The 144,179-nt window shown below is 39.1% G+C and overlaps 5 protein-coding genes across 6 annotated transcripts; 1 reads left to right on the top strand and 4 right to left on the bottom strand.

Annotated features, from left to right (window-relative positions):
* Nucleotides 1-59,450: 59,450 nt before the first annotated feature.
* Nucleotides 59,451-66,466, bottom strand: LOC127620204 (KH domain-containing, RNA-binding, signal transduction-associated protein 1-like). Its single transcript, XM_052093336.1, has 9 exons — nt 66,189-66,466; nt 64,417-64,541; nt 62,481-62,597; nt 62,113-62,259; nt 61,786-61,922; nt 61,452-61,662; nt 61,129-61,196; nt 60,935-60,993; nt 59,451-60,698 (listed from the first exon to the last, which is right to left on the bottom strand). Exons 1-9 carry the CDS (start codon nt 66,280-66,282, stop codon nt 60,589-60,591), a joined length of 1,068 nt encoding a protein of 355 aa, XP_051949296.1. The 5' UTR covers nt 66,283-66,466; the 3' UTR covers nt 59,451-60,588.
* A 20,488-nt stretch (nt 66,467-86,954) lies between these two features.
* On the top strand, nt 86,955-95,191 carry tspan13b (tetraspanin 13b). Its single transcript, XM_052093570.1, has 6 exons — nt 86,955-87,177; nt 89,307-89,474; nt 91,756-91,836; nt 92,785-92,898; nt 93,119-93,229; nt 94,917-95,191. Exons 1-6 carry the CDS (start codon nt 87,115-87,117, stop codon nt 94,989-94,991), a joined length of 612 nt encoding a protein of 203 aa, XP_051949530.1. The 5' UTR covers nt 86,955-87,114; the 3' UTR covers nt 94,992-95,191.
* Nucleotides 95,192-95,203: 12 nt separating this feature from the next.
* Nucleotides 95,204-103,861, bottom strand: LOC127620360 (anterior gradient protein 2 homolog). The gene is made up of 8 exons (XM_052093571.1): nt 103,703-103,861; nt 103,402-103,531; nt 102,919-102,982; nt 102,702-102,754; nt 102,500-102,576; nt 100,980-101,043; nt 96,484-96,567; nt 95,204-96,380 (listed from the first exon to the last, which is right to left on the bottom strand). Exons 2-8 carry the CDS (start codon nt 103,520-103,522, stop codon nt 96,331-96,333), a joined length of 513 nt encoding a protein of 170 aa, XP_051949531.1. The 5' UTR covers nt 103,523-103,531; nt 103,703-103,861; the 3' UTR covers nt 95,204-96,330.
* Nucleotides 103,862-108,339: 4,478 nt separating this feature from the next.
* On the bottom strand, nt 108,340-121,667 carry LOC127620153 (serine/threonine-protein phosphatase 1 regulatory subunit 10-like). The gene is made up of 18 exons (XM_052093269.1): nt 121,292-121,667; nt 116,788-116,903; nt 116,589-116,675; nt 116,361-116,496; nt 116,211-116,262; nt 116,034-116,120; nt 115,770-115,901; nt 114,425-114,530; nt 114,185-114,288; nt 113,919-114,022; nt 113,606-113,765; nt 112,154-112,297; nt 111,817-112,063; nt 111,369-111,444; nt 111,029-111,250; nt 110,791-110,926; nt 110,340-110,699; nt 108,340-109,909 (listed from the first exon to the last, which is right to left on the bottom strand). The coding sequence occupies exons 2-18, from the start codon at nt 116,892-116,894 to the stop codon at nt 109,779-109,781; spliced, it is 2,391 nt and encodes a 796-aa protein (XP_051949229.1). The 5' UTR covers nt 116,895-116,903; nt 121,292-121,667; the 3' UTR covers nt 108,340-109,778.
* Nucleotides 121,668-124,969: 3,302 nt separating this feature from the next.
* On the bottom strand, nt 124,970-143,411 carry abcf1 (ATP-binding cassette, sub-family F (GCN20), member 1). 2 transcript variants are annotated; one of them, XM_052093277.1, is made up of 27 exons: nt 143,197-143,411; nt 142,615-142,661; nt 139,978-140,052; nt 139,697-139,826; nt 139,568-139,596; nt 139,392-139,484; nt 137,580-137,639; nt 137,208-137,312; nt 137,062-137,133; nt 136,084-136,164; nt 135,903-136,001; nt 134,843-134,965; nt 134,643-134,743; nt 134,431-134,516; nt 132,297-132,436; nt 130,326-130,474; nt 128,432-128,515; nt 128,193-128,317; nt 127,948-128,060; nt 127,693-127,864; nt 127,492-127,566; nt 127,292-127,362; nt 127,173-127,205; nt 126,910-127,078; nt 126,764-126,828; nt 126,598-126,670; nt 124,970-125,763 (listed from the first exon to the last, which is right to left on the bottom strand). In XM_052093277.1, the coding sequence occupies exons 1-27, from the start codon at nt 143,252-143,254 to the stop codon at nt 125,597-125,599; spliced, it is 2,595 nt and encodes an 864-aa protein (XP_051949237.1). In that variant the 5' UTR covers nt 143,255-143,411; the 3' UTR covers nt 124,970-125,596. The 2 variants fall into 2 exon arrangements, with proteins under 2 accessions (XP_051949237.1, XP_051949238.1); XM_052093278.1 differs by having other exon boundaries at nt 137,062-137,130.
* Nucleotides 143,412-144,179: the final 768 nt, after the last annotated feature.

Below are 144,179 nucleotides of genomic sequence, written 5' to 3'. Positions count from 1 at the left end.
TGGATTACGAGCTATGTTTGTTAGTTTTCCGCCTGCATGCACCAAACACTAGAACTTTTTAGTGAAGCCTTTCAGTGTGAGGATGCCGGGGGTGTCTCTCTGCCTAGTACACAGATGGGCACACAGAGGCAGCAGGCCCCGAGAATCACTGACAAAACAAAAAAGAGAGAGATTTTGCTAATGGAAGTGACCCTATGCTGGCTTACAAATCCACATACACGTTGTTACATTAAATCTCTAAAATTGTTGCTTAGGAGGAAATAGCCAGAGGAATCCATCAATGATCTAGTAACTACTCAAGCAATTATGAATAAACTAGTGATTATGTGTGGATTTATGCAAGCATGGAAAGAGAGGCATCAAAGAGTGAATTTAAGGTCATTTGAATAAAATAGCTGATAATGCCATCTGTCACTCTGCCAAACAGGCAATGTCCTACAGTGAATACCAGGAGAGGAGTGATGAGGACCATTGTTTTCAGATTCACCTTTATTGCCAGGTATGCTTACACATACAAGGAATTTGTTATATATATAGGCAAAAGGCAAAAGTTCAAAAAGGTAGATTTTTCCAGCCTTTTTCCTCACTTTAGAAGTGTACAGTTCTTGAAGAGAGGGCAGGGGGTAACCAATAATCCTCTCAGCAGTCCGAACTCTCCTTTGTAGTCTTCTGATATCAGATTCCATAGCTGCACCAAACCAGACAGTTACTGAAGTGCAGAGGACAGACTCAATGACTGCTGAATAGAACAGTATCAGCAGCATCTGTGGCAGATTGAACTTCCTCAACTGGCTGAAGGAAGTTCAACCTTTGCTGGGCCTTTTTCTCAAAAGAGTCACTGTGGGTCTCCCACTTCAGGTCTTGTGAGATGGTAGTGCCCAGGAACCTGAATGACTCCACTGCTGCCACAGTGCTTTTTAGAATGGTGAGGGGGGTCAGTGTTGGGGTGTTCCTCCTAAAGTCCACAATCATCTCTACCGTTTTGAGTGTATTCAGCTCCAGGTTGTTTTGACTGCACCAGACAGCCAGCTGCTCAACCTCCCTTCTGTTTACAGACTCATTGTCATCTTGGATGAGGCCGATGATAGTGGTGTCATCCAAAAACTTCAGGAGCTTGACAGAGGGGTCCTTGGCAGTGCAGTCAGTTGTATTTAGGAAGAAGAGTAGTGCGGAGCGCACGCATCCCTGGGGGGGGGGGCTGATTGCACAAGTGTTGGAAGTGAATTTCCCCTGTCTCACTAGCTGCTGCCTGTCCACCAGAAAGCTGGTAATCCACTGACAGATAGATGTGCGAACAGAGAGTTGGTATAATTTAGTCTGCAGAATAGCTGGGATGATGGTGTTGAAAGCTGAACAAAAGTCCACAAAAAGATCCTTGCATATGTCCCTGGTCTGTCCAGATGTTTCAGGATATGATGCAATCCCATGTTGACTGCATCCTCCACACATCTATTTGCTCAATAATCAAATTGAAGGGGATCTTGAAAGGGTCCAGTGATGTCCATCAGGTGGGCCAACACCAGTCTCTCAAATTATTTAATGACCACAGACATCAGGGCAATGAGTCTGTAGTCATTAAGTTATGTGATTTTGGGTTTCTTTGGGACAGGAATGATGATTGAGCATTTGAAGGAGCATGGGACTTCACACTGCTCCACTGATCTATTGAAGATCAGTGGGAAGATTTGGGACAGCTGGATAGCACAGGATCTCAGACAAGCAGGTAAAACGACATTTGGGCCCTGTGCTTTCCTTGTATTTTGTTTTCAGAGGACATGGCACACCTCTTCTTCAAAGATCTTAAGTGAAAGTTGAGTAGGAGGAGGAGGAGGGGTTTTGCAGGAGGTGTTGGTGTTTGTGTGAAGTGAAGGTAAGAGCGGGTGTGGGGTGTGAGACTGGGACACTCAAATCTACAGTAGAACACATTCAAGTCATAAGCCAGATGTTGGTCCCCTACAGGCTTGGGGGCAGGAGTCCTGTAATTCATAAGCTGTATCAGCCACTCCAAACTGATGCATGGTCGTTAGCTGAAAACTTGTTTTTCAGCTTCTCGGAGTATCTTCTTTTAGCCACTCTGATTTCTTTATTCATTGTGTTCCTGGCCTGATTGTACAGGACTTTATCCCCACATCTGTAAGCATCCTCTTTGGCCTGACGAAGCTGCCTGGGTTCAGCTGTAAACCACGGTTTGTCGTTGTTGTATGTTAAATAAGTCCTAGTAGGAATGCACATATCTTCACATAAACTGATATATGATGTAACAGTATCTGTGAGCTCATTCAGATTGGTGTCTGCAGCCTGAACACTCCAATCATTGCAGTCAAAGAAGGCTTGTAGTTCCAGCTCTGCTTCATTAGTCCAACTCTTTACAGTCTTTACTACAGGTTTAGCTGATTATTTTTTCTGCCTGTAGGATGGAAGAAGATGAACCAGACAATGATCAGAGAATCCTAAAGCTGCTCTAGTGACAGAGCGATATGCATGCTTTATTGTTGTGTAGCAATGATCCAGTTTATTTCTGTCTCTGGTTGGACATGTAATGTGCTGTTAGTATTTGGGCAGTTCACGTGGGAGGTTTGCTTTGTTAAAATCCCCAAGAATTATAATAACTGAGTAAGGGTACTGTTGTTCCGTGTCTGTGATTTGATCAGCCAGCTGTTGCAGCGCGGCGTTCATGCACGCATGTGGCATGATATAAACACTCACCACTATAAATTAGAAAAACTCCTGCGGCAAGTAGAAAGGCTTACAGTTAATAAAGAGCGCTTCCAAATTAGGACAGCGCATCTTCTTTAATGTTTTTACATCTGTACGCCAACCTTCACTGATCTAAAAGCATGTTCTACTGCCTCTCGATTTCCCAGTTAAATTTGCGATGCACAGCAGATGTAAAGCACTGTCCAGAATGGCTTCACTCAGCCAAGTTTCTGTGAAGCACAAGGCAGCAGAGGTTGAAAAGTCCTTATTTTTATGAGTGAGGAGATGTAGTTCATCCGTTTTGTTAGGAAGAGAGCAGAGATTCGTTAGATGAATACTCGGCAGCACTGTTCAAAAGCCACGCAGACGGAGCATGACTAGCATACCAGCTCATCTCCCTCAGTCTCTTGAACAGCACAGCTGCGCCTCTGACTAAAATTTCCAGCAAAGCATCTGAATACTCAAAAACCGGGAAAAGATTGTCTGGTATATGCTGCTGAATGTTCAGCAGTTCGTCCCTGGTAAAACAGATGGAAAAAAGATTACTAAACACAGGACAAACAAACAAAAACAACAAAAGAAATAGAGAGCTCCACACCGAAACGGCCATCTTCTGTATTTTATGGGAGCAATAGGTTCAAAATGTAGAAGAATGTCTTCAAATGCTGATGATTATCCTTTTTCTTTAGGGTCCTCTCTCTGTTCTTCTTTTCAGATGTCTTGATCCCCTCTTTTGTCCAACCAAAAAATAATAAAATTTTTCCAGTCACAATATAATAATTGCCATATTTGATTTGGGCTCTATATTAGGTGTGTTCAAACTGTGTTTTGACTCACCGATCGGCAAGATTTGTTGGTTGCAATTGGAGAAGAGTTGAAAAGATAGCCGTCAAGTCGAACACTTTTGCTACCCATCGAGTGCTGAATCCACATCAGTCACGGAAGATTGCGCAATGTTTGTTTTCTATATTGTAGACAGAGTGGAATTCAGATTGACATATGTTTGAATTATACATTTAATAACCAGAAACATTATTCCTTTGAAAGGGTTATGTGTTGCTTTATACAGTTCCTGCTGTGTTTACAAGAAGAAAGTACAATAAAAGCTATATATATATATATATAATACCAATTCAAAATGTAATCATTTTGAATTGTTTTTTTTTTTGTAAATAAACATGATATTACAATGACAAACATAATATAGCTTGATCTAAACATGATGTAACTGTTATAAGAACACAGATTTGTGATAGTTTAGCAGAACTGAAGGTGTCAGAATAAACACCTTGGTAATGGCATACTATTCTTATTTCTGCCATAGACTGAAATTGCAGAAGTAGTAAGAGTAATATGTGTAGTATGCCATTGCGAACTCAGACCATGACACACATGTCACCATTGTCATACTGAGTCTGGCCAATCGTGAATGTGTCAATGTGTGTCGTCATTCAGAGCATGTGCAGTCTGGAGAGACAGCAGCGATTGAGCCAGACAGCTGCTCTCAAATCACTCTCACTGTATTTTGATGCCCACATAGTGACAGTGGCGTTAAAAATCAGACAAAATTTGAAAGTTGAACACATGAATAATCCCCAAAAAAATGTGGCTTCTTTCTTTTTAGTAGAACATATGCATGTGCTGAACATAAGCAAGACTGGCCTACTATGAGCTCCGAGGTTGTTCATGTATGGTATAGACTTCTGTTGAAGCCATCCGTCTGCGTTATTTCAACTTTAGTTTAAAAATCATCTTTAATAGTGGAATTTCTATTCTATTAAACAACTACATTAACCATGGTCCAGCAGAGAAAGCTTCACCAATCAGAGAACCGTGGCCAACAAAGCCTGTAAAATAAGCCTGGAAGCAACCGCCCACTCCCATGACACACTCTGAATGACACAAATGAGTAGATCTCCCTGCACTCTAAAACTACTTTTTATATTTGTTTATATCAGAATATTTCACAATAAATTTTAACTATATTGGTTCTATACTTATAATCAACAACCTAAAATCAATAGTTTAATATATTTCCATAGTTTTATATTCCATTACTTCATTCGCAATGCTTCATGAAACCCTCATGAAAGACGGTAAGTAACCAGACTTGTATATTTGAATTTGTGTCTGATTTTCAATTTTTTTTGCCTTAAAACAAAGTCTGTAATATTGTGATTCACCTCGGAGCTGGTTGGTTTGGCTCATGCTTTATAACTCTTTAACGGAGGATGTAATAAAAAGTATATGGAAGAAATGAATGGGCAAAATACTACAACCCAAACGACTGAAAAAGTGGGCGGGCACTGTTGCACTCTATTGCACATTGTGGATGTAGCCTACTGCTGACATGCTGAAGACCTTTTTAACAACTATATATAATGAATACATATACATGCATGGTAAATCGAGGTACAAGGGAAAATATTAATTAAATTATACATCGTTTATTTTTTATTTAGGCCTTTGTGTTAATGTTCGGTTTCATAAGTCTTATTACAGCTGAAGAGCAAGGAGTGTGTGCTCCCATCTGTTTTACCCCAAAGTTGGTTATTAAATCAGTATAAAGTTGATTCAGGTCTTCATTAGCTCCACAAGAACAGGGTATGCTCTCTGTGGGTACACCAAGTTTAAAAAAATTACTGAATCGCTTATTTTCACTTATTTGGGGTGAAGCAAGTCCCTTATTTTGAGCTAATTTTTCCAAACCAGGTTGCTTGTTTTTCTTGTGAGATCTGGGAACACTGGAATTGGCATATTTCTCTTTTCACAGAGTATTGTCATATTAAGAAGAATGTTATTAACCGTTCTTTTATTTCGTTCCGTTCGTCCCTGTTTTTAAGCTTTAAAATGAGTCAGTATAAACTGTTATTTTATGGAAACCATTGATAGCAACATTCTTTAAAATATATAATTTTGTGGTCCACTGAAAATAGAAAGTCATATGAGTTTGCATCAACATGAAATGATTCATCCAAGATGGTGAAAGAAATGTGTGTGTGTATATATTGCATCTAATTTAAAAAAGTATGAATATAAAAGTTCAATCTATTTAAAACAATTTAATAGGACTATTTTACCCAATCTTTTGTGTATGTTTTGTATTGTTATGCTTATAAGAGTATTACATTGTTAGCTTAGCAACATGCTAAAGTCAAACTCTACTGGAAGTTTATGGCATGGCAATGGCTGCGTCCTCCAGAGGTCGCATTTGTCGGCCGCATACATCATCAAGGCTGTCTCGTTTCAGAAAAGCGAGTAGGACACTTCGAATGCAGCATCCGAATGCAACATTCTTTCATGGAAATTTGGAGGATGCATGAGGTGTATCCTACGTGGGCACTCACTCGGAAATTTAAAAAAACAAATTATGCCAATTTGCCCATAAATATGATCTTCAAAAGCAAGTAATGTTAATTCCCAAGTTGAAGTACCTCAGTAGATGGGTGCTGAGTATATCATATGTATAATTATAGTAATATATAATTAAAATAATTTATTAGACTAAAAGTGCACCTGTAAAATCTATTTTCTTTTCTCTTTACATCATTATAACTCTCCTAAAATGTACCTCATACATTCCCTTCTAAAGGGACTTTGTTCCCTTCTCACTCAATGCGCTCCCATTTGTTAAAGTGGCGTGCTGTCATAGCAACCATGTTATGTTCCGTTTCCATTTGTCCTAAGAAGGCTGTCTCGTTTAAACAAGGCTTGTTTAAAGGAGGACACACAGTATACCGAGGCATTCAAAGAACGCATTCTACCTAGCACGCAGCCTTCCAAACGAGACAAAGCTATTGTTTCTGTGCCATGCACAATTGCTGCCTATGAGCATTCTAAATCAGTCACTTCTGAGATTTCATTTCAGTTATAATACTTCCTTAGTCTGTCTATATAGGCAGTAGACATCTGGGCAGGTTTTTGGAACAAGCTCTAGACATCAGTGTCACCAAAAAACGTTTCAGGCCTGGAGGGAGTCATAAGGACTCTACACCAAAGCTGGCTTCATTACCATATTTCTGTCACTGTTGCCAGTGGTGATGAAGTAAGGACTAGAGAAAAGCAGTTTAAATACTTCAGCACACCTGTCATAGTCCCAGCCCAACAGAGTGCTGACAGCCAGTCAGGGGAGCATGAGAAGTCACATATTATGACACATACTCTTTCTATGGTACAGGATGCCAAACATTTAGACTAGATTGAAATGTTCTCTAGATCAACCCTTCAGTAAGATCTTGCTCTGGGTAAAACATTTAACAATACAATCATTTAGGTTTAATAAATGATTCCATGTTTAAATTTCTCATGAAAATTCAGTCCTAAATTGAGCCATCAAATGCCTCTGTAAATGTACCTGTCCATGACATCCTCCAGACAGCTGCCTTGATATGCATGTAAAAGCACTCAACAAATGGCTTGTTTCTCCACTTTAAAGCAATAAATAAATAAGACACTAAGTTTCACTCAAATTTAAAGGAATAGTTCACCCAAATAATTTATTAGTCTTCATGTCAATTCAAACCTGTATGGCTTTTTTCTGTGTGTAGAAATTTTGCTGAATGTCCAATCTTCTTTTCCAATGAAAATGATAACGTTGTGCCATGTTTGGTGTCAATGTTATTGGTTCATGCAAGAGACATAAAAATAATTCATGAAACACAATCAGAATTAATTTGTTTTTAACATAATTTATATGTAAATTATCACTTTCAATTCAATGCAACAATTAACGTAATAATGGTTTTAAAACAATAATATGGAAATTTGTTCTGCTCGTGTTTCATGAATGAGGCCCATTGAATGTCGGACCTGGCACAATGTATTTGCAGATTGATCTCATTTTTAATTTGTTGACAGGAGGTCAAAAGTTCAATGCTGAAATCGGTCTGTGCTTACTGAAATTTGAAGCTCTGCCCTAAGGTAAGTGTTTTCTAAATTTGGCTAATTCGTATGATACGACTTTCACTACAGACAATTACATATTTGGATATTGTTTCCATCTTATATGCGACAATTATTTGCTTCTGTTACACACTACTGATCAGTTTGGTTAAGGGCATAATATTAATAAGCATGGCCTTGACACCTCGTGAGCGGAACTGGCGGTTCTGCATTACACATCCAGGCATTTGGACATGATGAAATTGTATAAATTAATACGAACAAAATCGTTCAAAATCATACATAATGGCAAACTCGTAAAATATGTGCAGGTTGGTTTTTTCACTCCAGTTTCTGAGTGAAATGTCCACAGGGAGGTGCCAAAAGTTAGTGGTTTTTTGTTGTTTTTAATACAGTGAAGAGCAATGCATATTTGATAAACTCTACCCCTAACCCAAACCCTAAACCTAACCGTCAGTTGAGTAAAAATGGAATCCAAGAAGGAAAATGGAACCTCCGAATCATGCTCGTCGAAGATTATGTGAAAGCGATTACTTAGTTCCAAAAGACTTGGAATATAGTGCGCAAGTCATATGGACTACCTTTATGGTAAATTTTTGGAACTTTCAGCAACCTCGGTCCCTATTCATTTTCATTGTCTGGAAAAGAACAGCGTGAATATTCTCTAAAATGTATTTTGTGTTCTATGGAAGAAAGTCACACAGGTTTGGAACAACATCGAGGTAAGAAAATAAGGCCATTCTTTAAGAAATAAACAGCCTTCACATTTACACTAAAAACTATCTTTAACCCTGATTTATTTCAGAGACTGTTTAGCCCTGGACAGAGCACTCGTATTAATATGAATGGGAGAAATTGGAACGCCTGTTATGGCACATGTAGAAAGTCCCGCCTTACAAGTAAAAGAGCCAATCACCTTTTAGATACAGACATCACATGTCAGTCAACTCTTTGCAGAAGAGTTTACTGCTGATTTGAAGTATGTTCTTTGATCATAATCTAGACCAACCGTTTCAGAGTTTTCAGTAAGAAACTATACTTTCATGCCACTTGAAACGATAGAAAATAGCTGCCTGGGAGCCTTCCAAAGATGGCAGCTGAGTGGACTGACTTGACTTGAAAGGGACTTTGTTCATTTCAACTGGAATAAAAAATGACAGCACAAGTGAAACATTACCAGTGTGTCTGTCCTCAGTGGGATGGAAGACTTTCTTTGAAACTGTGTAATATAATGGCTGGACTCAATCAAGTGATTACAGGCTCTGGTACACTGAGTCAGCACTTCACAAGGACGGCTCTACATGATGGATCCAGCACAGTGGCGCCTGCAAACAAATCAACTTTGATACCACTGCATTCTCTGAGTGTGATAAAGGGTCTAAAGGATGTTCCTTTAAATAGGCAGCAAATAAATACCAAAGCATGATGCTACATTCAGCTGTGTCCAAAATCTGGTGCAGCTGCCTTGCTGCCTCTCTGCCCAGTAAATGACTTCACTCACAGAAGTTGGTGTATGAAGGTACTTCCAAAAGAAAATGGGTTTTAGACAGCCTTTCAAGGCACTGTAACAACATGTCTAATGATCTAAAGCAATCTGAAAAGAGCTGTAAACTTTTCTAAGCAAATAATTACTGACTACAATCGATTGAAATGGAATCAAAAAGTTCAAAAGTAAAAAATTAATTTACTCATTTCAACCACTCCTTCAGATGCCTTTTGTTTTTCAGCAACAGCCAAACCACACACACCAAATTATGTGATATCATATAGTGAAGAACATCTATAATGCCTTCAAAAACTGACCATATAAGAACATCTCAGTAAACAGGATGTGAGGTAAACATGAATTGGACATGTCTTGATGCCTGCAAAGGCAGCATCTTTCACTTTTGAGACACAGCTTCCAAGTAGGGCTGGGAGATAAAGCATTCTCTATATTTATCACAATAAAAAAATCCACAATATCTATGATAAGCTTGAATAATTTTCTATATTTAGCCTGTTTTCTACATACAGTATAGACGATCAGGTGCGTGTCGCTAAAACCTCAAGCAGTTTGGCAGTCTCAGACTGTATGAAGTTGCTAACGATTAGGCTACGCCAGTCACCGTTGTCCAGGTTCGGACCCCGGATTGATTCCATCCGGACCACAAGACATCATGACGAAGGTTGCGCACTCACATTGTCTCTAGTGAGCAGCACAACAAAACGCCAGTGCGGTGTATACCAGATCTGATTTTTCTGCGCTGTATTCTTGAATATTTTTAGCACTGAACACACTTCATTTATGCCCTGTCCCGCTCCGCACACGTTGCCTCTTTTTCCAGCATGCAGGTAAATATGTGGTGCCGGGCAAGTTAACGTGGCTCCACCTATAGACCAACGTTTTTTCCTTCTAAATTTAGCTTTATTAATCAGCATGTTACAAGATTTAATAATAAACAAGTAGATTTCTGTTCTAATATTGTGAAATAAATCAGATGTAATCTCTGGTATGGATCACAAGATAATACAATTACTAGTTTGTAGTGTAGTCTTTCTCAATTTAATGAAAATATAAAAATGGTCAGTTCAGACTTTTACATTTTCTTAAATTTCTCTCATGGGATACCCCTGAACCCCCATACAGTATTATTCCTCAGTCACAAACGCTTCTATGCCCCCTTACTTGCTATCTGAATGTAACAAAATATTCAAATAAAACAAACAGATGGTCTTTTAACATTCATATCCAACTGCACTTTATTGATAAACTCTATAAAATATTTTTATATTTTGATGGAAGATCCCTCAGACACATCTGCTTTGGCTCTGGGCACCCAATGCAGTTTTGTATCAACTATTTTGACTGTTTAGGTTTTTTTTCTCTTCTGCCAACTTGGAAATTCAAAACATTGTGCAATGTACACATTTGAATGTACATTGTGATAAATATTGATATTGAATGATATGAACAAGAGTATCATGATAATGTTTTTGCCCATATCGCCCAGCCCTGCTTCCATTCACTGTGTCCTCTTCATGGGGTGTGGAGCCAGTAAGGACAGGCAAGTGCCAAAATGCATAAATTGTCTTCGTCTTCATGAGCTCTCATCTGTCCAACTTAATAACAGATCTGATTATGTGTAATAGGGATTATGTAAGATGAAAGCTCTCAAAATCAAATATCAGCTGGATGCAGGGTGCTGACCCTAATCTGGTCTGTGTTACGACATCTACTTATTACAATATTCACAGTCACGCCACATGGAGTCTATCACACAATGAACACGTATAAGAGATTTTCAATGGAAAAGGTTAAAACTGTTATGCCAATCTGCATAATCAATAAATTCCTACTATTCTCTGCACAGGACCACAGAGGTGTCACAGGTAGGATAGATTTAAAGTCATACTACACACAGTCCATCGAAGGACTGTCTGATGTATACTGCACACAAAAAAATGGCAAGAACTGTTAAAATTGCCAGTTCCAATCCAATGGCTGATTTCTATGTCACCTCCAGGAGTTGGTTGCATAGGTTTTTAACAGTCTGTCAGGAAACAAATCTATGAGTAACAGGTACAGGGTTGTTACAATGAGCACTTCTAAGTGTAAATGTATCTGTGGTTTGCCAAACATTTGCCAGGTTCAAAGCATAAAAACTTTGAAACAGGTCAGGAGCTTCAGTTAATGTTCACATCAAACATCAGAATGGGGGAAAACAATTTGATCTCATTGATTTCCACTATGGCATGATTGTTGGTGCCAGACGTGCTGGTTTGAGTATTTCTGTAACTGCTGCTCTCCTGGGATTTTCACAAACAACAGTCTCTCGAGTTTACTCAGAATGATGCCAGAAACAAAAAACATCCAGTGAGTAGCAAGTTCTGTAGAGAGAAATTCCTTGTTGATGAGAGAGGCCAACGGAGAATGGACAGACTGCTTCAAGCTGACAAAAAGGCTACGGTAACTCAGATAACCACTCTGTACAATTGTAGCAGGCAGAATAGCATCTCAGAATGCACAACAAGTCGAATCTTGAGGCGGATGGGCTACAACAGCAGAAGACTATGTTAAGTTCCACTTCTATCAACCAAGAACAGAAAACTGCTGTGGGCACAGGCTTACAAAAACTGCACAGTTAAAGACTGGAAAAACATAGCCTGGTATAATAAATCTTGATTTATTCTGAAGTACACAAATGGTAGGTCCACTGTAGCCTCAGCTTTTTGTTCTTGGCTGACAGAAGTGGAACCCCGACGTTGCCTTCTGCTGTTGTAGCCCATCCACCTCAAGATTTGATGTGATGTACAGAGTGGTTATCTAAGTTACCGTAGCCTTTCTGTCAGCTGGAACCAGTCTGGCCATTCTCCGTTGGCCTCTGTCATCAACAAGGTGTTTCCGGGGGTCTGGGTAGTAAGTGAGTAAAGACGCTGACTACCACACCTGGAGTTGCGAGTTAGATTCCAGGGTGTGCTGAGTGACTCCAGCCAGGTCTCCTAAGCAACCAAATTGTCCCGGTTGCTAGGGAGGGTAGAGTCACATTGGGTAACCTCCTCGTGGTCGCAATAATGTGGTTCTCGTTCACAGCGGGGTGCGTGGTGAGTTATGCGTGGATGCCGCAGAGAATAGCGTGAAGCCTCCACACACACTATGTTTCTGCGGTAACACACTTAACAAGCCATGTGATAAAAGGCATGGATTGACTGTCTCAGACCGAGATTCATCCTCTGCCACCCTGATTGAGGCGAGTCACTATGCCACCACGAGGACAAGAGTGCATTTGGAATTGGGCATTCCAAATTGGGGAGAAACTAAAACAAACAAGGTGTTTCCATCCGCAGAACTGCCACTCACTGTTGTTTTTGGTTTTTGGTACCATTCTAAGTTAACTCAAGAGACTTGTGCATGAAAATCCCATGAGATCAACAGTCACACTTGGTTCAGTTTAAGGACGAGGAGAGGAGAATCACAAATGGCTTTGTTACAGTCAGTGAAATGTGTGCTCTATGTATCCACAGTGGATCTAATTCATTATAAAGTCCATTAGAGTTTATGTGGCAGTCGACTGTAACTTACACTTTATTACTTTAAAATTAAATCAAATGAAAGTGCCATATTTGGTTTCAGTGCATTTTGGATAACTTAATTTCAGGAAATTGGAATATAAATCTACAAGAAAGAAATTGTAACCGTTCTACACTGTATTGAATGGTTTATAAGAGTGCATATCTTTATTTAATAGAAGATATTAATGTAGATACCTGTTGTTAATCATGTTCCCAATTACTGCAGAACTAAAAAGAGAAGGCCTCCAAACTGTAAAGGCCATCTACACTCTGAGAAAGCCGGTCTATGGATGTCATGTGATCACCTTTTTCAGATTCCAGAAAACTCACCCCCATCCAGAGGTGGGTAGTAACTCGTTACATTTACTTGAGTAACATTTTGGGGAAATGTTTACTTTTAGAGTAGGTTTAAAAGTGGGTACTTTTTACTCTCACTCAAGTAAATTTCTAATGAATTTATTTTAACTTTTACTTCTTTACAATGTGTGGCGTTACTGTCGTTACATTGCTGGGTTTAATTTGAAATAATGTGTAATTTATTGAGAGATTATTGAATGGGACATTTATGAGAGCAGAAGTTCACAGCAGTAAGTTTTGGCTCTAATTCTAACGTGGGCTTTTCTGTGTGATGAGATGGTCATTTTCAGGGTGATTCTGTAACTGGGCTCTTATGACATCAGTTTTTAAGTGTACATTTTTAAATCAGTGCAGCAATATATCAATGCGCTTTGTCCCGCTTGTCATAAGCAGTATTTATGCATTTACTCCACGCCTCATGGGGGTACTGGAAACTATCGCAGATACTTCAGGCGGATTAACTGTATAAATCCCTGTAAACATCAAAGTTAATCATTGCCATTCATCTCATCGACAACTGGAGCTCCAACAGACAGTATTTCTGCCCGTGCATAGTGAGGTGCGCGGGGCGTGCACATGTGCTATGCAGGAGGCAGTCGTCGCGATGAGAGTGGCTGTGTATGCAATCATTCACTCATTCATTATTTCCTATATAGTGAATGGCAGTTAGTGCACTATATCTCAGCAGTAAGTGAATGAAATGAGTGAATTCGGATGAGCGTGTCGGTGCTCTGGGGCTGGTGAAGAAACATCAGATATTACATTTTAAAATACTTGGGCCTTATTTGTTATTCTTATTAAATAATATATTAATACAATAAATCTTCATTCTGTTTGTCATTTTTATTATATACTGTGTATTAATATAAAGAGTTAACACATTGCATGTTATGTTATTTTAATCAAGTAATGATTTGTCAAAAAATTATTTACTACTTTCAGCATGAAATAAAACATTGCAGGAGTGAAGGAAGCAGTAAACCCCCAGCTCATACGTCTTCCCTGTGGTGGCTTGTGGGAAATTAATAGTCATCAAGTGTACTTGAAATGTACGCTTGAAATTAGAGTGCATTGTGGGTAAGAATGAGTGAACAAAAGTAGGGACGTGTGGCTCACTCAGAATTCAGACACTCCTACAAAATAGCAGAAACTCGAAATAGTGCACTATTTCAACACGTAGTGGATAGGGGCGGTTTCAGGCACAGCGAGTGTTCCACAATCAGGGTTGGTGCCCTACATAGGTTGTGTACTCTGCATTTAGAGAGTGGCGGTACTGCTGTACAGAACAACGATCTAAATACATACGACACTAAAAACTGTTGCTACACTCAAATAAGCATCCACACAGGACTTTAAAAGCTATGAAATAGCAAAATAAGGCATTATATTTCAGCATTATATAAAATGTCCTTGGATGTTTTCACATTAGTAATTACTAGAAATGTTTCCAAACCTCTCTTCTTAATGACCAATTCATCAAGATCACTTAAAGGGATAGTTCACCTAAGCTGGGATACACAAACAAATAAAAAACAATTTCAGATTCAAAATGTTCTCCACTTTTGTTCATTACTTTCACAAACCCTTGCAACACACCATCTATTGGTGGAAAACAAATATATATATTTCAGAAAAAAACAAACAGAGATTGACCCCTCTCCAGAGCAAGTTTATGAGAAAATGTAATAGCAGGTCAATAGATAAACAAACAATCAATTATATATATTCAACAAAATTGCAAACTCAGAACAAACTAAGAACATACGTCTATAACTTGTATCATTTGCAAGGATATCCATAAAAATACTTTGTACAGCAAGACCTCAAGTGTTTTTCATGTAATGGTAAACATGCTGGAACCAATGTGCTTTGGCTCTACAATGAAGAAAAGAAGGAAGTTCAGCACTTGTGCAAAGCACTGCAATCCAGCGACAATGAATGAGAAGCAAGTGTGTAAGATTGCAACATATCTCAGTTTTGGATTGCAATACACAAAACAAGGAATCGCAATACTATCCCAACATAACCCAGACATAGAGTTATAATTGTATCGCCAGTTCCCTGTTGCTTCCCACCCCTACAATGGAATCAATGGATTCACAGTGTTCTCCGATGCAGGGTAAACTCTAGTGTGCTGGCATTCTCACAAATGTTCTGAAATGGGTTTATAACAAGACAATTGCTGAAAATATGTGAACCAAATCATTTACAGTCTTGCCCGAGTGTGAAATACAGACGTCCTTGGCTTAACTGTCCCCTCAAGCTTTAAGTGCTTCTCCAGATGCCGATTCATGGTGTTAAGCTTTTCACAACCTTGTTCTAGATGTGCCTTAAACCCATTTAGTATACTAATCATATTCCTGTGCTTTCAAATGAAAATACACCACTGTTACATGCTGTTTGGCACTAATTTTTACTGGCTTTAACTTCCAAGACCTCGGTCTGCTGCTTGTATGCCCGTATTGAGAGAGTGATTCAAAACAATAGGGACTCTAATACTAGCACGTTAAATCCTAGAATTCAGCTAAGCTTGGACTCAAGGTGACCACGGCACCTTGGCACAAGCCGGATTAGGCCCAGGGATTTAGACGATATAAACTTGAAGAAGAAAGCCTTCTCTATGTGGCCGACTGCTCTCCAAGAGAGGAAAAGACACTCTACTCCTGCATTATCTATTAAGCACTCCTATTATGTCCCCTCTTTGAATAACGGCACAGCTTTTCGATAATGTACGTATGTGTCCACAGGGAGTCGCACAGCTTTACGGGCAGGCCGTAAAAATTCAGCATACTGGAATATTTTGTAGCAACATGTCAACTTCACATGAGATCATGTTGGTAATTGACGAGCATTAGAATTTGGTTGCAGATTCTGTGTGGACCTGAATTCGGGTAGAAAATTTATATTATGTACATTACGTTTACATTTATGCATTTGGCAGCTGCTTTTATCCAAAGTGACTTGGGCTGTTTTCACACTTGGTTCAACTGCTTGGTCTGAACCCAAGGTTGATTCTACCCCTGTACTTGTACCTTGGTTTTTGCATCATCAGTTAAGTTCTAGTGGCAACTGTTTAATACACTAGCTAAGTAACAACTCAGGATGGGTAGAGGCCAGTTTTACTGTTTTATTGGTACGTGCCTTTGTCTACTGCGGATAAATTGCAAGAGATGTACTGAATGTAAACTGCTCTCCATAGACAATTTATTAAGATACAAGCAGCTATGAAAAATGCATTATACTATATTAAATTTAACAGGGAGCATGCAAAGATGCAAACTATATATCATTAACAGCGGTTCAGTTTCACAATTTAGGACAGATTGCATTCATACCAATTGCAAACTTCAATGGAGCTTACACAAACTGTAGCCAAAACCATATTTTCAAGTGTACCTGTCTGCGGTTCACTGGTGAGTATCAGAATTCAGAAAACCACTTTCACACCACTCAGACTGGCATCAAACAGACTTGGGTCTTCACCTAAAGCTCTAAAGTGAAAGCATCTTTACATTGCATTCAGCTTAAACACTCACTGAGCACTTTATTGGGAACAGTATGGTCCTAATAAAGTGCCTGACATGGTCTTCAACTTGTGTAGCCCATCCTCCTCAAGGTTCGACGTGTTGTGCATTCTGAGATGCAATTCTGCTCACTACAACTGTACAGAGGGGTTATCTGAGTTACCGTAGACTTTGTCATCTCAAACCAGTCTGGCCATTCTCCATTGACCTCTCTCATCAAGAAGGCATTTCTGTCCACAGAACTGCCGCTCACATGGTTTTTGCCACCATTCTGCGCAAACTCTAGAGACTGATGTGCATGAAAATCCCAGGAGATCAGCAGAAACAGAAATACTCAAACTAGCCCACCTGGCACCAACAATCATGTCACTATTAAAATCACTGAGATCAGATTTTTTTTCTCCCCCATTCTGATTAACTGAACATTAACTGAAGCTCCTGACCCGTATCTGAATTATTTTATGCATTGCACTGCTGCAACAATATTGGCCGATTAGATAATCACATTTTATATATAGGTTTACAGGTATTTCTAATGAAGTGCTCAATGAGTGTACATTTTATCAGACCATGTGTTCCCTGGGAATCAAACCCATAACCCAATTGCTAGCACCATGCTCTACCAGTTGAGTTACAGGAACACAACAGCCACTTGTCCACCCTCAGGCCGAATAGCTCCAAGCATGGTGCATAATGGTTTGAGTAGTATTTCCACTTTGGCATGGTTAAAAACAGTCTTATTGCTAATCGTATCCTGGCCTATATTTATAAATATATATATATATATATAAAAACGCCACTGTTCCAGAATGGTAATTGTATGGCCCAATGGAGGAACAGCGCCTAATTTTATGCAAATGCAAATACACAAAATTGAACACAAACCATATCAGTGTCATTTTAGAACAATAAATGAGGAAGGACGCAATATCAGAGTGTTATTACAGCTGGGTTTGGGACGCGTTACCACAGCATCTGGATGAGCACTCCCTTCTGAAGCTACTCTGGTCAAGTGAGAACAAGCAAGTGAAATTAAGACTTACTTCCCTCACCAGCTCCTCTCACCACCTTACCTAAAGGTAGCTAGGGAGGCCTAGCGATAGAGAAAGAGAGAGAGACTCATTAAAAACACGAGTTGCTGGGGTGTGCAGCAGGGGCCAGAACAGAATCCAATTATCACCTTTTTCTCAGCACAATGGCATCAATACTTCATTACAAAAGAAGCATCCACAGAGATTCACACTCAAACAGGGCTGATTCTCCAGCCCTACAGCTGTACTCCTACCTGTTTCGGCTCCAGATAATGGCTGCGTTCAATGCATACTCTTCCCAAAGCCATAATTGTTACTGATCCTTATGCTGATGGCACGCTGCACAAGTGTTTATAGCTTGCTATCCTGCTTAGCATTGCTTATTCTCATACATCATTTTATCATTTAGGTCATTTTATCCTTTGCCATTTTACTGCATGCTTCGGGTTTTTCCACTTTTTCTACTGTTTCATCTGTGTATTTTACCGCACGCAGCCATTTCTCTCATTTTTTTTTCATGATACAGCATGCGATGAATACCTGTATCACCTACTGCTTCTTTCGAAATAGACATTTAGAATTTCCATTTAGCAACGGGGTGCTGAGGAGCATCAAATTCAGTTGAAAAAGCATTGGAAAACTGCAATTAGCGTGGCATTTCCAAGTGTAAGTTTTATAGGTAGTAAGATAGTTGTTCTTAATTTATGTACTTGTTTAAAACCAATCAAATAAAGCATTTAGCAGTTATTGCTGTTAGTAATAGTGGTTGACTTATATAGGGTTTTTTAAACAGTCGATGCCAATATCTAGAGAGCTGTGTGGCCAATAAAATAGTAAGAGACACGAAAACGTATCGGTTACCTAACGTAACCTCGGTTCTCTCTAGATGAGGGAACGAGTATTGCGTAAGCTAGCTTACGCTACGGAAAGATTCATCTTTTCTGAGATATTGAAGCCAAAAATTATCCTTAATTTTTGTATCCATTGTCAGCGCAGTCGCGGCGGCTGCAGACCTTGGCGGGCTAGCTAGCGAGCTCATAGGTTGCTCTGCGGCAACTGCTGCAGCCTATAGACGAGCTTGGCGAACTCGCATCCAATGAGGAAGCGTCCGGCGCTCACTGCATCAAAGCCCGCCAAAAGGGCGTGACTAGAGTGCATATAAGCGTGGTTAGTAGGCTGGAACCCTGGTTTTCATTGACTGAGCGAAAAGTTAAGCTAGGTAGGCGCGAACACGGCCGGCTACGCCAATACTCGTTCCCTCATCTAGAGAGACCGAGGTTACGTTAGGTAACCGATACGTTCTCTTCGAGAGGTTCTCTCGTATTGCGTAAGCTAACTGCGCTACGAGGAACCCATTGTCAGCGCCGTCTTGCTCAAGCATCCACTGTATAAGCCCCAGGGAATTAAGGGGGACCGGGGAGCCCTTATGAGTGGGGAAATAATATTGGCGGCAGAATGCGGGTCATTGATTGTGTAATACATAAGCACATAGTAGGGCCGGGAGCGACAGACGGCGGTGCGGTCTGTGTGGAATATGTCCCATCAGTGCAGCTCACCAGGGGAGCTGTGGCGTGTTAAACCGCTAGTAGTTTTGCCTGCAGAGCGGGCACTTCCATATTGTAAAATCTGACAAAGGTGGAGGAAGTCCATCCGCTGCCACACATATGTCGTGAATGGAAATTCCGCTGGACCATGCCCACGAGGATGCCATGCCTCTAGTGGAGTGAGCCCTAATGCCCAGCGGGCATGGCAGATCTTTGCGGCGTATGCAGCAGCAATAGCGTCCACTATCCATCTAGATAGTGTCTGTTTGGCGGCGAGACCTTTGGTGCGCCCTCGAGCAAGCGAAAAGCTGCTCGGGCGTCTGAAAGCAGCGGGCGTGCAGTATACAATCTCAGTGCTCTGACCGGGCAAAGGAGATTGGCGTCGCGTTCGCTATCCGGTGCTGGCAGCGCCGATAGGAAATGACCTGTGCTCTGAAAGAGTACCGATCACCTTGGGAACATAGCCGTGTCTAGGCTTTAAAATGACCTTGGAGTCACTTGGTCCAAACTCAAGACCGCATGGCGCTGACAGACAGCGTGAAGGTCTCCCACGCGTTTGACTGATGACAGGGCAGTCAGAAAAGCGGTTTTGAGTGAAAGGTATTTCAAATCCGCGGATTGAAGTGGTTCGAAAGGGGGCTTTCATAGTTTGAGAACTATAGAAAGATCCCAGATAGGAACCGATGGAGTAGCGGGGGTTCATCCTTCTAGCTCCCCTGAGGAAGCGGATGACCAGCTCGTTTTTACCCCATGACTGGCCGTGCAGGGGTTCAGCGAGCGCCCATAGCGGCCGCCACTCACTTTGGCGTGGATGGGGATCTGCCCTCATCCAGCAGCTCTTGTAGAAATCTGAGCAGCGGCGACACCCCACATGTCCGTGGGTCCAGGTCTCTGTCGGTGCACCATTTTGAGAACACAGACCATTTTGGCGCATAGAGTCTTCTCGTGGAAGGGGCTCTAGCGTGTATGATGGTGTTTATTACTCCTTCTGGCAGAGCGGCGGGTGGTCGTTGATCACTGCGCATGCAGCCCAGCGCTCTGGGTGGGGATGCCAGATTGTGCCGTGAGCTTGAGAGAGAGATCTGCTCTCACTGGGATGGGCCCGCGGCTGTCAGTGACAGCTGCGTAAGCTCGGGAACCATGTCTGATTCTCCCCAGCGGGGCTATGAGGAGCACCGGTGGCGCGTTCCCTGATCCTCTGCATTACCTGTGGCAATAGCGAGGCGGGAGGGAAGAGCGTAAGCGAGCGTCTGGGCCAGTCCTGGGCCAGCGGCGTCCTCGCTTTCGAGAAAAATACTGGGCAGTGAGAGTTCTCTTTGGGCGCTAAAGAGGTCTATCTCTGCTCTGCCGAATAGGTGCCATAGCGTCTGGACTGTTTGGCGTGCAGGGACCATTCCCTGGGGAATATTGTCTCTGGACAGTCTGTCGGGCCGTCGTTCAGGTGGCCTGGCGCGTCGCGTCGCCCTCAGCGGCGCAGGTGGCACTGGGACCAACTCAGTATGCGTTTTGTCAGATGGAAGAGGTTCCTGGATCTGACACCGCCCTGGCGGTTTAGGTAGGATACCACAGATCTGTTGTCGAGCGGACCAGGGCGTGGTGACCCTGAATGACCGGGAGAAAGCGCCGCGGCGTGCTCGACCGCTATCATTTCCAGACAATTTATGTGAAGGAGCTTTTCCTGAACTGACCATAGGCGAAAACCGGAGAGCCCTGCGCGGACGGCGCCCCAACCCGTGTTGGGCGGCGTCTGTCGAGATGACTTTCGGCGAGATACAGCTCCCATTGTCACTCCCGCTGATACCATTCGGCCACTGTCAGGGCTGCAGAGCTGATATGCAGGTCTGAGTCACCTTGATGGGCTGGCGGCCTGTGGCCCAAGCCGGCGAGGCAGCTGGTGTTTAGCCAATGCTGAAGCGAGCATGTGCAGTAAACCCAGCTGAAGTACTGCTGCGGCTGAGGCCATGTAACCTAGCACTCTCTGGAATTTCTTCAGAGCGTGAGGCTGTTCATCTGAAAAGATCGCGACTAGTAAGCTGAACACGGCGTCTTGGCTGTGTAGATAAGCGAGCCGTCATTGCCACGGAGTCTAGTTCTATTCCCAGGAAGGAAATGGTCTGACTGGGCTGTAGTGAGCTCTTGGTCCAATTGACTGCAAGACCCAAACTGTTCAGATGGCTGAGGAGAACTGCTCTGTGAGACAGAAGCTCCATATGTGACTGAGCCATAATCAGCCAGTCGTCCAAATAGTTCAGAATTCGCAAACCCTGACTCCGCAGGGAGTGCGGCGCCGCATCCATGCGCCAGTGAAAGTGCGAGGTGCTAAGGACAGGCGAGCGGAGGCGGTGTATTGATAAACCTGGCCGTCGAGCGAATCTCAAGAATGGCCTGTGGCGGGGATTTATCTGAATCTGAAAGTATGCATCTTTCAGATCGAGAGAAATAAACCAGTCCCCTAGGCACATCTTGCGAGGAGTTTCCTGATTGTAAGCATTTTGAGCGGTCTTTTTGCAAGCACCTTGTTCAAAACCCTGAGATCTAATATGGGTCTGAGGCCGCCCGTCTTTCTTGGGAACAAGAAAATAGCGGCTGTAAAGCCCGACTTCAGCTCAGAGAGGGTGGCACTTTTCTATGGCCCTTTTGCACAGAAGGCTTGCTATTTCTGAGCGAAGCATGCACGCTGCTTCCGTGTTCACAGTGGTTTCGAGCAGCTCTGAGGCGAGGGCGGCGATCGAACTGTAGCAAATAGCCCTGTTGTATTGTGCTTAACACCCACTTGGATATCCCTGGAATAGCTTCCCACGCTTTGAAGCGTAGCGCTAGAGGGTGAATGGCCAATTCGCTCTGATTGCCGCACACAGAGCTGAACAAAATGTGTGGCAGCGTTTAGTGTGTTCATGCATGATTGCTCGCGAGACAGCATGAACAGGCTGTTTTGTGAGTGACTTCCGATTGGAATGAATGGGGAAAGAGTCACATCTGTTACGTGATCGCTAAGCATAGTCATGAGCACGGGACTTACACACAGAGGAATGGTTGCTGGCCGTGTAACAGAGCGGGCAGAGAATGGTAGCGCTGCGCATTTGCGAGCGCATTTATTGACTCTAAGCCTTCGGCGGTTCAGTAACCGCTTTATGTGGCGTGCTCTGGTGGGGACCACGAGACATGCAGTGCTTGTGTGCAGAAGTGAACACTGGATTGTGGGCACATTTTCTACACATAGGGCTGGTCGGTGTGACAGAGCGGGCAGAGAATGGTAGCGCTTGCGCATTTGTGAGCGCCTTCATTGACTCTGGCCTTCGGCGGTTCAGTAACAGCTTTATGAGGCGTGCTCTGATAGGGAGCCGCGGGATGTGTTATGCTTGTGTGTAAGGCGAACACTGGGTTGTGGGCACTTTTTCTACACATAAGACATGTTTGCTCTTTACAAGATTTATTTGGGTCGCCGTGAAAGCGGTTTGAGTCTGAGCAAGCGGGCAGTGTCACCGGCTTGTTGGCTGCTAAATTCACCACTGTAGTAGCCTGAGAGAAGGGGACTGACAGGGGTAAAGCTTTGACAGTGGTCCGGCCGGCGGGACTGAGCCGTCGTTTGTTCAACACAGTTAGGAAGACTCGGCTGCTCGGGTTTCAGCGTTACCTTAGATCGAGGCCAGCGGGAGGCGGTCTCGGCGGCTGTCTGGCCTTGATCGAGGCGGCCGCCCTGTCGGCGCTGAGAAGTCTGAGATTGTTGAACTGGAGCTGTGAAGAGGCTGCGTGCAGGAGGCTGATCACGTGGCGGCCTGCAGAGGAGCTAAGCGCCAGCGGCAGGAAGAGGTTCATGGCTTGGGTGGCTTTCTGGACTTCTGAGAGCGGTCAACAATGCCACTCACAGCGGAGCCGAAGAGACCGGTTGGAGAGGCGGTGCGTTGAGGAGCGTGGAGCGCTCTGCTTCTCCCATGTCGGCTAGTGTTAGCCATAAGTGTCTCTCGGTCACAGTCAGCGAGGCCATGCACTTCCCTAGAGCTTGGGCTGCAGCTTTGGTAGCCGAAGGGCGAGGTCTGTCGGCCAGTAGATCAGTAACAGCCTCTGGGTGCCTGCCTTTCTCATCCCACTCCGAAGAAGGTCTGCTTGTAGGATCTGTAAAAGCGGCCATTGAGTGCAGAGCAGATCGCGGCTGGCGGCGGCGGAATAGGCAGCGGCCAACATAGGCGGAAGTCGCTCTGCAGGCCTTAGGCGGGAGCACAGGCTTGGAGCGCCATCTCGCGGGGCGGACAAAGGTGTGCTGCTACCGAGTCCTCGACCGGGGGATGGAGGAGTAGCCTCTCTCAGTGGCGCCGTCCACCGGCCGAGAGGTGGAGGCGTGTGAAGCGGGTCCTGGCTGAAAGCGGGCGTTCCGCGACTTTGCAAGCTCCGTATGTAATTCCGGCAGGAAGGGGCGGCCGGGCGCTGGTGTAAGCGGCGATGGCTTTGAAGAAAGCAGCCGTCGAGTCTGTTGGGTGCCTGCTCAGGGGCGGTGACCACTTTCGAGCCGAGGCGGTCGGCGGCCTGTGTGAGGCGTGTTAACTCCCGCTCGACTCGGCGGGTCCTGCTGGATTCCTGGGCTGAGGAGGAGGCTTGGGAGCCTGTCCACTCCTCGCTGTCGAAGCCATGATGGAACAGCAGCCCTTATCCTCCGCTTCGTCATCCGAGATGGCAGCAGTCGCGGCGGCTCGGCGGCAACTCTGGCGTCGAGGCGGGGAGGGTGGCGATGCTTTCGAGGAGAGGCTCGGCGAGGCAGTCGCTTCAACCACAGTTTCCGGCAGCCTTTGTGGCGGCTTCTTCCTCGCGTGGCTGAGGGTAAAGCGTGGCGGTTTCTGCTTTGACGGCTCGAGTCGAGCCCGCAGGGGTCGACATCGGTAACTCCTCGCAGAAATCGCATCCGCCCTCAGTGAGGCGAGCTCTGCGTGCCCCAGTCCCAGGCAGAGGCGCCAGATGATGTGGCGGTCTCCTGTGCTGAGAAGAGCGCGACATGAGGCGCAAGTGGAGCGAGGCATCTTGAAAAAGCGCTTCGTACTCTTTTGTGAATAGTTCTTGAGAACTAGCTTGCTTAATAAAAGGATACGTCGTCGGATGGCGTAGCTTCGCAGGATGGCTGAAGGTGGCTGAGGCGGCCGGCTTCTTCTAGCGCTGTCCACGCTTGCTAGATGCCCCTCAAGCGGCGGCGGCTTCCAGGTCAGCGATGCGGAGAGCTCAGCTGAAGAGATGAAAATCAGGGTTCCAGCCTACTGAACTACGCTTATATGCACTCTAGTCACGCCCTTTTTGGCGGGCTTTGATGCAGTGGCTAGCGGACGCCTCTCATTGGATCGCGAGTTAAGCCCAAGCTCGTCTATAGGCTGCAGCAGTTGCCGCAGAGCAACCTATGAGCTCGCTAGCTAGCCCGCTCAAGGTCTGCAGCTGCCGCACTGCGTTGACAATGGATACAAAAATTAAGGATAATTTTTTGGCTTCAATATCTCAGAAAAGATGAATCTTTCCGTAGCGTAAGCTAGCTTACGCAATACGAGAGAACCTCTCGTAAGAGAACATTTATATACATGAAAACATACATAAAATTGCTCAAAATTAAATTAAATGTAGCAAAATATTTACTCAATTTATGTAAACTTTTTTTAACTTCGTAAAAACATAAAATATATGCATTAATACATTAAGATTTTGTGTTTATTAGGCCATGTCCACACATCTTTTTCTTTTTGTTTTGGCCTTTCATCCACACAGGGATGGCATTTATGACAGCAAATGCTGAGCTTTTTGAAAAGTACATTTTCAAACGCTGTCTTCGCATTGTAGTGTGTACAGGCAAAACGTTTGGTTACGTGTGTAACCTCCGTTCCCCGAGGGAGGGAACGACACGTTGTGTTGGAGAAGCGACACTAGGGGTCTCTCTCGAGCGCCGATATTCACCTCTGACCTATTGAAAAGGGCCAATGAGAGATGGCAGTCAGTATTTGCATACCCCATCCCCGCATACGGGTATTTAAGCGGGGCAAATACGGAAGTTTAGTCAGGATTTTTCTGAGGAGCCGGAAATGGTCCGGCCACAACAGTGGCTCGGTTCAGCGACATGGCGGAGGAAAGACACAACGTGTCGTTCCCTCCCTCGGGGAACGGAGGTTACATACGTAACCAAACGTTCCCCTTCTGTCGCTCTCTCCACGTTGTGTCGGAGAAGCGACACTAGGGGACCCATTCCAATCTTGCCATGCGCTGAACCGTGTACGTGAACCGCCGATACAGAGGCGAGCAGGGATTTCATCCAGTGCCACGCATCGCCTGTACCTGGCTGCACGCACTCTTCCCCAATGCCCCATAAGAACATCGGAATCCTTCTAGTTACCCTGAGAGGGGAACAAGGCGATGTTTGCCAACATGGGAACGGGCCAGCCTGGCTGGGCCTCTTTCTCTCTATGTTTCTCGCATAGAGCAATCACAGCCGGGCCCTTACACGCATATAGGGAAGGGGTCTTACCCAGACCCTGCGGAGACCACACCTGCCCTTTTTCTTGGGGAGGAAAAGTGGTAGACACGTCACACAGCCGTCTTAGGGCTCGTGTGGAAAGTATGGTGCGGTGGTAGATCCAGCCTCAAAAGGGGGGAGTTGTTACGGCACGGCGACCGGGGCAGCTGTAACTGCCTAAGGGAGACACGGGGGTCCGCTCGTAAGGGGACAGAACCGTGGAATTACACACAGGGGGAGTCCGCGCAGGAGGCCTTACCTGTGGAGCACCTATACCAGTACAGGGTAGCCATCAGGGTACCCACAGTGGCCTGGGTCGGCGAGTTCCTCCGCTGAACCGCGGACCCGGAGGGCTGGGGAGGAATCGACCAGGGTCCCGACTCGGAGTGGGGCGCCCTGGGAAGAAGGCGCACTACTTTACCTTGACGTCAGGAAAAGGGCGCTGGGCGCAAGCGATCCACCCGGCCGGTCGGTCTACGTGTTACCGAGTTCTAGGGGCTCGGACCTGACAAAACACGAGACGCGACCGACTCAACGCGGAGGTTGTAAAACCTCGCGAAGGTGTTGGGTGTTGCCCAACCCGCGGCTCTACAGATGTCTGCTAGGGAGGTGCCCTTTGCCAGTGCCCACGAGGACGCAACACCCCTTGTTGAGTGAGCTCGGACCCGCAAGGGTAGGGGCACGGCCTGGGTGTGATAAGCCAGTGTGATAGCGTCGACAACCCAGTGGGCGAACCTCTGTTTGGAGACGGCATTCCCTTTCTGCCGTCCCCCAAAGCAGACAAAGAGCTGCTCAGAGCGTCTGGTGCTCTGTGTGCGGCTCAGGTAAATGCGCAGGGCACGCACTGGACATAGCAACGAAAGGGCTGGGTCTGCCTCCTCCCGGGGCAGCGCTTGCAGGTTCACTACCTGATCTCGGAAGGGTCTGGTAGGAACCTTGGGCACATAGCCCGGTCGCGGTCTTAGGATCACAGACGTATCCGCCGGACCGAACTCCAGGCAAGTGTCGCTGACAGAGAACGCTTGCAGGTCCACGACCCTCTTGATAGAGGCGAGCGCGATCAGCAGGGCCGTCTTAAGAGAGAGGGTCCTGAGTCCAATTGATTCAATCGGCTCGAAGGGAGGTCTCTGGAGTCCTGCCAGGACTACCGAGAGATCCCAGGAGGGAACTAGGCCTGGCCGGGAGGGATTCAACCTCCGGGCGCCTCTCAGGAACCTGAGGATCAGGTTGTGCTTACCCAAAGACTTGCCGTCTACAGGATCGTGGTGGGCGGCAATAGCGGCAACATACACCTTGAGGGTGGACGGGGACAGCCTCCTGTCCAGCCTCTCCTGTAGGAACAGGAGCACTGACCTAATCGCGCATCTCTGCGGGTCTTCGGTTCGGGAAGAACACCAATCTGCGAACAAGCGCCACTTTAGGGTGTAAAGGTGCCTGGTAGAGGGGGCTCTGGCTTGGTTGATTGTATTCACAACGGTCGCCGGTAAGCCGGCTAGCTCTTCTGCATCCCGTCCAGGGACCAGACATGGAGGTTCCAGAGGTCTGGGCGCGGGTGCCAGAGCGTGCCCCGTCCCTGAGAGAGGAGGTCCTTTCTCAGGGGAATTCGACAAGGGAGGAGCAGTCGCGAGAAGTCTGAGTTCCGAGAACCAAGTCCGAGTGGGCCAGTAGGGGGCCACTAACGTGACTCGCTCCTACCCGTAAAAAGCAGAGGTCTGTCCAGGGTCGGAGTGTTTTGAGGCAGGCGGGGGTGATCCTTACCCGATGCGTGCCGTGGTGCCATGCTTGTCTCGGGACTCGAGTCTGGAGCCAGTGCTGGAGTGGTCTCATATGCATCAACCCCAGTGGCGCGACCGCCGCGGAGGATGCCATATACCCCAGGAGCCTCTGGAAAAGTTTTAGAGGGACCACTGTGCCTGGCTTGAAGGAAGCGAGGCAGTCCAGCACCGACTGAGCACGCTCGCTCGTGAGATGTGCTGTCATTGAGACTGAGTCCAACTCCAACCCCAGAAAAGAGATGCTCTGAACCGGAGTGAGCTTGCTCTTTTCCCAGTTGACCTGAAGCCCCAAACGGCTGAGGTGCCGGAGCACCTGAGAGAGTGTGCTAGAGTGAGCCAGTCGTCGAGGTAGTTGAGAATGCGGATGCCAGCTACTCGTAGCGGGGCAAGGGCCGCCTCTGCGACCTTCGTGAAGACGCGAGGGGACAGAGACAGGCCGAAGGGGAGGACTTTGTACTGAAACGCCTGGCCATCGAACGCGAACCGTAAGAAGGGTCGGTGTCATGGCAGAATTGAGATGTGGAAGTACGCGTCCTTCAGGTCTACCGCTGCGAACCATTTTGAACGGGAGTTTTAACAAGGCCCGATTGAAAACTCGCAGGTCCAGGATTGGTCGTAAGCCGCCGTCTTTCTTGGGTACAATGAAGTAAGGGCTGTAGAAACCCTTCCTCATTTCGGTTGGAGGGACGGGCTCTACCGCGCCCTTGGCTAAGAGGGTCGCGATTTCCGTGCGCAGGGAACTGGCATGCTCGCCGTGTACTGCGGAAGCGGACGCTCCGAAGGGGGCGGAGCCGGGCAAACTGAATTGGCGTAACCAAGTCGAATGGTCCGGTGCAGCCAGCGTGATGCGTTGGGAAGCTGAAAGCCACGCTTCCCAGCTCTGCGCTTAGGGACACCAAAGGGACGAGTATTTTGACGACCGCGGGCCTCGAGCGGCGAACAGGTAGTGCAGCATCGGGTGGCTTTGTTACGGCCTGAGGCTGAGGTGCTGAGAATAGACTCAAAGCACTTACCTTGCTCCACGCACCCGGCAGGGGGCGGGTTCGTGATCCGAGGAGGAGGTCTGATGCTGGCGTCCTCTGGACTCGTCTGAACCGGCCGGCCAGGGGACAGTCATGGGCCAGCGGAAGGCGGGATCGCCACGTCCGCTGTACCGGAACTGTCGTAATCTGAAAGCAGATTGCCGTGAGAACGGCATCTGCGGGCCAGGTGACCCAGAGGCAAAGGAAATAGCTCTTTTATTGAGAATGTGGATACCACAGCCCCCGTCACCTCCGGAGCTAATGTCTTCGGCTCTGTGTCGGCTGTCTCAGGAACGCTTGGGAGCCTTCCGGGTCCTAGAGGGGGTTCGTGAGACGGGGCGTGCGCCGCCTGCGGGGTGCTCGACGCTGGGGCTGAGAGCTGGGCCCGGGTTGAGGCGGAGCAGGAGCTGGTTTCTTCGCAGGGGGACACCCTCGGCGGGCAGACGGGGCGGGGCCCGTAGCGGCAGGTCTGCGGCGGGGGCATGATGTGACTGATGGCCTCCGTCTGCTTCTTCACCGCGGAGAACTGTTGGGCGAAGTCCTCGACGGTGTCGCCGAAAAGGCCAATATGGGAGACAGGTGTGTCCAGGAAGCGGTTCTTATCAGCCTCACGCATCTCGACCAGATTGAGCCAAAGATGGCGTTCCTGGACCACTAGGGTGGCCATCGTCTGTCCGAGTGCCTGCACTGTGGCCTTCGTCGCTCTCAGGGCGAGGTCGGTCACTGAGCGCAGTTCCTGCAGCACATCAGGATCAGATCCACCCCCGTGCATGTTTCTAAGAGCTTTGGCCTGGTGGACTTGCAGGAGGGCCATCGCATGCAGGGCGGAGGCAGCGCATCCAGCCACACTGTAGGCCCTCGCGTTGAGCGACGATGTTGTCCTACAGGGCTTGGATGGGAGTACGGGGCGACCACGCCAGGAGGTAAGGCTACCGGGGCATAGATGGTACGCAACTGCCCTATCGACCTAGGGAATCGCGCCGTATCCGTGGCGCTCTCCGCCGTCGAGGGTGGAGAGAGTGGAGCGGGTGGCACCTAGACGAGCGGAGAGCGGGGCTCTCCACGTAGACGTCAGCTCATCATGCACCTCCGGGAAAAACGGGACCGGGGGATGCGAGGCCGCGAACGGCGCTGCCCCCAGGAACCAATCATCCAACCGTGAAGGCTGTGGGGAGGACGGAGGGTTCCAATCCAACCCCACGCTCACGGCGCCCGGAAAGCATGTCGGACATCTGAGCGTCGGCCTCAGCCTGGGCCTGCTGGCCCAAAGGCGGCAGTCCAGGGAGTCCTCGGCATCAGACACCGCGACTCTCTGATGCAGCGGCGAGCTCATCCGCCTGGACTCGGGAGGATAGACAGCCGGGCCGTGAGGCGAGCCGCTATCGCCGCGAGCGTAGACGGGGACCAGCGAGCGTGTCGGGGAACGGGAGGTTCGCGGGGGGCTACCCGGCGAAACCGCACCCGCTGCCGGCCCCAAATTGCCCCCACGCCAACCGCATCGTCCTCAATCCCGTGGGAAGAAGGAGCAATGCAGGGTGCGGCTGGGGTGGCTTGCTTTCTGTTGAAAGCAAGCCGCGACCGCAACGTGGTCATGGTCATGTTCTCGCAGTGAGAACATGAACCATCCACAAACGCCGCCTCGGTGTGATCACGGCCCAAACACACGAGACAGCGCCTGTGGCCGTCTGAATCGGAGAGGCTTCTACCGCATCCAGGAAGGACACAGGGGCAGAAGGGCATCTTGAAAAAGACGCGTCCTGAAAAGGACGTTCAACCCCGCTGTGTTTGCTCTTTTAGAGAAATTTGCACTTTTAGGGAAATTTACTCTTTTAATACACAGTGTGTGTGTATGTGTCTGCGCTGTCGAAGCGCTCAGGGGCAACAATGCACGCGCGTGCAAAGTAGGAGAAAAGCCGCTGTTGTGCGCCGTCAAATCCAACAGCAGGCAGATTGTCAGAGAAACGGGAACGTTCAGGCTTCTGTATTCTCGCAGCAGACTGCAAACAGACCATCGGCTCCGAAGAAATTTTCTGACTAAACTTCCGTATTTGCCCCGCTTAAATACCCGTATGCGGGGGCGGGGTATGCAAATACTGACTGCCAACTCTTATTGGCCCTTTTCAATAGGTCAGAGGTGAATATCGGCGCTCAAGAGAGACCCCTAGTGTCGCTTCTCCGACACAACGTGGAGAGAGCGACAGAAGGGGAACTGAGATATCTGAAAACAATGATGTATTTGTTGTCATGTGACGCAGTCATGTTATCCATTCAACCCAAAACAATCAAGATGGCAGTCAATATTGTAGCTGCATTTTCGTCCAAGCTAATCACTTTTTTAGTGTTGTCAAAGATAAATGTTACTTTGTACATCCTTCACAATGGATTCCTTCAAAGGCGACGGGAAGTTTACTCGAAATCACGGTCTGTTGACAGAACACAAGGACAATTACATTTAAGACAGTGCTTGGAATGGCGATGCATACAGTTTAAGGGAATTAAGAGTTCTCATATGTTTTAGTGTAGATGAGCAACTTTAGGAAAATGCTTGAGAATGGCAGTGTGGATGGAAAATGTTTCGAAAATGCAGTTTTCAAATGTAATCTGTTACTGTTACATAAAAAACATTGTAATCAGATTACAGTTACATTTTCCAAAAATTGGGATTGGGATTGCTGTCAGGATTACACATTTTACTTTCTGACAAAAGAAACAAGCATTATTTTCTTGTACATTTTGTCATTATTCGATCTTTAAAAGAGAAAAGAGAAACAACATTAATGTTCAATGGAATTTATGCCTTCCTGCTGTGAAGATGCTCTCATTATCTAAGGACCTGAGAATTTGAAAAGAGCTGCACAGAAATCAAATTAGTTAGGTTAGCTAAAATTAGTTCATATTAAAATGTGTTAAGCCTTAGTCCTCAAAGCAATCCGTGGCCCTCATCATTTGGAGCAGGAATACCTGCCAATACTAACACGATTTGTGCATCATTGCTGGTCCAGCAGAGAAATCACCTGGTTTACATGGTTGTAAATGCAATCTGTACTATATTAGCCAGGACATCCAATATGATGTTCTTTTCCATGTTGAAGCTGAAAAAAAATTACCCCTCCACCAGATGAACAGTACTTAAACCTTCATCCTTTAAGAAAAAATGCAACATTTTAATTCAACAACACAAAAATCAACTGAAAAAAATACCCCTGGAAAACCTGCTATTACTTTTTCTCCTGTTTCACCTCTCATGATGTGCCATCCCTGGTCATTATTAACACATCCAAATTGTACACATAAATATAAAATTATTTGAAAATTAGTTTTAAGTTCTTAGGAAAGAAAACTCATTGCTGAATTGATCTGATTTTGATAAATTATTGTTGAGCAAAATTCAAATGTCTGGGTGAGGGAGACATTCTGGCAAATGTAACATGTTCAACACTTATAGTTATTAGGAATAATAATTGAAAAGACACACTAAAAGTTTAAATCTGTTTTGATCTATTCATTAAAACTAGATTTTGTTTTCTTTTTGGAATCAAAACAACTGTCCTTCCTGTCTCCCTGTAGTGCTGTGCTAGGCGTCTCACAGTATGGACATTGCAATTTATTACCCTGGCCACATCTACAGTCCTCATGCCTCCATGAAGCATGCCTAAGGCACGTTCATGCAAATGAGCAGGAACTCTGGGCATCTTTCTTTTGGTGTTTTTCAGAGTCAGTAGTAAGTCCTCTTTAGTATCCTAAGTTTATATAACTGTGACCTTAATTGTCTACCGTCTGTAAGCTGTTAGTGTCTTAATGTGCACATGTGCATGTTCATTAATGGTTTATAGTTTATTGAACAAGCATGGAAAACTTTGTTTAAACCCTTTACCATAAAGATCTGTAAAGTTATTTGGATTTTTACGACATTATCTTTAAAATGTCCTGAAAAAAGGACGTTTCTTTTTTTGCTGAGTTTACATGAGAGAGAGCCATCACTCCAACACCTTATCCTTGAACTAAATGAAATGCCCATTTTTAAGTATTACTCTTACATTTATAGTTTCTATTAAAAAAATATGCTTTTAATATGCCTTTTCCTAATAATAAAAAATATAGCTGCAAGCAGCAATACCGGGGACAAGCCTATTATTGGCAGCATGAGCAGCGAAAGAAGCATTGTGACACATTTTAAGTTAGAATTCTGATGAATGCTGTAGGAGTTAAAGATAAAACACAAACATCTATGGCAATGTTTCTCAAGATACACTACAGTTCTATTTGCTTGAACTAGTTGCAAATTAAAATCTCTATCATCGGCAGAAAAAAAGTGATTGCTCTTTTGGCTATTAGTGCATTGATAAAGAGCAAGGTTGTGCAGAGGGTGTTAAGTGCAACATTGCACTTTGTTTTGTGTATTCTCAAACACTTCGTAGGATTTTTTGGAAAAAATAGGAAAAGTCCATTTTTAGATTCATAGAGGTATATGCAATACATTTATAGATCTATGCAATGTTTAGATAAATCCAAGTTTGAATGAACTTAATTGAAAACAATTTGTCTAATTGATTGAATATTTCAAGCAAGCACATTTAGCCATTGTTTACAACAGGGCATCAAGAATTCAAATGTTTTAATATTTTCAGGCATGGTCTGCAAATAATCAGCAATTTCATTGATTGGACAAATGTTACAGGAGTAATAGCAACAGTAATACGTTTACACAATATCAAATCTAGGCCAACCATGGTATCCTTGTTCTCTGCATGACCCACATAATTTAACAAGACCAGTCTCACAAAAATCAAAAAATGCAAACCTACAGCCTCAAGTCCATTTTGGTGTACTCAATGTCAAATTTATTGATGATTGGCCAATGGCTGCCATGTTTCTCAATATATGCAACTGTCTTCATGATCAATAATGGCAACTCCCACAAAGACACTGAATGCATAAACACTGCATGCACATTTTGAAATTAATCAGACCAATGTTTCTATATTTAGAGCCACTTTCATATTGTTCCCTATTATAGTCAAACCAAATGGCCAAACCCCACAATTCTTTCTATAAGTGTGTCAAGTTTGGTGAAAGTATCTAATTTCACTTGAGTTAAATCAATGTACGTAAAATCAGAGACCACTTTTAAAAATCATCTGCCTGTTTTGGCATTTACAAACAAAATTTAGCAATTAAATTTACTAATGACGCTTCTTATTTTGGTGGTTTCGTTCTGATCGGACAAACGGCTTTGAAGCAGTTCGCTAAAGAAGTTTCGGAGCTATTTTCGAAGTGGAAACAGGCCATAAGGCGAACCATAGCAAATATGGTATCGTTGCACTTGGAAAGTCCTCCCGAACTTAACGGGACCAGTCCTGTGAGAATAGACCAACACCACTAAAAGTTATTTGCTCACAAAGTAAAATAAATACAAAATTTACCACCACTAGGTGGCGCCAGACCCAAACTTCTAAGGCACCTTCAGGGCATGGTCCTGATGACACATACAAAGTTTGGTAAGGATACGCTAATGCGTCCATAAAATACAGATACCCAAATTGGCTGACATGGGAAATTTGGGTAACGTTTGACTCTGAATGTTTCACTGAGTCTAAAGTTTTAGAGTTTTTGGCCAAAGCATTCAAGAGTTATAAGCCAAAATAGCCGTTTTTGCTACATCCTGACCAGTAGGGGCAGTGCGACGAAATGCCAAGTTTTGTCACAATCCATCAAAGTGTTGCGGAGATACAGCATGAAGTCCATTTTGGCATGGTCGCCGTCAAATTCATGAAGCCATTTCTCAGGAACGATTTCAAACATCGAGAAAAAAAGTGATAACTTTTGTGTAGCTCTCTCATGGTTGCTTTAAAACTATTTTGGTGGAAATTGGACAAAAAATTTAGGAGGATTAGTGAAAAAACTTGTTTCCTTAAAATTCAAAATGGCAGAAAATCTAGTTGGGAGGAAATTGAAACCAAGGTATGCATTCAACTCGGTGTGAGCTCAGGAAGAATTTTGTCTCTAGGACTTCAAAAGTTATTAGCCTAAACATGAGTGAAAATTTGACCTGTTGGTGGTGCTTTAGGTTTTGAGATACAGATTCCAAATTTGCTGTGGTAAAAGTTCAGACTGTCCTCTAGCTGTGTGCAAAATTTCATAACTTTCCAACAAACGGTTCTATGGGCTGCCATAGACACCCATGGCAGAAAAAAAAAGAAGAATAAGAACACTTAATGATTTGTCCTTTCAGGCCTTGACCCCTAATTATTATTATTATTATTATTATTATTATTATTTATTATTATACAACATTATTCCGGAGGCAGGAGGTGTCAAGAAAAATTTTAAATTTCAAGCACACATTTTTGGTGTGAATAATAAATACAAATTTAAACAAAAGAAATTAAAATCAAATCAATATAGCCAACAAACTGGTGAAATTCCCATAAATCTATCAGGAATGTTTATGACAGGACACCATTATTTAGTTAAATAATAATAATAATGCATTTATATAGCATCTTGCCAAATTTAGCACAGTTTAAAGAAGAAGAAGGAAAAAAAGAGAGCATATTTCAGTTTCTTCATTTCACATAGGGAAGAATATGCCTAATAGATGAATACTCTATGGAACATTTAAACATTTATGGAGCATTTTAGCTTTTTTTCAGAATAAAGTCTTAACTAGTTAATAGCCTTAATCTCTGATGTGAATATAAATGTGGTCAACTTTAAAAGACAGATAGACAGGTTCCGATATGAAATCATCACTTCAGGTCAGGAATTCAACATCTCGCTCAGGTTTAGGCTAAATGAATGCATGAGAATCACGTGTGAATCATGTGATACATTAACATTTCAAGAAGAGGAAAATGTTTATGATGGTGTATCTTAGTTAATGTTTCTCTTGACAAGCTCCAGACGTAGGGTGGCCATATCCTGTTTTTTCTGGGACAGTCCCGTATTTAAGCACGTTTTCTAATGTCCCAACTTATTCTGAAAAAAATTGTGTTTTGTCCCATATTTCCCCTCTCCTAAATTTCTCAATCACCTAAGCGGCTTTCTCAGTCATCTGAGTATTCTAATCAAAGGCAGCCAAGGATACGGCTTGTAAAATAAATAAAATCACACTGTGTTATTTGAAGTACACGACTTGATTAAACTATCCAATCAAACTCCCTATCAATAGATATCCAGTTAGTGAACTGATTGAAGATTCAGTTTGAAAGAATACATAAATAAATTTTTGGCCGGAAATATGTCACGGAAGCTTGCGTGTACATTTAATAAGGATTTTCAAAAAGAGTTACATAAAAAAATTTTTAAAAAAGGAGTCACCGACAGTAAAGTGAGGTGTGAGATTTGTGGACCTTCCTTTTCCATTGCACGTGGAGGCCACACAAACATCACTCAGCATGTTCATACAAAAATGCATGTGGATGCTGTGAAGCAAAGTTCAGAATCTGACAAAGTGCATGCAAGTGAAGGTTTATTTTTTCATTCTGTTGTGCACGGCCATAGTTTTCGGTCAGCTGACTGCACTGCAAAATTGATCATGAAATTTTATGATCCGAAATATTCTTCTGCCCTCACCAAATCTGAAGCTGTCATATGCAACATACTCGCTTTTTTGTGCAGCTGGACTATCAGAAATTACTGCAGCATGGCAACACCCATTTCCTCTCTCTTGGTCCAGCTCTTGAAAGAAAACATCACGGTTAGACGAAGGGAACGAGACATTGCATTTACTAACGCATATGGGGAGTTCCTTCATACATGACCTATTTGACACCTCTCTACAATAACGCCAATATTCTAATATTGGCTATGGTGTTTGAGCCCCACCTGTTTTGGCGCGAAACTTACCACTCATTTCGGCGCAAACTGACTGCTATAAAACCGGTTCACTGACACTATTTCCTCAACTTCTGACCGAGAACAAGGACCGCATTGCTAGTGCCTCAAGAACTCTGAGTCTTGTGGTGTGGCTAGCATTCGCAATGTCTCGTTCCCTTCGTCCCAGTGAACCGAGGTACATAACCGAGACGTTCCCTTATGACTTCAGTCCACTTGACATTGCGTTTACTAATGCATATGGGGAACAGAAACCCATCATGCCACACTACATAACTTCCTAGAGAGGAAACCATGGCAGTGCAATTTTATGGGACGGCCACTGACATGTGTATGCCGCAGTGAGTGATCCTCATGATGGCCAGGAGGAGAACATAAATATTTAATATATGAGCTATAGCCATATAGTATGAATTACTCCTTATGAACTCAGCCGGGAAGGGAGTTTATTTATAATGAAGTTCTTGTGACTTATGGAATTATAACAGCCTGAATGCAGGCAGTTGTGCAAATAATGCGGAGCCCGTCCTTAAAAAGGGGCATAAGTATATATATTAGGGCTGTCAATTTAAAGCGTTATTCAGTGCGATCAATTTTACAAAAAATTATGCATTAAAGAATTTACGCATTTAATCGCATGCTATTCATTTAGCTATGACATGTCTCTTCATAAGGAATATTATTTGATTAATGTTCTGCTTTTGTTGGCAAAGTTTATTATTCATAAATGTAAGTATGGTGGTTATAAACCATTAGTTAAAATTTTTAATTCAGAGGTTCAGCAATACCTAAGAACAATTTCCAATTTTAGTAACAAGAAAGCTGTAAAGTGTATTGAAATATGTAAATAATTTGATATTTTTATTAAACTGTTTATTTATTTTCCTTTTTGTGGCTGTTTGTTTTAATATACCTCTTTGCTCTAGATGTAAAAGTTTTGTAAGCAAAAATAAATAAAATATCTGATGCAGGTGTTGATTGACGGGCTCTTAAACAAGCCCTCATAATAAATCTGATTGACAAATTCACTTGTGAAATGGATTGCTGTGAACTGTATGCCAATGATTGACTTATGATCAATAATATGGTAGTAAACAATACATTGTACTCTAGAGCCGCTTTTTGTATTGTCTTACTAATGATTAACTCTTCTGCCACAAGAATGTAATGCATTTTAATTATCTGAATATTTTTTTATTTTATATATATATATATATATATATATATATATATATATATATATATATATATATATATATATATATATATATATACCATATATATAATATTTTATATTTAAAGATAACTGTCACAGGATGGATGGATGGATATTGAATTATTGTTATATGAGGGGCTTTCTCAGCAAATATTTTATGTCTGATTAATCGCGATTAATTAATTGGGACACCATGTAATTAATTCGAATAAAAATTTGTAATCGATTGACAGCCCTAATTCTAATATAAACCTCTTTCCAAACAAGAACTCATGAGAGGTAACAGACAATTTCAATGTAGGTTAAATGCTTTTAAGATTATTTGCGGTAGTTCTTTGAAACACAGGCGCATCACCTCAAACTTCCCTCAAATTTATCTCATGGGATTGAAGCATCGTGATCTGTATATAGGCCCTGATTTAATTTTAGAATGGACCTACTAATAGTAACTGTCATTCATGCTATTATAAATAGTGCAAAGAACACTTTGTAGTGAGCTGTTTATTATGAGATTTAAATTTACCTCCCGTTTTTTTTTTTTTTTTTTGGATTCGAAAAATAATCAAATGAATGATTCTGGAATCGACACTTGGAATCGATTCAAACGATTCCAAAACCAGGAATCTGAGTTGATTCCCAAATTTCTGGAATCAAACAGCCCAAAGAAAAAGTGTAGAATCAGAAATATTTATTAACTTTGTTTTTTAATTTTCTCAATCGTAAACTTTATCTCCAGGTTTAAAGCTGAATTCTGTAACTTTATCCATGTTAAAATACTTTGTCATATCCCAGCTTAATGGGGCTGTAAGCTATTTTTTCATGGAATGGTATGCAAAAAATGTCCTACTTCCTTAAAGATATTAATGAAAAAATTGTCCTGAGATATCTCATCGGTCTCTGTGACAGCTGTAGACTTTGTAAACAGCAAACAAAAATGTGTCCGCGAACCATGGAGACAACTATTCGTTAACCATTCATAGGTTAATTTTCTCGAAAACTGTAAACACTGTGTCTCTGTGGCTCTATAAAAATTCCTCTTTGTTTTGAGCAACCTGCTTTGACTCAATCCAACAACGTTCCTCAACCAATGGCATTCATTGTGGGGCGGGACTATCTGATGGTTTGAACAACAGCAGACATGGGACATATTCAGAAAGCTGTTTTGAAAACATTGTTAATTTTTGCAATTCCGTTCGGTGATGCTGGTGTCACAGAAATTACATACATTACTTCAGCTTTAAATGTCAAATAAAAAAAACTTTGACACCACTGTACACCACCAAGAGGCAGCAAAGCTTTTTTTAAGAATAACTCCTCAAGGAGTTTCTTTTCACTAATTCATTATGCAGTAGTACAATGGATGCTAAATCAAAGTGAGAAAAACAAGTGCCATTACTTTGTGTTAATTTGCTATAAAATAAAAATACATGTCATGTGATTTTAGAATACCTGTTCTTATATTACAGCACAAGACTTGTTAAAGACTACATGCAGAACAGTAGCTGCACTTGAAATAAGATTGCCTCATCTCTGTCTCTAAGCTGCACAGACCAATTTAAGCCTTTAGTAGGTCTAAAACAACCCAAAGCATCCAATCAAAACCCTTCATCAGAAATGTCAGAGTATAAGGTCAATAAGGGTCATGTCAGCAGCAAGCTGGAGCAAAACCTCTCACAAATTAGATGTTTGCTTTTCAAAACATACACGCTGCATAATTGAGGGGCAGCAATTTCAAACTGATCGATTATGCAAGCAGCTGCTAAAAGGTAGAGGGAGAGAGAATGAAGAAACAATCTGAGATACTGAGCTTTATTCTTTGCATTAAGACAAAGACTATTATCAGACTTCATTTCCAATGGTCTTTTTTCATATCACTGAATTGTGCAGAAAGTTTTTAAAAGAGTGTGATAGAATATATTTGTCTTATTTTGTGTTGTTTATTGACTAACATTAATATGTTCATATTAAATATGCTATATAGGAGTGTATATTGACATAGTGCTTTTTATTTATCATATTTAATAATATTTACAATTATGACATGACTTTATTCAGTCTGTGTTATGAATATAACATCGTCTTATTTGCATTTCCAGTTTAATTGTATCCAACTCGTGTACAGATAACTACATTCCTGAATAGATTATCAAAAACCAACAAGTATTTTAACCCTGCTCTCCCCCTTCATCCCTGCTTGATTTGACAAAATGAAGCCATGTCACTTTAAAGATATAGCTTAACTTTATTAAAAGAAAAAGAACATTTTGGCTCTGGTAAGTAAACAGCAGTATAACTTTTTTTTTAGATTTATAAAAAGAAAAAGAAAAGATTGCCTGCTTTTGTCGCATCACAGAATGAATATAAATGGAATTTTGGTCACATATATGGCGACGCGGTCGTACAGTGACATCACATGAAACAGGTCAATAGACCTACTTGACACAAAGCAGTATTGCTTCCTCATTAGATAAAATGAAACTGACAGGATGGTTGTGTCATGTTACTGGTACTGACCATGCATATTATCATCAGTGACAAGTGATAATTGCCATGCAGTACTAATATTTCCATTGTGCCCTGGTAGTGCATGATAATTCAGTATTAGATGGGAGGAATTTTAGTAGGGTGTAAAATGAAGGACAGTCAGAAAAAACTTTAGTGGATAGTCCATAATTAATGTAGTTAATGTTCCACCAGTGGTCACCTTTGTGAGCCTGAGGGGAACAGACTTCATACATCTGCTAAAATGGATTTGAGACTAGTTGGATTAAAGTCATTAAAAGCAGCCTTTGTTTGCAGATGTCACTTGGTCTTTTATCCAACGACATTCATACAGTTTTAAGAGTGACTTAAAGAGTCAAAAATTGTCTAAATACTTTTGGTGTCACTGAATGTTAATAATAAGATCAACATTGAAGGCTTTATCTTATACTCTTACAGAGAGCTGTGAAAAATGGAGAAGACGTCCAGAGATGTCAGTGTAATCCATATATCACAGTGAAATATTAAGCAATTCCAATTCCAGAAGTTCACAAACAGCCAAGCAGACCACACTACAGATGAAAATCTCAGAAAGAGACAAGACTGATGCCAAGACAAGAGAAGAAATTCTTTATACAAGATATTTAAAAGCCTGGGGGAGGGGGAGGGAAGGTAGGACACTAGAGAGATAGGAAGAACCATCTCATTAGTAGGCAAGTACACCAAGACCTCCACCCTTAAGGCCGCACAGTGTCTTGTCACCCTGTCAAGCACTCTGAAAGAGAAGAAAAGTCAAAAACAAAATAGAAGAGCTAAAGAAAGCAATGTACATGTGTCTTTCCACCCATGTTCTTGTCACTGGAGTTTAAGTGTAAAGTACCAGCTGTGCTAGTGCTGATGTAGACTGTGTGTTCTGCTCAGTGGGAGTGATAAAGCCACCATGGGCCACAGAACAGACTCAGCCTGAGGCCCACACAGACAGCAGCACTGAAAGACATGGCAAAACAGCATGCTACTGCACTATTTATGGAGGAAGAGAAACTAGAAGGGGGCAGAAAGAGGGAAGAGACTGAAAATAGTGAAAGGAGAGATAAATCAAGTGTTTAAGGTTGAATCTCATGAAAACCGTCAAAAAATAAATAAAGTTCCCAAATTCATTAGAAAAACATTGGGGAAAAGTAAAACAAAATCATATTTTGTGAAGCCTATTTTTTTTTTTTTTGGACATTGATTATTTGTCATGACAATGTTTATGACAATTGAAGTTCCTACTAGCATACCGTAATGCAAGAAATAAAATCACACTCATTACTGTAGCTTTTGCTTTACATATATATTATATATTTCATTTTGCATTCCGGTAATGAGAATTTGCATTCTTTACTGAAATCGGTCTGTGCTTAAAGAAAATTAGATCAATGCCCCCAGTGGCCAAAGCTGGAAGTGTTGTTGAACGTATGCACACATGTTAGCTCCAGTTTCCAGGTGAAATGTCCACAGAGTGGTGCCAAAAGAGACTTTTCAGCTGAAAACTATAATGTCAACAGGAATGCATATTTTATTAACTCTACTCCCTAACCCAAACCCAACCCTAAACCTAACCTTAATAGGAGTACAATTTTAATTTAAGAATGAAAATGCAACGTATGAATTGCACTCTCCATTGTTTGTGTGTACGTGATTACGTCCTGGTTCCCACGGGACCAGAACCTGTGTCTCTAAGGTTGTTTAAGGGAAAATGTGTTAACACTTGAATTCTCGCTTGTCAGTAATTGGCTGAATGGGGTTCATTTCAGGTGCATGAACTTTCAGAAACAGCATGATTTGTCTGTGTGATCATGTTGGAATTTGGGGGGAGGGTGTGCTTAACTGTCATGAAAAATTTACATTTACTCATTTGGCAGACAGTTTAATGCAAAGCAACTTACAGAGCATTCAAGGTATAAAAGTAAATCATCAGTTTCTGTTCCCTTGGAATCAAAGCCATGAGCTTGGTGTTTAATACAATGAGCTACAAAAACCAGCCTACCAAAATAATAACAAAATAGAAAAAAAAAAGAATGGTCCTAAAAATATTATTCATTTTCTTTACGCAAAATACAGTATGTGGTGAAATATGACAGATATTACTGTGAGCTTAATTATTATACTAAAGGTAATATGGGGTACTTCAAAGTCCAGCTCTGCTCAATATAGTGATGCTCTTCCCTTGTTGAATCGCACCCTCCATTCAGGTCACTGCATAATTGTGACATACATCCCTCCAGTCCAAGCACGATTCAGACACATGACCCATGGAACGCCTGGCAGACTCCCAACAGAGGCAAAAGCCTGGCCTTCTGCTCACAAGCCTGCCAGCCATTTTATCATTAAAGTACCTGCATTTTGCACTTTATTTGTCAAACTGGTTTCACATTGTTACACAACCAAGAGGACCAGCAAAAAAAAATTATTCTAAAATGTTCCTATGCTGCCTATGTCTAAGTCAATGTCTAATGTCTTTGAAGCCATCTACATGTTAGTTTATTGCTAAATTTAAAATGTATAGTATTTCTCTTAGTAGTATTTCATAGTAGTATGTGCAAAACTGTTATGGGCTGGGTCAAGTGCAACTTAATTCGGAGGTTCTTCTCTGAGACTGTCTGCGTCCTATTAAATAGCCCATTCCCTGTCAAGCAACAGCGATATAAACAAAGATAACACTTTCACAAGAAGTTGGTAGTGTAAATGGACTTTATGCAATGAAATAGAGGAATTGATATATGGACTATTGTGCATTAACTGCATCATTGTTGAATGTCAGTGACACGTTTATATGCATGGAAAATGTGGTCCTTGTCAGGATTTGGATTTATGTTCAGTTCAATTGTGGAGAGTGTAAGTATTATTAATAATTTTCATCTACTGGCACACAAATTATGGCTAGTATTAACAGTAATTGTATTGAGGCCTGGGTAGCTCAGTGTGTATTGATGCTGACTACCACCCCTGTAGTCTTGAGTTCGAATCCAGGGTGTGCTGAGTGACCCCATTCAGGTCTCCCAAGCAACCAAATTGGCCCGGTTGCTAGGGTGGATAGAATCACATGGGGTAACCTCCTCGTGGTCGCTGTAATGTGTGGTTCTCGCTCTCTGTGGGGCGCATGGTGAGTTGTGCGTGGATGCCATGGAGAATAGCATGGGCCTCCACAAGCACTCCATCTCTGCGGTAACACGCTCAACAAGCCAAGTGATAAGATGTGCAGACTGATGGTCTCAGGCACGGAGGCAACTGAGATTCGTCATCCGCCACCCAGATTGAGGCGAGTCACTACGCCACTATGTGGACTTGGAGCATATTGGAAATTAGGCATTCTAAATTGGGGAGAAAAGGGAGGGAAAAAAACAGTAATTGTATCGATGCGCACTTCACATATAAAGGTCGATTTTTAAAAATGTAATTCATTTATTTAAATTACACTTCAAACTAAATAAAAATCTAATCAAAACATGAAGTGGTCAAAAAAATCATACCAAATACAAACATTTTATTCTCTCCAACTTACAATAGCAATACAAATTTGATCATAAATACATACAATTGTAAATATAAACACAATAATAATTGAAAAATAAACCATGAAAGTTGAACACAAATCTCATAAATGTGTTTCCTAAAATGGTTCAATGGCTCAAACATTGATCGTCATGGACATAATTTGATGTTCCACTCTATTTTCAGAGTTTGCACATGAACTTTATCACATGCTGGTGGAATTTCCAAACTGCAAATGCAGGAACTAAGTTTAGACTTTGCTCTAAAAACAGACGTGCTTTTGAAACGTCTTTACGCAATCACCTTTTTCCAGTGTTGTAGTACTCAAGACCGGACTCTGTCTCGTGTCCGAGTCCAAGATCCTATTTTCATGGTTATGGTCTTGTCATGGACTCATAAGCAATTTTACTCAAACTCGAACAAGTGCAGACTCAGACTTAACCCCCGTGCCCAGTCGAGTCTCTTTTCAAAAAACACAGTGAAAGGTTTGACTTATGACAAATATTTTTGACGTTGTCCCACATTTAAGTCTGTCAAGTAGAATCAGAACTAGTGATGCCCAGTTCACAAACAAATAATATTATTGAGTCGGTTCTTTTCAGCAAATTGGCCAAACAAGTTAGCAAAAAGGTTTGAATTGTTTGGTTATTCAGTCCAGTTAGTTCAGGCTGCTATCTCACTGAATAATTTGCAGCAGTTTCTCAATCATTAAAGCAACATCGGGATATTTTAGAAAACGGAAAACAAACCAATCATTGGATAAAGTGGATATTGACCAAAAGTCAACAAAAGACTTTTTTGATAGGTAGCTTTGAGAAACTTTCATTGGTGCTGTGACTTGTAAATAAAAGGGTTCCCACTCTTTTCAGCCAATGAATTTCCATGGCTTTTCCATTACTTGAAAGCTAATTTCCATGCCCAAACATTTAGCTTTTCATTCTGAAAATGGCCCTAAAAATCACAATCACAAATTTGTAAAAAAAAAAAAAAAACACACACCATTGTTTGATAAAAGTTCAACTGAAAATATTTCATTTAAAATGTAATCCATACGAACACAATGCATGAATCCTAAAATGGTTGGGAATTAGCGGCACATCATTGTCTCTAAGGATGCTTTCACATTTGGTTCGATTGCTTGGACCAAACCAGAGTTTGTTTCCTCCCCTTGCCCCCGCTGGTCTCTGTTCACATCATATTATATGGGTCCAAACTGTGGTCAGGAATGAGTGTTACACTGAGGCCTGTACTCTGGATCGGGATCAATTTGGAGGTTGAGGGTCCATCATGGTCTGAGGCGGTGTGTCACAGCATCATCAGACTAGTTTTGTTAATGCAGGCCAACTCAACACTGTGCATTACAGGGAAGACATCCTTTTCCCTCATGTGGTACCCTTCCTACAGGCTCATCTTGACATAACCCTCCAGCATGATAATGCCACCAGCCATACTGCTCATTCTGTGTGTGATTTCCTGCAAGACAGGGATGTTAGTGTTATGCCATGGCCAGTGAAGAGCCTGAATCTCAATCCCAATGAGCACAATTGGGACCTGTTGGATCTGAGGGTGATGGCTAGGTCCATTTCCAACAGAAACTTGCAAGTTCCTGGTGGAAGAGTGGGGTAACATCTCAGAGCAAGAACTGGCAAACCTGGTACAGTCCATGAGGAGGAGATGCACTGCAGTACTTAATGCAGCTGGTGGCCACACCAGATACTGAGTGTTACTTTGATTGTTAACACTGACATGTCATAATTGTAATACCAATTTGTTCACTTAACATAGGACATGTCATTTATTAAATTGTTATTCTCAACTGGTAATATTGTTTAACCAACAATAAACCATTTACCAATAACCAAATAATTAATTAGGTTTATTTGATATATGCACCTAGAGTCAATAGTACTTTAAACTATACATTTAATAGATGCATAAAAAAAACTCTCATCTTAGACACAGCCTTTACTGGTCTCGGTCTTGACTTGGACTCGGCCCTCTCCGGTCTCAGTCTTGACTCAACTCAACCTACTCGTGTCGTACTGGACTTGGACTCGGATGTGCTGGTCTTGACTACAACACTGCCTATTTCTCAGGAAAATGCCAAATTACACTTTGTGCCACTTCATTAACATAAAATACACCCACAGGCAAAAGCTCCCACCCATGTGCACTTGCGCTTTGTGCTGGCACAAAAAGTGTGCTTAGAATTAGTGCTTTCAGTAAAGTTGGAACACAGATGTAGCGCTGCACTTTGCACACTCACAAAAATAGAGCCCACTGTGTGTTATATATTACAAAAAATATAACACAAATAAAAAATATTTAAGGTAAAAAGTGCCTCTGAAAATCAATTCCCAAGGCAAATATATCCCCTTAATAAAAAAAAAAGATAATTTTAAGACTGATGTCAACACAGTAAATAAAATGTGCTTTGTTTAGCAATTTCACTGGGGTTTTTAACTGCAAACTTTGAAGGAAACCCTTGGGTAGAGGCACCAACTCAATGACCACTAACAGAAGCATTGAGATCATCAATCATAACTTGGACTGGATCTTCAACTACCCCATAGCAAAAGAGAAGCCTTCGGTAGTACAGCATCAAGCCCCCAACAGCCTCTTATTCACTAACGAGGAGAGAAAAGCCTTGAGAGATCAATAAAATGAGCAGGCCCACAGGAGCGCAAGTCTGGCAATGGCAAGACTCAGAAATAGGCAGCCTGACAAAGAGTGCTGTACAAAGAGATATAGAGACGGCTAAACGAAGACAAAACATATTGGAGACAGCTGAGCCAGCAAGAGAGAGAACAAGAGCTTAAAACCGCAAGAATGATTGGCCAGGTAGCCATGGTAAGCTAGACGGATGAGGGATGGTATGGACAGAGGGTGAGATGCAGACAGAATTGTCTAGTCGGAGGCTAATGACATCCCTTGTGACAGGTGCTGGCTTTACCTACTGTCAGCTGGTTGATTTGCCAAACCTATCTCCTTGTCTTGAAATAAATAAAGAGAGCAGATGTGACTCAATTCGGTTTGAGCTCAAGAGGGTGGGAGAAAACCATGCAGCAACAGTCAATACATTCTGTTTCCTAAAGTAAGAATCTTTCCAAGAGTACATACTTCAAGCCTTTTTCTCCCTGGCCTGGGCGGCAATGGTGGGGATGAATGGGGAGGTGTGGAGGACACTTTGATGTTTCTCTTTGTGCACTCAAAGCATTGATTTAAAAAGCTGATGCAGCCAAGCCAAGTTAGAGCAGGTCAGTTTTCATTCAGAGTCTCTTGGTGAATAAAAATGGCAGAAATTGAGGAAAATCTACTTAGAAGGCATGCCTTGAAGTATTGAATACAGGACCTTGTGAAGTTGTGTCGTAGAAAGAATGTGAGCAGGAGAGATTTGTAATTAAAAAAGACTTTTGCATTGCTAGTAGTACTTGAGCACCAGAAAATTGCAATGCTAGGGAGTTCTAGGTGGAATTCTGTGTTTTTAGTGCGTTACTATGTGGTTGCTACATGGATGCTTGCTTGCCCAAGTCAAAAGAGTCCACCTCAAAGTCTCAGTGATATGCCGGTCCCTAAATATGGCCCAGTCCCCTCATATTCAGAGCTGGACTGGTAATCTGGAATACCGGGCATTTTCCCGGTGGGAAAGGTGCAGAATGGGCCGCGATAAGCTAAAATGAGCTGCCGCGTTATGTAGAAAAGGACATCGAACACCCCCCAGACTGTATTAAGGTATGTGATAATTGTAACATGTTGTACAAAAAAAAATTTAAAAGCACTGTCAAAGTACACTCACTAAGCACTTTAAGGAACACTTGTACATCTACATTTCAAGCTATTATCTAATCAGCCAATCGTGTGGCAGCAGTGCAATGCAAAACATCATGCAGATATGGGTCAGGAGCTTCAGTTAATGTTCACATCAACCATCAGTATGGGGAAAACAATGTATCAGTGATTTCGACCGTGGCATTATTGTTGGTGGCAGACGGGCTGGTTTGAGTAATTCTGTAACTGCTCTCCTGGGAATTAACTCATAACTGAATTAACTTTTAAATTAAATACGCTCCAAAAAACACTTTTTAAATCGCATGACAACATTAGTAACACACAAAAGTAGTTCAATTTCAGGGCCTGTATTCACAAAGATTTTTATCTTACCACAAGTTCTCTAAAGAGTTCATAGCTATGAGGTTTTGCTTTAAATCCTATTTCACAAAACTGCTAAGAGTAAGTTTTAAGAGGAAATCTTAAGATAAGAGTAAGGCAGAGTTGACCTCGTTGCTATGGATGACCTCAGGTTTTATTAGCAAGCTCTTTTAAATCACCTACAGTGATTGGTTGACAGTGAACCGCTATTTGTCAGCTAAGACAGACAACATACTATTGATTGATAGATCACATCAGGGTTTATTAGCACGCTCTTTTAAATCACCCACAGTCATTGGTATACAGTGAACCGCTATTTGTCCAATAAGACATACAAGAGATAGATGATCGCTAGATATTTCTTTCGGTTGATAAACATTTCTTCATCCTGTGTTGATGTACTGAAACGAGTGTGCCGTAGTGATGGAAAGTTCGATTCTTTTGGATGGTTCATTTCAATAAACTGGTTAAAAAAAAGATTCACCAGTTCGTTCACATCATCACGTCACTATATATAATGCTAATACACCGCCGTTGATTCAGTAAAGCCATATGTAAGGGCATATTGCCAATTATAACATTTTAAGTTATAATATTAAGGGTGTAATTGTCATCTGTGTTTCATTCAGTGATCTTACAACACATCCTACAATAAAGGTGCAGTATGTAACAATTTTCATGTAATGTATGCCTTTTTTTTTTGCCAATGTGTGAACGGCTTGTAACGCAAGTAAAAACATTTGCCCTTCCTGGACTTACAAGGTTGCCTGTTAAAGCCTGTAGACTGATTTTCATGGAAAGGGAGCGGGTCGGTTATGCTGGGAAAATCTTGCCTTGCCTCAGTGCTTCTCTTCCGCTATTCAACAGTGACTACAAACTGCACACTAGGTAACGTTATCTTGGAGATGGAATCCAGCAAACATCCGGGAACATGATTGTGGTCGAGCAAAAACAAGATTGAACATCGGCAGGGCATTTGATTCCTGGAGGGACCTTCTTCGGTTTTGGGGATCAAAACAGACCCTGAATTGGCATTCTTCTTATTAGACATTTAAACTTGCATAACTGCAAAGCATATGAAATATAGTGCTATAAAGGATTGATCTGTGTAATTTTAGATAACTTGTTCAAGAACAAGTTAGCTAAAATTACATGGATCGCCTGCTAACGCTGACGAATTGCAAGCTACCTTGCTTTGTAACTTTCAAAAAATTTCAACGATCTTCTCTTTATACTAAAAGTCAGGTATACAGGATAAATTTAAGCAAATATTCTGGTTTCTTGATCGTAGTACAACATAATGACATACAAAACATACAATATTGCAACATAAGTGCAGTGCAACAGTAAACTTTCTTGTATAGTTCAGTAGTATGTAGCTGTATGTGTGTTTCAGTATGCTAGGTTAGCTGTAATAGTTTTAGTTTAGTCTCAAAGTTTGTAATAAAACAATCATAACGGTGTAATTTAAATTATGCTACCTCATCTGTCAGCATGATGCCAGTGAATCACATTCAGTCTCTTTGTACATTACGTAATAGTTTTGGCCGATGCTCGCTCGCTCACGTCCCTTTGGAGTGTGCACACGAGCAACAGGTAGCTGGCTGCAGTTCTCTTAATGGCCACAAGTGTCATTCAGAAAACCTTATTAATCTTACATACTGCACCTTTAAAGTTTTGCACCTAAAGCATCCAATACTGACACTGATATACAAACATGGATGTTCTACACATGATTAAACTAGTCTTCATTTTACAAAAACAATGATCCAGCTCATCACAAATTCAGATATAATCTGCATGCACAATACTTGATAGTAAAAATCTCTTGACTGAAATATTTCGCCCCCTCATTCAAGGGTAACTAAACACCTGCTCAGAGTCTGACTCCACCCACTAGAAATATTTGAAAATGCTGGAAAAGTGGGCAGACCCCGGCGGGGATAGAGGGAACGAACCAAGTGCGGGGCTGAGCGGGGGGGGGGGGCACCTGAGACTCGTAGTGACGGATTAATTGACAGCTGCTGTCAGACTCTATGTTATTATTATTCCTCACACGGTCGCAAGATGACATGTACATGAATCTGGCGTGGTGAGCTGGAACCTGCTTACGACAGCTGTCACTGCTTACGTCACGGAGTACCACAACAGCCAATAGGAAAATTCAACTGCAGTAGCCACTGTATTTTATCAATGTATGAAAATGATCCAATCAAGTCATAAACATATTTCCAGTATGTTTTATTTGTTACACTCTGATGTTCAGCAAAATACACCTGAAATATACATTTCGCCCCTTAATCACACACACACACATGCTCAATGTCAGCAGCTCATCGGTTCTCAGTATGTTGGACAGCTCCGAAAGAGGCGATTCTCAGTTCAGTTTATCGTTGACTCAAGAACTGGCATGAGCATCTCATTGTACTGTTGACTCGAGAACTGTTGCGACCAGAGCATTCAGTCTGATTTGTGAACTAGTTGTAGCGGTTAATTGCAAAGAAGAGTTGGCAAAAGCAGATATCACTGGTAGGATCATATTGCTCCCGGTTATCAGCACATTACGATTCGGCATGTCAGGAACATCGGAGAGACAGGTTAATATAGAGTAACATGTGGATCAGTGTTGACTCGAGACGCAAACGGTTTCAAACAATTCAGTCAGATTTTGTGAACTAGTTCAACTCGTACCCTAAAAAGAATTGGTTCAAAAGAACGATTCGTTCACGAACTGGACATCACTAGTGTGCATCCCATCAACAGCATCAAAACACAGAGTAGCCCCGTGAATGGCCCATTTTTTCTCTGCAGCAAGTGTACATCCTCAGGAAAAAAATGCAGCATGAATTGTTGGACGATGTGCAGTCTGGAGAGAGCATATATAGTTTGATAGATGATTCTGCTGACAGATGATAGAATTTCCCATTTCATCCATGCTACATAGTTTCATGTGTCCAGGGAGCTCAGAGTTTTTAAAACCTGTATCTCCAGTGTAATTGGGTCATTTCAGATTGTGGGAGCGTAAACCGCATCTCGAACCAAGTTTACAATAATGAAAACACACTCGCAATTCAGGCGATAAATTTTTTTAAAGGTCAATGTCAACATTATAATATTATAATATTAAAATATATTGACTCAATAGTGATTCAGGCGATACATTTTTAAACAATGTCATAAAATTTAAATACATTGTTTTTAATATGGATTGACGGCAGGACGACAGTCAATCCATATTAATGGTCATTTCCGTCATTCAGGACGACTTCTAAGCTGTGGTGGGTTTAGGAGTTACTTTTAACATTAAAATGCTTCATGAATTACACTTGGATGAACATTTTATGAGTCTTAAATTTAGGATGACCCGCCCCTAATTTTTAAGAGTTGCTCCTAAATTTACACGTTAGGTGCTACTTTTAGTCAGAATATATTTTGTGAACACGGGCCCTGCTCGCCTCGGTTGCTTTCTACATATTCTTCAGGAGTTAAAAGCAGTTCTTACATTCATACAAAATGGATCATCACAGATGTTTTGTTATCTTGTGAAATTCAGACCAGAAAAAAAAACACACAAAAACATTTGTAACTTCTGGATGAGATATGATTACAGTGGTGTGTACTGGTAGATGTGTGTACTCGTGTGTCACACATCAGACTCACCGGTGTACCAAGATGAATCATGGCTAAACCATTTACATTTCTGCAAAAGTAGAATTTGGCAATATTTATGCTGATTTCAGACCTGTACTTTTCTTGAGACTTCCTGAGAATTGATTTTTTTCCATTTACCACCATTCCTCCCGATGATGGTCACAACTATGACCGCTGCAATGAAAAAGTGGTCCCTGAAAGGTCAGAATGTTTGCACACTGTTCTGTGATTTAACTTGCATCGATATACCGGTTACAATGATATACCAGTTCAAATTTGTTTGTATTTTTTTAGGTCACGTTTATGCAGACATTGCGGTGTGGTTAAGAATGCGCATTTCAATCAGAGGTTGCGCTACAAATAAAAATCAGATGGTTAAAATAAACCAATGCAATATTTCCATTTCATGCCCCCTAAATGGTTTTCTTCAGTTTGTTTTTTTTCTGTCCAAAAGTTGGGAACGCTGCCCTACCTGTGTTTTGCCACCATCAAACGGAGAGAAGCGATCGTACTAAAATTACCTCACAAATTATTAAACACCACCTTTTCAAAGTTAAATTTAATACAATATATTCCGCAAAAAGTACACATCCACATTTTCATTATGAATTAGTGAGGTGCTGACCTACAGATTTCTCAAAAGAACCATCAGGTATGTTCATGGTTATAGTAGGGTTAATGGTTGGTTCAACGATCCGTTGGGTCGGATTGCATTCTCACCACAAGCGAACTGCTCCAAAGTTCCTTTGAAGTCCGACCTCGTCGAGGTGGTCTCAGACCGATTGTTTTGGTGTGGATCTGAGTGCGATTAGTGTTCATATTTGCCTAAACACAACGAAGGGAGAAAAGAAACCAGGTTCAAGCCAGGTGTGAAAAGTTTCTTTTTTTTTATCATTTCATCATCTTGCAGGCAAAAATCTTAAATTTGATCATTTAGAGAAGTAATAGCACACCTCTACACAACACCACATGATTCGAGGTATCATTCATGTCAGGATGTACAGGATGTTACACACAGAAGTTAAATACTTGACGTTATGGGTTTGGTGAGGGGAAGTATTGCATGCACAATAGTAACAGTGATGCTTGCCTTAGAAAGCACCACTAATAAGCACCTCAGAAATACATCTCAGGATCAGCTCCTTGTAAATGCAAAAGACTAAAATTGGCAGCTCATCAGTTCAAAGCTCCAAGCTATAAGCCAAACCATTTAACCAGTATCTTCCTAACCAGATTAATGTGCTTGATAAATTATTTATTCACAAGCCTATTACAGTACATAAATAGTACTATGGCACTCCTCAGGAAAGAGATAAATAAGACTAATCTACAATGTCAGTAAGCTACCTGGGGACAAATTAATATGGCTTAATGAAATGTGTGGTTTGGGAGTTAATAAGATGTACAGTTAAATAATAGACCAACATACCAAACAGGCATATATCTAGCTATATAAGATAATGGAGATTGGCTGATAAATGTGCTTGTTTGACCAAATAATAGAATGTGTCCTAAATCTATTTGTTAGGTAAAAAAAATAATCTACCAAAATTTTAATAGATATGGTAGGCCACCTTATTTTTATTTAATTTTGCATAGATACTGCATAAAATAAATGCTTGCTTAATTTAACATAATATTGAATTATATGATGTAGATATCCACAGAGGCCAACCACTAATGCAGTTGTTGCAATATTATCAAGACTGAAGTCTCAGTTAAACACTCCTTGCACTGCAAAATTCCAAAGCCAAAAAAAGGCATGGTCGAAAGTGAAGCGAGTTTAAAACTTGCCAAGCAGCCTCACTTTTTTTTCTCCTTTTCTTCCACTACCTACATTGAATGATCTCCAAGACATTCTCTTAAAAATGCTTTCAAAGAAAAAGTCTCAACCTCCCTTTTTATTAGTCTACCTTTGCCTTCCTGAAGTACAGGCAATAAAATAATCCATCAAACCTCTAATTTACTAAATATGTACTTTCAATTCACAAACCAATAATAAATGGCCGTTGCACTGGATTCTGCCCCTCTGTCTCAGTTAAAAGCTCTATTGAGAAGTGACCAAGTCATTGCAGTGTCTGCTGGTTGAGTTTGCTGCAGGGAGACCAATACTGATGGTAACTTGATGGATAATTAGGTTGGAAAACAGATTTTTGCAGAAAGACCCCCTTACCCTTCCCTTTGTATACATGCTTCAGTCTTACTAAAATTAGAGCTGAGCCGAAGGCAAGGCCTGCAAAGGCATAGCAACCAGAGAGGGTCAAACATGAGACCAGATAGAGAAAGAAAATTGCTGGTTGGCAGGATAAACGGAGCAGGCAAGGTGAATTACGAAGACCTGTAGAGAGCGAGCAGAGGAGAAAGAGAGGCAGAGACAGCCTGAGGTGGCCAGCGTTGTGACTAAAGCACAAGGGATGTGTGGGAGCCTACATCACAGTAAAGCACACACTTCCCCCACACCTCCTTTCAAGGCAACCATTTAAAATAAAAATTGATTTAAATCAAGCCCTAAATTGCTCCAGAGGGATTCAATCCCGTGGAAGCGCAGACAGGGGCCTCGAGTGAAGCACGCAAGATAATGAGGCCCAGGGTGTCCATGTGAACAGGGGTGAAGAGAAAAGCATTGCCTATGCGTGGACCGCACTACTGACCTGTGATGAACCACTGGGTTTAAACCACATACCCAACAAGGAACAATCTCAAGTTTACCTTGAGGTGGCGGCATTGGTTAAAAACTTCTACATCATCTCATTTCCACATGATTAACACTCCCGAGGATGTGCTGCCATTTGTCTTGCAACAATATTGGCAGCAGACCAGCAAAGAGAAAGGATAAGACCAGGCATAGGTGAATTTGTGCTGTCGGAGTGGGCTGCAGGTCAACGTGAGAACGGTTTCCTTTTAAATCCTTTAACTTTGCCAAACTATTTGCTGAAAACCCAAGGATGAATCAATTACTCATCTATAAATACACATGCTGGAGATGAAGCACCATAAAGGTTCTTTTGCAAGACTGTGTGTTCATCACCAAGCAGACCTGATACTTCCCGTAGAACTTCATGCTAGTTGAATACAGCAGAAGGGCAGACTGGAGCCCAATTTCCTTCAATCTGTGTGATCTGCAAGTCTCACTGATTCTCACAAGACATTTGAGCATGCCCACATTAATCACACATTCCACTAAAAAGCCACAATCGCTCAACAGGCCCACTTATATCAAGGTTTGATCTAAACAGTTTTCTAAGTGCACAAACCACGAAAATGCTTCTTCACTGTGCACAAAATATTCAAGTCTAAATGGTATTAGTTAATTATTCATGAGGGCCGCATGATGCCAATGTTTTATTTACCATCATTTTTTCTGAACATCTTAACAGCAGAATCAGTACTTAAGACATTTGACTTTGTCCAAATGTTACCTGCACTTAAAATGGAAGTCAATGGGGCAACATTTGTATGGTTGCCCGATAGACCTACATTGTAAGTGTATTTTAGTCAACGCATTTTGGTGATACTTTTACATACTGCAGAATGAGTCAAAGTATTTGCTGTGGTAATTGACACATTTATTAATTGCTGCAACACATACGGTCAAGAAATAAACCTGTATTAGTATTTGAGATCCACTGATTAAAAATGCCAATGTAGATATCAGATTATTTTAGAGAAATATCTGCCAATACCGATAGTTTGCGATTCAGATTTTTTTTAATTCTACATAGTTTCAAAATCACTGATAATTACACAACCTTGGATAATTTTTTTTTTTTTTTCAACTTTATTCTATGTCGCTACATGTCTCCAGTGTTCAAGTAACTGGCCTTACACTGGTTATAAAATAACTACATTAACACTTTACCTTACATTAACTCTTAGTTACTTCTTGTAGGCTCACGTTGAATTGTTAAGACTTATATATATATATATATATAAAAAAAATGAAATACAAAAAAAAAAAAAACTGATATCTGAATGACAACGCCTGTCCCTTTTTAGTTGAAACAGCCTACACTTTATTTTCAACAAATGTATTCCTTGTGTCTAGCAAGGTGTGTCAATGTAATCAAATTCATAAAAGAGTTTCACCTTGTGAAATTTCAACAGTGCAACTTACAAACTCAATTGTTTGGCACACTGCAAAAGTTTTCATTTGTTTTTAAACAATAGGTCAATGTCCGACAGTGCAGATAAATTGCTTTTATCGGTTAACACCAATATTTGACTAATACACTAGTGCATCTCCAGAATTTGTAAGTATTTATACAGGATATTTCTTAAAGCACTTGCATTATTCCCAATGTGACAATGAGTCTAAAATGTGACAATAAGACAAGTCTTTCAAAACAATAAAAAAAAGACACATAAGACACCGTTTACATTTAATTTCTTTATTTGAGGTCAAACAAAAATGTACTTGTAAATACACAAAACTAATGTCATCAGCATTTCCACCTGAAGCAGATCTTAATTTGCAGACTGGGTGTGAACTTGGTCAAATGTGCTTTTAGATGCACTTGCATCCAGAGATGACAAACTAGTTTGAATGATTTACAAATTAACAGTAATTCTGTCCGCTGCCCAAATGTCACCAATCTTTTTTTTATCCCCCAAAAGCTTGGTTTGCTACTATTGATAAGGCTAACTGCGGTGTTGAATGACAGACACTTCATGCACTCAACTAGTTTAACTGCATGGCAACTCCAAGCCCATCAAACTCAGAAAACAAAGAATAGACTCTTGGCACTTGTATTCCATTGCTAATACAAAGCAATTCCCATGATTTACCAACATTGTGTTGGGTGCATTTGGTTATGTGGACTTTTGAAAACATGCAAAGGAATGTTACTACAGCCACAGCCAAGGTGGAGGTGTCCAAATCTTATCCTGGAGGGATTCCGATTACTCAAGCCAGATTCCACATGAACAGATTCAGTCCCATCACACCACATTGAGGGAGAGCCCTTTAGGAGGTTTGGATATTACCAGCATTTTCACACTGAAAAAGGTGGCCGGCAGCCACGGTTCTCCAGGAATGGAGCCAGAAAATGTCATAGAACCATTAGAGCCACTCCCCATGCACTCAATTCTCAGACTCCCTGGAGTGAATGCGCTAGTTAGGTGCAAAACAAAATAGCCATGCAAGAAACTGACAGACAGACCAGGCAGGCGTGCAAGCAATTAATTTTTATTTACGTAACCGTGCTTCCTGTCTTCGGCATACAGAATGAGTTTTGGGAGTGAGGAGCTGCCAAACCACAACTGTTTCAGACTGTCACACATGCCTTTTATGCTACAATAGAGGCATTTCCCCTGCAGCTGTAGGTCATGAATGTCCAACACACATACCTATAACCACGTAAACAGAGACCCATTAACTGCAGGGTTGGCTTCAAAATGTTCTTCCAGAGTGTTCTCTAGACTTTTTGCCTCCCAGCATCTGTCTGGGAAATAAATTAATATTTCCATTATCTGCTTTTTCAATTTCTCATTCTGTTGAGGCCCATATACACGTCGGTAAACTTTCTACCTAATTGTTTGATGTCACTTGAGCGGTGCATGATGCTTATTAAAATCTGTGCAGAGGACTAATTTGTGTCTAATGCAATAAGGCAGAGTCCTGTTAGCCAGTCAGCCACCATCAGCAGTAATTGGTCAGAATCCAACTTGTGCTGGGGGGATGAGCATAAGATCTAGATACGAAAAATAGTTCAAAAGATACACTCTGAAAGTGAAGTGCATATGCACAAATATATTTGGTGCCAAAGTCAAACTACAGAGCAAAGATTAAAAACAAAGCAATTTCTGGTTAATTCATTTAGGGGCAAGAAAGACCTTTATCCATCAGGTATAAGTGCCAATTAAGCAATATCACAAACAAAATTATAAAAGATGAATTGAGTAGATTACAATTTAGAGATCACATTTTTGTTTCACCAACAAAAATAGTTCTGCAAACAGACAAGTGGCATGATAGCCCAGTGATTTTAGCCAAAATATTAGCACTCTTGGAAAACCACTTCTCCAAATTAGAGGGCTGAAATTGTTGTATAAATATGAATTAGATAAATATATATATATTTTTTTTTTTTTTTAAATCACTGCAAAAGCTTGAGCATGTTGTCTTTGGTTCAGACCCCAGATTTAATTTTGAATCATTCAAAAATCCAAGACAGCTGCAGTAGCATAAGCCAATTCAAACCAATAGCTCCTCTAACTGCCATGATCATTTTTGCCTGACTCTTTTAAAAGCAAAACATAGGGGCAAATCAGCATGTACATTCCTCAGAGTAAGGTGTGACAGGATGTCATGCTAGTCTTGCAGAATAAAGCACTTGAGAATTGTCAGAGATGGACATCTGGAGAGCATGGACAGAATGTTAATAGCCCATTAAAATTATTTCTTGGCCAACAAAACCAGAAGAGGTCAATTTAAAAGATGAAAATGTCATGTTACATATGCTCAGAAAGAGCTTGATGAGGTGAACACTAAAGAGTGCCAGAAACATTCTGGGACAGAGAAATGACCTTTAACCTCATCCACTATGACTGGTGATAAATATAGAATACATCAGCACAAAGACTTATTCTATCCAATAAGAGAATGCCCATCAGCAGGCTGATATACACAAGTGGGCCTCCTTGCACATATTGGGATGGTGCCAACTGGAACATTGATTTCCTTTTGCACACAGATCCACTCAGTCCTTCTCAGAAGATTGCCTTCAGACCTCTGGGTTTATGAGAACTGCCCGTCCATGGTTCCATAAAGACTGATGATGTTCAAAGATATGCTTTGAACAAACACTTGTCTTTTCCTGTAGAAGAATTGACAGCCAATCAGCAGAGCAGGCAAGAGCGAAGCACACATGCAACCCCGAGCCAAACATCTGAATCATCTTAGACAAGGAGCGCATTCATCACATTATGCCACAGGAGCTACCAGTAATTACGGAGTAGATTCAGGAATTTAGAAATAGAAACAGGAAGCCAGCACATCCGGGCAGAGCAACTTTGTACCATTTAATTATCCAGCAGAAGGTGCAGATTTCGATAGCCATTAGTCATAATTATTGAAATTAACAAGTACAATCCAGAAGAACAAGTAAACAATGTAACATCATATCTGCATATTTGCAGTTTCTGTGGAAGGTATAACTCACCTGAGCAGATGTCTTACATTCTTCTCAAAACTGATTCCATTTCCGGAAATTCCCATGTGCCATTACCTGTGGGAAGAGAGAAGACTATGACCGAATAATCAAACATAGTTGAGAAAAACTATGTAATATTTAGGAAGCTCATGCAATCTGCAAAGTTTGAGTCATGCAACTCAAGCTTTCCCAGGTAACTTTTGTTCTGTTAGGACATTTGAGTTTTTCAATACGTTAAACAATTAAAATCGCAGATTTTGCAAAAGAAAAAAAATAGGAGCAGCATTACAAACATAGATGGATCTAGATTTGACACTGAGCACTTTTAGCATGAGTTGCATTACAATTCTGGTCTAGAATGTTAGAACACACATATTTTAAAGACACAAATATTACTGCGTGTTTGTATATATATTTTTTTCCACTTTACTTTTATTTTTAACGACTTAATCTTTTAAATCATTGCACGCTGTTAACAAAAAAAGTTTTAAGTAAATAAATAATATAACACACTACCAACTTAAAAATTTAGGGTTAGGTTTACCTTTACAATGCTGCACTTAAGTTTAACAGTCCTCTCCTGTCCTCTTTACTAAAAGCAGCCAACGTGTCTTTGCATCAGACTTGACAGATAAGGCCCCTGCAAGCTTAACTTTTAAATTCAAGTTATTTCAGGCTGGTCAGTACATTTCCCATTCTGAGTAAGACCAAAAATAAAATGTCATTCAAGAAAAGTTTAATACATACCCAAGCATCGAATGCTTTAGCTCTCTCTATAGACATTAGGAAGCTATCCAGGTTATTTTAAAGAGCACAGGTCTTACCTCTAGGGTCCTTTTTAAGTATAAAAAGAGAGAGAAACATTAAAGGTGTGCTTTTAATTGTCAAAACACTTTAAACAGATTCCTTTAGTGTAGTTTATGTCTTCAGACTACATGCATTGTTTTAAATTTACAAATCTGTTTTTGAAGAGGAAGAAGGTTGTAACCGAAGGTTCTAGGTTATTTGAAAGGTCATTTCAGATTTTATGATGACAAAGAAAAATAAACCAGGTTAAAGTTTCATAAAAAAACAAACTAGCTTTATTGACAACTGCTGCAAAACATGTTTCGGACAGATTTAGTTACCTATTTAGGCAAGCTTACACATGTGTCATTCTGCATTTTATGGAGAGGATACAAATACTAAATGGCAGTAAAGTACAGTTTGGATGTAGGTTGATTTTATTTCTTTTTCCTTTATTAAACTATGTACAATAGAGTCGGTTTTAGCTGCAGTATCCCTTTACATAATAAAAGAGATGACCCTTGTGGAGATTGTTGTCCAAATCCTTTTAAAGCAGATTTTGCATGCAGTTTATATAGCATGGTGACATCCATGGTAATCTGACTTATTTGATTTTTTCCCCTTTTAAACACAAGTATCCAAACATAGGTTATTCTACAGAACTGTTTTGAAGAGTAACATCTTATTTTGACAAATTAAGGATTTGAGGACAGTTCATCTCAACAGTGTCTAACTGGGCTATATTTCAAAACTCTAAAGATACAAGGAAAAATATTGAGGCCTAAATTTAAATTTACAGCTTTTAAGACTATTTAAATCAAATGAGGAATAAATCAAATGGCTGTTGGAAATACAATTAAAAGACATTTTTTTCCTTTCAGTAATTTATGTTACATATTACAAGACAGACATTAAGTTTAGGGTCTTTTTGATATGCTAGTATTAAACAGAATTTTGAAATGTAGCCTACATGGGAATCTGCAACTGCACCTTAGCAGAGATTTTATGGTAACACATTAGTGGTGTCCTATGACACAGAAAAATATGCTGTACAGTTGTTGGGCTTCACCTTTCAACGAAACTTTTTTTCCATCCATTGGAACATACATTTACCATCGACAAATGCAAAAAAGCAAGGGTAGGTATGAGCAGAGGAAGAGATATTGGCCAAAAAGAAAAAAAAAGGAAAGAAAAAAAAAAAGCCATGTTTAATTTCTATTCCTTAAAAGGGTAATGTTGATTCTTGAGGCATTTAAATGGCAATTTGTTGAGTTTTCCTTTTTATAATGTCCAGAGTTAAAAAAACAAAAGCAGACAATTACTTTTGTCGGGTAGCTTAAAGCGTGAGCTGCCAAGGGTGACAGTTGACATGGCGACGTGTTGGGTGGCGCTCTGCTAGTCAGACTTAGTATCGCCCATAGGGGTGTTGTTCCCTGTATCCAGGCTTAGTCGGTCTCTGAGTGGGAGCTTTCCCACCACCAGCAGCCTGCTGTGTTCCATTCCAGTCATCTTGAGCTATAGGATCAATCACAAACAAGAGCAAGTGTTAATGTTACATACTTAAGTTTCCTTGTCAAATTAAACAGCAATAAAAAGGAACCGTTTTCTTCAGTTACACCATTATTATCGCCATTAAATGATGCTTTAACTTTTTAGGAGACTCAACAATTATCAAAATATAAATAAGGGTTGGGCTATTATCAACTAATATAATAAATAATAATAGATAATAAATAAGAGTAAAATCTTACTGTAGTTTTCGTAACCCTCCTGTGTCTCTCCATGTCCATAGTCATAGTATTCTGGCTCTCTGGGGTGGGGGGGGGTGGGGGGGGGGGGAGTGAACAGACAATAATCGTAAGCAAAGTTTATCTTTTTGGGGAAATTTGACCTTATAAAATCCCAAACACACAGTTATAAAATATGATATACTGCACCAACTTACGCCTGTTGCTGACTGTAGTAGCTGCTGTAGGGTTCATAGGCTGCCTCTGTGTAGCTCTCATCATACGACTGAGGAAATAAAAGTGACGCACATCAAATCAACATCACCAGAAACACTGAGAAAGCAACTCCTGGTATTGTCATTTACTCAACCTCTTGTATTTCCAAACACAAAAGGTAGGAAAAACCTGCATAAAATGTCAACCTACACATTTATTGTAAGTGTTTACAGGTCTGGAACATGAGGGTGAGTAAATAAAATTTTGCATGAACTATACCTTTTTTTAAACAAATTCACAGGTTATTTATTGAATTAAAACGTACATATTCTTCGTATGTTTCTTGGGCCGGAGGGTGAGAAGTTGGTGGAGGGGGCATCCTCGGAGGAGCAGAGGCAGCTGGACGGCCACGGGAAGCAGCCACTCCTCTGGCCGTCTGGGCTGGTGGCCCGCCTCTCCCTGAGGGAGCTCCTCTAACAGCTCCGCCTCGAGGTGGTCCACCACGAGCACCTCCACGTGGGGGCATACCACGGCCCCTATAATAAAAAAAATAAAATGTTTAAAGCATTATTTCTTTGCTCTCCATAATTGTTCATAAGATAATTCTAAATCAAAGTAACAATGGATATATTAAGCATGTATATGCATAATGTGGGTACCTGGGGGCTCCTGAAGCCGGGTGGGCGCCACGGCCTCTGACGGGTGGACCTCCTCTGCCTCTGCCAGCATGTTCCTGACCCCCGTTTATATACTTCATCTCCATGAACTGCTCCTGGCAAATATCATCCATCATGTCCTGTGACCGTAGAAATGAGAAGCATTCAATTGAGCAATAAAACAAAAGTAAATAAACAAATTTAGAGTTTAGAGTTAAACGACCCCATTCCTAATAGTCACAGCACTATGAGCAAGCAAAGACAAAACATGATATCAGCAATTTACTGCAGCGCAAATTACCATCTTCTATGGGATTTCACAATACTTACCGGAAACAAGAACTTTTTGATCTCTTCCATGGCGTGTGCCATGCGCAGGTATGCCTCAGGAACAGGAGCAAAAACCTCAATAAACACATGAAGCTCCATTGACAAATGTGAATACTTTGGCTCTCCACCTTTTCTCAAGCCTTCCTCCTAAAGAACATAAAAATTAGTTAAGATCCAAATTAGACTTGTCTGTATGTTCATTTAACTTTCATGCAAATACAGTGAGAACTAATGCACATCTTCCTTGCAGCATCAAATCCAAATTTATATTCCTCAAGTTTAGAGCTGTCTTTTCCAGGACCAAAAGTGATGTTCCCCTAGCTTAGTAATTTTTGCAACAATAACACTTAAACTTGACAGCACATTACCTTGGTTTTGTCCCTCATGGATCCCTTCCCAAGTACCGAAATCTTGGCACCCGTCTCCTCCTGCAGTCTCTTGATAGTGTTCCCCTGCGGTCCAAGGATCTTTCCAACAAAGTTAAACTGCACAAAGCAACAGACAAAATTAAATAAATTCACAGCATTTGAAGAAATCTACAGCGTTCCACAAAAGCAAGGGATAAAGTCCCATGTTTACTTTCAAAGTGACACTCAAGTTAGTTCGTAAACTGGGTTGGGTGTAATCCAAAGTATTTAGTAATGAATCTATATTTTAGTCAAAAAAGTAATTTAAATAATGTGATCACCTTTCCAATTAAGTACTTAGTAAAGTAACCAGATTACAATTTTAGAGAAATATTTAAACATTTGTAGTGGATTACTATTTTTAGTAATTTACCAACACACAAGAGTCTCCTGTTAAATACACATGCCCAATTGTATGAAATTGACAAGTGTGAGAGCACAAAGTCCAAAGTCATAGAAGTAATGATATCATACAGACTCTGCTGCCTCTAAGATATATGGCATGCACAAGGCAAATCTGGAGATGCATATCCTCAGTCAGGAATATCAATATTTTATCAATCTCAAGTCTGGTTTAAAAAAAACAACAACAGCCTTTTCAATCAGTGTTGAGTAGCATAACGAACCACACAACTCACACTAAACTGATATCCAAGTAAAACTTAAAAGGACAAAGAGAACGAAAGACTGGAATCTGGAAAGGGGATGGAGGAGCAATGAAACGTTAAACGCAGCTAGTCTCATCTGATCTGGCAAGCTAACTTCAAGGACACAAGAAATAACAGACACGCACTCAGCAATAGAGGACACTATCAAACAGTCTGAACGCCTCTGGCAGGTAAGCATTCAGCAGTGAAAGGCAAGCTGTCATGGGACTTACACAAAGAAACTTGCATTTACAAAATATATTAAGCCTCTTCATGACAGATTACAGCATAACATAGGATTTTGACATCAAAGATTGGCAAAACTGTCAAATTCCATTCCTGATAAGTACATGCTGATAGCAGACCGGCAGCCAGCCGTGAGCAGATAAATCTATTAGCTTCCAACTATAGTTCACTCTTTAATTACTTCATCCAGTGCTCATGACATTTTTGACCTGATATGTAAACCAGTTTTACTCCACTTCCCAGTTTCAGTATGAACTGCTTTGTATATGCTCCGAAAGCCTCAGATGACCTTAGTTTACTCTTACTGAGGTGTTGCACATTCCTTCAAAATCTTATCAACCATACAAACAGTAAAGCAAAGCCTCCATTGATGTTTTGAGTCGGTGGCTGTTTAAGTCTACGATCTTACAACCAACATTGTCCCATTGAGCATGGACTGACAAGGAACCAAAGCCAATGAAATAGAGCATGCAAGATGATAAAAGGCTATTGGGAAGCAGAAGATTAAAAAAATAAATAAATCTCCCTACCTGCTGTATTTTCAGCTGTTTTGACGGCACTAAAAAGGTCCAAACCATTTTGAGATTTGCCCACTTCAAAACAAATGTATAAATAACTATGAATTCTTCTCTAAATGTCATATTTGCATACAATTAAGCAAAACTGTGTGTCAGTTATAAATCGCTTCCTTTTCTTTTACGTTTTGCGATCTTATTCAGTAAATGCAGCCGTAATGACTGATGTATTCCTCGTGAAATCAGACTCTTCGAAATCCAAACGCAAATGGTCAAAGAGACGACCAGGTTTAACAGTGATGTGTCTCGCTTGTATACTTGTGATAGGATCACCTAAAAAGCATCTTAAACCAGATGTACACATGACCTCCATCAGGGACAAATGGTTGTGTTGATACACCCAGTCTGCTATCTGCAAGTCGTGTAGTATGTGCTTAGTTCAAAACAACAAAGTATACATGTTCCTAAACAAATCGCTGAGAAGCTCACCTTTGGGTACTGTTTGACTGGTATAAGAACCCTTTCCTTCAGTTTGATGTTTGTCGTTGTGAAGAGGTCAAGGTAGCTTTCGGTTTCTTTCTCCCCTGTCTCGCCTTTCTGAACCTTCTCGATTTCTGAAAGACACAATGAGAAACAATAAGTTATTGTACAATTTATCATCTGGAATACAGTCAGTGAACTGTGATTAAACTATAACACTGCATCAGATCGTATGAACACACATTCACGAAGCAAAAACAGAAATGGATTAGCTGTATCCTCTTGGACATATACAAACCGCATTTAAACCAAACCCACTAGACACTTTTAAACGCATTGCCTGAATTTTATCTAGACTGGAATCTGCACATTGTTAGAAATTCATGGCGTCCAAGAAAGCAAACAAAAGTCTGACCTCTCTCGAAGAGTCAAACCTTGACGGATGCAGCCAGAATACCACATACCTTACAGACACCCAGAATTGTAATACTCTTGAGATTGAATTCATGTTACCAAAACCACAATCAGGGCCACAATATTCTCTTGGTCAGAGTACTTATTCTAAAACTCAAAGTAGGTGCTGAATACAGCAAAAAGGCCTTTTTTTCTCTGTACCATGTTCATTTCACATCAATGGTAAATGTAACTTGGCGATGTAAGGGTTTTAAAGAAAAGTGCTTGCCTCAAAGAAAGTGTGAGGAAACACCATCAGTCAATAGACGGAGCTTCACTAAAGAGCTTTCTTTTTAATCCTACAAAATTGATGGCGTGACTTCAGTTATTATGTTGCAAGTAAAGGTTACTTGTGGAACTGATCAATTTAGAGACCGACCACAAGTTACTGTAAAATTCGCACTAGACGTTTGATGAAAGACATGTGTTGAAACGTCTCCAGGAAAAGACATTTCCGACATCAAAAAAATCTGTCTAATCTCCAGTTGCAAAACTTCCCGCTCTAAAAGCCACATATGGCCTGAAACATGGTTTTTATTACAACGACAAATCCCAAACTGCAGATATTCATCCGTCTTCAATTTCAATCTCGGCTGATTTAATCTAAAGCGGTCCAGACCTTTAATCCTCGAATGCCCCACTAGAAATGTATGTTCCCTGTGACTCGACGGATACAAAAGAAACGCCACGTTGTCCCTTTAGATATGGAATTTTTTGCTAGAAACAAACAATTGTGCTCTCAAACATTTTCTGACGATATGATGCCATTTAGTAACGACTGAAATAATTCAATTTCCCTAATGAGTTAATTACAATGATAAATCTGAATTTAATTACATTTTAGAGCCATTAACAATTATAAACTTCAAAGTTTATAAGATATGTAATTTGGTTTTAAAAAGTTTCATTCAATACGCATGCGAGATGATTTCACCACACTTAAACCCAATGCAGCACGCGGCTCATACTGTACTCGAGCGGAAATGGGACGCTGCACAGGAGATATAAACTCTACAACAGTACGACATTAGCAAATGGAGAGCAGGAGACAATAGTCCGAAAACATTTAGAAAACTGTGTTTCTCTCTCTCCATCTCGATACACCCTGAAAAACACGCCGATCCGTCCGAAAATGGCTTCAGCATTGCTCGCGCGAAGTACAGGAACCCCCCCACGCGCTTAAACGAGACTTTTGTGACGGTCACCCTCCGTCCCAGATTCGAATACGGACGATTCCAGCGCGTTCTCTCCGACAATTCTGCGACTAATATAATATGATTAGATGTTTTCCTTTCCTCCTTTCATTTGCACAAAACTCCGGGGTTTACCTGCTGAAATAAGTTTCATGGCGTGTGTGAACGACGAGTCCAGACTGTCTCGCTCCGCCAGCAGCTGCGGGAGATATTTGCTCTCGTCCTCCATGATGAGTTTTTAAATAAGTTAATAAACAGACCTCAATTGAACACCGTGAGTCCGGTAGTTAAAACTATTTCAGTATCCACTTCCCGCAATACGAAAGCTTTACGCAAACATAAGTGTGTTCTGATGACTGCAAATGGCTCCAGTGCACGGTTGGAAACAACTGAACAAAAGCTTTGCGACGAGCGCAAATGACTTCAGCGAGCGGAAGTGACGTTACGAACTGTATGCCGTACGGGACCGCCCAATTCCATGTGGAAGTTTTTTAAATGAGCCTTTTTGCTTTGGGAATGGGCTCTGTTCCTCGTCATGAATGGATACATTTAAAGCCTTTTCTTAGGAATTAAGATATTGAATTTCAGTGTGTGTGTGTGTGTGTATATATATATTATATTATATATATAGATCATAGGTGCTCGCAAACAGCACTTGCCACAGATGGGGATCTTTGATCTTTTATATATATATATATATATATATATATATATATATATATATATATATATATATATATATATATATATATATATATGTTCCTTTCATGATATTAGTGCTGGTTATTCCAAAAATAAATAAAAACAATCATTTTTTAAACAGTTTGTTTAATCATAGAAAATGAAAAAAGGTTAATGCGTATGGATAAAATGATGTCTGTAATTGAAAATATGGAGATATCCACAAAGGGTTGTATAAGCTTCTGTGGTCTTCCAAATAGTAAAACATCCAGGAATGGCATATTACCACATACTATAATGTTTGCTGCCCTCCTGTGGATAAAAATAGGGAACTTATTGGTACTCGAGATCATTTTGGCATATTGGATTTGGGCAAAAACTAACAAAATTGTGCACAAGAACAGTTTTTGAACTACAGATTATAATAATTAATTTACTATGTTTACTATGTAGTTGTTCAATAATTGGCATTTCACATCATATGAGTTTTTATTAAATTGTAGGCAGCCATATTATTACTATAGTCTTTTACAATTTTCTTTTTATCTCTTGTGAAATACATGGAAGTGGAATTAACCTTCTCTTTAGTACTGTCTGTGAACACAGCTTCTCTCTGCCAGCACTGGCAAGTGGTGAGGTCAGCCGTGGTTTTGCATTGCAAGGAGGCCTGTAAAACCTTTTTGTCCAGTGAAAGCTTTCAGAACTGTCACACCTGCTTAGGCCTTTAGCACCACCACCCTCTGCCCTGCTCTCCCCTCTGTCTCACTCAAGGTTAACATGCTCTATTTGTGAATGTCAGGCTATTCAGACTCCCAAATGTGGCTGCTGAATCCTGTGGCTGGTTTGGCTGGTATACATTTCTCCTCTCCCCTTTGTTCTCTACCTCTCTCCATCGCTATTCCTGCCAGAACCATCTCTTAAAAAAGTACAGGACCTGGGACAAAATGGTATCTTTGTCACAATGACTTACTACCAATATAATTAACAGTATAATGAACTTAGTCACATTATTTAATAGTTTTAACTTTGCTTAGTGTGAAATACAAAATAATGTATTATTATTTTTACATTCATTTATATGTATATTTTTCATTGAAATATCAGCCTGCATGTCCCCAGTTATCACAATTAAAATGTAATGCTTTCACTGTCTGAATGGTTTTTCTTTATGCTTTTTCTTGTCTTGGTCTCGGCATATTCTGTTCAGTCCTGTTATGCTGTGATATTTGCCCATTTAAATCTAATGGTTTGATCTTTCTAATTAATTGACAGTTCACCCAAAAATGTAAATTATTTCATCATTTACTCACCCTTATGCCATCTCAGATGAGTATGACTTTCTTTCTTTTGACCTTTAGATTGACCTTTAGAAGAATATCTCAGCTCTAAAATGCACATACAGGCAGCATAACAGAAATCCATACAACTTCAGTGGTTTAATACATTTCTTCAGAAGCAATATGATAAGTGTGGGTGAGAAACAGATCAATATTTTAGTCTGTTTTACTATCACTTCTCCTCCCTGCCCAGTAAGTAACAATATTCATGAAGAATGAGAATCTGAACATGAAAGTGTAGATTTCTGGTAAAAAAAATAAAATAATAATCACCCACACCTATCATTTCGCTTCTGAAGATATGGATTAAATCAATGGAGTTGTATGGATTGCTTTTTTGCTGCCTTTATGTGCTTTTGGAGCTTGAAAGCTTTGGTACAGATTCACCCATTCATATTGTATGGACCTACAGAGCTTAAATATTATTTTAAGAATCTGTTCAGCAGAAGAAAGAAAGTCATACACATCTGGGATGGCATGAGGGTGAGTAAATGATGAGAGAATTTTGGGTTTGGGGAGAACTTTAAGGGAGTGGAATCATAAAAAGTTTTGACCTCAAGACTTACTGTCTTAATATTTCCTTGTGTTTACAATTATCTGACCTGTGAAGCTTAATAATTCAACTCTGTTATAAAATATAAAACCACAGAGATTGTGGTTGCACCGATCTTCAACCCTGTAACATTCCACCCCAACGCATTCTGAATGTAACAGGATTTGCACAAAACATGTTTTGAAGTAGAAATGTTATTAGGTAGCCTATTAATATGTTTCAATTACAATGTTTGTTTTTATTTATTTTTAGTTATACCTTTTTGGGTGCAGCTTATCAATAAAATGTTATAGTCCTATTTTACTCAATAATCAAAAGAAACAAATAAGAAATGATGTACTTCATATAGAAAATGAAGCCTATATTTTGTGCTGTTAAGACGTTTTACTTTGTAATATTATTTTTATTACAGTTAAGCACATTTTACAATTCTCATCACAGCAATGCGAATATAAATATATATTATTTAAATTGTTAACAGATGTATATATCATAATAGTTTTTTCCTTGATACTGTCTTTAATTTTTGCAGATTTTAATTTTAAAAAACAATACATTAGTACAGTAAAACAAAAAGGCAGTGTAATGATCTGGGTTTGTTTCAGTTGGTCAGGTCTAGACTCAGCAACATTATGTGACAGTAAAATGAATTCAGCTGACTACCTTAATGTACTGAATGACCAGTTCAGGGAATATTCCAGGATGAAAATGCCAAGATTCATCGGCCTCAAATTGTGAAAGAGTGGGTCATTGATCATGAGGAATCATTTTCACACATGAATTGGCCACCGCAGAGTCCTGATCTTAACCCTATTGAAAGTCTTTGGGATGTGCTGGAGAAGACTTTATGGAGTGGTTCGACTCTTCCGTCATTACTACAAGATTTCAGCCATAAATTAATGCAACTCTGGATGGAAATAAATGTTGTGAAGTTACATAATGTTGTCAAAAATATTTCACAATGAATGCAAGCCATAGTGGTCCAACGAATAATAGAGAATGCAATTTTTTTGGGCCAGGCATTGTACTGTATATATACAATATTTTATTGCATTTAAATTTTAATTACACTTTCTCATATTCTCATTTAGAAAGTTTTTTCTAAATTAGAAATTCTTGCTTTTTTTCCTCTCAACACCTGCAAAAAAGAAACTTTTGACAAACATATTCTATGACCCGAGACAAACACTTCGACATTGTAACACCACTTTTAACTAATCCTTTAGGATCCGATGACACTTGACATCATGCATTAGTCTTGTTGACATAAAGTACATTCCAAAATACATTTCTTTAATGGTGAAATGCATACTAATTACCTAAAAAAATCTGAAACTAGGAGAACACACCTCTTTAAGTGGAACAAAAGCATATCTCAGCAAGAAAAACTCACAGGAACAGAGAAAGTAACTCAAATATAATGTTTTTGACTAGCATTATGAGAGAGGCTCAAATCTGACATTACAGATGCAGGTCATTTATCATATTAATCTCTCTGTATCTCTTCTTTTTCTTTCTCCAAATGAATCTCTTGATATATGAAAGACATTTTTTAAACAAATTACAGAATTCTGCTACAGAATACGTACAGTATCACTCAACCTGATTTTATCAGAGTATCAGCATCACCATCAGCTTGATTATCATAAAGACAAAAAGATGTCAACACTTTGGTGTCGCGGCACAATTTAAGTGATCACACGCTGGGGATATTGTCATCAGTGATAGAATGGGAGCAGAGTGTGAGACATTGAGACCATCTCAGATAAAGAAGTTGCCTGGGCTTCATTATCATATAGAGAAAGCGAATTTTAGGGTTCTTGATTTACATAAGGAGCAACTTCATTTACATTATGGGTGGCAAACTATTTTACAAACTGTCTGACTCTTCTGAATACAAAGTGTACTATTTCACTTGCGATAAACACTTTAGCGTCTTCGCCATAAGGCCGTCCGACATCCTTTTTCCTTACAAGAGATAAACTGAGAACGTTCAAAGGCGCTTCACAAATAAAAATACTTAAAATGAAATCTCACTGTTGGACCACTTACAGGTTGCTGGCAAAGGTTTGTTAAGGTGAGAATATAATGATTTTAAAATAACTTTTAACCATGAAATCTATTTGATTAATAACAGATCTTTAAAAAAAAAAAAGTTAAAATTAGCACTCTGGATTGTTTAATGTCAAACAAACTCTACAGCACATACTTTGGGTGGGGTCGCTCAAAGAATAACACACTTTTCCCCATGTCATAGCTTCACGGGAGCTCAGATGATTAATCAACCCAGGGTTTGATTCTCTTTAACCTGCTAAAGTGCTCCAGGCAAGATCGGTTTCCTGAGAAACAAAAAAAGCACAACACATTCGTTCAAATACACTAATGATGCTGGAATAATCACTTCAAAAGAACAACATTTTCAAAGCTGTTCTATGCAAGCACACAAACACGTTCACACCAACTGAGAGTGAAATGTCATGTGTAATATGCTTCTCCTGCTCTCTGTTTGATCAGTTTGTGCCAGTGTGGGTCTGGATTCCCTATATGCTGCACCTTTGAGCTCTGGTTTCAGTAGTAGACCTGTAATGATACAGAGACTGTAAAAAGAAACAGCCATACACTGCATGTTTAGAGCCTGAATTGCCGGTTTCCAAATAATGATCCCAAATGTAAGAATATCTTGCTAATGGTTTCTGATGCCACAGTTTGTTAGCAGCAGTATAAGGTTAGAGTGCCATGAAAAGTGGATGTATTGTGCTAAACTGGTGTGCAGGTCATTCCAGTTTTGGGAAAATAAAGGGCTGGTTTTGAGAACTAAGTTGCTAGAAATGAGCAACAAATTATAAAGATGGCTACTGGTATCACCATGGTTTACCAGTTTCTCTCCTTGTTGTAATTTCAAGTATAGGTGAGCAATGCAAAGCAGAAGACTGGAATAGTCAAAGAGATTTTAGCCCCATAGGAAACCTAAGTTCAAAATGTTTGTAGCTCAACTGGTAGAGAATGGATCTGCAGACTGATCTCATTGAGAATTCGAGAAAGTATAGCAAATGTTCTTCAGCTAAAATTGGTCTGTGTTTAGTTCAATTTAAAGCACTTCCCCCATTTTATCAACCCAAACCCCAACTCTCAACCTAACCATCAGTGGAGTAAAAATGTACAGTAAGCGTGAAGGGACAATGCAACCTCTGAATCACACCCATCATTTTCCACGGGATGAGAAATCTGTGTCTCTGAGGCTCCTCGCATAACATGCAATCAGTAGTGCCACAGGAAAAGATAAAGATATTTTAATGTGTATTTAAAGATGTCTGATGGGAGATGGTGCTTGTCAGTAACTGGCAGAATGGAACATTCAGTAGCAACATATTCACTTCCTGTCTAGTTACGTTGGGAGCTAGCAACACCAATTACCAATGGTAATGTTTCATTACAACATATTACACAGATCAAATTAATGCACAGATAGATAGAAATTCAATTTTCATTACATACTCTTAAATATTTATACGCTGTATATCATATCAAACATTCATAAAAAGCATTAGGGTTAATGTTTCAGAAAAGCATTAACCCTTTCAGAAATTACAGTTCTATATGACTAATGTGATTTTTTTGCATTTTTTCTAAATTCATAAAAAACTTTGTGTGGGTTACAGACCTACAGACAGGAATTGCACATGCTGTCAGCCACTGACTGTCACTCTGAAAAGCCAAATCTTCCATACATCCGCATTTAAATCTCAGAATATTCATATCCTTTTGGATACATTTTACACTGGAAATAGTTATTTAAAGAAAAACTGATAATTGCAAGGATTCATACCTGTAAATGGAAATCCGTCCCAGCATTATATATTAAAGCATTTTTACAAATCCTCATCTAGTAATAATAAACGACTGTGATTGGCACATCCTGACCAGTGTTGAGAAAATTAACAGGTACCATTTACACCGCCATCTACCTAGAGGGGATTTCACAACACTAGTTGGGTGATACCAACTTGTATAACAGAGGGGGGACTTCAGTTTTTTGTCTGATTATGACAGACTCACAGTCAAGCAATTGCAAGGTATCTCATTCTAAATTATTTTCAGCATTGATACAAAATAAATAAACAAGGACAGATGCATGATTGGTGCTGGGACAAATCACCCCCTTCCAGGGGCAGAGCCAGGAGTGTTTCAAAGGGGTGGCCAGGCAGGGGCAAGCGATCAGTCTGTGGTGGCACAGACATTTTCTGGCAGCATTTTTATATACCCCCCTACCCACCACTGTTCACAGCAGGTCAAAATCACTTATTAACCTTCTCAGTATAAAGTTTATCCAATATTACAACTGTCATGGTGATGTAATGCCAGTAAACCCTGTAATCACATTAAGCAATTTTATCACTCAATAATCATGTAGAACAGAGATTTCATTTTATCACACTAGCATCATGTTAACATGCATAATGTTTACCACTTGTGGCTATACCTTTTAAACAGTGAGTAATTCAACATATATGGACTGACCCCATTTACTTTGATTAAAGGTGATATACTGTAATCATGATTTTTGCATCGCTTCTTTTATGAATAAAGGAGTGACGAGTCAAAATGAAGTTTTGTTACCACCAGCATCATGCCACAAATCCTGTTGATTGAGCTTAACGTTTAGTGAACCAAAATATTCCTTTAAATGAAACATAGGAATTCCATAGTCTCCTGAGCTGTATGACAGAGCAAATTTCTCTGGTTTTTATGATTAAGCTCATGAAGTGAATGATTAAGGGTGAATATATCCCTTTTGTAATAACCTTGTTGTAGTAACCCCCATCAGGGTTGAGGTTGAGGACTTACTTTCATGTATGACTATGGCACCTTCTTACCTCAAGTTTTTTGATTGGCAGCTACATTCATTGAGTCTTTTCTCTCATGTAGTCGAGTGACTTCCACTGTCTAATTTGATCAGTCAAGCTTGGCCTTTGGTTTGGGTGAATGCTTCTGGCTGAACGGCTGTCTCTCTCTCTTTTACTCTGCTGGTCTACCTGACTCAGTCAAAACACACATAATGTTGACAAGTGGTTGGAGGGAGCTGTCGGCACGGTCTGCGGTAAAGGTGTACTGTGTACTGCCAGATCTGCTTTATGTTCTACACGTGTGCCTAGTTTATACCTACAACCATGATTCAGTGCATCCCATAGGCTTTGAAACCCACAACCTTTTATGAACAATACTGAAAAAAAGTTTTTTGCTGCTTGCTCAATTTTCTTAAATTAATGAGCTAATTCAACGCAATACTTGAAAATGTTGTCACAAATTTTGTCGCATTTTGTGCAATTTAAATGAGGAAAAATATGTTTACTTAGTCCATTTGGACCATTTTAATAATTTTCACTGGTGTTAATGGTAACATGATCACATGGGAAATCGACATATTGCTTCTGAAAATTTGTGGACGCTGAAATAAACCGCAAAGTGAAGAATTACTGACCAGCATCATCCCCAATCAGACATTTTTGCATCATTTCAACCATTACCACCTTTCCCTCTAAAACTACTGATGAGAAGGGGGTTCTGGTCCCATTGAAATCAGGAAGTAATCGCAGTACCATAAGCAATGGTGAGTGCAAATGTGTGGTCATATTTTCGCCTTGAAATACATTTTTTACTCCACTGATGGTTAGGCTTAGGGATTGGGTTAGGTGGTATGGTTAATATGTTGTCTGAATTACATCGTTGACAACTAAAAATACAATTAGCTTTTGGCGCCACTCTGTGGACATTTCAACATTACTTCCAGCTTCGGACACTGGGGGCAGTGATTAAAATTTTGGAAAGAACAGACCGATTTCAAACACAGTGAAGAACTTTCGACCTCTTGTTGTCCAATTCAATTCATTTTGAAACTGTTATTTTTGTTATTTTATGTGTTTTTGCAAAAGATGAAAAAGGTGGAGACGTGTTGTCTCACGCCAACACCATACGATTTATTAAAGGAATATTCCGGGTTCAAGACAAGTTAAGCTAAATCAACAGCATTTGTGGCATAATGTTTATTACCACAAAAATGTATTTTTGCTAAACGTTACTTGTTTAAACTTTTAGGGGTACGTGAGCATATAGATGCCTTCCAAGCTTAGATACAGTACATGGACTAAAAGCCACAAAGCACCAATTTTAATCTTTAACTGAAAAACTTATTTTCACACATCTAATTTTATTGTGATTTACTCAATTCAGTAAGGTTTCCTCTACACAAGGTATTGATTTAACAGTTTAATTTAATGTTAAGAAAACCCATTTCCGACGTGCGGAATCACTGTCCATTATTGAATTAAAATCAGCTAAATAATTTTTTTTTTAGTGTACTGTGCGCTCAACCAAATTAAGTTAATAGTAAGTAATTTACTTTTCCTAAACTTAAAATTTGTTCTGTCCTTTAGATGGCCTCCATCTGTAATGTTTGTCATTCCTGTCACTCATTATAGGCCTTGATTGGGCAGGCTGCCAGAGCATTAAAAGACTTTACAATTACTTGTGAATAAAGATTAGCTCTCTGAACAGTTTTCTCTTCTCCCCCCTGACTCTAGGTGATCTATGTATTGGAACAGAGTAGACATTTAAGGATCTGCAAGGTCAGTGACATTATAGTTGCGTAGATCCCTCAGGGGAAGCTTGGTGGCTAGAACGCTAAAGATACTAATTACTGCTCACATGCAGTGCATTTTCAAACAGCAGACACCAATGAGATGTGAACTGGCAATAGGCCGTAGTGTGTGTCTATGCATAATTCAAAAGCCTCAAACAAAAAGAGATGACGATCAGAATACATGCAGCCGAGACTGGGGCTAGTTGTAAAACAGGGAAGTTATCACAATTGCTGTGTCTCGTTTCGAAGGACGCGTCCTTTGAAGGCTGCTGTATACCAAGCATCCTCCTGTAAACAAGCCTCGTTTAAACGAGACAACCTTCATAGGACAAATGGAAACAGAACTTATCATGGTTGTTATGACAGCATGCCACTCATTAATAAGCGTGAGCACTTTGAGTGAAAAGGGAACAAAGTCCCTTTAGAAGGGAATGTACAGTATAAGGTACATTTTAGGAGAGTTATAATGATGTAGAGAGAAAAGAAAATAGATTTTACAGGTGTACTTTTAGTTTAATACTTAATTTTAATTATATATGAATATAATTAAACATATTATATACTCTGCACTCATCTACTGAGATACTTCAACATGAGAATAAACATTACTTGTGTTTGAACATCATATTTTTGGGCAAAAATGTAATTTTTTTTTTGTCAAATGATGTTCATTTCTGCTTAAGCAAATAATTTTGGGTTGTGAGTGCCCACGAAGGATACACCTCATGCATCATCTGAATTCCCATGAAAGAAGGTCACATTCGAAGGCTGCATTCAGAGTGTCCTACTCACTTTTCTGAAACAAGACCTCCAAATAGGGTTGGGAGGGTTACGTTTAAAATGCAATCCGTTACAAATACTGATTACTTTACTTAAAAATGTAATCAGTAACTTAATCCAGTTACCTCAATAAGAAAATGTAATCATTTTACCTTTAGTTACTTTTTGATTGCCTCAAGATCGCATTTGTAAATAAAGTCAAGAGAAAAGCAATATGTTCTCAAAGACTTTTAATCATGCCTTCTGAATTCAAACAAACAAACCGTGTTTGAGTAATGTAGCTATCATTAGGCTATTTATATAAAAAAGATTGAAAAACAGGGACAGTTCCTTCTTATTAGGAAAACAGAATATGTTAAAATGTAGAACAAATCTGTGTATTTTTCATGAGGAGGTTACCCCATGTGACTCTACCCTCCCTAGCAACCGGGCCAATTTGGTTACTTAGGAGATATGGCTGGAGTCACTCAGCACACCCTGGATTCGAACTCGCAACTCCAGGGGTGGTAGGCAACATCTTTATTCGCTGAGCTACCCAGACCCCACAATTCAGCATTTTAACCAAATCAGGTGAGTCCTCTATCTGTTACTGAAAATGGTTTATTTTCATCAAGCAAATAAAGTTAGAACAGATGAACTGAATTATGTCTTGTTAACATTAAACAAAATCTTAATTAATTAAAATTAAACATTAAACAGGATATACCACAGAAGTTAATTTCTGCTATGTATTGCAGCTAGCATAGACTAATTGGCACTGGCCATTCATTAACTTGCGACTGTAATAGGTAGATCAGAGGCCATCTTCATCATCATCATTATCATTAATGCAATGCCTCCGGTGTCCAATTACACTGAACTGTAATGTTGTTTCCCTTTTATCGATTGAAGAGACATGAATGTGAAATTTCCACAAAAATAATCATATTTCTTCAGTGGCCATTGTGATGAAACAGCCCTTTATGGTTTGACCATGTTTGCCTCAAGAGTAGTGTTGATGTGAGGCAGGTGTTATTTGTGCTTGCGATAGTAAGTGGTGCCAGATTCACATGAGTCACAAGAGAGAACCAGAAGAGATCTCCAGCATGCATCTGATCATATCTGTATTCTGTACTAAAGCAAGCAGCTGTCTTTATCGTTTTATGTCAGGATTGTCTTATATATATATATATAAATAAAAAATGTTAATCACGCTAGTAATCCCAATTTTTACCAAATCTAACTGTAATCTGAATACATTGGTTTTTTATGTAACTATTATGGATTACAGTTACACAATTTTTGTTTACAAATTAAGTATTCTGTTACTCCCCAAGCCTGCCTCCGGAGGACACAGCCTTTGAAACGAGACACAGCTTATATATCTCAGTACTACTGGGTTTTGTGTCAAAAGGCTACTACACAAATATGTGTTGTATCGAGCAGTGTTTTTGTGTGTTGATTTCTTGGTAAAGCTACATGCTGCTTACAAATGTTCATATACCCTAAAATCAACCACATTCTGCCAAATTACTGACAGGTGCCATCTCCCAGCTGACATTTTTGCATACTTTCAAAGGGTTTAACCTTTGCCTATGGGGCTACTGGTATCATGTTGTATGAGCAGTCTCTGCGACAGGAGTTCTGGTCCCATGGAAACCATGAATAAATGTTACATTTATAAAGCACTTTATATGACACTGGATTCAAAGCGCTGTGAACAGGGGACTCTCCTCAACCACCACCAGCGTGCAGTATCCACCTGGATGATGCGACAGCAGCCATAGTGTGCCAGTACACTCACCAGCTATTGGTGGAGAGGAGAGAACAGAGTCATAGAGCCAATTAATGGATGGGGATTGTTAGGAAGCCATAATTGAGTGGAATGTGGGGAATTTGACCAGGCTTACTCTTTTTACGAAAAGTGCTTTTATGACCACAGCAAGTCAGGACCTCAGTTTAACTTCTCATCCGAAATACCTTTTTACTGCCTTTTTACAGTATAGTGTCCCCGTCACTATGCTGGGGCATTATGACCCACATAGACCACAGGGTGAGCACCCCCTGCTGGCTTACCTAATACCTCTTCCAGCAGCAACCTTAGTTTTTCCCCAGGAGGTCTCCCATCCAGGTACTGGCCAGGCTCATCCCTGCTTTGCTTCATTGGGCAACTGGTATTGAGCTACAGGGTGATATGGCTACAGGCCAACAGTAAATCTTTTCACATGAGCAATGAACAAAAAAGTACATTTTTACTCCACTGATGGTTAAGTGGGTGGGAGGGGCTAATAAATTTATAATTTACAACTATAAATACAATTAACTTTCAGTGCCTCTCAGTGGCATATTTAACCTTAACAACACTCATGGCTTGGGAAACTGGGGGCAGTGTTTCAGATTTCGGTAAGCACAGACCGATTTTTCGACCTCCTGTTGCCAAATTCACAGTGTAATCAACCTGTTCAAACTGCTAGTTCAAAACTCTCTTAAACTAGATTATGTTTTGGGAATACTTTCCTCCAAACTGAAAATCCAATATCATCATATTTTTGTAATAGCTCTTGGGTGAACAAATAAACAGAATAAAACCATGCTTGCATACATTCATGCAAGGGTCAAATATGTAACAAAGGTAGATTTTAACTAAAAGGATGAACTGATCCTCAGGACAAGGTTATTTCTCATAAATTTGTCAAAAGTGTTTTAAATGTTATAAATTCATAAATTAATAAAAAAATTAAGTAATTAATATGTGTTTGCCAAAACAATTGTTTGATTTTTGTATGCTAGCTTTTATATTGTTTTCTGCTTAATGAACTGTATTGTGTTTCATAATTGTTTTGCTCTTAAAGTTTTGCCAAAAATTCTGGGTTCCAGAGTGTCCTGCTATTGATTATGTTGTCACAAAAGGTCAACGAGGTCAAAAATAAACCTACCCTGAGAAATATTCATAGGAGTGTGACTTCTAGCCCCTGTCTCCCCGATAATGTAAATCATCAACAGGATATGGTAGAGAATAACCAGAACAGAAATGAAGGAGAGCTCTATGAGTAAACTATGCCACATGCACCAGACCAGACTGTGATCTTAATCGCCCATCAACAAATCAACAAGAGCCCTCAGCACTTGACAACAAGACCTTGAGTGTGATTATCACCCTGGAGCCCTGTCTCAATGTCAGACTGACCATGTTCACAAACACACGTATACAACAACACATACAGTGCCCCCAGTGTCTGCCAAAGAGACAAACACCCAGAGGATAAAGTGTGTAAATGACCTTTTAGAGTGGAGAGCTGAAAGACAGCAAAGAGCAAAGCGGAATATCAAATCATGTTCTTACACTGACAGTAAACACTGATTCACATAGTCACTTTGTGTTCATTGTTGTGTACTGCACATATAGCTGCTTTTAAACTACACATTGAACATACTGATATTTAGTGTTGCAGTTTGTCAGCCCTGCTGAAAAAAAGCAGCATAGCTGGTCATCAGCACATGTTGTGGAGCAGCATTTAAAACACAACATATGCTGATGACCAGCTATGCTGCTTTTTTCAGCAGGATACTGGTGTGCTGGTGTTCCAACGAGACGTTTTGATTAGTATAACCTGTAAGGCTTCTAACTCAACATGTTACTAACAAATGTTTGGGTACTCCGACATTGACTCCATTCTGCTGAGTTACTGATAAGTGCCATCTCCCATCTGACATTTTTGCATCAGTTTTACAGTGTTTATCTTTTCCTTTGGTGCTACTGAGCATCCTCAGAGAAATGGGAAGACATCTGTCACTCGGAAACCAGGAAATATTGTGTTCACAGTAACAATGAGCATGATTCTGAGGTTGTTTTTTCCCTCTAAGATTACATGATTACTCTACTGACGGTTAGGGATAGGGGTAGGGTTGGGGTTTGGGTTAGGGTGTATGATAATAAAATATGCATTTCTATTGACTATATTATATCATATAAACTAAAAATAAATTGCTTTTGGCACCCCTCTGTGGACATTTCACACAGAAACCGGAGCTCACATGTGCCCATACATTTGACAACACTTCCAGCTTCAGCCACTGGGGGCAGTGGTTCGAATTTCGGTAAGCACAGACCAATTTCAGCTGAAGAACTTTTAACCTACTGTCGCCAAATTATCTTGTTATGGTTCAGGTCCCTCCATCAGTGTAAGTCTATGGTATTTTGCCTGTTTTAACATCTGATGAGTGAAAATCATAGAGGTAAATATTATTAGTAGTGCTTGCCTTTTTGTTTTTATTTAATATTTTCAGCTTTAATAAAAAAAGATTATACTTTTATAACTGACTTTAATATTGATGTGCACTTCTCCTCCAACTGTTCCCCCACCAGCAAAGCTATGTTGGCTTGAAGAAGGTAAAGGGAGGTCATGGGTGAACTTTTAAGACTCCAGACAGAGTTCCTCATTGTAAATGGATGGGGTCTTGCCTTCTGAAAGCTTTTTAAATCCTCTTTTGATCTAACAGGTCTGTAAAAATCTGTGTGGCCATGATAAGTGAAAGAACGTGCTGTCAGGGGAATTCAAAGAGCGATAATGTACCATCACTTGATAAAAAAAAAAAAAGAGCTTTCAGTACCTGGGAAAGATGGAAGAGGTGCACATCCCTAAGATTTTCCACTCCTTCAGCCATAATATGAGAGCAGCTTTTATTTCAGATGATGTGCATATCATCAAAAAATATCATGAATAAAGTGCACGGAAAAGCTGTAAAACAACTGAATCATCAACATGATCCTTTGCCCTTTAGTAAAAGAACAATCTGTAATCTTTTCAAATACTCACAGCTTCAGGAAATGTTTTTTTTTGGCAGAGAGACATCTCTTTATTTTGTCCCATCATAATTAAGGTTGTGCAGACTGAGTTACTGTAAGTGTGTTCTCTTTGATGACACAGCACTATTGAAATCTTAAAGAGACTGCTTATTCAATCTACAGTATATGGCTTAATATTACCGACACAGGCACGCAAGACATTTTTTGATTTATCAAAAGATCATGAAAAAATAAGTACTTAAAGGCAAAAATATGTCTAATGAATGGAAAAAAATATTAAGTAAAATGTAATATAAGAAATGATAAAAGATATTCTGTAATCGTTTACTCACCCTCATGGTGTTCCAAACCCTGTATAACTTTCTTGGAACACAAAAGGAATGTTAAAGGGATAGTTCACCCAAAAATGAAAATTCTCACCCTCATGCCATTCCAGATGTGTATGACTTTCTTTCTTCTGCTGAACACAAACAAAGATTTTAGAAGAATATTTCAGCTCTGTGGGTCCATACAACGCAAGTGAATGGTCACCAGAAATTTCAAGCTTCAAAAATCATATAAAGGCAGCATAAAAGTATAAAGGACTCCAGCGGTTAAATATACAGTATGTGTACTGAAATAATATGATATATGTGGGTGAAAAACAGATCACTATTTAAGTCCTTTTGTACTATAAATATCCACTTTCAAGTTCAGAAAGTGAAAGTGAATGTAGAGCTTTATAGTATAAAAGGATTGAAATATCAATCTGTTTCTCACCCAAAGTGACTGCTGTCACGATTCCCCTTTGTCTGCTCAGTGTTTCAATTGTCAACTGTCTTAAAACTACACTTCCCATAGTTCCCTGCCCTCATCACTGCCAGCTGTCACTCATTGTTCTCACCTGTGTCCTGTTTGATCATCACTCTCCCTGTGTATTTAAACCCTGTTTGTTCCCCAGTCATTGTTGATTGTTGTTTGTGGATGTCTGAAGTAGATGCTTTGCCCTGTTTGTGGTCCCTTGATGTTTTTCTGTTACGCAAGTAGGAGAGGCAGACGAGGAGTGGGGATCTAAACGCGGGTTCTTTATTGAACAAAATGAAAATAAACAAGACAGGAACAAAGGAAACATCCACGAGGGAAAAATGAAAACATCAAGGGAACACAAACAGGGCAAAGCATCTACTTCAGACATCCGCAAACAACGATCGACAATGACTGGGGAACAAACAGGGTTTAAATACACAGGGAGAGTGATGATCAAACAGGACACAGGTGAGAACAATGAGTGACTGCTGGCAGTGATGAGGGCAGGGAACTATGGGAAGTGTAGTTTTAAGACAGTTGACAAGTGAAACACTGAGCAGACAACTGGGAATCGTGACAACTGCATCGCCTCAAAAGACACATCAAACCACTTGAGATCCATCAATCCATATGGATTAGTTGTATGCTGCTTTTATATAATTTTTGGAGCTTCAAAGTTCTGGTCACCATTTGCTTGCATTGAAAGGACCTACAGAGCTGAGATATACTTCTAAAAATCTTTGTTTGTGTTCTGCAGAAGAAAGTAAGTCCTACACATCTGGGATAGCATGAGGATGAGTCTATGATGAGATAATGTTCATTTTGAGTGATCTATCCCTTTCAGCAGAATGATAGGGACTGATATCCTCAGTCACCATAAACTTTCATTGAATGGAAAAAAAGAGCAGCGTCGACATTCTATAAAATTTCACCTTTTGTGTTCCACAAAGAAAGCCTCTTTGTTGGAACGACAGAGGGTGAGTTTCATTTTTTTCAAACATTTCATATGATAATCATATAGGTAGTGCATCTCATTAAAGACATTTTACATAAGAAAGGTAAAATTACACAATGGTTTTAATCCCGCTAAGTTGCTGAACAAGCTTTCTCTGCCCTCTGTTGCCTTGAAGGCAGTAAAATAGTGGCCATATCTGGGGATTATATTATAATTTTCTGTTAGAGCCAGCAGTGTGGACAAGATTCTGACAGATTCAGGGCAGTTAGTGTGATTTCTCTTTACTGCATCCCTTCATAGTGGCTAAAATAGGACAAGCTAAATAAGTACGGGTGCCATATCTGGAATTTTTCACCCTCTGAAGGGCAAATACTGTTCTCTGGAAATTTGTCACGCTTTAATATTGAGATCAGGAAACAAGGCCATTTTTTTTTTTTCACTTTTTATTTCATCTCTCTCTCCATGATAAAATATGAGACATGTATCAGCAGAATTTAGGGTATAAAGGCGATAATGAGTTCACAACAGGAGAATCACAACCAGCCAGCTGAGATATTTTGACAGCTGCAATGCATGATGCACATATTAAGAGTGGGTATCTCTCAGAAGACATATTCTCTGCATTGAACCTTACAAATAACTTACAAGCAAGTCACCACTTTAATGAGTTAAAAGAAACTCATGTGATTTGCATTATTGTATGACCTTTCAAAGAGGAAGCCATATCATGATTGAAAAGTGAAAACACTTTGAATGTTGAGATTATTAAGAATAGAAAAGACCTATAGGTAATACAATACACTGAATATAAGTATGTAATACGTGTATTGTTAGTCTGTATAAACAACCTTTGTTATCGAATTACAGTATGTGTAGATCATTCTAAACTTGAAGGTACCTTTATCCTGTATAAAAGATAATGGCTTTGCTCCCACCTAGTGGTTAATAGATTTAAATAGGCACATGAATGGTACAAAATTGCAAAAAATTAAAATAAGGTGTACAAAATTGCAGATCACACATTCTTAGTTATTAATTATTAGTGAATTATTGCAAGTCTTTTTCCTCAGTTCCATAAACCATAAAACAAGGTCCACAATATATTTCACAATATCATGCTTTAACCAATATCCCACAGTTTGATTACTTTTACATTCTCTAATTTCCGCTGAAAGCACCTCAAGTCTTATCCTATAGACTTTGAGTATGAAAGTCTATGGCTTTACTCTGATCTTATTATCTCTGTGCCTCAGGAAAAGTAGTATATCTTCACTGGAGTAAATGTCCATCCTCTGGTGACTGCACTAGTGTGTCTTCTAGTAATCACTGATACGGGAATTTACACCCAAATACATGCTTCAAAAGATAGCTGTAAAGATTTACTGTAGTTCAAACAGCAGTAAACACTGAGCCATTTTCAAATGTCATATTTAAATGTTCAGTCTAAAGCGTAATTTAAAATGAATATCTGACATATTTAATATGCATATGATGTCCCTGGGATGACATTATTCATTTATATTATAATTAATCTAAATTATTCATATTGTAATTAAGATTTAACATAAATGGAAATAGTGTTAATGCAAACAGTCGAAGCCTTTTTTATTATTTTTTTGTCACACTTTTTTCACATATACACAGTGAAATTATTATCATCATTATTTTTTTCTGCATATCCCAGCTAAGCTGGTGTCAGAGCAAAGGGTCAGCCATGATATGGTTCCCCTGGAGCAGATAGGGTCAAGGACCTTGCTCAATGTCCAAAGAGTGGTATCTTGGCGGTGCTGGTGCTTGAACCCAGAGCCTTAACTGCTGAGCCTCCACTGCCCAAATATTTTAGTTTTACATTAAGGACTAAAATAATTTCATTCACTTAGCATTTATACTTTGAAAACATAACATTTGAAAGCTAAAACATTTGAAAGCTAAAATAATTAGTTCTATATGAAGGAAACCCCTATTCAGTCAAATTACAAAGTTTGAAAGCAATATTATTACTATGAGGTTTGCTTTTATTTGATATACAGTTGGTTTGATTTAATTTGCAACTGTGACAATAACTCAACAAGGAGGTAGTAACCTAACATATATTAAATTAAATATTATTATCGATTTTGTTTATGTTAATACCATTAGTTTTGCCCAAAGATGACAGGTAGGTTTGACATTTTTAGGGAAACATTTTTAATTGTGTAACATTTTACAATAAGGTTGTATTTGTAAACATTATTTAACAACATTAGTTAACACTATTACAACATTTATTAATCTTGGTTAATGTTAATTTCAGCATATATAGTAATACATTTTTTAAATAAAAAAGTATAAACAGTATGTTAACATTAGAATGCACTATCTATAGGACCTTATCGTAAAATACCAAAGTTGCATATATTAACATTAGTTAATGCATGATGAACTAACAATGAACAGTTGTATTCATATAAATTAACATTAACCAAGATGGATAAATGTTGTGAAATAATATTGTTCAATGATAGTTCATGATACCTAATGCTTAACAAATAGAATAGAAATTGGAGATGCATGAATCGGGTCATGGGTTATTTGCTGATCCCTCTCTTGCATTGTTCGACATGACGACAGCGTTTGTCGATCTAAGATTTTAACAGACCTTTACCACATACCATTTTTATTTTTTTACCATTTTTGATGTGGTGGAGTATAAATGCTTTCTCCTAGCAACAGTTACAAGGGGAGCTGGGAATACTTTGCAAACCATCTTCTGTGCCTGCCTCATTCAGGAAAAATCAACCAATCATTTTCACCGCAAACAGGTAGTCCCGCCTCCCTAAATGGTGTCCATGTTGGATTAAAACCCTCATAAGAACGTTGTAAATCCTCCAAAATTCAGTCAATATTCAAACAGTAATTTCTCTATAAAGTACCTAATTTTGATGGATAAATCATTCAAATATCTGTATTTAAAGAAGCCACATGCTTCTGTATTCAACTATGTTGACAAAAACAGATGAAATATTGGATTTGTTGCATGCTGTTAGTACCACAGTATAAATGATGTTTGTATCTTACTTAAAATAGTTTATGTAAATAAAGGCGATGCTCTTATGCAACATTTCAGTCCTGATTCTCCCACAAATTAAGACACAACAGACTGAACTGAGCTTGAAACTGATTGTGCAGTTTAGGACTAATTTAAATTTAAACCAATAAAATATCTTCTTTTGTTTTATACAGTTTTGTAGAAGGAATGATCAAATCTTCCAAAATAAACAACCCTAATACCCCGCGTACATTACCCAGAAGTCTATTCGATGTTTGTGTATCCATCTGGAAGACATATTTTTAACATTGTTTGCTCATCTCAGTACGTCTATAAGACATATGTCCCTAAGTATGTCTCGGATGTTTCTGATTTAGAATGTTAGTAAATCTGATCTTTTATCTTAATTAGACTGTGATGCTTTCCAGATGAAAAGATCTAAATACAGGCATCTCTGAGATGTCGATGTGTTATCTCGGAAAGATAATAAATAGTTTTGTACACATCTGCTCCCTGTTCAGTGAGTTTTAGGTTCTAATCCGCCCTAAAATGACTTTTTATTTTAATAAATGAAAATTGCATCAAGTACATCATGTGCAGGGACACATCTGTTTGCATTGTGCTTTGCGATTTAACTGGATAGGTGTGGAGCGAGGAGAGCATGCATCTGGATGAACTAGAGGACATCGCCACCCACTGTCTCTGAACGCCACTGATAATAGCTGGCTTTATAACATAAATTTGTTTTTAAAAAACTCCAGCGCTGGATCGCCACTTATTTTAACCCATATGACTAAAATGGAAACTCCTGCTCAAGAACTTGAGAAGTGTCCTTACCTGGCGAAAGCTGGTGGTGACAAAATTGGCAAAGGCAAAAAGTGGTATGGACATGTCCCACCCGTAAATGATGCCTATTTCTGCTCCGTTATTTAACTATCAGAAGGCTAGCTACCAGGGGCATTATGCAGCTTTTTTTTCTTTTTTTTTTCTTTTGAGGGGGCACTATTGGCAGTCAATTTGCTTCTATTAAATTAAAAAAGTACAACCCCAGATAGCACAAATATGTCTCTGAGATGTCTGTATTAGATCTTGTCATCTGGAAAGCATCACAGTCTAAGGAACATCTGCTAAACATCTTAAAAATATCAAATTTACAAACATTCTGCTTTCATAAACGTCTCAAAGACATGTCTTATTGACATCCGAGACATACTTATTGACATATGTAAATATGGCTAAAAAATGGGCATGGCCTCTGCAACCTAGATACAAGCCAGCAGCTCTGAGCAGCTCATTTTCTTCGTCAGCGGAAAGGAGGGATTTATTTGAAGGGATCTGGCAACCTCTCATGCATCAGCGTTAACTGTGAATGGATCTGAACTACACGCGTCTTATATTCTCGTTGCTTAACAACAGTTTCTTCTCTTACATTGTTTGATTTGCTTTTAATGTAACTAATATTCCCAGACATATACACTTACACAACTGAAAGCGTTTGTCGTGAACAAAACAATCAAGATGGTCTGCGCTGGATTCACCTGCTCCAAGAATTCCCTGTGCGCGCTCAACATCCTCTATGTTGTGAGTAACCAATGCGAGAATGGAAGTTACCATATGGAACATCTTTATCAGCCTTTATTATATCATTTTAAGAGCTGCTTTACAAATGGTCGTAAAATATGTGTTTTTGTGTTTAATACAGTCCTATGAATTATTAAGAGTGATTGTCTGTGTGGAATGAGGCCGATGAGCGGTTCTGGTTTCACCCAGTGCACAGACACACAAACACAAGCTGTAGAATAACATCCCAGTTGGGTCCCATTTCCTCGTAACATCCTGCCTTTGTTCTGGTTATGTAGATATCCTACCTCATTAGTCTTGATTAAGCTCTTATCTGCACTCTTTCCATTACATTACTAAGAAAACCTTGTAATCAGCTGATCTTACACTTGTTACTTCAGGGGTTGTTGAAGCAGAAGCTCGTGGGGTCATTTCTATTTAAGACTATCTGTCCAAAATTATTACTTTGGTCTGCCACAAAAACCTGCAGTTTCACTCATTTTGAATCTGAAGGAGAAAAAAAACCGTTTAAATTGACAATTTTGTGGTAACTTCTGTGAATGAATATCTTCTAGTCTGTATCATATTTCCTTATGTGACTGAAGGTTTGTCTTATCTTACTGCTAATGTGACACATCACAGATGTTGTTGGGTCATTCACTCTGGATATGGTGCCATTTGTGTCCCCATGACCTGCTACTGATAGGATTATTAAAGGAATATTCCGGATTCAATTCAAGTTATTTTTATTTTTTTTTTAACTTTTCCCTCGTTTATTTAAAAAAAAAAAAAAAAGTGGGTTCCAGTGAAGCAGTTACAATGGAAGTGAATGGGGGCCAATCCGTAAATGTTAAAATACTTGCTGTTTCAAAAGTATTGCCACACGACATAAACAATATATGTGTTAGTATGATTTTAGTGTGATAAATCACATGCTAACCTTTTCTGTGTAAAGTTATATCCAATTTTACAATTCCGTGCCGTGATGATGTAACACTGTAAACCCTAAAACGACCATACAAACGACAATTTAACCAAATTTACATCTCAAATAATACGAGTGTTTGAACAGAAGACTGTCACATTGACATCAAGCGTTTAAAATGGGTACTGCAGTCCAAATTCTAAATATTGGAGAGAATTGTTCCCCGCTCCCTCCTCGCCAGACTGAAGCTCACGTGGGTTACCAGGTTAAGGACACGCAACAGGAACGAGCAAACTGAAAATGGCAACCAACGAGCCTTAAACTGTAAGTTGATCATCTTATGTTTACATTTGAAATGTTTTTATTTTTTGCAAATTATTAACCAAATAAACCAGATCTCCATCAATGTTAGCTAGATTGCTAGTATTGCTGGCTTCCATGGATTCAGCGCGCTGTGCCGCTAACTTGTTTAAAATCTGACAACCCGGAGTGGCGAAATGCTATTGGGAAATGGGCAGTGGGCGGGATCACACAGGCCAAAACACAAACAGAAATTCCGGGCCGGAATGGTCATTTCAACTGGCTGTATTGTTTTCGGAGAAGCCAGTATTTCAATTGAGCGTGTTTCCTAAATCTCTGATAACATATTTTGATAATTTTATGCTTTAGAACAGTAAATATATTACATATTGCACCTTTAATTCAAGTGCTTTTATACAATTATAAGCTTCACATTTCTGCTTTAACGCCTCCAAAAATTGTCCCCATTCATTTCCATTGTAAGTCTCTCACTGTAACCTCGATTTTTGCTTTTATATATTTTTTTAAGAAAAGAAGATACAAGTCGAAATTAATTTGTGTGCTTATCAACATTATGCCACAAATGCTAATTTCCCTTTATGGGAAAATGTAGGATTTGTCCCTCACTTTCTGTTTAAACCATTTCCCCTGTTAAAAATAGTGGTTAGACATTTCTGATATCATATTTAAGAGAGTGATGTAGTCCTTCTAATGATGTCTATGGTGTTATAACCCTTGTAATTTGGCCCTGAGGTGGGAGAAATATGATTTCTTGAAGTTCATCAGTTACTTTTGAAAAAAATCCTGAAATGTTCAGTTTCCCTGGAATGACCCTGTTATTGTTGTTTACAATCAATACACTATTTGCTATCTCTATGCCTGTTTCCCTTCCTAATGATTTCTCCTTGTGTCTTACTGACTTCAGATGGTGAGTTTGCTGATGATTGGCATTGCTGCCTGGGGCAAATGTTTTGGGCTGGTGTCGAGCTTTCAAGTGGTGGGCGGCATCATCGGTGTGGGAGTCTTTCTGTTCTTTGTTGCCCTTGCTGGACTTATTGGTGCCATAAAGCACCACCAGGTTCTGCTGTTCTTTGTATCCTTTACTGCAATCAATCATAGAAAGTGTACTACAACAACTTTGTTTAATGTTTAGGTATGATGCATTTGAATCAACAATTTCCATTCATGTTAATTTTTTAAGTGCATGCAATAAGATCAACGTGTATGATCCTAGACTCCACTGGACATTTACTGTACTGTGTACAATAAAAAAAAATATATATATATTGCGGTGATGGAAATATAGCAGAAAATATTAAAAAGGCCTACTTCATTGAATAAGTTCGTTTAAGAGTGAACCTGAAGATATTAAGTAAATTCTACATTAGTGCTCAATTCAAACATAATTAATGCTTAAGCTGTAAATAATACTTGTGATTGTTTGTTATCTTTACAATGTGTAATCATGTGTTAATTCTAATGTAGAAATCCTTGTCATATTTATTTGCTAATTTGAGTAAATTTCATAGGAACGTTGTGCTTAACTTTTCAATGCTGGTGTTCCCAGCATGCTTGAATAATTAATGAGCTTGCATGGTTTCACTGTTTGCAAGTTTATTTACACTGTTTTTATTGTTGACTTTGATGTTCGTTTTGGTCATTTTTTTACATAAAACTACAAAATTCATAATCAAAAAATGTATCTGTTGATTGTTACTGTCATCATGCTTTGTGCCTCAAGTGTTCAGGTCTGTGTGCGCAGCTCTGTATCTTGTTTCAATCACCATTTAAGCAAGTTTGATGTCTAATAGACTACATAGCATGCATTAAGCTTCCCCGTGGAAAGCTATGTGTGTCGTGGAATGATTTAATAGGTTAAAAATGCATTGAAATGCTAGTACACTATAGAGCTGTTTAGTCGTGACGTCAATTTGTAGACGAACATCTAATTCGCCATGGGTTTCATAATGGGTTTTTAACTTATGTGTAAAAATGGTCCATGGTAAACATTACTTGACGATACATGGATGTTTTGTTCTACAACCAAATGTATTTTGAAAGTGATGTGCGTTTTTAAAATAAAGTATGTAATTCGATACGGCTTCAAATTTCAAGTTTCAGGTATGACTGTGTAATTTATGTTGTAGAACAAAACGTCCACATATCGTCAGGTAATGTTTACCATAGACCTCATTTAACGCATTTATAAACCCCCATTATAAAAATTCAGAGGAAAATCCAGAGGAAACCCATGGCGAATTAGACTTCAAGGTTTTTGGATTTACTTGAGAATTTCAAATTAAAGCCACCAAAAAGTGGGTGTAGCCTTTATTTGAAAATATAGTCTGTTGCATTTACTAACAATTTCTGGGTGGATGTTGTTTCCTAGGTTTTTCAATGTAAACCTCACTGTAAGATTTCAGTGTAATATTTATGGAAATTTGACATTTCTGTTAATTATTTCCGATGGTTTAGCCTATTAATAACACAAATAATTGTTCAGATGATGATTATGATGATTTATTAATTATTATAGTCTCTTTTTTTTTTAATTAGATTTAATTATTTCTTTTTTAATGTGATTTTCTAAGATTTCAAAATATTTTTTAGAAAACAGTCTAAGTAATGTTTATATGAATGTAATTTAATAATATAAATATTGTATATTTTACAATATTATAATTATATGTATGTAATATTAATCAAGTATAAATTATATATTTAAAATCTGGCCTCATCCAAATAAAATATAATACATTCATTTGCATTTATCAGGCCTGTATTACAAACAAGGCTGGACGGATTGACATGATGTGCTCTTTAGGAAATGCTCACATTTCTTGTTTTTATTCCCTGTTTTTGTTCATTGCTTTTCAAAATGAGAGAGGAATATTTACTACTCTTGCAATGCATTTCACTCTGTGACCATAGAGTGGTGCTGTTAACATGACAAATGAGAATGTACATCAGTGAACCTATTGTACTGTAAAAGTCTCTCTTTTGTTATGCACACAAATAACAACTGAAGATGAATTTGAGACAAAGACGCTTATTTATCACTACACTTCCTTAACCTGTAGGCCGGGTAGTAATGATGGTAATGTACGATTATTCTAGTAGTCTGTGGAGAGATATGTCAGAATAACTCATTTCTTAGTTGGAATAAATCATGGTTTGTATTTTTATTCATAGTTTATAGTGTAATGCACTTTATTATGGAATTACAAGAGGAAATGCACTGCTGAGGGGTCTATCTATTTATATCTATCTATATCTGTCTATAGTGGTGAAAAAATATTCATGTACTGTGATTTCACTATTTATATTTCTGCATTCTGATTTCTGTGTTTCAAACCTTAATTCACTGACAATAGTACATGATAATCCTGTCTCTGGTGTTTGTAGTTCAGTTCTCAGTATCCAGTGCGTGTTTGGCTATTAATGAAGACCAGCAGGTAAGAGTAATTACTCTGATTCACTATATATAAATATATGTATTATATAAATTATCACTTCGGTTACGGTTGCTTGATGATCTGAGTAAGTTTTGGCGTCTAGTATGTTCTGTGTGGTTCCTTACTGGCCCAAGTCAAAAGAGCTTACCCCTTAATTCTTTATGCTATTCTTGTACCTAAAATGGGGTTTGAGTCCCTCCTTAAGTATAAGTCTGTGGAATTGTTTTTTTGCTCAATTTTGGTAAATTTACATTAACTTACAATTTACATTGTAAGTGCCTCACTGGAATTACAGTATTTTTTTTTTAATCCCCTTTTCTCCCAATTTGGAATGCCCAAATCCCACTGCTTAGTGGGTCCTCATGGTGGTGTGGTTACTCCCCTCAATCCGGGTGGAGGAGGACAAGTCTCAGTTGCCTCTGCTTCTGAGACAGTCAATCCGTGCATCTTATCAGGTGGCTTGTTGTGCATGACACCACGGAGTATCCCAGCATGGGAGGCTCATGCTACTTTCCACGATCCACTCACAACTTATCACATGCCCCACTGAGAGGGAGAACCCCTAATCACGACCACGAGGAGGTTACCCCATGTGACTCTACCCTCCCTAGCGACCGGGCCAATTTGGTTGCTGAGGAGACCTGGCTGGAGTCACTAAACACACCCTGGATTCAAACTCATGACTCAAGGGGTGGTCAATACTCTCTGAGCTACCCAGGCCCCACTCACTTGCTTTTTTAAAAGAAAAGGAGGGATGAGTTAAAAAATATTTTGTGGTAATGAAAATTAAGCCACAAATGCTGTCAATTAAACTTAACTTGTATTGAATCCGGAATATTACTTTAAAAAGCCTGATGCTTCTGTATCCCTCCAAATATTTTATTCAAATAGAGTCACTGTCACTTTGTTGTGTTTTCTCAGTCCATGTGTTTTCATCCCTGTTTGCAGAATCACCTGTTGGAGGTGGGCTGGAATAATTCACTGACCACTCAGAGGGACGTGGAGAAGACCTTGAACTGCTGTGGCTTCTCTCATATGGATATCAATGGAAGCTGTAATGCTGTAATTAACCCACACACAATTACATAAATTGCCCCTATGTGGGTGATGATGACTGAGCTACTTATTTGCATGTTATTGTATTACTCATTATGCTTCTTTAAATATGTGTTAGACTTTATAGCATTGTGCACACTAGTGTGTAACATTATTTAGGCAATTACAGTATTTGTCCTGTTATAATAAATCAATATTCCTGTCTATGCCTTTTGTCCCTGTGCAGCCCTGCTTTCATTATAACACGTGCACCACATGTGCAGCAAAGATCCAGGAGCACGCTGGCGAAGTGCTGCGCTTCGTTGGAGGAATTGGACTCTTCTTCAGCTTCACTGAGGTCAACCTCCTATCTGTCATCTGTCATTCATAAAACCCTTTTAAAGGCTCCATATGTGGGATCTGGGGTAGAAATGAACCAGGGCATTGGGCAAAATGCCCCTGTTGTAAATTCCTCTGATATCTGTCTTTTCTAATATTTATATATTTTATTTAAAGGGGCCCTGACATAAAGAATCAAATTGTCCTTGACATTTAAAAGGTAATTTTACTATCAAAACTTCCTCCTCACTGAAAAAATAGCATTTTTGTGTAGTCCAAGCTACCAAAACAACTCGTTCTGTACTTCCTCCACATTGTGATGTCACACTGGGGTAGACATTTGCATCTGACTGCCTCCACAACAGTACATCAGTGCCTACTTTACCTTTAATTAGGGCTGGGCGATAAAACTATATAAATATTTATTGTGATAAAAAATCCATGATATCGACGATAAGCTTTTGAGTAAATTTAGCTTGTGTTCTACATCTAGACATGCGTGTTGCTAAAAACGCTAGCAGTATGGCTTTCTTATCGTATGTTTCCACTGGCGTGTAGTGAGTGAATGTGAGCGAGCGCTTACAATTCCTTCCTATGGAAGCCGAGCGTCAAGCTCGCGAGGTGGATTGTAAAATTGACAGCAGCGCGGGGAAAGCGGTTCACTAGAATTGGGAGTGGTTTTGTGATGATTTCTTCTGCGTCAGTGGAAACGCAGCCTCAGACTGTATGAAGTTGCTATTGCCCCCGCTACGCAGGTCACTGCATTCCGGATCCCAGATTGATTCCATCTTGACTGCAAGATATCATGACGACGGTTACGCCCTCTCATCGTCTCTAGTGAGCAGCGTGATAAAACAACAGCGCCGGTTACATCATATCTGATCTTTCTGCGCTGTAGCACTGAAACACGCTTCACTGATGCCCTGTCCCGGTCCGCACCTGCTTCCTCTTTTCCCCACATGTGTGTAAACATGAGATGCGTGTTTCCAGAGCGCCTTTAGACCATAAAGTTTTTTCTTTCTAAATTTAGTTTTATTAATCAGCATGTCCCAAGCCTTAAATAATAAACAAATAGATTTCTGTTCTAATTTTGTGAAATTATTCAGATTTCATTATCTCTGATAAGGATGAAAGACAAAACAATTACTAGTTTGTAGCCTAGTCTTTCTCACTTTAATGAAAATATAAAAATGGTCCATTCAGACTTTTACATTTTCAAAAGTTTCTCTCTGGAGATACCCCTGAACCCCCATACAGTATCATTCTGCAGCCCTTTAATATGTAATATATTTCATAATATTCTATTTTAAGCCTATACAGTTATGAGTTTAGTTTAGGTTTAGTGCATCTGCAGACACTGGGGTTGTCTAATTTGTTCTGTATTAACTGTCTCAGAGCCAAGAGTTGTTGAATGTGTAACTAATAACTAATATGAGGTGGATATTAACTCACATAAAAATCGACAGTGGAAAGCTGAATAATCAAACATAGGCCACTTATTTACACTGTATTCTAGAAGACCGTTTATTGTCTTATGATATCATGTGTAGAGATAGACGATATATCGTTTTACCAATTAATCTGTGCCAGACTACTCTTTACACTGCCATTAAAACTGATAATTTTGTATGTGGCCTTAATATGAACTTTCACCATTGTCAAGCATAGTCCTTATAGTTTCTCTCCTGTTGTTCTGCGTACTTCAGATCCTGGGCGTTTGGCTGACATACAGGTACAGAAACCAAAAGGACCCGCGGGCGAATCCCAGTGCTTTCCTGTAACCTCTCCAGGTTCGATTCTCATGACGACTTCACTTGATTTGTCCTGAGCACTTGTCTAACTGCTGGAATTCTTATTGGAGCTTTGTTTAAGGAGAGTGTGTTTTTGCTTTTACTGAAGAGGAGATCAGCCTGTGTGTTTGTGCTGCTATATATATATATATATATATATATATATATATATATATATATATATGCTTTTGATTTTTCAAGAGTACATTGTGATAGCACTGTACATTATGAGGCTGTATCCTGCTTTTAAAGAATACTCTTAATCAAAGGACATTACACCAGTACACCAAATACCAGTATGCAGTATGCACATGAGACACTAATTGGTTAAACCACAAAGACCATTTAGTCATAAGATTGCCGTTTTATTATTTGTATTTAACGTGAGCTGCAGTGATCAAGACTGACAGTGTGTGAGCATGACAATATTTACATTCTGATTGTCACACAATATATTCAGCTGGATGATGCATAAACTTGGTTTTCTACCAATTAACACACTTGCCTAAAAACCCTAGACACATTATTATGATTAGATTTCATATTAGTATGCAAAAACAAAACCATGGAAAATAAAGGTTGATGGTAGAATGTTTTCTTGAAAACAGTTTAATGATCTCAGATTTCATATTACACGATTGTTTATCTGCCTATTTTATTCCTATTTTGTGTGTTTGTGCGTGTGCTCGTTTTACTGCCTTGATTAATATGGTTTTTGATTCTTGCATGTTTCCTCATTGAAATGTAAATCTATACTCAATGGTTCTGTGAACTAAGCTCTCACGTGTTTGAAAAGAAAACAGAAAACAATAAAGACTTGGAGGACACAATTGTACTTTCCCTGATTTTATTTTTAGGCTTCCACAATGCTTATGGTTGAGGCTTTTATTGTCTGAAATTCCTTTCCAAGTGAGTATTTAATGACAGCAACTTCCTCCAACCTCTGACCAATCAGAAACTGACATGGTCAAACGCACAGTGACTCATGATAACATGTTGCCAGTTACAAAGGCCCCTCCCACCAGGATATGAGCCGGAGACTCTTAAATAGAAAACCTAGTCACGGCAGTCACATTGCAATTCACTGTTTTAACACATTACAATGAGGACCGGCTTTCGAACAACTTAATTTATTCCCAAAACAAAACATTGAAATACAATATATCAAAATGGAATCCTAAAGGTAACTGAATCTATTCAAAGAACAAGTTTTAACATTTGTACAGGGCTTTACAGTGCTCCTCTGGCCATCAGTAAACCAATGACAGAATAAAAGTAACCCTCAGGGAAGTAATATCCTCTCTGCAGACAAAAGGCCATGCCTTTGTGTTCACAACTCTGTCTTCAAAAACTTTAAGGCTCTTTGCATGTTGCTTAACACTGTGGAAACAAAAGCAAATAAATGATTAGCAACAGTACTGTTAGTATGATAATTTTGTCATTGGGTTTACTTGTTCAAAAACCTTCTGAATGTCAGACTTACAGAGTTTCATGTCAGCCGGCTCATAGGCATACATGCGGTTGGAATAGCGGCCAGTGATGTCAGCTCGAACAGTCATGGAGGGATCTGGGATACAGGAAATGGGATTTTTAAATCAGCTTAACAATTTGAGTGAAAAGTTGACCCCTATTTAATATGTCCCCCGTTGTTGTTAACCAGTTCTACATCTATGTTTGTAATTTGTGGTTTAACATTGTTCATGTCTTTTGTTACGATACTGTCGTAAAGTCATGTTGGTGCGCATGCTCTGCTGTTGTACCATATTTTGTGAGTTATTGAAGTATCTACTTAGTAAAAGATGCATTTCGCTAAACCGTTGGATTTGCTTCTTTTCCTGAATGTAACATCTGGCAACGAGGATGGCTTTATCTCTAGCTCCTCCTGAGCAATTTGTGCTCCACGCTGGTGAACCTGTTGTGCCGTGATTGCGCTGGTATGAGTAATTTCAGAAGTACCTCATTGCCGTGGACTTGGATGAAGTCCCGAATTAGAGAAAACATGCACTTCTCCTACATTGCCTCGGAGCGGAAGGAATACAGATCTTCCAGATGCTGAGAACCACAAATACATATGCTGATGCTGTTGCACGACTAAAGGGACAATTTTAAAAGTCCCGTAGTGTACTGCTGAAACATTTAACATTCAGACAAAGATGCCAATGGACGGTTGAGTCAAACAGCCAGTATATTGTTGATTTAAGAAGCCTTGCTGAGTCGTTTGGTGCACTCAGTGGCAAATTAATTTTCAACTTGTTGAAAAAACAAACAGCGCACGAGTCAGAGAGAGAGACTGCTTATTGATGAAGATAAACATACTCTGGATAGGTCTATCACTCTTGCGCTCCAAGTTGAAGAGGCTACACAGTGTGCAGCTAAAATAGCGGTGAATAATGCTGCTAAAACAAGCTCTGACATCACCACTGTACCTGCAAATGCAGTCACTGATGAGGGGCTCCAGCCTGCTGGTGTAATCATCCAGCAAACGCAGCTTCGGTCAGGTCAACAAAGACGGAGGTGTGGCAACTGTGGGTCCACTCATCATGCCCCAGGATCCCCAGCTATCGGCCGAAAATGTAGGCAGTGCGGTAAGCCCAATTACTTTGCAAGGTGGTGCAGGTCAAAGCTCAGCTCATGCTCACTTAACACATCACAGCCCTCACTAGCTGTAGACTGTTGCATTCCGCTGCTCGTTGACAAGTGTCATTGCTTAATATGGCCATCTACAATACATTTTTCTCAGACTCTGAGTTACACCCATCACCTCTGAAGCTCTGTGGTTATGGCCAACCCAGCATTGGATTGACTGGAGTAGTTAAGCTGCCAGTACAATATGGGCAGAAATGTCTGGTAGAGTTCCCATTCTACATCACAATGTCTGGTCAACAAATATCCTGGTGCTAATATCCTGGGTTTAGACCTGTTCATCAGCCTGGGGTTTTCGCTGCATGACAACAGCTATCCTTCAGGTGGACTCTCCATGGCAGATACAGTTTCCCACTATCTTCGGTGGTTTGGGCGACCTTTCTGCTTTAGTCCACAAATCCCTGCTTAACCCGGATGCGCCACCAGTTATTCAGCCACAACGCATGGTGCCTCTCGCCATGCATGACAAGGTCATCGTCAAACTACAGGGGATGCTGACAGTAGACCTCTGTAACGGTATTCAATGGAAAGGAGGAAGCGAGAACCAGCTTTTCAATTTAAATAATATTTTAATGAGAAACTTAAAAGACAACATAAACACACACAACGAACATGTCCGCTAACGATCTCTCTCTCCCGCACGACACCCTGCAGTCGACCTTTATACCTCGGAGGCTTGATTAGCCTAATATGGGACCGGGTGTGTATGATCACGACCCGGCCCCGCCCTCAGCCCTGCCACAGCCTCATTAAGCCCATTGATCCCCATGGGTCTCAAATCTCATAATTGTGCAAAAGATGTCAGGTGTATACGTCTGTGCGTTGTCCATCGGTGACACAATAAGGCAGTGGTGCAAGACAAATACCCACTTCCAACAATTGAGGAGCTCACAACACTTTTCCACAGCTCCGGTGTTCATGAAGCCGGATCTTAAGCAAGATTACGTACAGATACCCCTGCTCAGCATTAATTGGAAATACAGCAGTAACCTGACTTTGTTTGTGGCACACATGGGGGTGTTCCATTTCAAGAGGATTCTGTTTGGCCAGAGTTCAGCAACTAGCTGCTTTCAGAAGAACATGGCCACTGTTCAAGCAGGGTTCCCGGGCATGCCTGAGTACTTAGATCCAGCAATAGACTTAATGGGTCTTCAGGTGTCCAGCTCAGGCATCACAACTCTGCTGTCCATTGTAGAGGCCATCCTAAACCTCCCAGTGCCAGCCTCAGCTGTAAAGTTTGCATCCTTCCTCGGTATGACCGCTTAATATCTCAAGTTCTTACATCATTATTCTGGAATCACTGCCCCCTATGACAGCTGCGCAAACATGAAGCCCCCTGGGCATGGGCAGCGGAGTGCGAGCACATGTTTCTGTCAATAACATACAAGGGTCATGTGGGGAGGGGCAAACTGAAGCAGAGATGCAGATACTTGGTTTGGTGGCCGGGAATTGACAGAGTTAGAGGCTCTTGTGCGTGACTGCACACCGTTTCTACTTAGTGGCAAAATTGGAACTCCAGCCCCATTACCCATACAACGCATCGATTGCCCCTCCAAGCCATGGAAGCATCTCCAGATGGACATTTGTGGGAAACTCACCTTTGTTCCCCACCATCAGCAGTTCCTAGTCCTGGTGTATGATCTCCACTCGAAGTGGCTTCAGGTCGTGCATATGGTCTCAGTTACAGCCTCTGCAATAATTTATTTTCTGGAGCAGCTCGTTTCCCGGTGGGGGGGGTCCCGCTGGCAATTACTACAGGCAACAAGCCACAGTCCATTTCCAGTGAGTTTTCATCCTACCTGGCAGCCAAGGGAATAGCCCATATACGTACTGCCTACTACCATCCCCAGGCTAATGGGGGTGTGGAAATATTTAATAAAAGTCTGAAAAATGACATACATGCACACCTTGCCCAAGGTTTTTCCTTTTAAGGTAGCTCTCTCCCAGACCCACTTGCATTATCACTCCACCCAACATGCCACTACAGGGGTGTCCCCTACCAGTCTCATGCTCGGCAGAGAACTGTAACTAACATTAACAAGGCTGTGACCACCTTATCACCCGGTGAACATTTCTACCAGTGTGACATGACAGCCAGCTATGATGGCAAACATCATGCACAGCCCACCAAGATCAGAGTATAGGACTGGGTCAGAGCCTGTCGGCCTCACTGCAGCAATAAATTGGGCTCTTTCATGTCCAAGCCCCTCAGCAGCTAGGGCCGGTCACGTTTGAGCTAGCTAATGGGTCCCGATGGCATGCCAGCTGCCTTCGAAGAGTGCCCACACCTTCAGCTACGGAGGACAGCCTGAACCGACCTATGGTCATGGACCCTATGCTGCTGCCGCAGAATCTGGATCCTGATGCAGTCACCAGACAGGAAGTGGTAGCTGATCGCTGCCAGGGCCCACAACCTTCAGCGGCCCCTGTGACATCTCGTCCAGTGAGGGCGAGGGCACGTCCTGTACACTTTCAGGACTTTGAAACCACATTTCATACTTGGATTTGGTGGGAGGGGGGGGAAATGTTGTGGTTGTTAACCAGTTCTACATCGTTATTTATCTACGTTTGCAATTTGTGGTTTCACATTGTGCACGTAGAGCATCCTGTTTGCTTGCTTTTGTTCAAAGGAGTTAACATGCAGTGTCACAAATTTGATTAGTGACCTAGAAATAGTGCAGAATTTTCATTATGTCGGATAAATTTTAAGACAACACTTTTTTGTTTTAAAAATATGAAGATCCTAAAATTATTTAAAGGTTTAAATTAGATTTTGAATCCCATATTTTCAGTGTATGTTTAATTATTAACTTGTTGTAAAATTAAATCATGGTGACACTTTACAATAAGGTTCCATTCATAACATCCAGGTGGATGCTGCACACTGGTGGTGGTTGAGGAGATTCCCCCTATACTATGTAAAGCGCTTTGAGTGCCTAGAAAAGCGCTATATAAATGCAAGGAATTATTATTATTATTATTATTATTATTATTATTAGTTAATGCATTAGGTATCATGAACTAAAAATGGTCAATAGCCTATTTTTTACAGCATTTAATCTTTGTTAATACAAATACAATTGTTAGGTAATGTTAGTTCATAGTGCATTAACTAATATTATCATATGCAACTTTTAATAAAAAAAATATATTATTAGGCTAAATGCAGAAATTAAAATGAACCGAGATTAATAAATGCTGTAAAAGTTGTCCATTGTTAGTTCATGTTATCTAATGTTGTAAACGAATGTTACCAAATGGAACCTTATTGTAAAGTGATACCAAAAACATTAGTCATGAATGTTTCTCAACATCCCTTAGGATTAAAACACTCACCAACAAAGAGGATTCTTGGAACATACTGGCCATCAGGAGACAAGTGCTTATCTGTGGTCTCATACTGCAAATGACATGAATGCCAGTTAAATTTACATACATTCGCAAGATATTCACACAGAAACGGACCTAAAGCCCTTTTACAGAAACCATAGCAATTTCTGTTAGGATCTCATTTACAACCTTGAATGTGTCAGATTTCAACTTTAGACTTAGGGATAGTTCACCCAAAAATGAAATCCTTCTCATCATTTACTCACCCTCACGCCATTCCAGATATGTATGATTTTCTTTCTTCTGCTGAATACAAATTAAGATTTTTAGAAGAATATTTCAGCTCTGTAGGTTTATACAATGCAAGTGAATGGTGACCAAATCTTTGAAGCTCCAAAAAGTACATAAAGGCAGCACAAAGTTAATCCATAAGACTCCAGTGGTTAAATCCATGTCTTCTGAAGTGATCCAATCAGTTTTGGATGAGAACGGACTAAAATATAACTCCTTTTTCATTCTAAACCTTGACATGAGCGGTCTCCTTGGCAATCATGATTTCAAGCTTGATTACACATCCCGGTGCCTGATGCATGCACAGATTGCTATATGGCGCCAGGAAGTGTAATTAATGGAGGATTCCACACGTATCTGCTCCCTACTACCATGATGCATACCTACCTACAAACACACTTTTCACAGAGGAGATCTGATCTCTAAATGCACACACGTCTACAAACACATGATTGCCAAAGAGACTGCTGATGTCATCATTTATAGAGAAAAAGGAGTTACATTTTGGTCAGTTCTCACACAAAATTGATTGGATCTCTTCAAAAGACGTATTAAACACCTGAAGTCATATGGATTAGTTTTATGATGCCTTAATGTGCTTTTTGACACATATGGACCAATAAAGCTGAGATATTCTTCTAAAAATCTTTGTGTTCTGCAGAAGAAAGAAAGTCATACACGTCTGGGTTGGCATGAGTGTGAGTATATTTTGAGAAAATATAAATGTTTTGGTGAACGATTCCTTAATTATTGGACATTTCCTAATACAGCCTCTGGACTTGAAAGATTTGTATACTCAGGGGGCCTGAATAGCTCAGCGAGTATTGACGCTGACTATCACCCCTTGAGTCACGAGTTCGAATCCAGGGTGTGTTGAGTGACTCCAGCCAGCTCTCTTAAACAACCAAATTGCTAGGGAGGGTCACATGGGGTAACGCCTCGTGGTTGCGATTAGTAGTTCTCGCTCTCAAAGGGGCATGTGGTAAGTTGTGTGTGGATCGCGGATAGTAGCATGAGCCTTCACATGCTGTGAGTCTCCTGTCATGCACAACGAGCCACATGATAAGATGCGCAGATTAACGGTCTCAAAAGCGGAGGCAACTGAGACTTGTCCTCCACCACCTGGATTGAGGCGAGTAACTGCGCCACCATGAGGACCCACTAAGTAGTAGGAATTGGGCATTCCAAATTGGGAGAAAAGGGATAAAACAAAATAAATAGATTTGTATACTCACCACCAAATTCAAGATGATGAATTCCTCATCGGCCAGATTCTGGATTTCTTTATCCTCAGCAAAGGCATTCTTCAGAGCTAAAGAGATCAATTAATAAGACAAACATTGATTCGACTTGGGATTTTTGCACCTACAAGATCTCTTGAATCACAAAGTGGACAAACAGACATTTATTGTAATAAAAGCAGAATATAAGCCTTACCCTGGCTGTGTGGGCAGTCCTCCAAGTGAAAAATGACCATCAGTGGTTTGTTCCTTAATCATAATAGGGGTTACAGATTTTATACAAGAAAGATATCAGCAGATAAAACATTTATACACATACAGTATAATCAATTACTAGACTTTTGAACATTACATAGTCTACGCTATATTCTATATGGTGATGGTATAATGAAAAGTATCTGAGCTTTTCTCACTTGGAGCGTGACCAAAATAGAGCTTCCTCGTACGTCTGTGCCCAGATCAGCTGGTCACCCCAACCTAAGAGGAGAAATGTGAATATTGAAATTGGAGTCTGAAAACAAACATTTAATCAGTAGTTAACATACATAATGACTGCTTTCTGTTGCACAGGCCATTTAACTCATGCAAATCTGATTTTAGGAACAAAAGTACACAAGGGAGGACAAGGATAGTATTTCATCTTGTTTTCTGTTCCGCAAAAGAAAGAAAGTCATACAGGTTTGGAACAACATGAGGGTGAGTAAATGATGACAGAATTTTCATTTTTGTGTGCATTTGTTAGACTCTTTTATTGAAAGAAACACAACGTGCACGAATAATCTTGGCATTACTTGTGCTTTGAGCTATAACACAATAACTCTACAGATCATTTTAACCATCATTTTGCCAGTATGCAAAAGGTGCTCAAAATAATAACTTTCAGGAATGAAACTCACCTCTTGAGAGAGTCTGAGGAACTCTCTTCTCTTTCTTTACAGTGGTTTTATCTAGCTTCCCTTCCATGGCTGTGGAAAAGGCCACCAGGACCAAGAGTACAGACAGCAACCCTTTCTGCATCTTCACAAGCTACAAGAACAAGATATATCAATAAAGAGTTATTTAGAATGAACTAAGAAAAAGCATGGTTCTAACATCAGTATAATGAAGCTTACTGAGAAATATCAAACACTGTGTCCATTTATATTCTTATGGTTAGTTTGTGTATGTCAGAGATGTTTTTGTTTAATGTTTTCTTACCTGTTCTCAGGTTCCCTTTAGAGTTTGTTCAGGTTAAGTCTCCTTGTCCCGTTTTTTGCCTTTCTCTTTTACCAGCAGTACCTTTATACACCTGCTCACCCGAGACTCCGCCCCTAACCTCTACTGTTCTGGAATGTGATTCTGCAATTCAATATAATTCAGTCCCATTTAGTAAGCAAACTTCCTATTAACTCTTTTATTTGACTCTGTGCCAAAGCCAGGTCAGCAAAGAGGCATGATAAATGATAGGGGACAGGTGTGATTAGGCTTCTCATGATTGGCTAACCTCTGATCTGTGATGTCAGAGGGTACATCAATGGGATTTCATAATTTTAGGCATGACGTGGTATTAGAAGCAGAAACCAAATTACTACAACAGTATATCCCATTATGAGTGTGATGCATATTTATTCATGTTTTTTTTTTTTACTGTGAAATACTGTGTTCAGCAGGCCATTTTTGGAAAGAAAGGATGAATCTCACAATAACATGCAAAAAAGGGACTTTTGCAGATTTTAGTGATGTTCTACATTATTGCTCAGTCTATATCATTTAACAGAAATTGGAAGGAAAAGGATTGTGAGAACATAGACACAATCCATTCATGTGGAATATGGTGCATTATAATTAATCTGATCTCTGTAAAATGATAGGAGGTTTATTGCACAGGATTCTAAGAAGAAGTGTAGAGTTTGTTGGTGAAAACCCGAACATCAAACATTTGCTTAATAGGGCACTCAAAAGGAAGTTTCCTGAATGCAGTCCCTTTAAAGGACTGACGTGTCCTTAAGACTGTTCAATCTATATGACAAAGATTTTTAGTGTAACCTTTATTTTTATTGTGCTTTTTATTTTACATTATTTAAAAAAAAATTTTAATTGAATTTAATTGAAACACAATTAAATATTAAAAATGATTCCTGAATTACTATTTATTTCACTAATTTTAAGTTATTAATGTTTTATTTAATTAAAAATGAATAAAAAATAGAATGCATGGTTAATTTAATTTAAACACAATGAATATTAAATATGATTCATGAATTGCTGTTTATTTTACTGCAAATTCTTTAATTTATTAATATTTTATTTCATTTAATTGAAAATGCATGATTTATTTTATTTTATTTCTACTTTTACAGGAAAAGCATCATCGTTTAGTCAAAGTCAAACTTAACAAGATTCTTTTTAGGGAATTATAGAGCAGACATTTAACGTACATTTGTGCTGAGCAAAGTTTACATACATTTAGCCGACTTTTCATACAGAATGTGTGATATCTACAGAAACTAAATTACAGAAATATGATATAAAACAACAAAAACAGACACAAAAATGTGTCTTATCATTTGGAACTTATACTGGTAACTGCATTACATCTGACAGTTGAAGATGATATTGTGTAACATCCTCTGTCAAGTTTCTCAATCATGTAGAGAATGTCAAAATTTCCGGACCAAGTCATGGCATCAGTGCTTGTAAGTTATAGAGGTGTATGCTTATAGTCAAATTCAGCTTCTCTGAAAACTTGTGCTACAGTCTCTCTGAAAATAATGTTGTAATTCAGGACTGACCAAGCTGCTTTCCACCAGCAGCAACTCTGGGATCATGTGACCACCGGAGGATCAATGCTGTCTTTGTGCAGAGCACAATCAAGTCGGGGCCTCCACGACAACCAAAACCACTCACACTGAATGAATCAAGTCTTTTTATGACTTTACTCACCGTGTCCTTCAGATTGACATTTCTCTGTCCCTATATTTTCTGCCATTGTTCTGAAAATGACATTGTGAACCAGTATGAGTTCAAGCTGAACTCAAACTCAAAGAGTGTACAACATAGGATGTATTAAACAGTTCTGATGAACTTTAGAACCTTAGCCATTGCCTGTTCAGATCACACTGTGATTCTGCAACAGGAGGTTGAAAGTTCTGCTGCTGAAATCAGTCTGTGCTTACTGAAATTCAAACCACTGCCCCCAGTGGCTGAAGCTGGAAGTGTTGCTGACCAGTTTCTAAGTGAAATGTCTACAAGGTGGCGCCATTAGCGAGTTGTAGTTTTTAATCATAAAATATGTTACACAATCAAGAGGAATGTGTATTTTATTAAAGTAAAAATGCAATTTAAGAACAAATATGCAACCCCCGAATCACACTCACCACTGTTTATGTGAAAACAATCATTTTCTGGTTTCCACTGGACCAGAACCTGTGTCTTGGAAATTGCTCTTGTGATGCACCATGAACAGCGCCACAGGAAATGGTTAACACAATTAAAAATATGCAAATAAGTGTGATTATTTTGCAGGCTGCAACCTAGTCTCAACTACATTTGTGCAAACACAGTTTTATGTGCCATGTTCTGTGTTTTGCTGCGGTATCCTGGTGAACTGAACACTAGCGGCGCTACAACTGTGCGTTTTTTTTCTCTTTCACACAAATCACATGTACTATAGCTGGTTATGACATTATAAACACTTATTTTTTGCACTAATATTTACACCCTACTATGTTATTATATTGAAGCACTTTTACTGTAATGCATCATTTAAAAAAAATAACAAATAATAATTTTAACACTTGAATTATAGACCAACCTTCATTTACACACTTACTCAAATGTGATTTGATTCTGTGGCAGCTCATCTGATGAAATGTTGAACTTTGGATTTGGAAACTGAGCTTTGAGCCCAGCCAAGGATGCTTGGAATGGAAGTGAAGTGAAAGTGCCATAGTTGCAACACGAAATGACTTCAGTAAATGTGCTTTTCATGTCGAATTTGCTGTTACAGCACTATAGATTGAGGGTTAAGGGTAAGGATGTCTGTTTTGTTTACCTCTCATTTATCTTTTAGTACACTATCTGTTAGGTTTAGGCTAAAGTTTTAGGTTAGGAAAGTGCGTTATACTCATTAAAACAAAATTTACCTTTAAAACCATGTTTGATTACAACACAAGTTCACTTGCTTTTGGCACCCCCCACTGGACATTTCTCTAGGAAACTCCAGCCAAACGTGTAAAATGTTGCCATTGTCACGTACATTTTATGAGATCAGGCTGTTTTTCTTACAGTGTTATTGGATTATTACATGGGTTGAATGGTCGAGTTTGATGAATGCAGTCAACAATAACATTTGTGCAAATATTGAAAAAAATGGGTATTTAGCTATTTGTCTTGCCATTTTGTATAAAGGGGACATATCATGTTACTTTCTGGGTGTTACAATTTTTTACAAGAGTGTATGGGATTTGGACATAATAGGACCCGGATTTGTAACCCATTTGTGGAAAGTTCCAATAACACACATCAAAGTATTCTGATCCAAAATTCCTCAATTGATTATACACTATTTACGAGCAGGAAAACTATCAATGCCTTCGAAATGCAAACATACAGAGTTCACTAAATGTACACTAAAGGTGTGAATGCTTGTCAATATGAAATGAATATGAAATACGATGCATGATTTGCTGAGGTGTCCTTAACTCTGTTTTTTTCATGGTGTAACATTTTCACTATGTTTTTTGTTTTTTACTTTTTATTTAATTTAGAATGAGTATGAGATAGGATGCCTGAATTGCTATTTATTTAAATGTTTATTTAAAAATTACTTTTTTATTTTATTGAATTGAAAGTAAGAGATGATGCACTAATGGCTATTTCTACTTTACTTTAAATATATATATATATATATTTATTGAAATTAAATTAAATATTGGATGTACAAATTGCTGAGGTGTCCTTAACACTAAATTATTCTTCCATCACCTCCAAGATCCCAATGTCAATATTTGCTCTACAGGGTTGGGCGCACAGGACACTCCTTGCCACACACAGTACAGCGGCAATCTGCACACAACTCCGCCCTGAGAACACGGATCTGACAGGCACTGTGAATTAACTGTTAAGAGATTTGACTGGATTGACAACTGAGGGAGAAGAAATTCTGGTACTAGTGAAGCTGCCTGGAGCAGAAATCTAACGTAACCCTGCATAAAGTGTTCAAACAATGAGGCATTCGGAGGTTGAAAAGCATACAAGCACTAAGAGAGAGTGGAAATTATAATCATACGGTCCATAAATGAGTCTAATGTGGGCCAAGACATGGCTGTCAGGAAATGTTGGTTACTATCAAAAGATAAAACATTAAAGGGATAGTTCACTGTATAGATCACTTTATAATGCAGTTATAATAAATGGGGACTGGAGATTTCAAGTTTTAAAAAGGGGATAAAAGCACCATGAAAGTATCATAAAAGTACTCTATATGACAATGTAATTCAAGTCTTCTGAAGCCATACATACAAGTTGTTATTTACTGAAAATCTTGACATCAGCCCAAGCTCTCCTTGACATGTTCATGAACACTTCACTTATGCTGCCTTTATGTGCTTTTGGAGCTTCAAAGTTTTGGCCACCATTTACTTGCATTGTAAGGACCTACAGAGCTGAAATATTCTTCTAAAAATCTTCGTTTGTATTCATCAGAAGAAAGTCAGTCGTACACATCTAAGATGGCATAAGGGTGAGTAAATGATGAGAGAAATTTTATTTTTGTGTTAACTATCCCTTTAAGGAGTTTTGAAAATGTAAATACTGCAGACATACCACATTCATAATTTCTTAATGTTTATTAATTTACACATAGAAAAACAAAAATGTACATATCTGAATATGCTTTTTATTGTGTTTAAGCAGTACTCTCTGACAAATATACATATCTCAAAACAATAATGAACCTAATTTAGATAGAAAAAAAATATCTTCCGACTTGTATCAAAATAAAACCATGACAATAGAACGGTGAATCAACCAAAAAAAAAAAGAAAGTCCCACAAGAGACACAATGGCCACTGTTTTCACAGAAAACACCTGAATAAGTTTGGCCTTGATAGTGGTTTGTAGTTAGGCTCAGCTGAACACTGATAGAGCAGGACATACGTGACTCCAGCATGACCCACGTGAGTCTGAGCTGGACTGACTGTCTGACACCATGAGAACATATGTGAATGCACACAGCAAATCATATGATAGCATCAACATCAAGTAGGAAATTATCACAACCAATTCTCCTGATTGTCATACTACAGCAAACAATGGTTGATATTTCTTTAGCAGGTTAGGTAAGATCATTGGACTCCATTCAAGTACCCAACGAGACTTCAAAATGTTGTATATTGTGCCCACACACAAAAGGTAGTATTAACCCTTCAAGTTGTGATTCACATGTACAGAATTCCAATTTGGGCACAAGCTGAACATAACACCAATAAATGGACAATTCAGTGCTATAGGACTTAGCTGAATAACTGTCAGCTGTGTTTCCCAACTGTATTTTGTTTTTTTTAAACTGAAACTTGAAAAATATTGAAAATAGGAGGACCATGTGTGAAGTTGGCCTGAAGCACTTTTTATGTGCTAAATGTTTAGTCAAATTTGGTAGACTAGATGGTTTTTCACTCTTCTTTAGAAACCTGAAAATAAAACATCAAAGAGTGCGCCCCCATTTGGCAACAATAAGAGGGACCAAATTAAACCAATAGAACCTTAAAAATCTCCAGACTGAGTTCTAATATGCCCAATAACTTTGGAAAGTTTTACATTTCATGATGAAAATACTAGTTGCACTCTTGACAGGTGCCCAAATTTGGAAATATGTGCATCCAGGATCTTAAGGGGTTTTGGGCACCAAGGAAGATTCCAAATTGAGTAATTGTGAACCACTGGTTCAAGACAATTATTTACACTTTGTCCTAGTGGTTATAGGGCAACAGAGTACAATCTTAAGCAGTCAAGTGACTGGTACACAGAATCACAATAAAAATATACATATGCATCACCATTTTCAAAGAGAATCTCATTTCTTCTTGCTGCTTTCCATTTGCGGAAGCATAGTAGTGTGGAAAAGGAGAAGAAGCCGATCCTGTACAGGCGGAGGAAGCAGACAGGATTGTGTAGTCACAGGCGCAAACATCTACGTCCACATCGTCCTGTTTCTTTGAGTCAGATTACTGTATATATGGCTCATTTTGAGTCCTGTCGCCCACTAGTGGCAAGTTCATAGAATGGCAGTTTTTCAGTGTGAATGTCCATGCTGAGGGGGAAGTGGTGGTCCATTCACACCAGGATGGTAAAATGCACAGTTGTTTTCGTACCGGCAGTTTCCCTTCACCATGAAATGGCGACACACAGGCCTCTTTGACATATCTAAAATGAAAGAAAAAAGTTAACATGATTTAGAAGCTCAGATAATCAAACACATTTCTATACTACTAGTAATAGTTTGAACGCACTTCTGATATTTAATTAATTTTATGCTATTTATTTTTTTAAATGAATGGGGACTCTTTCAATAATGCTGAAAAATCATCTCAGATGGCACCTCGAAGTTGGGTGAGAGAATAACCGAAATGTTCAAAGCTGTAAACTAGGCAAAGGCTGGCTACTTTAAAGAAGATAAACTATAATGCACTTTTGATCTAATTGCATATTTCAATTAGTTGACTTAACAGATGTTCAACAATAAATAGTATTTCTATTTAAGGGCATCAAATATTTTAAGAATATTAAATAAATAATAGGTATGTGTTCATACTTATGACAGTCATGATTGAGAGTATTTAACCATCAAACTTACCGCCCATGTTGTTATGTCCCCCGCGTGGTCCTCCACGACCCCCTCGTCCTCTGAAGCCCTGATCTCCCCCTCTCCCTCTCCCCCGGTGGAAGTGGCCACCCCGGTGTGGGCCTCCTCTCATGGAGTCGTCGCCCCAGTAGTTGCCATTGTCCACCCCACGGCCCTGTAGACCGGGCGGGGGACCCATCATGCGTGGACCGCCGGCATTGAAGGGTGGCCCGTGGCCATGGGGAGGAGGGGGGTGATTGAAATGTGGCCCACCAGGTGGCTTGTTTGGGGGAAAACCGCCGTTCATGGGCATCTGCATGTTCATGTTGTTCATGTTCATGCCAGGGCCATGACCAAGCAAACCGGTGTTCACTACAAATTCAGAAAAAACAGACAATGAAATACACTGTTTGACCACCATACAGTTTTTCCTCAACAGAGTCGAAAGTAAGCAAATACTTACTTGGTGGAGCATTGACAGGCGGGTTCTGATTTTGGCTCTGATTCTGTTGCAGAGAGCCCAAAAGCTGCTTGATCTTATCAGAGAAATCAGGCTGTTTGATCAGGTCCTCTGGAGACTGGTTAGTTCCCTGAGCACCCTGAAAACACATAGCAAGACTTAGAAAACAGAGTCTTCGTACATTGTAAGTGGGACATAGCTAAAAAGGGGCAATGTTGATGTGATCTACACGTTTTCTTACCATAATAGATGAAAGCAGTTCCTGCACGTTAACAGCTGGGTTATTACTGGCAGGTGGGGTGTTGCCTTGCGCCTGAGGGCTGCGGCCGCTGTTGCCCAGGCTTCCCATAAGGTTGGCCAGAACAGGAGGGAGCTTAGAGCCTTCATTAACGGCAGAAGAGGGCCCAGCAGTGGGATCGTTGTCATCAGGCTCCACGTAATTCTCTTCCATCATAGCAGAGTCCTACAACACCACATAATGAGAAAGAGAGGTCAAAACAACATACCATGAGGGAAATTCTACAATAAAAAGAAATGGAAAGGAATGTACGTTTGAATCCAAGTAAAAAGGTCTGCCTTACCTCGTCCAATGGGATGAGACGGGGAGGCATGGGCTCATATGGCTCAGGCTCAGGCTCTTGAGGGCTATCTGGAACACTGCAGAGAGAGACACAAACTCTATATGTTAACTTAGTTGAAACTGTTATGTTTTTAAAGACAACAGGATATAAAAATGTACCCAATTTACAATTTACATTAATAAATGTCCAGGGTTCATGGGTGCACATTATTCTAAAGATTAAAAATGTAATAACTTTCGTTGCCCCTGAAACTACTCATTTAAAATACAAAAATGAACCAATGGTATCACGTTTCATGATACAATCAAATCTAGATGCATAAAATCAAGTCCCATCCTGCACTATTTGTCATTGAATGGACAGTTTCATGTTGTCTTGTAGTGAACAATCACTAAATGTGACACACTGCCCACAATGGAAATAGAAATATTGGCAGATCTTGGGTTACCTCTCCTTGCTAAGGAAGATCTCCTGCAGAATGCCCATCTCTCTGTCTCTCTGGATCATCTTCTCTTGGCTGGTTGCTCCTGGAATGACCAGGCTACCTAAAAGTGTCAGAGGTCTTGGTGGAGTCCAGGGTACCCTTTCCTCCATCGTGTCATGAGTATGACGACGGGCCATCTCAAACGTCTGCCTGTCCATCATCAGCTCCCGTTTGGCCGCTTCACCAAAGTCCTTAATTTTATTGACGTTCACTAAGGGAAAGGGAGTGTTGATTACCAAACAAGTCCCACAAGTATTTATTTGTGCGTATAAACCAGTGAGTGAAGGAAAGTTTGTCTTACCCCTTTCAGTCTCATCCAGGTCAAAGTAGAAGTATTCTTTGAGATCATCTTCTTCTGCCCAGCGAACACTTTTCTTTTTCTTTCCTTTCTTAGTCAGACTCTCCTCCTCGGCGCGTGGTTCGGACAGAGAATTGGGCTTATCGCCTGAAAACATGCAAGAAAGTGTTTCAGATTCACATTCATTCAATTGCTATGGTAGAGATCACATCCCAGTACCAGTCAAAAGCTTGGGCAGACTTGATTGATGGTTTTTATGATCTTAAATACTTTTTGATCTAAAGGCTTAAGCTTAAATGCTAAAAATTATATATATATATATATATTTTGTAGAAAAATATAAACCTTTGTATTGCTTTCTTTACATAACTTCACATGGGAAAACAGTGTATTTAAATGGACAAGTTGGAAAATATAGTGAATGAAAATCAACCAACAAGTGCACATGGGAACTCCTTCAATAAAGTTTAATAAGCATCGTAAATTGCACCTCACCAAATTGGTTGAGATTATGCTCAGAGTGTGCAGAGCTGTAATCTAGACAAAGGTTTTTTTTTTGAAGAAGCACTAATATAGATAGTTTACTAGTTTTCTAAAATGAAATAGTTCACCAAAAAATTAAAATTGTTATAATTTACTCACCTTCATGCCATCCCAGATGTGTACATGACTTTCTTTATTCTGCTGAACAAAAATGAAGATTTTTTTGAAGAATATTTTAGCTCTGTAGGTTCATTCAATGCAAATGAATGGTGACCTGAACTTTGAAGCTCCAAATAGAACATAAAGACAGCATTAATGTAATCCATAAGACTCCAGTGGTTAAATCCTTGAATCCTGAAGCGATATGGATTGGCGTGGGTGAGAAACAGATACATTTTTAAGTACTTTTTTTACTATATATTCTCCTCCCTGCCCATTAGGTGGCGATAGGCACAAATAATGTGAATCACCAAAAACAAAAGTTAAAGAATGTGAAAGTGGAGATTTATAATATATATATATATATATATATATATATATATATATATATATATATATAAAAAGAAAAAATTAATACTGATCTGTTTCTCACCCACACCTACTATATCACTTCTGAAGACATGAATTTAACCACTGGAGCCTTAAGGATTACTTTTATGCTGCCTTTGTTCTTTTTGGAGCTTCAAATTTCTGGTCACCATTCACTTGCATTTTAAGGACCAACAGAGCTGACATATTCTACAAAAAATCTTTGTTTGCGTTCTGCAGAAGAAAGTAAGTCATCCACACCTAGGATGGCATGAGGGTGAGTAAATGATGAGAGAATTTTCATTTTTGGGTGAACTAGCCATTAAATGTGGAAAATAACACTAATAAAGAATGAGTATGTAAAAACATTTGACTGTTACTGTATTTAAACAACTGAAAATGCACTGTAGATTATACAGTACAACAGAAAGTCATGTGACTCACCGGTGTCCATGGCTTCAGGTTCCTCAGTGGGCACAGGTGTGCCGGGCTGCTCCAACTCTTGGTTCTCATGAGGAGGGGTCTGTGATGAAGGAGTCTCAGGGGAAGATGGTTTGGCCTGTGAGCCAGAATACACCTGTGGCTTACTGTCAAACGGACAGGCCTGTGTAGGAAGCACAAGGGAAAAGGGAGGGAAGAAAGCAAAATGAAAAAAACATGGTTAGTTAATTTGTGTGTGCTCCTGGAGAAATACATTTCCACAAAGTATCTCATGAAAGTTAAACAAAATAAATAAGGGATATCTGAATTGGCAAACCTTATTAGAGGTGGGAGAAACAGCTTTAGACTTTTTTTTCTTGATCTTGATGCCAGGCACTGGGGCGGAATTGAGGGCATCCAAAAATCCAGTTGCCTCCATAGCTAAAAGAAAGAGAGACATGATATTCAGCACAAATCTAAGGAGGAACTTTCTTTATGAAGATTAAATTGACCCAAAACTCCTTCCTAAGGAAAAGCAAAGCTTTTTTTGTAAATTAACATAACCATATTCCTCGAGTTAAGAAACTGAACAGGCATACTCACGCTGTGCGGGTATAATTTTGACTTTGATCTCTTTGGTAGAGTTGGGAGTGGTGTTAAGGGGCTTGTACTTCTTCTCCACTGGAGGTGTGTCAGATGGTGTGGTGCTATGGATGAATGGACAGAAAGGCAGAGTTTAAAGTAAAACTGCATTCAAATTTGATTCGCCAGATATGGAAGGACACAAGACTGCTTATTAAAGGAAGGAAAGAAAGAAAGAAAAGAAACTGAGTGTCCATTTACCTTGGCCTCTTAAGCATAGCTGGTCTGATGTTGTATTTTTCTCCGAGTTGGGGTGCAATAGGATTCTTTTTTACAGGAACTGGAGCTGGGCTCTCTACCTCCAAACCTGTTGACAATATAAACCAAGAACTTTTCAAACTAATGTTGCCATCATAGACCCCTGGTATTAAGATGTGTTTCAGGTGAGCCGATCACAAGGGGTCAGTGCTAAATACAGGTGCAAACGGGCTGCAGAATTTTTTGTAATTGGATCATTAAAGAAAACACATAGAGGTTAAAAACGCATGTGACAACATCACATGTGAGGTGTAAACGGCAATCCATCCTGAACAGCAGTGAAGCGCCACCCTTCTCAGGTCAATCAACCACTGCACTAAAACAAGAGTTTAAAGAGGCCTTGTTTGAGATTTGACTTTTCCTTTAGTGTGTAATATAGCTGTTTGTGCATGTAAAAGGTCTGTAAATTTACAAAGCACAAAGTCCATGCCAAAGGGAGTTACTCTCTCCCACAGAAAACACTGCTCCTGAAACGCCTGGTTTGCAGTCCGGCCATTACTTCCATGACATAGCTATGTCACTATGTAACACATTTGCACAATGCCCGCCTTAGGAATGCGCTGCTCAGGAAAGGAGCATTACATTTCCGACAAATGCTCCAAGCGATTGACCAATCAGAGCAGACTGGGCTTTTTGAAAAGGGGGCTTTAAAGAAACAGGAGCTAACATAAACGTTTTAGACAGAGGGTGAAAAGGTGTTTCAGAAACGTATAGTATGAGAAAAATAATGTATTTTTTTTTTTTATATTAAAGCATGTAAACCTATTTTAGTAGACTCCCAAAATAAAATGTATGAACATATAAATTAGCATAATATGGGCTCTTTAAACTTTGCCTGTTACAAGCACTTTTAAAAGGAAATACGCTTCAGATTGGAAAATTTGAAAAAGCAGATACATACACAAGCAAAAGAACTTCACAGATTTTCTTCAGTGTGTCTGAGATCAACATGCAGAGACACAGTTGAGCAGCACCCTCAGCAAATACAGGCAGTCCACTAAAACATTTAGAATTTTGCTTGAAATGATGCTGCATCAAGAAACAGCACCTGTTTTGTTTGCGCTTTCTTTGTCTTTTCTGTTTTTTTTCACGGTTTATTATCGTGCAGTAACACACTGACATATTTATGTCGTCAAATCATACTCTCCACTCGAGATATGTCTTTTAATTAGATGCCGAAAACATCTTGAGATGACATATACCTTAACAATGAGATGACAACACAGCATTATATCTAGAAATCTAAGAGGAATAGAAGTTGAACGTGTGAAATTTGTAAAAGACTGACCTGTGGAGCGGATCTTCGCATGACTTGGAGCATAAGCTTTTGGTTTTTCTTTCTTCTTCTCCTCATCGGCTGCCTTTTCTCGTAGCTTCACATCTGGACGCACTTTTCCCTCCTCCTTTTTCCGTTTCTTGTCTGATGAACAGGGTTTGGTTATTCACAAATAACAAGAATGCTGGCACTGGCAAATGCACTTTAAAATGGCAGTAAATTTACTTTAACACAAAACAGAGTGACATTAAAGACAGCGCAAGTGAGAAGACATACCATTGGGAGAGGCTCCACTGGAGATGCTCTGAGAGCGGATAATGGCCATCCATCCTTCCACCAGCACTAACGCAAGCTTCCTCAACTCTGATAGAAAGACATGAGTTCAAAACTAAACTTAGGATTTGTTTTACAAGCAGACTGAGTGACATTGATTCATGAGACACGTGCTCTTACCATCTGTCTCACCACTCTTGCTCAGTTGTTTCACCAGCTTGGCTGTGTTATTCTAACAGGGAAGAAAGAAACATAGAAATATTTTAGAGGTCTGTGGCTAATTTTATTTCTTCAATGTTGGTTGTATGGGCCATGGGTCTGGTTAAGTACCTGCTTGAGATGGTCCACAGTCAGGGGAAGTTTCTGGAGGGTGAGCAGAATGAGCTGCAGTAGAGGGGTGTTGGTGGTGGTCTTTGAGTAGGTGAGCCAAGAGTTCAACAACTTGTAGCCCCCAACTCTGATAAATCTGGATGGATGAAAAACCCAGGTTTTGGGGTTAACCATGACCATAAAAAAGGAAAGGAATTAACAAACTGTTTTTATGGGTACTATACTCACCGATTTAGTATATCATGAGATTTTGTCTGCAGTAGGATGTTTAGATACATACATCTGCTAACCATTTTATGAGAAGCCTTCATAAGACTGTGTATAAAAGGGTGGAAACAGAATATGTCAGGAATAATATCAATTTATGGAATGAATGTTTTTATAAATATGTCCAGTAAGGTTTGTGTGAACTTTGATATCATCTCACCTGAAGACTTTAGCGACTCCCTCAAGGCTCCGTAGCTCTCCATCCTTCCCCAAAAGAGTTTCAACTCCTTTTAGCACCTCTCTTGGGTCCACTGGGCCCACGGCCATAACTGCTTACTGCCATGAAGGGGAGAGAGAATGAGGGTTATTCATGTGCTTGTGCCACTGGAGAGAAACTAGGATATTGCATCAAACTGCACCATTCGATACTTAAGACTCTGAAATTATAGCACTAAAGGAGCGCCCACTGGAACATCACAAAGAGAACTTCAAATCTTTCTTAAGTTATTTCCAGCATTGTAAATTTAACCCAGGTGACCACAAAACTGAGGCAACGTGGCAAACTCACAAGACGATAATTAAGACGGCAAGGACATACAGTATCATCAGCTCAATGATCAAACACATAGCTACAGTCAACAGTGCATGGATTCAGGTGCTTTTTTCATAGTTTTTTGGAAATTGGATATGTGCATCTTATTGTCTGCTTTCTGTTATGCAAAGGCTGTGATTCAACTTTTATATATCACATCGCAATCACACATGCACCCATTACCACTCACACAGAACCACAGAGCATGCAGAGTCCTTCATTACCCATTTGACATTAGGTACATATTCATGTTTTTTACAACAGCATTCATTATCAAGTTACTACATGTACTTCATTAAATAGCATTATATGACATATAATTTCATATTTCATAATGAAAATGTGAGAAAATATGTAATTGCATAAAAAGACTGGACTTGGATGCCAAATAAAATTATATTTTGCAATTGACTACAAAGATCACTTACTAACATGCTTTAATGTATACTTATTCATAGCTGTCAACATGTATGGGCTTTCAACAAATAGAAAGGGGCAACACGTATAATGTTTATAGTTGAAAAGATTTTGGTAACTATAAAATATCTTGGAACATGGCTACATGAACATTGTGCAAATCCACTACTACTTTTTTTCTATAAAATTAAAATGTTCTTCTTGGGGTTTATAATGACAAACAAAAGTACCAGTATATGTGTGTGTTGTCACTGTTATAATTGTACAACCCACCTGTATATTTGAAAAGCAGTATACATAACCCAAAGATAAGGTACATGGGAACAAAAGTATTTCATAAAAGTTATGAAAATAATATGTTGGTTGTGATCAGTATTGTGCATTCAACTCATATCATTGAAATAACATCATGTAAAAAAGAGGTATGGGGAAAAATAAGAGAAAAAATACTTGAGGGGAATGCACTTACAGCTGAACATAGGGTTTACAACTTCTTTTATTCAAGTATTTGTTATACAAGGATAACCCCTGTGATCCACAATGATTGAAGATCTAAATTATGGAAGAGTAATTCTAATACTATTTACAATTTGACAATAATTTATTTACAGACTAGGAGACACACAGTAAAAGTGTGAAAATGAGAAAGAGAGGTTTACACACTTGAACACTATACTGTACTTCAATATATACTCTTCATTCGTGTGTAACAGTAAGCTCATACAAACACTTGGTCAGCTGTTTTGGTAACAGAAAGGCACTGTCACACTGACAGCTGTGAACCACACAGGGTCTCTGGCATTAAAATACTTCCTTCCTTCCTTGTTTGACACTGCTGGGATCCATTTATTATTCTAACCTCATACCAATTGAAATTGTTCAACAGATAAACCAAGACAATATTAATAAATGTTCCTTAAATATACACATATTATATTTAAACTACTACTACTAATAATATATAAATATATATATACACACACACATATATATATACACAAACAAGAAAATATATGTACATGCTTATTAGTAATTTATAAAAATAAATAAACATTTTATAGTATATTATAAATTATGCATATATATGTGTGTGTGTATATATATATATATATATATATATATATATATATATATATATATATATATATACATACATACATACACATATACACACACATATATACATACATATATACACATATATATATATATATATATATATATATATATATATATATATATACATATATATACACACACACATATGTGTAATTTATCATATACTATAAAATATTTATATTTTTTATAAATTACTAATAAGCACATACATATATTTTCTTAGTTTTTTTAAATATATATATTAGCTACATTATATTTTCTATGTGATCGAGAGACATAAAATATGCATACTAGTTGAACACAACATTTTTTGGGAAATACTTTCCTAAAAGTATACTGCAGGTTTTTGGAATAAACGACATAAAATTAAGCAATACCATTGTATGTTGCCATCATGTGGTTATTTCTAAACCTAAACAAATATAGCTAAAGGTAATTTGTCACAATTTACGAGATTATGAGATAAAGCAATGTCAAGTATAAACTAGAAACAGTAAAATAATACGTATAAAGTAATAATAATGGCACAGCATTTTGGTAAAACTGACATAAAACAAAAAATACTTATAATATATGACTGTAGTTCAGTAAATTAGAGAGAGACGGGTGAAGGTGAGGTCAGAGTGCTTCTGTTTGAGTGAGAGAGAGAGAGAGAAAGAGAGAGTCAATTAGGTCATTCGCCCTGCCCACGCGGAGCTACAAGTATTTCTCCCCACGGTTCCTCTCACTTCAGAGTACGCTCGACTGGACACATCCACGAATCATCCCGACCAGACTAACCAGTTACAGGACTTGATTAAATGAAGAACGCGTCACGTGAAACACCGGATATAAAGCCTAATGATTATTACGAATGTTTAGCATGCAAATTACATTTACCAGCGTTAAATGTATGTGTTCTACACGTTTTCCAACCAAGTGAAGAGGTCCACTAATGGCTGAATCGCAAGTAGAAGAACTAACTTCCGATCGGCTAAATATCGTGTGAGAAATCAGGTTTGGTCTTACCCGTAACACTGTTGTTGAAGAACTTTTTTTAAAGTCTCAGAATTCGAACTCCTTTAACACGGAACAATACACACAACTCCTGGAAACGTCACAGTTGTCATAACAAACAAGAATGTCAAAAGTAAACAAGATTGTACAATTACTGTAGACAAAATATTCACATTGTATCTGTCAAAAGATTTGGATGAAAGGCAGATGTGAGGACAAACATTGCCCAAGGACAAGACAAATTAAGGGGGAAAACAATGGTTGTTTACTTTTAAAATAAATCTAAACCTGTAATTATATATATGTAATTATATATATATATATATATATATATATATATATATCCACTATACTCGTATTGCCTACAACATTTATAAATAAACTGATAAAACCCTCAGGTTCGATTAGAAAATTACGTATAAAGCAGATTGCCCAAAACCTTTGTGTTATATTTTGTCAACACAAAGCGTCCAGTGTTTGTCTGACAATAAAACGCTGTTAAAGAGCAGTTATATGAACTCCTGTATCTAGTCAGTGAAGGCCACATGGGGATTTGCCATCTGTCGAAGTCTCTCTCGTTTAACAGCTTGCCCTGAACTGACAGGAGAGCGGCTCCTCTGATTCGCTGACGACTGAGCTAAGCCACGCCTTTTATCTTTAACCACTTGCTCTTCGCGGACTCGGTGATTGAAGCACATCTCTTTAGCAACGGCTGCCCGGTGGCCATCTTAGAATTCCAACAAGTTTGTAAAAATACAACGGCTATTCTCCCCCGCCTAAATTACAAAGTACTATATTTACCCCTCTAGCGACTCACGGATCTTAAGACGATACCTCGAGCTGTCTATGGTGATGACGCGAGACAGTCATTCTGAACTAAAATATTTCCCGTACATCCAGTCTGAAAAACAAAGCTACCATTGCGGGAGTGATCCGAGCAAACGACAACCCGTCCGCCATTTTAAAGCAACAGCGACAAGACAAATAGCTTTTCTACCAGTTATAAGAATATTGTTAAGCACACAATACACACAAAAATGCAATCTTTATAGTCAGACTGCTATATATACGTTTGCCAAGGGAGGTTTATTTCACCAAACTAGACTAACGGCATCTAGTTCCGCCAAATAATGCCCATTATACACACAAATTGTTGCATTTCAGTCGGGGTTTTTTTCCATTCGGCTAAATCCAGTCGCCACGTGGCAATCTTTATGTGCAGATTGCGTTGATTTTTCCAGTGAGCTCTCCTTTGAAAAGATAGCAGTTTATAAAAAGCCCCAAATTAAATGCAGTCACTTCCTGGCACTGCCTATGGCAATCTTTATGTACAGATTGCTTATGATTATCTTTATCGTTATTTTCCATCATTATGAGTACTCCGTCTCACACACAAAGAGAAACAGGGCGTTGAGCCGCTGCTCGGACTTTGCGGTGTGAGCTCATACCGTCTCGCTTTATCTCAGCATGCTGTCTGCCTCACTATCAGCTGTGGCGCATTTAGGTCGCCACCTTCGACTACAAGGAATTTATCATGTTCAACACAGACAATTGGTTACGTTAATTTTCGATTCAAATTGGTTTGAAAGTAAACACTTACTATTAATAACTCTCCTCTGCGTCTCGGGTTGCTATTAATATATTGTGCTTAACAGCAAAGTTTTCAGCTTTTTAACAGTTTAAGAGAACGTAAACTGTCATGACTTTAGCATTATTGGCTGAAAAATGGCATAATGGGCGGGATTGTGGTGGCTGCAATTGAGCTTTTCCTTCTTGAACAATCTGGAGCCAAAAAGTAGTTAGCAAATGTCCGTTACTCGAGTAGAAAAAAAATGAGTTATTTGGGGTTTGATCTTCGTACACAGTTGAAAAATCCTTGACGCCGGATCTTCATTGAAAGAGAATCCGACCTGAAACAAAACAACAGCACAAAGAGACATTAGCCAAACGTCGAATATTCGGAGGCGGAACTGAGCAGAAATCCAGAAAGTTATCAAAAGTCGTTTGTTTTAACAAAACTGATGTGGTAATCGAACGTTGGGACAAAAAATAAAAATCGGTAAAACGTTATAATGCGCAAAAAATGGAGAGTCGTCCTCCGACGTAACACTTACCTCAGACAAATCCAGGAATGCTCTAGAAGAGTGTGACTCGCTTTATATAGTTCTGACGGTTTTTACGTCATACCCCGTGTCGTGAGCGCGCTTTCGGGCGTTCCCTGCCACACAAAATGGAGTTTGAGCACGCGGTCGTCTCACGCGCACGCTCTCGAAACGACCTTCAAGGACAAAACCCCTCCCCCACCAGAGATCTTTTTGTTCTTATCAACACATCCGCACTTTTAACATTAGGAGAGTGAGAGCTGTCATTGTCACTACTAACGGTCAACAAGCGCGATACGACAGTAAATCATCGTTTGCGGATACCATGCAAATGAATGGGGAGAGCCGTAAACTAACGCCTAGCTGTCGTTAACTCGACCGTAGTAAACTCCACACATAAGCTGAGTGCGGAATGGCATACTACCTGCATACTTCTGCCATCACTATATGGCAGGACTAGTAAGAGTACTAGGGTAGTATGCCATTCCGCTCTCGACCATAGTTCATTCCAAAATGGTTGTTTAGAATAAAACATGTTGAAGTTTAGTGGAAAGGTGTTCAGTTAATTAAGAGACGAACTGTTTCCTCGTAAAATCAGTTTATTTAGCACACTGAAGCATCTCGTCCATAGACATCCATTAAAATGCCTCTATGGGACCGCCGCGTTATGGATTATGTTGCTAAATTTATAGGCATAAACATGCCTCCTGTGGAGGTTTAGCCATTATTTTGCTCCGAAATTTAGCAGTTACACATATTGAAGTTACATTGTGGTACATTATATTCAACATATTCGTTTATGTACATAGAGAGTGGCATTATACTCATTCTAAATAATTGTAACCCTATTGTGGATCCAGCAGAAACCGCTAAATGCGGGGATAAAATAAATTCATTATATTCTGCCAACGTGTGAATTAAAACGAGTAAAGCTGCGCAAACAAACACACTTCGTGCACTTCCGTCAGAGTAAACTTTACCCTCTCAGCGGCCTCTTCATCAGTTGACAGAAGACAAAATGGCAGCCCCCATACAACGCATCGGAACTGTTATCTGTCGCGCTTTTCCTTTTGTTTTACAAAGGAATCTTCAAACGCAGATCGGTTGAATACAAATAAAATCATTACATCTAAGTGCTAATGTTGTTTAAATAGGATAGGCCAACACTGTAGCTTAATAACATTTCACTGATTGCGAGCACGCAACTCAAACTAAAAATTTTAGTGAAATGCTTTGAGCATTAGATATACGTGTTTTTGTATTTCAGAGAGTTCGTGAGTGGATTATAACCTCAAGTATTGCTCCAGTCCCGTGGGTTAAAGTTCGTGCCTCATCATCATCATCTGTTGAATGGACAGGTGATGGGAAAACTTAGAAAGTGAAGGTAAACATGATCAGATGATTAAAAGAAAGTTACTGCGGTTGTCATGATTGAATCAGTCATAAGTTGAACCCTACCTCTTTCTATAGAATATGTTGAGTGCTATGGGTCAAAGTCTGTTTAGTCAGACTACAGAAGGAAGACCTGCATTGTATGTGAATATTTGTGCTTTTGAAATATTCAGATTCCTTAGTCCATAAACCTTGGTTGATTGTATTACATTGACTTGTTAAACCTATATTACTAATGTGCAAGTGCATTCATTGAACTTCATGTTGTATTTATAAAGAGAGAGGAAATCAAGTCTGTGGGAACCCATGTGCTGTGATCCAAATGTCATTATCCATTACAAGGTTTGTTTTCAGCCCTCTACATTAGGATGGTGTTTGAACTTAATGCCACACTTTCAAAGTTAAGATATTAAAGGGATAGGTCACCCAAAAATTCAACTGATCTCATCGTTTACAAACTTTCATGCCATCCCAGATGTGTATGAGTTTCTTTCCTCTGCAGAACACAAAGATTATTTTTTTTAAATCTCAGTTCTGCACATAAAGGCAGCATAAATGTAATCCATAAAACTCCAGTGTTTTAATCTATGTTTTCTGAAGAGATGGTATTGGTTTTGGGTGAGAACAGACGAAAATATAAAATTGTTCACTCTAGCATAATTCTTGATATCAGTCTCTAGACACGATCATGATTTCAAGCTTGATTACACTTCCTAGCGCCATTTAGCGCTCTGTGCATGCATCAAGTGTAATCGAGCTTGAAATCATGATTGTGTCTAGAGACTGCAATGAAAAGATGTACAGTGAAAAAGGAGTTATATTTTGGTCTGTTCTCTCCCCAAATCAGCTGGATTGTTTCAGAAGACATGTACTAAACCACTGGAGTTGTATGGATAATTTTTATGCTGACTTCATTTCATTTTGAAGCTTCAAAGGTCTAGTCACCATTCACTTGCATTTTATGGACCTACATAGCAGAAATATTATTTAAATAATTTTTTTTTGTTCAGCAGATGTACATCATACACATCTGGAATGGCATGAGGGTGAATAAGTAATGAGAAAAAAAAAATATTTTTGTGTGAACTATACTTTTGATGCATAAGGTGTAATCCTCTGCAGAATGTGAACCTTTTGCAGCAGTTCATTAGTCCTCATACAGGAATTGTGTATGATCCCACTCAAACAGGTGATGTTCCTCATTTTTTCCCCCCTCTTTACATCACTGGAATATTTCTACCATCATGTGATCCTGAATAAACACATTTTTCTCAATCTTCCAATTTGCTTTTCCAGGTGGGTGCATGAAACAGAAACTGCTTAACAAGGCCATCGAGACTGCTATAGATATCGGTAAATTGACTTTCCATTTGTTATAGGTGCAGACAAATAAATGCTTTTGTAAAGGAGAACCTGATCAACTAATTTGATGTACAAGTGGTAATGTGAGGCATTGTTGTCTTTTGTTTTCTATTAAGGTTTACTTCCTTTCCTGTTACCTCATGTTAACTATTCAAAAGGAGTACTCAATACTCAGTATGAAACCAGATGAGTGAGAATTGGTGAGAGTGAATAGTATCTACAAAGCCTACCAGAAATAATACATTATCTGGGAATCTTGTCATGTTATTTGGAAATAATTGTTCTGAAATTTCATCCAGATAATTAATTTCCATAAAGATACTTAAAACTGATCATTAAATACATGTACATTTAGTAATTTAAACATATGTAAGTTTCAAAGTCAGAAATAAAACCTCTCAAAGAACTGGAATTTGTTGCAAAAATCATTTTATTTGCTTTTACACGACAACATTTGGATGCAAACTTTCAATTCAAGTTAGTCAACAGTTATGTATTTGTGTCAATATTCAAGACAGGGTGAATTCTCGGTCTAAAAAACCGCTGGTTCAATGACATAATGAATGAATGATCTGAACCAAAATGCTCATTCTGCAATGGCAGTTTAATACTAAAATGTAAGCATCAGGAATTTAGAAGGCATATCCTCTCATAGCTCCGTTCACATTTGATAAGTCCTATTGTGGTGATTCATTACATTGTATAATTTATAGCATTACATCACACAGATGAAAAGAGCTGGTAATGATATGGCATCAATATAAAGATCAATACAAGAATGTCAGACTGTTATGTCTAAAGAACAAGCTCTTTATGTATAAATTGCCGGTGAGTAAAAATACCAAACAAACAAAAAAAAACATTGTATACCAACACTGCTACTCTAGGGTTTCTACATACCACCCTAGACAGTTTGCATGCAGGTACTCAGCATGATCTTTCAGTATGTAATTTCCTATTGAGGGCTTGAATTTTAGCAATGTAGTTGCAGCAAAAAGTGGTGCAAAAACCTGAAGTTTGACATCCTTGCTATCAATACCAGCTGTTATTCATTCTTTAGGCTTGTTGACCAGGGTTTCTCCAAGAGCCTCCAGCACTTCTCTCTTGTAATCGTCAAAGTCTCCATCAATGTGGTTGATTGTCTGATCTTCCACCACCCACAGATGGCACTGGGTCTCAGTGATCAGCCTGGCATCGTGGCTCACAATTATCACAGCTAAAGAAGATAATCATATAAGATAGGAAATGCTTTCCCCTTTTATGTTTATATTCAAAACCATTCAACTACATCCTAGTTTATAAATCTTTCAGAACAGAAACATTTGCAAGCCTGCAAGAATTTCAAATTTTAGTGAGTAAAATCAACATTGGGGTTACATTTAAAAACCAATAATAGTGCTTAAAAGCAAACATTAAAAGGTGCACTCAGTACTTTTTTTTTTCTAATTTAAAACATTTTACTTCTAAAGAAATTAATAGTAATTTTGAAACATATGTATAAAATCATGACCACTCATGAGATAAAGATTTCAGTCATATCAGTAACCTTATAAAAGCTCTTTAATTCTACATGGACCAGGGGCGCCTTTAGGGGGCAGCCATGTTAGCATCACATGACCATCTGAATACTACTTGCTTAATCTCAGTTGTTATTGGACACTTTCTCTCATGGATTAAAATAATCCTGTTACTGTGAATAGTAAACTTCTACAATGGCATTGGCAACAGAAAAGTACTGTGTTTGAATGATGCATCATCCAGGCCACTAGGTGTCCGTGTAAACCATAATGTAATGAACATTCATCAAGATTATTGAGTGCACCTTTAAAGTAACGCAAACAGCCTTAAACTGGGGTTAAAAAAAGTCAAATGATTGAAGCAAACCTGATTGTCACTACATTTTACTTTACACACCATTATTATGTCGGTGTACGTTTTTACATCAAGATCGGAGGAATAATGAGCTGCTAAGTGTATAAATGTACAAAATAAATGTTCATAATATCTGACATGAAATTGTTCTATTTAGGAAATGAAAAAAACTACATACCCCCTTTGTATTCATTGATGGCTTCTGAGAGTGCATCAATTGACTCAATGTCCAAGTTGTTAGTGGGCTCATCCTGTTAGTTTGCATGGAGAAATTAAGAGGTTAAACCTCTAAATCATTCATTTTTAGTAAGTTTAAGTAATTAAATCATGAAGTAAATGCTTACAAGGATGAGGACATCAGGTTGCCGACAGGCAAGTTCTGCAAATACCACTCTTGCTTTTTGACCACCTGTTAAAAGACAAGGGCAAATCAGAAAAAAAACAGCTTAGATTAGAAAATAATGCCCAAATGCATTCCTATAGTGCTCACCAGAGAGTTTGCAGATCTGGATGGTGTGTGCGTGGCTCTCTAATCCAAAGCGACCCAAGCATTTCCTGGCATCCTGGTAGGGAAGGTTAAAATTCCTCTGGAGGTACTCTGTGGGAGATTCCTCCATGTTTAACTGATCCGCATACTGCTGGTTGAAGAAACCTACTTTCTACAGACACAGGCGGAGGACGAAAATGAAAGGTAAAAGTCCAGGAAAGGTAAAAAAATCTATTGTAAATAACTACAAAAGTGTTATCGCCTACCAATCGGTGGTTCTTTCTCATCTCTCCTTTTTTCTGAAAGAAAATACAGATAATAATTAATAATAAAAGACCAAAACAATCCAAGAAATAAAAAAATTTAATAAAAAAATGGAACTTACAGGAGTCAATTTCCCAGTCAAAAGTAAAAGGATAGTACTCTTCCCAACTCCATTGGGTCCAACTATACATACTGAAACAGAAAAAATGTCATTAGCTGGTTTGTCCAATTTAGGAATTGCAATTTTAAACATACTTTGTTGCAGTTTCCACCATTATTAAAATTGGACAGCCCCTTTTCTGTAGAACTTGTGTGACTTACTTCTAGACTCCATGTCAATTCCAAAGTCCACATTCTTGAACAGAGGCTTCTGGCCTTCATAACCAAAGTCAACACCTATTTGGGTGGAAGAGAGAATCAACTTCTCAATGATACCCAACACTCTAAGGGTTACTAAAAGATGCAACAACTATTCAAAACATTGAGAGACAGGACTAATAGAAATATAGGCCTAGAACTCACTGTGCAGGCCGAGAATTGGTGGCGAGAGCGGAGGAGGGTTAGGGAAGGTGAATTTGACTGTGTATTCTCTCGGCCTCCTAAGGAGCTCTGTGGCCTCATGGCTCTCCTCCTCTTGACCCTTCTTCTTGCCCTTCTGTTGTTTCCTTGTCAGAGCCTCTTTCGTCTGTTTCTCCTGTGAATGAATGATGGAGAGTGAGTGAAAGTGCCCCTAAATACTCAAATCATGCAGAGTTTGAGAAAAAGTCAAGGACTCACAGCTTGTTTGGTAGACTTTCCACCAGCCTTCAGGTCTTTGAGCTTTTTCTCTTGTTTCTCGTACTGCTTGAGGAGTTCTTTCTGTTTCTGACCGTACATCTTCTTAAATGTCACTAAGAGATAAAGCATGCATAAAATAGAATAAGATTCTGCTAAACGTTTATGTTTTACAGATGAAAAAAAATTGACATGAGGATGAGTAAACTATTCTTTACTTAGGGATGACTTCTAGAAAAGAAACTCACAGTAGTTGCCCCTGTAATAATAGAGTTTCTGGTTGTCCAGGTGAATGATATCTGTACAGACATCATCTAAGAAACTCTGGTCGTGGGACACAATTAGAAGCGTTTTCTTCCAACTCTGAAGGTAGCTTTAAGAGATATGATTGCAATTTGTGAATATAACTGCATTTCAAGAGTGCAGAGTCCATTTACTATTGCATGAAAGATAAATACATCAGCCAGATTGCAGAGGATTTAATTACTTGTTGAGCCAGATGACAGCGTTCAAGTCCAGGTGATTTGTGGGCTCGTCCAACATCAACAGAGTGGGCTCCATAAACAGTGCTCTGGAGAGGAGATGAACAAATGAAACATTTTGATTGGCCAAGCAACCTGCCAAGAGTCCTGCGACGTTTCACTTTGTATCTGCTTTTTTCTGTTTGTGGTGTTCCAGACCAAAAATTGCTGTCTCTCCACTCACATATTATATTACTGGTTCAATGTCTCATTTCTCATGACTGTATTAGTGCAGAAAATAAGATTTTATTTACACATGAAATAAATTCATCTATTTGCTTTTAACTAGACAAGGTAGACCAATATATATCGGTTTTGCGATTAATCAGTGTCAATACCGTAATTTCCGGACTATAAGCCGCAACTTTTTTCCGACGCTTTGAACCTCGCGGCTTATACAATGACGCGGCTAATATATGGATTTTTCCCGCTTTCAGATTTTATAAAAAAAAAAAAAAAAAAAAAAAACTTTCTGTGACGTGCTCAGTTTTTTGGCGGCGTGAAGCTTTCATTAGACCAATGAAATTGCCGAACGGGTTAAGGTCAAACAACTTTTTTTGTTTACTGTTTAGATTAAATCGAGCGCGCTCAAACTTCCCATTATTCTGATTACGGTAGTCATTTTGTCACCCTCACCATGGCAAAGACATGGAGAAACGCATATGATGCTGCTTTCAAGTTGAAGGCGATTGATCTGGCTGTTGGAAAAGGAAATAGAGCTGCTGCACGGGAGACGTTGGAAACAGCAGCGTGAGGAATTGACTCAGTGCAAAAAGACAACTAAATCTGAGGCTATTCTGAGGCTATTCAACTCCGACACCGAAGGAGATGACTTCAGTGGTTTCAGTGCACAGGACGAGGAAGATAGTGACCAATGACTTTCTTTGTAGGCTACTGTTTACTGCAAATGTTTTATTACAAGCCGTGTGTTTCAAGTGCCCTGCTTCACGTGTCCTTCTTGGGAAAACTGTCACACGGGCACCAGTGTGACAGTTTTCAGCAGGGCACTTGACGTTCCAGGTAAGGCTTTTAATGGCCACAGCAATGTTTACAATCAATTTTATAAAGTTTCTCAATTCTTCTATGCGCCAACACTAGACTGACGTGTGTCACTTTCTCAGCTTTGTGGCTGCTGCCTTTTTATGCCGCTCTCCCCATGCTTACTGAAATTAGACACCGGTGTTAGACATAATTTAGCTCAGATGTAAGCTAAGCTTACCGCTTTTCTCTCCCGGCGGGCGCTTGACTACGCCCCCGCTGCCACACCGTGTTTCGTTAAAGCCTATTTATTTTTGTTACAAGCCGTGTTTCGTTAAAGCCTGTGTAAATTTCATTTGTTTCAATGTACCGGTAGGCACCTGCGGCTTATAGACAGGTGCGGCTTATTTATGTTCAAAATAATATTTTTTTTAAAAATCAGTGGGTGCGGCTTATATTCAGGTGCGCTCAATAGTCCGGAAATTACGGTAGTTGCTTTTTTGGAACTATCGGTTATTGGCAAAAATCTATGTCAAAAGTTAATGTGTTTTTTTTTCTAATTCCGCCGTGTTCCTCTTTGGCTAATGCTGGAGAAGTCTACAGTTAGAATGGCTGCATTCCTAGTGTGTTTCAGACTAATTTTTTTCTAGCTATTATTGGGATTTTGGTTGAAAAATAAACTGCATCTAATATTTTATTCATTTTGGACTCTATATCTAGCCTCTATATCTGTCATATTAAGGAAATATTAAAGCGAAATTGAATCTATTAAAAAAAATATCAGCAAATTAATCGGTTATCGGCCTTTCCTACCACCTTGGTCATCGGTATCAGCCAAATCCACTATAGGTCAATCTCTAATTTTAACCTTGTTGTGCTCACCTGGCCAGTGACACTCTCATCCTCCATCCACCAGAGAACTTCTTGGTGGACCTGTTTTGCATCTCTGGAGTGAAAGACAGACCAGCCAAGATCCTACGAGCTTTAGCCTCTGCTGCCGCTGCTCCGATTGCCCTCAACTCCTCATAAACCTGAGAGTGAGAACACAAGCATACACACAAGTGCTGTCAGTCGATTACATTTTTTTAAAATCAAGATTAAATCACATAATTTGTTTTAGTTAATCGTGATTAATCACAGATTTTAAAAAAGTGCTGAAATTTGACAATCTTCTGAAAAGCGATGGAAAGGAGGTGGCGAGAACTGGCTTGACAATATAAATAATATTTTTAATAAAGATCTAAAACCAAAAGACACAAACACACACATAGATGGACAGCTGCCCATAAACTCTCCCCCTCTCCATCTCTCTCTGCTCTCTCTCTACCGTCCGCAGTCTGCCTTTATCCCTCTCGGAGGCTTGATTAGCCTGATAAGGGGCCAAGTGTGTAAAATCACGACGCGGACCCACCCTCCGTCTGTCACAACTTCTTTCTTGTCAAAATTGATTTAATTCCATCTTAACCCTGGTTTATACAAGTCGCATCTGTGAGTTTGTGTGCAACAAAAATTACGTCATTGCTGCATTGGCAGAAGTGCACTTTAACTTCACTAGACCCCAATTCGCGTGGTGGTGTACATCTTGTTTTTTGTAACCGAGCGAAAAAATTAACGACTTGAGGCAACATTGGCTATATTGCTAAACATATTCAGATACAAATGCAAACATACAAAAACACAAAAGTAGGTTAATAATAGTAATCAAATAAATACAAATTTGTTAAGTTAGATATTATCAAACATTTTAACAAATCTTTTTTCTTTATTATTTTTACAAAGCTTTACCATCTTACAATAACATTGCCGTTCTATCAGAAAAGCATTACAATTTTGTTTATCGTATGGATAACTAATCTTCCATAAATAGAAGTTTGTTGCTTTTTATTTCAAAGGTTCTTAAGACTTTTACATTGCCAAAACACATTGAGGGCATAAAACAAAATAACAGGTTAATGAAAATTAGGTCAATTTGCCTTATTCATGAAACACGAGCAGAATAAAATAGTGTGCAAATCGTTTAATACTGTATAGGGCTGAAACGATTATTGACAACGTCGACAAAAAAATTATTGTCAAAAATTGTCGCATAGTCATTTGATCTCATTTAATGTAACATAAGATCATATGAAACTCTAACGATGACGTGCGAACAGCACTTCAGCTTGCATAGGACTGAGTCTGGGCTGCCATTTGTCGTTTCACAGAATAGTACAACGGAGGGCTCATCAAGTATTAACGCCTCTAGAATTTAAGGAGGTGCGCTTGCAGTCTGCGGTACCAGGTGAAAGTATAAACAAGGCTTTAGGAAAGAAAACAAAACAATATGTAGCAATATAATGCTTAATTAACATTTTCCATACACAGCCTTCCACAATATAAAGACACTGCACTAAAATATCAACAATTCAAGTAATATTAAACGTTTTCCAAAGTCTAAGTGGGAGTTTGACTAATTGAAAGACCACGTAGGTTGCATATTTATTGCAATAGGCATTAAATCTCTTAAATTGTCATCCTCCACAATATTAATTTGCCACCAGACTTTGGCTATCAATTTTGTTACAGCAATCATGAAGCTGCGTTCATTATTCACATCAGAGTGTCAACGCCAACATTGTGCGCTGCTTTACACATTACAAAGTTTCCGCCCTTCACACCAGTTTTTATGCTGTATTAACGATAAATGTGTTAATCACGATTAAGAAAAATTAACGAGTTAAACTTTAATTAATCACATGTGTTAAAATGTTTATTCTGACAGCTCTAATACACTCACAGTAATCTTTCACCATTCACATCCATATATCCAAAGGATCTCTATGTTTTTATGACATATATTCTCTATATTCTTACCTTCTCAAGTTTCTCAGACACACTGTCGTCTCCTTTTTCCAGTCGACTCTGCAGCTGTTTTTCCTCCTCCAGGAGTTTCAGTCTACGTGTATCAGCCTTCAGCACCGCCTGAACTGCAGGCGTGTCATCAGCCACCACCTCTGATGAATGTCAAAGAAAGAGTTTATTTCATGATTGCGTTCACATCAATCACAAACCAAATCTCAGACACCCCCTTTTCAACAGAGTATGTGAGTGGTGCAAAGTGGACCCAGAATGGGGAATGGAATTGCACGATTTTCCCTGGAGAAAAATATATATATATTATTTTTTTTTGTTTATGTTTAAACATGGCTGTCTGTGCTAGAGGTTGACTATAGGACTGGGGGATATGACTTGTTCAATATCGATATTTATCACAATATACATTTCATACTATTAATAGGGGTGGAACTGCATTCCACATGTTTGTTGGACCTCAAGAATGAATTAAGCATAACCTGCTTGTTTACAAGTAAACTCCAGAGGGTAAAGTCACTCAGTTTAGGATTTAATCCTACATAAGGTGTGTGACCTCTTTTCAATTGCATTCCGCCAATTTCATCATCTTCAGCAGATGTTTGCCTCCACTGAAAAACTTTCTTGTGACACTTCACACTCCAGCTCAGTAGTTGGCAGTCAAGCACCAAAAGCTGGATTGCCAACAGCAAATAGCATCACAAGAAGAATAAACACTTTCTTGACTGTGACAGCCCTATGGATCATGAAAATGTATTTAACAACAGAAATAAACAGCAATGGTGTTGATGTTGGAGTTGTTTAATAGTCAATAGCTTTATTGCATTGTCAGTGCTGTTTTGTTTGGTACACAATGATATCATTAAAGCCAGATAGATAGCTGATCTCCAGTTTCCATGACAACAGGGGTATGTAGCTGCTAGCCTTGCTAATACTTTCTAACAGGCCGATTTCATGACTATGATTCAATTAGCTAATTGCGTGTACAACTGTGCCAAACTGCTCGTATTTTTAGCGACATGCACCTGATCCAATCGTCTAGATGAAGAACATACACTCGATATCGAAAATATATATTTTTCAATAAATATCGGGCAGTATATTTTCTAAATATCGCCACCAGTTATTCGCAAAAATCTATGCTTTTTTTCCCCATTCCTCTGCCACTAAAAGATTTCTACAGTTTCTACAATTTCAACAGTGTCCCCTAATTAAAAACAATCACTGACACCTCGTAATGATTTTAATCTTTCATCATTGATAATATCCATCCATATTTGTATCCTCACTTCAATGCATATTATGTTATTTTGATTAGATAAATCAAGTGTTTTATATTGAAAAGAGGGCATGCAAAGAAAAATGTGACTATATAAACATGCCCCATCAGCACTTTCATCATGTCTCCAACTTCATATCTAGCTAAAATTAATAAACCTAATTCCTCATTAAACCTCATCTGGTGAAATATTTATATATATATATAAAAACACTTAATCTAGTGAATATACAAGTATATGTTTTAAAAAGTTTAATTCGGTTAATACTTAATTTTAAAGCAGTGTAACGGTGCCAAGTCTCCATCATTTCAAAATAAGAGTCCCAGGTGTGTTTCAGGCATGTTTATATTTAAAAGTCATGCATTATGCACCAAATCTTAATTTTCTTTCTGGTTATTATTGGGATTTTGTTTGAACAATAAACAACATCTGGGATTTTATTCATTTTGGACTCTTGTAGCCTCTGCCTTTTCCACCACTTTAGTTATCATTATCTGCAAAATCCACTATAGGTCAACCTCTAGTCTGTGCTTTCTCTTACTTTAAGATTGCTCCAGTGCTGCTCCATCACACTCATGCATCACCCACTTAATGAATCTTGTGCCCAGACGTTTATGTTTTAAAAAAAATTTAAGAACTTTCCAGAGGAGCAGTAATGGTGCAAATGGAGCAAACCCGGAGTGGAGTTGCTGCGGAGGGATTACAGAATGCTTAGAGCAGGAATGGAAAATTACTGCGGCTCTACTGCACTCACATATTCTGGTGTGCACCCCAAGTTCAGAAAATGGATTTCAAAATAATCAAATGAAACTTGCATTCACACCAACAACAGGAGCAAAAAGTTAGGCTGTGTTTACCTTGTTCACAAAGAAGCACATCAATATTTGGAGGAATGCTAAGAGCTCTGTTATTAATGTGCTTCAGTAGAGTAGTTTTTCCTTTCCTGTGATTCAAACACAACAAAATGAGAGTAAGGAAAACAGATTTTAGGAGTGTAACATACCAGAATGAATAAACTTGAAAATGCAAGGTTGTAATATGAAAAATGCCATAAAATGCTTCAACCTACCCATTTGGACCAACCAGACCATACCGTCTCCCAGCGACTATCAGAAGGTCTGCATTAACAAACAGCTCTTTACCATGAGCTGAAATGCTGAATCTTTCCAACTAAAAAAACAACAATAAACAAATATAATTCAGCAAAAACAATACTACAACATCGGAAGACTAATCATAAATTACTGAATAGTTTCTAAAAGGTCTAACCTTAATGTCTGAAGCGTTTTCAAGCATGGCCTGGCGTGAGGACATTTCAGCTTGTGAAACTGAGAAGTCTCCCTCTATAGCGTTCTGTGCACGTACACTGGCCACCTGACGCTCATACTCCATCTGAAAAATAAATGAAAATTAAGTGCCTGAAAAAGCAGCATTTTGTGCCCTCATGGTCTCAAAAGAACATCAAATTCTGCTAAATTGACTCAAAGTTTATTTTGCTTTGAGTCAGTCACACCATGTTTTGGTACTCTACATTATAAAAAGGAGACTAAACTTAAAAGAATAATTCACCCAAAATTGACATCCGTTCATGAGTGCTTAAAGGGATAGTTCACCCTCATGTCATCCCAGATGTGTATGACTTTCTTACTTCTGCTGAACACAAAGGTTTTTAGAAGAATATCTCAGCTCTGTTGGTCCATACAATGCAAGTGAATGGTGGCCAGAACTTTGTAGCACAAAAAAATCACAAAGGTAATTTCGCATTTTTTACGCATATTGCCACCATATCGCTTCTAAAGACATGGATTAAACCACTAGTCATATGGATTATTTTATGCTGTCTTTCTGTGCTGTTTTGCACTTCAAAGTTATGGTCACCATACACTTGCACTGTATGGACCTACAGAGATGAGATCTAGATGATGCTCTTCTAAAAATCTTCATTTGTGTTATGCAGAAAAAAGTCAGAACTGCTGAGTAGCACTATGAAAAATAACATTTGCACAGTCGGACATAATTCTCCATTAAGGCACATCGTTGTAGAATAATTTACCATCAGAATTAAAAAAAACTGATTTGAAAGTTTTTAATAGAAGTTAAAATGGGTTCAAACTAAATGTAATTAGTGAACACTGACTGTAATACACAGTATTGTTTTCTGTCAAATAAAAAGCAAATAATTAAAGCTCAGACAGGTTTGGAATGACATGAAGGTTATTCAATTATGACAGAATGTGCATTTTGGGTGAACTTTTCCTTCAAATATGACAAACATCCCTATCAATTTTTCATTTATTTAAACTATGCCGTGGGATCATAGAGCGATTACCATTTTCTTTTTCTTCTTCTTCTCTTTTTTACTCAAGTTAGCAAAGGGATCCTCCTCTTTTTCATTGGCTTGCTCAGCTGTGAGCGCATCCTCTGCACACTACCAGACAGCAAATGAGATGAGTGAGCACTCAGAAATGATAAATATTTGGAATACAAGAAAAAGTAGAATGTTATTGTACCATCATTGTGTCATTGTCATCACTTTTTTCCTCCTCCTCTTCCTCATCATCACTAGGAGGAGGGCGAGCAGGCTTCCCTTTCTTAAAACAAACAAAACACACTCTGTCAAACTGAACTCTTAACATTTTTCTACATGCGTTTGCACAACAAACGCAAATTTTCAAGGCGATAGTAGAAATAGCGTATTGCTATGAAGCCATTCACACCTGAGGCCAATATTCGTGCACCAAGTTTTTTTTTTTTAAATGGCAAGTGTGAATGACAAATTAATTTTTTCTTCTCTGCTTTGCACCAACTTCCGTACTGGGGTAAAATTGCTTGACGTTTAGCACCACCTATTGTAAATGAGTGATGTGCTAATCAATTCGTCTTGCTTTTAATGAGAAAGGGCCATATGTCAGTGATTCATTTCGTCATATCGCGTCACCTCTGGTGTGCAAAGGTCTTAAACTTTCAACATGCATGACACATTCCCTCTGTTCCAAAACCTAGTGAGCTGCCTTTCTTAGGCATCATTTTAACTCAATCCTATGGCGATCCTTAAATGCATTTCTCCAAACTCAGTGAAAAAACAAATCCAAGGTGGTGGATGAAACGAGAGAAATATTGATTAAAAATAATTATGTAAATACATACGTATTCATTCAGTACTGAAAAGTATGGATTAAAAAAGCAGAATATAATTAGAAACATACTACTTTATAAAATGCTGGTTTGTGCTAAGCACTTTTAAGCTTATAAGAGTATTCTGTTGTTAGCATAGCAACATGCTAACCTAAATCTCTATATGAATCAATTGTAAGTCAACTTGCTGCCTATGTAGAGCATTCCAAATCGGTCACTAATAAGGTTCCATTTCAGTTAAGATGCTACCCTAGAAGACAGCTTCATATATAGGCAGTGAGGCATCTTAGTCGGTTTTAGAACAGAGCCATTGTCAATCTATGATATAATGATTGTATCAAGCTTAAACTGACCTTGGACGGCTCCTTCTTGCCTTTCTTCTGAGATTTCTCTTGTTCTTTTTCATCCATTTCATCTTCCTCCTGCTAACATGGACAACCGTCAAGTTACACACACTTATACATTCACCAGCTGGTCAAAAAAACAAGATTGACCTCACCTTTGATGCTTTAGCAGCACCCATCACTTTGCATTTTTTCACTTCTTTCTTTTCATTCTCATCTTTCTTCTCCATCCTTTCATCTGGTTCATCCTCAGAGGCCTCCTGTGTTTGAGACAACAGAGTAAACCAAAGATCCTGACTGAGGAAATGTGTGTTCAAAGCAGTGCTCTCCTTAGAATATGTTTTTTAGTAAAACACACTGGAAATGTATAGAAAGGAGTTAGTTTCCATATATGTGAAGACCTGCATTCATTTAGCAATTAAGATAAAACTGCAAGAAAGAAAGGAATAAAGGTAGAAGGTTCATGCTGAAAAAGAGACAAGGAAGGAAAATAATAAGACACTTATGAAATGATCCCATGTACCCACCTTTGTAATTTTAGGTTTAGGCTTATCTTTTTTCTTGCCCTTGGTTACCTTCTCAACTTCCTGGATCACATACATACATGCACAGAAAAATGTTAAATTTCATCAGCATTCATTAGCATGATATTCCCTTGTTTCACAATGAGACTCCATTTAATCTCAGTCATTTTATGGAATGTTTTGACATTCTGATATGATTTGAATATCTAGATGAGTCTCACCGGTATACATTCACTGAAAAATGAAAATTCTTTCAATATTTACTCACTCTCATGTCATTCTAAACCTGTATGCCTCTCATTTTGTCTATACAATGAAAGTACAGTAAATGGTGAATGAGGGTAATTTTCTACCTAATTTCTCTTTTATGTCGACAGATGAAAGAAAGTCATACATGTTTTGGAATGACATGAAGGTGAGAAATATTTATTTTAGGGTGAATCATTCCTTTAATGAAAGAATGACAAATGATGTGATTGCACACACTCTAAAAGTATAAATCCTCAACCAAGAAAGACGACTCAAGTACCAATGTCATGTGAATTTTACAGTACAAATAAGAGTTCACTGGAGGTACTTGTACAGACCTGGAAAAAATGCACTGGGAATGTTATGAAGATAACATAAAAATGGCTGGTGTGGGAATGAATAATGAATAAACTATGTATATTAAGTATCTAATGCATGAGTGTTCAAGGGTTAAGTACAATGTAACAATAATGCAAAGGTAATATCATAAACAGGGATTAAACTGATCATGGTAATGAATGATTATTATATTAATTTACAATGTATAAAAGGACCTGGCACACTTCATATGAAATTTAGTCATTTAGAACAAAATCTGCCCAAAACAAAGATGTTTTTGAGTTTGTTTCGGTGGTTTGTAACTGCTCACCAGAGCAAACTATCAGGAAAACTCTTTACTGGCTACTAAAAACCTTTTTACTGCCATTGGTCCACATCATCGGTAAGTGTGACCAAAGTCTTTCAAGCAAGTCAGTCCACTGTCGGACATCTTTAAAACGCTCTCGAAAGGCTATTTCCAGTCATGAAAGTGCAGCTCCTATCTACTTGAATGGAGAAAGACCAAAATCTAAAAAACGGTTGGTCAAGATTTCCATCAAAGGACATATTTCAAATCAGCAATAAAATATGACAATTCTGGAATCATAAACTGTGATTCTTTACTTCATATTATGCTGAAAAAACAAAACTTTCCCCAGCTTGTATAGCTAATGTGCATTCTAAAGTTGATTGACAGGTGATGTCCGTATCTAAAAAGGTGATTGGCTCTTTTAACTGTAAGGCGGGACTTCTTTTCTACATCCATCGGGATGTAGAAAAGAACATCTACATCTGTTGGCTCCAGTTTCTCCCTTTCATTTTAATTGGATTTGAGCGAAGAACAAAGAAGCCGTTCACCATGAGTGTGCCAGGGACTTTACATGGTACAAGATACTTCAAAGAATATCATGTCTAAAAAAACATGTTAGTTCCAACATACTTTTTTGGTAACTATGTAGCTTCAACTATTTAGAAATGTAATACTTTAAATGTAAAATCCTTAATAAAGATTGACCAGTAGAAATTTCAAAAATATAAATAAAAACAAAAACATGAAATGAAATTTAACAAACACAGAATTTCATGAAAAATCGCAGATAAACAGATAAACAGATAAAATCACCAATACAAGAGATCAATGTAATTATTCATCCATTTAACCCTTACTTTAGAAGTTAATAGGAAGGCATAATTTGAATTTTGTGTCAATTTATTCCACCCCAACACATAATGGAAGCACCAACTCACCTTAGAGCTCTTTTTATTTTGGGATTTATCATCATCTCCACCTGCATCCTCTTCATCATCACTCTGACTTAGAGCAGCAAATATGTTGCTACCCTGAAAATATACATACATACAATATAAAAATATGCATACATACAGAGAAGTACAGCACAGTATATCAAAGAATAAAAACTCACTTTTTTCACTCCTTTGACTGGAGCAACAACTGCAAATTAATAATAAACAATGAAGTTAAATATGTGATGTAATGTGTTTGACACAAATACACAGAAACAATGAGGTAAAAGCTGAATTTAGGACATTACCCTCTTCCTCCTCTTCTTCATCACTGGGCTGAACTGACAGTTTCTTGAGACGCTGCATGACCTCTTCGTCTTCATCATCATCATCATCTCCTGCTTTCCCCTTTCTTCTGTCTTTCTTTTTCTTCTGAGACTAGAAGCAAATTACAATTATATTTCAGTTATACTTTCTGACTGTACTTTGGACATAATCGCAAAACACATGTTTTAATTTGATTTACTTATTTAAGTTTTTAAACAATTAGAATGCATTTAAATGCACTGCAGGAAATTAAACATTTCACCTGTTTGCCTTGTGTCTCTTTCAATGGTGGCTCTTCTTTCTCCTGTTTATTATCTGATACCAGCTCCTCAAAAAACTGTTAGGATGAAATCAAAGTGACACACTGGAGACATACACAATTCATGATGCCAGTAATGAGATGATGCCAGTGTTTATTTTTTTAAAAATAACACTTTATAAAACATTCATTAATAACATTAACAGTTTTACATTGAATAAAAATTATAGAATTGTAATTATTTAATTTTATAATATAATTTTTTAAATAATATTCTTATTATAAATTGTATACATGTATATTTTTTGTGTGTTATATAACTTTATTACAAAATGTAATCATTACTAGGTCTAACCAGGACTAATGACTAAACCTGCGCTAGTGATCACATTAGGGCTGTTTCGATACAAACAAATATCGATATACTGCGATTCCGTTTCTCACGATATTGTACCGATACGTAGCTCCATGTATCAAGATTTATCGTGACATTTTCAGAGTAGTTAGAGACGCTTCTATGAGGCACGAAAGAGACTGAAACGGATCCTGTAGGATTCACCTTTTCTTTCACGGTGTAGCAGTCAATAATGTAATAACTACAAATAACGTAATACATTTTCCATTCTTAATGTAATAAAAGTTAATAATGTAATAACTTACCAATAACGTAATAAACTTTCTGAACCAATAAAGTAATAACTTTTTGCTCATAATGTAATAAGTTCTTACATTATTGGCTGTGTTAATAAAAAGAATGTACCGTTAATACTTTATTGGCAGTTATTAAATTAACGGTAGTTATTACTTTATTGGCGTCTACACATGGACATCCTGGACCTCACTCATGTTTATTGATCTAGGACTGGACAAAAATATTGAAATAAATCTAATTAGTAAAATCCCAATGACAAGATGGCTCTTTCTATGATGCACACTTTGTCGCGGGGATGCTCGTGCCTCAAGCCCGCACTTGCTAAAGCTAGATTAAAATACGATGGCTCACGACTTATTGAATCATAAAATATGTCACTCTGCATTTCTTAACGTGAAGACAACTGACAACGCAGCTTTATTAATAAGAGGTTGTTTTTTTGTGAGGTAAAGATGGACTGAAGTGAACAGAAAGGTGAGAGACTTTGCCCCATTATACACTGCCACAAAATAAGTTTAGGATTAGTTTTGTCTTGTTTTCCAACATAAATATCTAAAACTAATTTAAGCCCATGTAAAAAAAATACAAAAATAACAGCTATACTGCAGAAGAAAAAATTGTTATCTAAGAATGTTGAATATAATATTAAAAATACAAATATTTTAAAATATCTAAAACTCCTTTTTAAAAAAAAAATAGATGCATTGACCTGAGAAGCAGCATATAAGATATGTTGACTTGCTTTTAGAGAATAGATCTTGAATATAAGTATATTTTGTCTTTACTGCAATCGCAGAAGTATAACCAAGTGAAAAAATACACTTATATACAAAATACACTTATATTTATATTAAAGTCTAAATATCTCATATGTTGCTTCTCAAGTAAATTTACAATAACAATAAGATTTTTTTACAGTGAATTTCTTTACTTAATTAAACTTAATAAATAGTATTTTTTCCCCCTTTAATTCAGTGAGTCATTTAGAGGTATTTTTAAAAGATGATTTTTTTTCCTCTTTATTGTTAGTAAGCACATTTAATACAATATTTACAAGTCGTGCACAAGCTGATTCATCGGTTAAGAGCTGATGATTAATCGTTGCAATAATCGCTGAATAGTCGAACTAATAATCGATCGATTAATCAATTATCAAAATAATCGTTAGTTGCAGCCCTACTGTGATTTGCCACTGGCTGTTTTTTTTTTTTTTATTTCACTCACCAGTGCTTGAGTGGCGTAGTGGCGAAGAAGTTCAGTACAGAGATATTTTCACTGCGTGCGGAGAGTAAAGGTTTTGACTCTTTCTGTGTGATGCGAGTCCAAAGAGTAAATTCAAGAAAACCATTTGTTGTTTAATAATGTCTCCTTTAAATTCCTTTCTGTCCTCTACAGTCAGTTATTTATCAAAAATAACAAAAGAAATATTTAATTCTAATCACACATAGCAAAAATGCTGTAAGGTAGCCATTCGACCAAAACAAACACTACTGTCAAAGTCCCTGCCACAGGTCTTGAAAAGACAGTTATGTAGAACAAGTGCTAAAACGGTACTAAGTTAATAAATACTTGCAAATAGTTCAAATTAGGCATGTAAACAACAGACATGAAACAATATGAGTATGTATGAAATTAAAATTCATCATATTTATTGATACATGGACAATATAAAAAATTTAAAAAAAGCTATAATGTCAACAAAATGATGAAAAACTACTGATAAAATAAAAATGATATGTACGTAATTTAACAAGTAAATGAATAATAGCAAATGAATGATAATTTATTTCATACTGTGTGCAAGTAAATGTGACATTATAACTTAAATATACCAAAATAATTGAAATGAAATGCGAAATCGAATCATGATATCGTGATGTATCGCGATATATATCGAATCGTGAACTGTGCATCACAATATGTATTGTATCGTGAGGTGGCTGGCGATACCCTGCCCCAGAACACATCATATTCAAATAAAGACTTACACTCTTCTTGCCCTTCTTATCCTTTTTTCCTTTCTTGACATGTTTATCTAGAAAACAAAATAAGAACATTTGTAAGTACTTCTGTGCACTGAAATGGAACACACGGGATACAATAGTACACTGTCAAACAGCAGACTGTATCATATGCACACTGACAGCAGTACGACAATGCCATAGGAGAGAATGGCATGTGTTGTGTACAGGTTTCAAAGCAACTGATGAGCTGTCTGCCTAGATTGCATTTTTGTGTATCACAGGACCATTGGACTGCCTAAAGCTCTCCATGATTACTAGGTTTTGAAACAACTAGCCTACTTGCCTTCAAAACGTCCCTAAAGCTGAAACAAAAGTTGAACAAAAGTGGGCAGATTGACAAATGATGCAATGACTGTGAAATATCAAACCCTCTTGACTTAAGATAGAATGGTAAGAAAATTATACTAGCAATGGAATTACTCACATTATTACACACAATAATAACTTAAACATGTCACACTGACTTGGATCGTACAATTAAATACATTTGAATGTCACGCATTTAGCTTTATCAGATCCATGTGTTTATAATTATCAAGCTTTTACCTGATTGTGGACCGTCATCTCCTTCCCATTCAGCCACATCTTTTGATTTCTTTGGCATTTTTCTGCTAACACTTTTTCTCTCACAAGAGAGTTTAAATTCAAGGGATGTATTTGATTAGAGCTGGCAATGCAAACGAGCACACTGTAGCTCACATCACATGCGGCCTATCTGCTCTGCTACAGATACTCCACCAACGCCGGGAATTTGGCTTGCGACAGCGCCACAACCTAACGCAGGTCGGTCAAGGTACTGCAGGCGCAGTGTCGAAATTCTATTTTTCAAAACAAAAGTCGCTACTTTCAAAATTGTCGTTTACTTTTTAAAACCACTTTTAAAATTAATATTTTTTTAATAATAAAAAAATGTATTCAAAAAATAAATATGACAATAAATATTTTCATAAAATTACATGAAATGTAATTAAATAGTTAAAATACATCATAAAGGCGCAATCATCAAGTTAGGTGAATTCCCTGCGTTGAACAAGAGGAAGTTTCTTGGTTTGCCAGTGACTTCTGTGTGGGCGGTGCTTTGTACACAGCTACACTGGACACGGATATAATTTTAGTGGTGAGTTTCTTTTTATTTCACTCTCACAGAGTATAAAGTGCATCATTAAGAAGAGGCTGCCTGGATGTTAGTTTTTTTGCTGGTTTCACACTCACTCAACATCTGTCCACACATTCTTCACCCCTGAAATTTTGCTGTGCAAAGGTAAATTTTATCTTGCTTTAACACCAGGTGATGATGAACAATGGATGGGTTGCAGCATCACATGTAATAAGGACAATAAAATGTGATAAAACTATTCAACCAAAATGCTGTGGTCCCTTTTCACATTTCCTGGTTTGAAACGTGGAAGTAAACTATAGCAGGGTAAACTTACAGGTCAATGGGAGACCACGGCAAGTATTATTTTTGTGTTCCCATTTGCTCCAACAGGAAAAACGACTCGGTTACTAACGTAACCTCGGTTCCCTGA

The sequence above is a fragment of the Xyrauchen texanus genome, chromosome 26, assembly GCF_025860055.1.
Source record: "Xyrauchen texanus isolate HMW12.3.18 chromosome 26, RBS_HiC_50CHRs, whole genome shotgun sequence".
Lineage (NCBI taxonomy): Eukaryota > Metazoa > Chordata > Actinopteri > Cypriniformes > Catostomidae > Xyrauchen > Xyrauchen texanus.
Note: the sequence above shows the minus strand (reverse complement) of the source record. Positions and strands in the feature narration are given on the sequence as shown.

Bases quoted from the DNA above. Each gene is read 5' to 3' on its own strand.
- tspan13b (XM_052093570.1), top strand. From the start codon at position 87,115: ATGGTCTGCGCTGGATTCACCTGCTCCAAGAATTCCCTGTGCGCGCTC. The intron at 91,837-92,784 runs GTAAGAGTAATT...CCCTGTTTGCAG, and splicing joins CTATTAATGAAGACCAGCAG to AATCACCTGTTGGAGGTGGG. The intron at 92,899-93,118 runs GTAATTAACCCA...GTCCCTGTGCAG, and splicing joins TCAATGGAAGCTGTAATGCT to CCCTGCTTTCATTATAACAC.
- LOC127620204 (XM_052093336.1), bottom strand. From the start codon at position 66,282: ATGGAGGACGAGAGCAAATATCTCCCGCAGCTGCTGGCGGAGCGAGAC. The intron at 64,542-66,188 runs GTAAACCCCGGA...TGTGTCTTTCAG, and splicing joins CATGAAACTTATTTCAGCAG to AAATCGAGAAGGTTCAGAAA. The intron at 62,260-62,480 runs GTAATGTGCTGT...TATGTTCTTTAG, and splicing joins CCATGAGGGACAAAACCAAG to GAGGAAGGCTTGAGAAAAGG.
- LOC127620153 (XM_052093269.1), bottom strand. From the start codon at position 116,894: ATGGCCGTGGGCCCAGTGGACCCAAGAGAGGTGCTAAAAGGAGTTGAA. The intron at 114,289-114,424 runs GTAAATGGACAC...ATTCATCCATAG, and splicing joins GCTATGCTTAAGAGGCCAAG to CACCACACCATCTGACACAC. The intron at 111,445-111,816 runs GTAACCCAAGAT...CTCTCTCTGCAG, and splicing joins ATCTTCCTTAGCAAGGAGAG to TGTTCCAGATAGCCCTCAAG.
- LOC127620360 (XM_052093571.1), bottom strand. From the start codon at position 103,522: ATGCAGAAAGGGTTGCTGTCTGTACTCTTGGTCCTGGTGGCCTTTTCC. The intron at 102,755-102,918 runs GTGAGAAAAGCT...ATTATGATTAAG, and splicing joins CTATTTTGGTCACGCTCCAA to GAACAAACCACTGATGGTCA. The intron at 101,044-102,499 runs GTGAGTATACAA...TGTCATTTGCAG, and splicing joins TCATCATCTTGAATTTGGTG to TATGAGACCACAGATAAGCA.
- abcf1 (XM_052093277.1), bottom strand. From the start codon at position 143,254: ATGCCAAAGAAATCAAAAGATGTGGCTGAATGGGAAGGAGATGACGGT. The intron at 136,002-136,083 runs GTACAATAACAT...GCTGTCTGGTAG, and splicing joins ATGACAATGACACAATGATG to TGTGCAGAGGATGCGCTCAC. The intron at 127,206-127,291 runs GTAAGTTCCATT...ATTTTCTTTCAG, and splicing joins TGACTGGGAAATTGACTCCT to AAAAAAGGAGAGATGAGAAA.